General features: G+C 48.2%; 1 protein-coding gene across 2 annotated transcripts; it reads right to left on the reverse strand.

The window, feature by feature from the left end:
- Positions 1-634: 634 nt before the first annotated feature.
- Positions 635-111011, reverse strand: HYDIN (HYDIN axonemal central pair apparatus protein). 2 transcript variants are annotated; one of them, XM_066583641.1, is made up of 86 exons: positions 110954-111011; positions 99074-99171; positions 96349-96480; positions 95933-96052; positions 95652-95786; positions 93186-93385; positions 91196-91320; positions 89618-89819; positions 87115-87298; positions 86234-86333; positions 86027-86145; positions 85407-85630; positions 85126-85193; positions 84812-85047; positions 82453-82553; positions 82242-82377; positions 80577-80741; positions 80155-80307; positions 74928-75166; positions 73396-73636; positions 73155-73298; positions 72930-73067; positions 71411-71718; positions 71174-71257; positions 71013-71091; positions 70838-70906; positions 69297-69506; positions 69035-69172; positions 67422-67599; positions 61804-61880; positions 61608-61723; positions 61395-61531; positions 61196-61328; positions 60931-61117; positions 60698-60847; positions 60368-60607; positions 59956-60115; positions 59671-59820; positions 59402-59572; positions 58984-59157; positions 46986-47209; positions 46761-46895; positions 45451-45634; positions 44988-45129; positions 44736-44895; positions 43309-43959; positions 42883-43107; positions 28136-28350; positions 27876-28058; positions 26124-26243; positions 25021-25180; positions 23016-23188; positions 21327-21525; positions 21153-21252; positions 20932-21031; positions 19605-19773; positions 18760-19001; positions 17950-18070; positions 17478-17682; positions 17162-17397; positions 15895-16046; positions 15528-15717; positions 15058-15172; positions 14049-14300; positions 13814-13956; positions 13525-13740; positions 13227-13387; positions 13062-13156; positions 10239-10449; positions 9676-9900; positions 9458-9596; positions 9010-9175; positions 8752-8899; positions 8424-8631; positions 8122-8343; positions 7878-8047; positions 7600-7798; positions 7356-7514; positions 4348-4628; positions 4042-4261; positions 3306-3518; positions 3034-3197; positions 2760-2910; positions 1897-2127; positions 1590-1814; positions 635-1516 (listed from the first exon to the last, which is right to left on the reverse strand). In XM_066583641.1, the coding sequence occupies exons 2-86, from the start codon at positions 99149-99151 to the stop codon at positions 1028-1030; spliced, it is 15090 nt and encodes a 5029-aa protein (XP_066439738.1). In that variant the 5' UTR covers positions 99152-99171; positions 110954-111011; the 3' UTR covers positions 635-1027. The 2 variants fall into 2 exon arrangements, with proteins under 2 accessions (XP_066439738.1, XP_066439737.1); XM_066583640.1 differs by having other exon boundaries at positions 80134-80307.
- Between the last annotated feature and the right edge of the window lie 24982 nt (positions 111012-135993).

Consider the following 135993-nt stretch of genomic DNA (forward strand, 5'->3'; position numbering starts at 1 on the left):
GATCACGGACGCGGACTGCGACCATCACCGTCAGATCACGGACGCGGACTGCCATGCCATGGATTACAACTCTCATCATGTACACATCACCACTTCCTCGTGTTCTGAGGTTTATTGTGCCCCGAGCCGCTCCCATAATATACACACCCCGATTCCCTCACCGTCACCACAGAGAACATCTACGGGAAGCACGATGCCTCTAAATCCCCGCAGGCCGAGGATGAGGCGCAGGCACTTAGTGGTTTTAATGAGGTTATAAAAATATGACAGGAAAACCGCCATTAACACGTAAACCTATACTACCGCATCATCACTCCAAGCACAGATAGTATACGGGACGGGGCTGTGCAATCCTAGAGACGCCCTATATGTGGGCCCTCACCCCGATGGGGGCCAATAACCCCACTCTGCCCTGTACACACCGTGTAATCAATCCTACATGTATAGACATCAGGCCTGTATATAACAGCGCAGCATCCTGGACCCGACACCGGTGGTTATACGAGTATCCGTCATCTGTGGAGAGAATCATTAACCCCTCAGTGACAGGCCTGTTTTAGATCAAAGGACACAACAATTTTTCACGGAATTTTCATCTCTTTTAATTTTCATCACTTTTAAAAGCCACAACTCCCCCCATCGACACGGACATATGAGGGTCGTCTTCTGCATGGTGATTTGCAGTTTTTATTGGTACACATTTTGGGGTATATATAATGTTTATACATGTAGGATTGATTACACGGTGTGTATAGGGCAGAGTGGGGTTATTGGCCACTATGGGGTGAGGGCAGAGTAGGGTTATTGGCCCCTATCGGGGTGAGGGCCCACATAGAGGCTGTCATTTGGGTTGGACACCGCCTCATGCTACTATCTGGACTTGGGGTGATCACATGTGGTTTAGCTTTAGGTTTGTTTATGGGGTAATGACATTTAACCCATTACTTTTTGGAGACTTATTAAATGTCCATTCAGTATTGGTAGGCCACCACTCGCCCGGTCCGTGCTGTGAACGGAGATCCTGGCATCACTTATCAGGTAGAACGCCCTTCAGGTAATACACCCAATAGATTCCCTGTGCAACGCCTGCGGCACGAGGACAGGATACGACCAGTCGCCCTGTCACTGGGTTCTTGCGGTCCCCGCGAGGGGCTTCATATGACACAGATATGTGGTGAGTTTTCTTGGAGCGCACAGGGTCACTAGGCTTCACGACGAACACTGCGGGATCAGTCTGAAAGCTGAAGGTTGTAGTCTGCAGGAAAATATTCTTAAAGGGGATGGAGATGCTGGAACCAGCACGAATCTGTAGCGGTCCTTGAGGCTTAGGAGGCATGGCGGAGCCAAAGACGGGGACGGTGTATTCACCCCCCAGAGGAGAAGAGATGTGCAGCACGGCGCGGGACTCTCCAAGCTGAACCGGTTCAAATGTCACCTCCACACTGACCTCTGATCCCCCCTGCGACCCAGGAGCCGCCATGACCATCTTATCAACATAGAAATCTGAGTTATCAACCTAAAGACAAGAGGAAATGGTTAGGAAATCCAAGGTTGGAAGATGCTTTCGCCTCCCAGACAGCGGCGCTCACCTTACAGCTGTATTCAGTCTTCTGACGGGTGAAGTTCATGAATCTGGCGCTCAGGGTCTGACTGGAACCCAGGGTTGTGCGAAAGTACAGCGGCTTCTCAGACACAGCGGATGTAGCCTTCAGGAGCAGATCATACTGGAATAAGCCCAGCTCGTGGCTCTGCAAGGTCAGCCTGCCCGTCGACTCGCCAGTCTTCAGAGGCTGGTACTCAAACATCAGGGTGCCCTGGAAAAAGGGAGAAGATGGTATGGTCCACCATGTGCTCCCGGCTGTGTGCAGCGCCATCAGTGTATGAAAGCAGTATTACCTCCGACTGGGCCGGCACCGTGATCTGCGGGGGAAGGTTAATCTCCGGCACTTTGCAGTCTGTGGTGAAGGTTATTGGCACAGACAATGGATTCTCCACGCGCAGGGTGGCTGCAGTGCTTTGCCGCACCGGAGTCACCAGTTCTATGGTGCTGATGATGCCAGGAGGGGTGGCTTTAAATGTAACGTAATAGAACATGTATTCTTGTGTCGTCTCGTTACGGAAAGTCACCTAGAATCGATGAACAGTCAAAAGTTAACTGAAACCTTGTTGGGTCCTGGCAGTAACATCTGGAACTCTCATTCCTCAACCACCACCGAAGCCAGCACCCACACAAGTGACCAGAGCCCACCACTGAAACTGCACCCATGCCAGTAACCAGCACCCTCCATCAGAATCTGCACTCAGACAAGTGATTTGTACCCACCACTGAAACCAATACTCCATTGACCAGCATCCACCTCCAAAACGAGCACACACCAGTGACTGGAACCCACCACCGCAACCAGCACCTACACCAATGACCAGTACTCACGCTAGTGACCAGTACCGACCATTGAAACCACCACCCATGCAGGTGATCATTACCTACCACCAAAAGCAGTACCTATGCCAGTGATTGGCATCCGTCACTGAAAGCAATACCCACGCCAGTAACTAGAACCCACCACCCATACCAGCACCCATGCCAGTGCCCAGAACCCGCCACCTATATCAGCACCTGTACCAGGGCGCTGGTGATGAGAGTATCAAGCAATGATGATTAGGATAGCTAAGCAGGAAGAAGTTGATATCTGTGCTCAAGAGGCCGCCATGTGAAGCCATTCTGTATCATAAGGCAGTCTAGGGCCTTAATTATATACCTTAGTCGAGAAGGTGCCCTCTTTGTGAGAGTGAAAATTCAGTTTGTAGTCTCTGTTGGCTCCTCCTGGCACCTCCACATAGTCCAGACCCTTGATGGTGGTGGAGCTATCCAGACGTTCTGGCTTCAGGACCTCAATAATAGCATGAAACCTGTTGGAAGATGAAAATAAGCGTGACATGAAGATGTGGATAATGCCCCCAATCAGGTACGAGGTAGGTATGACACAGGATGAGGGCAGCGAGTGCCACCCTGGGTCCCGTATCACTACTCACCGTTGGGTTTTGCGCAGCCAGTTGTTGACTGGCAGCAGTTCGGTATATGGCGTCTTGCATGGGACCTCTCTAATCACAGTACCGGAGGATTTAGGAGGCTCAGCCTGACCTTGCAGGAGATAGATTAATCCTGTCCCATCAGGCAGTGGGAAGAAGATTGAGCCCTAAAAACACCAAAATCACCAAGACGCTGAACCATCACAAAATACACTTACCGAGCATCGGAATAGTACAGAGTCGGGCACAAGGCCATGACCGGGACAGGCCATTACCTGGTGCTTCTTGCCCTCGGCGCTCATGGTCAGCGGATGATATGTGATCTCATAAGGCTTGTTCTGCTGATGAGCCTCCACAGTGATGACCTCCACTCCGTCCCAGTGTTCCCTATCAATGACCGGTCGCAGGTGCCATGTCTGGTTGGTTTTATTGCTCAGGGAGATGATTTGTGTCTGTTTACTTCGGACCTGACACTGAAAGTTGACAACCTGTAACAGTAGATGGTGGGCACAGATTTGTACGTTATGGCAGGCGGTGAACCACATACAGCAAGGCAATGCAACACACAATGCACCCCATGCAGAGGTGGTACACCCCCCACAAAGAGGCAGCACACCCCTCGCATGCACAGAGGAGAGCACCCCCCCTCTTCCACACAGAGGCAGCGCACCCCCCCTCCACACAGAGGCAGCGCACCCCCCTCCTCCACACAGAGGCAGCGCACCCCCCCCTCCACACAGAGGCAGCGCACCCCCCCCCCCTCCACACAGAGGCAGCGCACCCCCCCCCCCCTCCACACAGAGGCAGCGCACCCCCCCCTATACACACAGAGGCAGCGCACCCCATACACAAAGGCAATACACCCAGTACACTGAGGCAGTGCACGTCTCATGACTACTAATATGGAAGAAACCAAAAGAAGTTATCTTCCCACTAGAAAAGTTACCCAAGTGGCCCACATCCTGCCCTGCAGCTTGAACAGTCAGTGAGAAGCAGTTTGAAAGCCATTACCTCCTTTGTGGATGGGAGCCCGACCCCGGATCCTGATAGCGTTAGCGTTAATGTTCTGCCTCCTTCAATATTGCACAGCAGGTTCTCATAGTAAACGTCAGAACAAATCGCAGCAGGGTGAAAGACCACGTCAAACGTGACCTCAGTGCCCGCCGTGATGTAACCAGAGGCCGGCGAGATGGAGAAGTCTGGCTCAAACTTTGTTATGTCCCACTGAAACCTGCCACAAAAACAAAACTTGAGAGTGAGCGAAAGAGATGCCCCTCGCGATGAGGAGTGCGCTCAGGGGGTCCGGGCGGACAGTACCTGGATCCCAGCTCCCCGGTGTTATTCAAGGTGATCCTGCGAGTGGCTTGGCTCTGCAGCACCACCGCCCCAAAGGACACAAAATCCTGGTCCAAGCTGAGCTCCAGGCCCTGGCCGCAGCCTCGCACCACGAAGAGGGAGCGCATCACTCCGGAAGCCTCCAGCATCACCTCCTCTGAGAAAGGGGCAATCCTAGTGCCGGGGGTAAACTGCATCTCCAGCTTACACAGCCCAGTGTGGGCAGGAAGGGAGATCTCGCTTCTGGGGGACAGACGGAGGACCTGCAGAGCAATTACAGAGACATTAGAGTCCAGTGCATGTAGGTGTAAACCCGTCTGATGTGTGCGCTTCTGGGCCCAGTGTATAACCCGCAGGGTCTGCATCCACGAGAACAAGCCTGTTTGTTGCTTCTTCAAGACTTCTTGAGGAATTAAAAGTGTCAAAAAAAGTTTAATTAAAAAAAACTATTTAAAAAAAATATGCATTTTCCCCACGTTCCATGTGTTTCACGCACATCAAACGATTGCAAGTGTTTCCCATTAATTTCAACAGGAGACATCGTCTGCACATCACGCAGCATGCGAGTACCATCCATGTCTTTTGGGACCACTTTGAAAACAAAAATAGAACACGCTGCGATTTTTATTCTCGCAACATCAAAGGGATGCAAAAAAAAAAAAATCGCTCATGTGGATAAGTCAGTCCAAAAGAATTCATATTCGTACATCTCGCAAGGCAGAAAGCTCGCACGAGATTCTTGCCCGTGTGAATACGCCCTTACGATGCTGTAATGCAGATTTAGTTTTTCCTTTTTTTTGTGCTAAAATAGTAAAAACTAAGAACATCTCTATAAACTTGGTAAATTGCGCCGCTCTGCTGTGCTTTTACTTTCGCTTTCAGAGGCAGCGCTCCTACCTCCGAAAGCAGTTTTAGCATACCCATCATTGATGAGGTGCGCAAAACGCACAAAATACAACAGACACCGCTCAACAATCGCGGCTATGGAAAGCGCAGTCCAGCACCGCGATCGAATGCATGGCTGAGAGGCGCCATTGAAAACAACGGGAGCCTCTGACAGCGTTTAGTGCTGCGCTAAAAGTGCAGCATTAAATGCTGAAAAAAACGTCTATGTGAGGGGGTGGTGGTGGTGGGGGGTGGGGGGCTTTAAGAACGTTACCATGTTGTTTTTTACCGAATAGTACACACCATGAAAACAAAACAATGTCTGAATTTTTAGGTGTTTTTTTTTTTTCCTTCCCCCAAAAAAGTTAACAAAAGTTCCACAACACATAGTGTGTACCCCAGAGCGGTGCTGTTAAAAAATACAACTCGTCCCACAAAAAACAAGCCCTCACACAGCTCTGCCAATGAGTTATGGCTCATGCAATGCGGCAATCAAAATGCTTTGGTACTTAACCCCTTAGTGACAGAACCTGTTTGTGCCTTAATGCCAACTAATTTTTCAGTTTTTTTTCATCGCCGCATTCGTAGAGCCATAACTTTAATTTTCCTATCAACATAGTCCTATGAGGGGTCGTTTTTGGCGGGACGAGTTGTTTTTTTTGTTTGTTTTTTTTGGGGGGTGATTTGGGGGAAAAAAAATTCTGCCATTTCTTTTTTGGATTTAATTTTTATGGCATTCAGTGTGTCAATAATATGATAACATTATTCTCTTGGTCGGCACGATTCCGGTGATGATACGTTTATGCAGTTTTGTTTTTTTCATGTTTCGCTATTTTTGTACACATAAAACAGTGTTTTTTTCTATGATTGGCTTTCGTGTCGCCGCATTCCAAGAGCCGTGGCATTTCTACTTTTCCATCAGCGGAGCTCTGTGGGGGCTCGTTTTTGCAGGGTGAACTCTAGTCTTCAGTTATCTAATTTTTGGGAACATGTAACATTTGGATCGCTTTTTATTCCATTTTTTTTTAGATGCAAGGTTAACACAATGAACAATTCTGGAAGGTTTCCTATTTCTAACGGTTCACTGCGCCGTATAAATAGTACAATTAATTCTGCAGGCCGGTACGATTATGTCACTGCCAAATTTATATATATATTTTTTGCATACTTTAAAAAAAATGATTTTTTCCATTATCGCTGCATTCATAGACCCCCAACATTTTTCTTTTTGTGCTGTATGAGGGGATAGTTGTTCTTTTTCGTGGCACCATTTGTTGATCCATGTGACGTTTTGATCACTTTCTATTCTGTTTTTTGTAAGGCGAGATAGACAAAGTTAGCTATTTTCGCCATGTTTTTTTCCCCATGACGTGCACTGTGGGGGTTGAATAATGTACTAGCTTTTTTCTCTGGGTCATTATGAACTCAGCGATACATCATATATGATTTTTTTTTTACATAGTAAAAGGTGGAGTTTTGACGTTTTATTTTGATTTATTTTTACTATATATAATATAATTATATATACACACACTTTAACTTTTTATTTTTGTCCCACCGGGAAACTTGAATATCACCATATTTTATCATTCTTCTAATACACTACTATACTTCAGTATAGCAGTCTAGTAGAAAGCCTATGAAGTTTAGCCATAGGCCACCATATGAACATCAGCCATAGGCCACCGTGGCTGTCAGACCCAGAGGCCATATTCAAGCCTCCGGGTGCCAGAGCAACCCATTAGGACCCAACGATCACATCACGGGGATCCGATAGGTGAGAGAGGGAGCCCCCTCCCTCTGTCAGCATTTTACATGCCGTGGTCACACTGACTGTGACATGTAATGAGTTAAACAGCGGGAATCCGTGATTTCTGTTAGAGCAGGTGCCAGGGCGTTATCCAACAGCCGAGCACCCACTAACCCTGGCACAGGAGACCTGTGTTAGGCATCTCATGCAGCCTCCGTCAAAAGACGGCGCCTTAGAATAAAGCCCCTTAAGACACAAAATAGGCCGATCATGAAGGGGTTCGTTTGGGTTGAGCTCTGAAAACACCCCTGTGGTTGCGGCACTGCTATGCGGATGTGACAGTATCGTCCCGTACCTTGGGTTCTTGCAGTGCAGGAACACTCGGGCTCCAGTGCAGGGTACACCTTACGGGGGCAAGGCTTCTGTTCATAATGGGGATGACTCGTCTCACAGTTTGACCAATGTTGACCGCTCCAAAGTTTATAATTTTATATTTGGGATCAGAGACTTCAACCTACAAAACACCAGATAACATCTCCTATTAGAGCGATGCGGCAGGACCCGGACACATACTACGCCCGTCACTACATGATTCCAACCTTCATCTCAATCCCGTGGCCCTGAAGCTTAATAAGTTGCTTGGAATGGCCATTCATCTGGAAGACGACTGTTTCTTGATACAATATGGCTGCTCGGGGATAGAAGGTGATTGGAACCTCCATTTTCGCTCCGGGAGAGAGGATGTCTGCGCAGAACTGGAGCTCCATGTTAGCCGTATTATTGTACAGACAGTCAATGCTACATGGGGAGAAGCCACAGCATCAGCACAGAAATCACTACTATTATTGTGGTGCCCTTCATTCTGTGGTTCGCTCACCTCACCGGCCTGTTATCTTTGTTTGTGATTACCAGGATTTCTCGGACAGGGAGCATTCCAGCTTGGTAGATGAAGCATTGGCCAAAGTTGTGTTCTTTAAAAGAGAAGTGGAGGCCTGGGTGGACAGCGCTACCACGAAGTGGGCATCTTATCAACGGCCCATTCTCTATCTAACAGGATGGTATAACACAAAATCAGTATGGCGGTGGGTCATCACTGCAGAGGCTCCACTCATATTACTAACCTGGAGGGTCAGCAAAGCATCTTTTACTGTGCACTTTTTGGTTGGGTTGAAGGTGAGACGCGTCTGAGTCTGTTGGCCAGGGTCCACACGTCCGCTACTGGGGGAGATGCTCAAAAATTCTTGCAGCTCCCAAGGAAGCGACAGAATGCAGGAATAATTAAAGGAGAAGTGTCCATTATTCATGATGTTAAATTGAAGGGTGGTGCTGTCATTAATATCCACCTGTCAGGAAGAGAAGAGTCACAACATGCAGGTAGAGGAGACTGACGTCACAGACAGTGCCCAAGAGTAACGGAGCTCACCTGGCTCAAGTCAAGCTCTGTGGGTTCCTGAGCAGAGAGGGGCATCACTGTGCCCATGTCATCTTGGCACTGAACAGACACTTGGGTGGAGTACCCATCAGCCTTTACATTCAGGTAGAGCGGCTCAGCTTTGGTCTTCACATCACAAATCAGGTTGAAATTCATCTCACCGACTGTGGATGGCTTGAAGTGAACACAGATGGGGACCCTGATGAGATAGATAGAGATGAAGGGTGAGAGCAGCTACAGAGGAAAGTAAGGACAAGAACAGAGAATGAATATGAGCGAGATGCAGGGCAGTGATCTGCACATGGTGTCTGGATGTTACCTGCTCCGAGGAGGGACCATCCCTTCCATTGGTTGTACTGTCAAGGAATGACTGCAGCCCTCCGAAAACCGTGAACTGTCACGGATAGTGAAGCTGAAGGTCTTGTCCTCGTTGTTGATTATGTAGATGGACTCCTGCACCTCCTGCCCTGTATACAACACAAGAGCAATGATTGGGGGGCCACCAACCATCCTGACAACCAGACCCCTATTCTGTCCACATCCCCAGTCACATAGGAGATACGTAATGGGAACATACCTATCAGCAGAGAGCGAAAGTTCAGATGTGACCTGTCCAACAAGACAGAGGGCTCCAGGGCTCTTCCGACTAGCAGGAATGGGACAGAGATGTGCTGCTCGGGAAGTGAGAATGTCCAGAAAGATTCAGTGATGTCCAGAACTTGAGGGACAAAGTCGAAGCCGACCTGTGATGGGGAGAAGATTATCAAGATCTCCACTGGACATAAACCAACGTGTCAGCACATTTATGGATGGGGCATATAAACCACACAAGGAGGAAGGATCCTGAGAGGTCTGAAAGCTCGCATTAACATCAAGTATTTTTGTTAGCCATTACAAGGTATCATATCTACAAGATTACTTGGTCATCACATTTTGCTCTACTGGCTAACACGGTACATAACCTCTTTTTTGTTTCACCAAGAACAGTGAAGGGCAGGGGGCACTTATTTATTACTGTGGTTTACCTCTATCTTCTTTTCAGCTTGGATAACTCCTTGGTTGTTCAAGCAGCGAAAGGCTGCAGGAGTCTGAAGACTTGGGTGATCCTCGCAGGTCCACAGGAAAGAGTATGGACCGCAGGTAGGATTCACGATGCTGAAGGTCCTACAAAGCAAAATAACAGCAAAAGTCATTCGTGCAGTCAGCTCGTTCCTGAAGTAGAGGGCTCCAGGCTCCAGATTACCTGCTGGTCTTTGTCCTCACACCCACAGAAGTGAACTCAACTACCCGCGTGTTAGGATCCAAGGTTGTTCCTGAGGGGGCCCCACGGGGCCCACACAGCTCTGGATTCCTCCTCCCGCTGCTGATGTAGTCTGAATCCTCCAGCTGAAAGTGACAATATGGGAGAAGACTGCGCCCCGTCACCGGCATTACCGGCTGCTGCTCCCCTGGGGACGTGTTGGGGATGCTGTGGAGCAGAAAACATCACCAGTCAGAACAGATTCCAGCGTGTGACGGCTGCATCACCTACAGGTCTTCTATTAATACCCAAACCAGGGCCAGGGGCCAACCTGTGGCTGCCCTTTCCCTGGGTATACACATCACTGCAGGAAGGCGCACAGCTCATTAGCTGCTGTAAGATGGTGCTACATCTCTGTAGCGAACACATTTATCGCTTTCTGAGGTTATGTGCATTCAGTGTCGTCGTCCATACGGCTACTCTCCGTCTATAAGAGTACAGTATAGGCTACATAGAGTCACACGTACGTCCATCACCAGTCACTGACCGCTGTAGAGCATCCTCACCTGCAAATCAGACGACCTTCAAACTCTCCAACTTGTGTGGGAGAAAACTTGATAAGGAACTCGCGCTTCTCGCCAGCCGGGATGACACCGCTATGGGGCTGCACGCTAAATGGAGAGGCCTCCACTCCCAAGGGCAGTAGTGAGGACACACTCTCTAGCACACTGGAAGGACGGCTGTTGGTGGAGGAGCTGCGGGCACTGCCCGGGGACTCTGGTGAGAATGTACAGCAATGGTTAACAAGCCAGCCGGGCAGCAACCCAACACCTTCAGGCATTTAACTCATTCAGTCCATAGCTCCAGTCCAGCAACCGCTATCTCTCCACCTGGCATCTGCGTTTCTGCATGCAGACCCCGGGAGGAGAGGTCAGGGGTCACAGTCTGATTAATGCGGTAATGGCCGCTAGTCCGGACCTACAGACTGAATTAAATGCCTGATGGTGTTGAGCTGGTGGCCGGCTGGAGATCCACTAAGGAGGACATAATTACTACTGGGGCCACTAACGGGCACTATTTACTACTGGGGTTACTATGTAAATCATTACTGGAGCCACTAACAGGTGCATTATTACTACTAGAGCTACGAACTGTTACTACTAGGATTACTATGCAAGTTGCTATTACTACTACCCAAGGATACTAAAGGAACTAAGTGACGAGATAGCTAGGCCGCTATACCTAATATTTCTAGACACTATCAAGACCGGAGTAGAACAATTTCACTGGCGCATTGCCAACGTGGTCCCAATTTACAAAAAAGGGAGCAAAAGTGAGCCTGGTAACTACAGGCCGGTAAGTCTCACTTCAGTAACGGGAAAAATTTTCGAGGGGATTCTGAGAGACGCAATCGATGAGTACCTCAAGGAGATTAAGGGAATAACTCCTCACCAGCATGGATTCATGAAGGGTCGCTCATGTCAGACAAATCTCATCAGTTTCTACGATGAAGTAAGCTCTAAGCTGGACCAGGGAGAATCTATTGATCTTGTATATCTGGACTTCTCTAAAGCCTTTGACACCGTGCCACATAATAGGCTAATATACAAAATGAGGCAGCTCGGACTGGGCGAAAACGTGTGTAAGTGGGTAAAAAATTGGCTCAACGATAGAAAGCAGAGGGTGGTAATAAATGGTTCGTACTCTGATTGGACTACAGTCGCTAGCGGGGTGCCACAGGGTTCAGTATTAGGCCCCACTCTGTTCAACATATTTATTAATGACCTGATAGAGGGGCTGCACAGCAAAATATCAATATTTGCAGATGACACAAAATTATACAATATAATTAATGCAACGGAGGACAATGTGCGGCTACAAACGGACCTGGATAAGCTGGGGGCTTGGGCAGAAAAATGGCAAATGAAGTTCAATGTTGAAAAATGTAAGACTATGCACATGGGCAGGAGAAACGGATGTCACCAATATTCACTTAATGGGGTACCACTAGGGAAAAGTGATATGGAAAAGGATCTGGGGGTATTAGTGGATAATAGACTAAACTGGAGTAACCAATGCAAGTCAGCCGCTGCAAAGGCAAATAAAGTCTTGGGGTGCATCAAAAGAGGTATAGGGGCGAAGGACGAGAACATTATCCTCCCACTATATAAGGCACTTGTCAGACCTCATATGGAATACTGTGTACAGTTCTGGACACCGGTGCTCAGGAAAGATGTCACAGTGCTTGAGGGGGTTCAAAGAAGAGCGACTAAACTAATACATGGAATGACGGGACTGGAATACCCAGAGAGGCTGTCCAAATTGGGACTATTTACTCTAGAAAAAAGAAGGTTAAGAGGCGACCAAATAACCATGTATAAGTACATGAGGGGACAATACAAGGATCTCTGCCATGATCTGTTTACACCCAGGACCACGACGGTAACAAGAGGACATCCGCTACGATTAGAGGAAAGTAGGTTTCATCACCAACACAGAAAGGGGTTCTTTACTGTAAGAGCAGTTAGACTGTGGAACTCTCTACCGGAGGAAGTGGTGATGGCAAAATCCATAGAGAAGTTTAAAAGGGGACTTGATGTCTTTCTGGAGAAGGATATTACAGGATATAAATTTTAGTTTAAGTGTCAATCCTGGTATATAGGCAGGTAGGAACTATTAGGGGTTGATCCAGGGAACAGTCTGATTGCCATTAGGGAGTCGGGAAGGAATTTTTCCCCCAAAAGGGCTAATTGACTTCTGGCCTTGGGGTTTTTTGCCTTCCTCTGGATCAACACAGTAGGATAGACAGGCTGGACTAGATGGACAATGTCTTCATTCGGCCTTACATACTATGTTACTATGTTACTATGTTACTATGTTACTGGGGCTACTAACAAAGGTTACTTGTCACTTTTAATACTGGTACCACTAAGGGGGGTCACTATTACTACTAGGGCCACTATGGGGATCACCTACTATGGGTGCCACTACTGGGGATATTGTTACTCTGTCACTTCAGACAAGCCTCAATGGTTCAAATATGTGTTGGGTATCTTGTATATTAGCGCCTTCAATGCCTAAGTGTTTTTTGTTTGCAGCGGGGCGTATTTCACACTTCGCCTCAGGCAACAGAATGCTGTGCTGCTTTGTCCAGGAAAATGCTGGAGGGCATAATGGAGGCTGGACGGACCCCATTTTTGTGTCATAGAATGAATCCCTTCGAATAGAGATTCTATTCTCCTGCTCCCGTAACAGAGCAAAAAATGGAAACACGAATTGAGCCCGAACGCTGGTCTGAACTCTGCCTATTGGAGAATGAAAAGACTTCACTGGCTGGATTGGACACTAAGAGTTGTGGAGCTGCTCACTTACCCAGGACCGGTACCTACCGCCGGTGTCTGTCGCTCCCGGTTTTCTCTGACCCTCCATTTGAACCTGCCAGAGGAACTGCAGCTGGACGGTGCCCGTGTTCTGCATGACGAACCTGCACAAGTGGAGGGATGCCTGTTAGCTGCTGGATGTTGGGTGACCCTGCCACCCTCTATGCCACTCACTTGTACACGCGTGTCTGATACAGCAGAGTGTCCTTGAAGTGCACGTGTTCACACTTGGCAGTGTATCGGGCATACTCCACAGTGGCAGTAATCAGCAGCTCCACCTCTCGAGCCTCTTCATCAAGTATCAGGTGAGCAGGCTCTGGATCGGTCTCAATCACCTGCAGACAGACAATGTATGAGCGTGAGCCGCTACTTCCAGTCTACCCGGTTCTAGCTTACGCGCCATTTCTATATGGAGAAACGAGATAAGACGGCCACAAGCTGTCACTCAGGAGGATTCTTAGTGTTGGTATACCTTCTTCTTGGGATGTTTCCCGGCCATTCCTTTACCACTGTCCACCCAGCTTACGGTCCTCATTCTGTCGTCCCAGTCAGACACCTGATCAAGGGGGCGCAGGAACGAAATCCGGGAAACTTTGCACTTCACTTGAAACTTATTTAATGTCACGGCCACATCTGACTTCATGGTGACAGTCACGTCTTTAGCACAGCCAGCATGAATGTGTCCTACCTGTCGGCAGAATAGTCAGTTAGGTTACCTTACAGGGCAGTGTGATGTTATGTGACGCCATCATGTGCCCTACCTGAGGGGAGAACTCCAGAGGGGGCTCTGATGGCCACTCAAATCTCATGGCATCTGTTTGGCTGCGGTTTGTCATGGTAAAGGTCACCTGGTATCGATGTCCTATGTGGCAGTCACCAAAGACGACATGCTCGATACGGGCAGCTGTAAGTAACATGACATTACATGTTTGAAGGTACAGCACTCCCCTAGTAGGAGCCAGCAGTGATGTATGGGACACCGCTCCACACCCTCACCTTCTACCACGTCGTCTTCCAGCTGCCCATCGGGGGTAACTAGCTCTCCGGGGCTGTGGATGTTATCTAGGGTCAGGTCTTCCTTATAACCCTCTCCCACAAGTTGCACACAGCTTTTCTCATATGGATTATCCAGCACGGACAAGATGAGAGCACCGTCGTAGCGTTGCGGCTCAGGAGGGCAGAATGCCACCACAAACTCTGCAGTCTCCCCAGGACAGAGATTCAACGAGGCAGTGTGAGCGTGGCGCCCTGTCAGCCAGGAGGAAAGAGAGGATGAACCCAAAATTACCAGAGGAGATGTGGATGTAGTGTCAGATACACCTAGATTTGTACACTTGTACTCCACCTGGAGCCGTGCATTGTACACTTGTACTCCACCTGGAGCCGTGCATTGTACACCTGTACTCCACCTGGAGCCGTGCATTGTACACCTGTACTCCACCTGGAGCCTAGCTCTGTACTCCTATATTGTACCTGGGGCCTTGCACTATACATCTGTACTCCACCTGGAGCCTTGATCTATACTCCTGTACTCCACATGAAGCCATGCATTGTACACCTGTACTCCACCTAGAGCCTTGCTCTGTACTCCTGTACTCCACCTGGAGCCGTGCGTTGTACACTTGTACTCCACCTGGAGCCGTGCATTGTACACCTGTACTCCACCTGGAGCCGTGCATTGTACACCTGTACTCCACCTGGAGCCTAGCTCTGTACTCCTATATTGTACCTGGGGCCTTGCACTATACATCTGTACTCCACCTGGAGCCTTGATCTATACTCCTGTACTCCACATGAAGCCATGCATTGTACACCTGTACTCCACCTAGAGCCTTGCTCTGTACTCCTGTACTCCACCTGGAGCCGTGCGTTGTACACCTGTACTCCACCTGGAGCCGTGCATTGTACACCTGTTCTCCACCTGGAGCCGTGCATTGTACACCTGTACTCCTCCTGGAGCCGTGCATTGTACACCTGTTCTCCACCCTGAAGTTGTGCAATGTACCTGTTTCTGACTGTTCCAGATGTCCGGTCTCCAACCACGCAGGGTAGATACAGTGAGTGTTCGGTTTCGGCTTTAAACAAAATGCTTGTCCATCTTCTGGCAAATCAATATTCAGCTAAGCGAGAAAGCGAGTAATTAATACTGAGATCCAGATTGTGACAAATCAATGGTGAATATACAGGGGCAGGAGGACAGATATATAGTGGACAGTGATCTTGGGGCAGGAAGGCCGATATATAGCAGATACTCAGGGCTGGAGGGCAGATATATAGTGAACACTGGTCTTGGGGCAGGAGGGCAGATACATAGCGGATACTGATCTCCGGACATGCAGCTGGAACATACAGGTCATATTTGTGTTATACACAGGGCAATAGGCAGATATATACTAAAACATAGAGAAGACTGAAACAAATGAGATGAATGCAATGACGAGCCGTAGCAGTCGGTTACATGCCGGAGCGGCCCACCTGTGCGGGGACAGAGCCCTCGTTTTTTAGGACAAGAAGCAGTTGTTGGCTCTGACCAATCAGAAGTCTCTGGAAAAGCAGAACCGGGTTTCCATGCTTGTTGCGCAGTGCTGGGCGCAGGACGGTAATGCGAGGAAGGTTTCCCTCTCCAACAATATCAAAGGTCAAATTACGATATTTAGAAAGTGCGCTGGTGAGGAAAACAGGAAAAGTGTAAAGAGGTAACAGATCCCATCACACTTCTCGCACCGCTACCACCGTACGGCATGTCACCAGCGTACTGCGTGATACTGTACTTCTAAAACCCTCTGAGCGCCAATTATCTGCTTACTGAGGGAGTCGATGTCATTGTTAGAATAACACGTACCTTGTAATCCCCTCGACAGTCGCCTCGAAGGAGCCCTGGTAGGTCTGCATGCTCTGCGGGGTGAAGGACACACTGGCATAGCTGTGACTATGGCTGGGGATACTCATACGTGATGGCCAGACCTCGAAGATGTCACTGCTGCGACTCACAGACTAGGAAATGAGAGTCAAAGGTTGAGATCTACACCACAAAGCAGACTGATCCTCTATGCTATATGACACAGGAGAGCCATGTTCCCCATACCCCAGATCATGCTCAGGGTTTAAAGGGGGTTTCCAGGGAAATACTATTGATGACCTATCCTCAGGATAGTTTTCAATAGTTGATCGGTTGGGGTCCGCCGCTCAGGACTCCGGTCGATCAGCTGATCGGGCGTGATGATGAATATTTTTGATTTATGCTAAATGTATGCTTGTACTAGCTGCTATTGCTCTATTTTATCAAAACTCATATCAAAATACTAAAGAGGACCTGTCCGTCCATGCGTGAGTGAGTAGTAAGTGTGTTTGTGAGTGACTTACATGCTCCGCCCATGATCACATGGCAGTGACATCATCAAAGGTCCTTCATCACCAGTAAGAGAGTTACATGCTGATGAACGGATGGTCAACAACTGCAGTATGGTAAGAAGCCTTATTCTTACAAAATTTTCCGTTTCTCACTTCCGAGAGGACTCCTGACTTGGGTATGTGTGTCCATTTGGGTTCAATGTAAGCGACTGGTCCACAGAGCCAAAGAACCCTGGTCTAGATGTCTTTGTGTTGATGTTGCTGTTTAATTGTTGTGCAAAGTTGTCATTTTAAATTAACTATAAAGATAATAACCCGATGCGGAACTATTACCCGTAGGGATCCAGGCTTTGACGAAAGTCTGATCACATTGTGTTTCCTAAAAGTGAAAGGTGGGCGTCCTCACTGAGAATCACAGAATAGACAGAGTTATATGTATTGATATAATTATTGTGCTTCTTATAGCAAAAAGGTCGAAGTCCCTCACTGAGAAATCTCAGAAGACGTCTTGATACAGGGATATATCTGATTTTAGTATAGGCAATGGAAAAAGAACAGATTCGCAAACTAAATAACACAGCCATAATAAGAGATGCTGTCAGGGCTACAACCACAGGAGTCAGAGTGGAAGCCGCTGCGCTGACCCCTGTGTAGTGGCGGGTGCTTGTAACTGCAGGCTCAGCTCTCATTAATAGATCCTCAATGGTATTTTCCTGGAAAACCTATTTAACCCTTCAGTCTCGCAGCCTCATTGTTACCTTAGTGGACAGCAGTTTGATTGTCAGAGCCACATCGCAGGGAACCTTTCCAGAGTTGATAACTTTGAAGCGAGCGACAGATGTTTGTCCCACCAGCACATTCAAGAATAAGAACCGCTTCTCTTCTTGCAGGTAGATCCCCCCAGACTGCAGCGGCGGCAGACATTGCAGGACTCTGGCGTCCCCTACAATACGGTGCTCTTCGAATATACTGGCAATGTCATCTGTGACAAATCCTGGAAAGAAGAGATAATGGTGACATGTGTGCCCTGCCCCAGCGGGTGATGTAGGAACGCTGGTCCTCGTGGAGCTTCACCTGGGGTGCACACTTCACTAATGAGGTGGAAAGGGATTCCGTTAGGTTGGTCATCTGGGGGTCGATCGGAAATATCCAGAGCAAGGAATTCCTCGCTCTTGCCCAGCTGGTCAGCAAAACACTCCACACTGATGATCTGCTGACCCCCTGGAGGAAGGGATCCAAAGCCGGGTGACACTGTGAACATGCCCAGCGTAAAGCGAGCCTACAGGAAAATACACCTGGTCAGAAAATGAGACGTTGCACACATACAGTCTATGAAACATCATATATGAGTATATATATATACTGTACATAGAGCAAAGTGATGGCCGCAGAGCTGCACAATATCATGTCCAGATGTTCTTATGGACACAGCTACTTATTACCTCTTCTCAACATCATTATCTCAGCCCTGGCCCCTATGACAAGTCCCCAAGCAAATAATGATAATGAGCAGTAAGTAGCATCTAACAATGCAGGTTGGACATACCTGCCCAGAAGTACTACCGTCTCTCAGCTGGGAATCCGCACGCTTTGTTTTGCCTAAGGCAACTGACCTACTGGATCCAGATCCTTCCCGGGAACGATATCTCTTCATTCCAGGAGCCAGCCTAAAAGAGACAAAGGAGCTGGTAGGGTCACATACTGACGGGCAGGAGATCAGCGGTGCCTCAAGATTCTCTACAAAGAAGCTGGTGGGGTCACGGACTGAAGTGGGTGAGGTCACAGATCAGGGACCACTCATAATTCTGTACAGAAAAGGAGTGGGGTCACAGACTGATAGGGAGGAGGTCACAGATCAGCGCCCCCTTATGATTCTATGCAGTACCTTCTCACGGACTATATACAGTGATCTCTCGTCTATCGGGTTACGTTCCAGAGACCCCCTGGATACGTGAAAATCAGTGAAGTAGCGGCGTTATGTTTACACAAATGAATCTGTCAGGTAAACTGCCAAACAAGCGCAAAAGTGAACAAACAGACCGATGCTACAATCTGTGAGCCAATCAGCACCCAGGATACAGAACACATTCCATCGGCCAATAGTGTGCCGTGTTCAATCTCGCGCTGGCATGCGCTAATGGCGTACTGTACTTCCTGTATGTACCGCAAAATTCCACCATATAGCAAAAAACTCTGCAAAAACAGAATTCTATATGGTCTATCTAAAATCCACGATGCACTGAAGCCGCAGTCATTGAACCGTGATATAGCGAGGGATCACTGTAATGTTATTAGAGATTATCTCTGTCCTGCGATGAGGACGCTGATACAGTCTCATAGGAGGTCATCTTCTTACCCCTTCTTGGCCGGCTGAATCATCACCTCACGGATCATTTTGCTGATGTTGTAACGAAATTCAAGAAGACCGCAGTTCTCCAGAGTGAAGGAACACAACTTGCGGCTGCCCATCACTATGGCTCCAAAGTTAATGTCTGAGGATGGCGACAGGTGGTATTTGGCGAAAGCTGATGAGACAGAGATGCGGATTGGGATACTCGCTATCGTCTCACCGGCATCGGACAGGTTGGGTTCAATAACCTGCAGGGAAGACAGATGAGATACATCAATATTCTTCATATCGGGTACAGTCACTATAACTGCGAGTAATATAACCAGGATATGATGAGGCAGGACTGTAAAGACTGCACTGCTGCTCATGATTAGTGAGGATGAAGAGGGAGAAAGAGGTCTGCACCCCTCCACACCGCCGCTCATGTGGAGTGAGGATAAGGAGAAAGGAGCCTGCACCCCTCCACACCGCGGCTCATGTGCAGGGAGGGTAAGGAGAAAGGAGCCTGTACCCTCTGCTTATGTGTAGTGAGGATAAGGAGAAAGGAGCCTGCACCCCTCCACACCGCCGTTCATGTGCAGTGAGGATAAGGAGAAAGGAGCCTGCACCCTCTGCTTATGTGTATTGAGGATAAGGAAAAGGAACCTGCACCCTTCCGCACCGCCACTTACGTGTAGTCAAGATGTGGAGAAAGAAAGGAGCCTGCACCCCTCCACACCGCCGCTCATGTGCAGGGAGGATAAGGAGAAAGGAGCCTGCACTCTCTCCACCACCGCTTGTGTTAAGTGAGGATGAGGAGAGAGAAAGGAGCCTGCATCCTCTTTGACCCACAGCTACCCTCTACAGAATACCTGGCACTTCAGGATGGGTTTATCCATAATCTGCACTTCCTTCTTGGCCTGGAACACAATCTGCACCGGAGTGGCTCGCTCGTTGGGGCTCAAGGTTCCTTTTTGCGGCAGGATGGTGAAGATGGAGTTTAGGTCAGGCATTCCTGGAACGGGGACTTCTAAGGAGAAACTGTTAGAAGAAGATACGTAGATCTGGGTGAGAGAGACTTTCTGTGGCAGTAATAATGGTGTAACATATTGTGACATCCCTGGAAGGGGTGCTGGTCCCAGCAGTAGAGGCACCTCCTCCATCAATTCCCGATGTTACTGGGCCCTGATCATGTCACCTTATTATGAGTACATCACATGGAAAGTCCTACATCTGCCATACTCTCCTTACATGACCATATCACCTTCCTATATAGTCCTCAGTAAGCAGTCTCAGGAGGTCACCTAGTTAGGAGTCCATCATTCTGTGGTGAGCTATGATTGACCGGTATATCCTATTTTCTCACATTTCCCTTTAATCCGGACTGGTCGATCCAAAGCCTATATAATAATGACCAGAGAGCAGGATGCGGCGTGAACGGCAGCCACATCACAGCCATCGGGTCATTTCTCCCACTACATCACTGGATTATAAGCTCTGTGCTTCATCGTTACATGGTAGTTATGGTTCTCTTACACCAGTTGGTGCAAGAAGAGCGACGATCATAGAGACGGGCACTTATTTACCTCGCCTTTTACAAAGGCTGATTCAAACTCTACAGGGGTTCAACGATTGTTCGTCTCCCACGCCTTTTCAATTGTTGTTAGCAACCAATTCATCATTACACAGAGAGATCTGCTGCTAAGAGTCATCAGTCCATAAGACACCTCAACAGGTCATGTTTTCAGGATATCCTATAGCAAGAACACCTGTAGTAATGTATGAGGACTGACAATAACTATATTACCTGTGCAATAATGAGGAAATCTAGACAACGTAACCTGTAGGAGTGCCTTGAGGACTGGAGTTGGGAAACATTGACCTACTGCGTATAAAAGGGCATTTGCAGAAGCGTAGCTTGAAGCTTCTGGGACCCCATGTGAAATTTGTAACGGGGCCCCCAACTATAATGCTTTAGTCATAGTACTGGGCTCCCTATATGGAAAAGAGATGCCTCATGAGCCCCCTAAGGCTCCTGGGCCCGAGTTCAACCGCATCATCTGCATCCCCTATAGTTACGCCACTGGACTTTTGTCAATGTGGCACATCAGGCCTGGGGAGGGTTCCTCACCGGAGTTGTAAGAGCCCTTTTACACGAGCTGATATCATGTTCTCATTGTATACATCCTCGTCACTTACCTGAAGCCGATCTCGTACTTCCCCTTGTTCTTCAGAGAAAGAGTATGTTTACTTTCTTCTAAGACTTTCACCACTCCGAAGTCCAGGCCTCCATCTGTACCTGGGCAAAGAGCAGCCAGATGTGAAGAAGACACATGCAGCATCCAAGACTGTCTGTCCCCAGTACATCCTATACAAGTGGCATCAGTATCCACAGCTCGACACATGAACATGATCTCTACCTTTAGGGAAGCTGATATCTAGAGCCACATCGTAAGACTCTGCAAACACATGGATGTTCTCCAGCTGCACGATGCCCAGGATGTTCTCCACATCAGAAACCTGCAGTGAGAGCCGAGCACATGAGAAGACCCTGGATTCACCAGGACACACAGCGACGACATCACCTCTCTTACCTCCAGACGGATGAACTTCTTGATGTTGCTGGCTTTGACTGCCTTGAAGTGAAGCTGTAAACCATACTCGGAGCGAGGTGCCACGATACCCTGGTCCTGAGACACAGAGAAGTCATCACCCAGATTCTCCAGTCCAGTTAACCTCCAGGCAGCTGGTAAGAAGGTGCTGTTCCTGAGGAAGACGGTCTTGGTGTTCTTCCTGTGAATATGCAGACCATTAATGGACTGAGGTACGCCAGTGCATTAACGCTCAATCAGTGCAAGCTGTGTCATCCAGGAGAATACCAGTCACATCCAAATGTCATCCAGGAGATTACTAGCAGGTCCACCCATCGTCCAGGAGAATACTAGTCAGGTTAACGTGACATCCAGCGGAATACTAGTCAGGTTAACGTGACATCCAGCGGAATACTAGTCAGGTCCACCTGTCGTCCAGGAGATTACTAGTCAGGTCCATCTGTCATCCAGGAGAATACTAGTCAGGTCCACCTGTCATCCAGAAGATTACTAGTCAGGTCCACCTGTCATCCAGGAGAATACTAGTCAGGTCCACCTGTCATCCAGGAGAATACTAGTCAGGTCCACCTGTCATCCAGCAGAATGCTAGTCAGGTTAACATGGCATCCAGAAGAATACTAGTCAGGTTAACATGGCATCCAGGAGAATGCTAGTCAGGTCCACCGGTCGTTCAGGAGAATACTAGTCAGGTTAACGTGGCATCCAGGAGAATACTAGTCAGGTTTAGCTGTTGTCCAGGAGATTACTAGTCAGATCCACCTGTCATCCAGGAGAATACTAGTCAGTTTTAGCTATTGTCCAGGAGATTACTAGTCAGGTCCACCTGTCATCCAGGAGAATACTAGTCAGGTTCACCTGTCGTACAGGAGAATACTAGTCAGGTCTACCTGTCGTACAGGAGAATACTAGTCAGGTTAACGTATCATCCAGGAAAATACTTGTCAGATCTACCTGTTGTCCAGGAGAATACCAGTCACATGAAAATATAAATCGAGGAGAATGCTAGTTAGCTCCACCTCTCGTCCAGGAGATTACTAGTCAGGTTTAGGTAACATCCAGGAGAATACTTGTCATGCCCACCTGTCGTACAGGAGAATACTAGTCAGGTCCACCTGTTGTCCAGGAGAATACTAGTCAGTTTCATCTGTCATCCAGAAGAATACTAGTCAGCTCTACCTGTCGTCCAGGAGAATACTAGTCAGGACCACTTGTCGTCCAGGAGAATACTAGTCAGGACCACCTGTCATATAGGAGAATACTAGTCAGGACCACCTGTCATATAGGAGAATACTAGTCAGGACCACCTGTCTTCCAGGAGAATACTAGTCAGGACCACCTGTCTTCCAGGAGAATACTAGTCAGGACCACCTGTCGTCCAGGAGAATACTAGTCAGGTTAACGTGACATCCAGGAGAATACTAGTTAGGTCCACCTGTCGTCTAGGAGAATACTAGTCAGGATCACCTGTCATCCAGGTAAATACTAGTCAGGTCCACCCTTCATCTTGGATAATACTAGTCAGGTCCAGCAGAGTCTGTGAAGCCGCCCTCAGTGTAATAGTCACAGAGGAGCTTCGCAGACAACACTGAGGACAACCCACTGGGGGGCAGCACCTCTGAGAGATTATAACCATCAGCATCACTTCCTCCCCTCTACAATCTATCTACTCACCGATGCAGCAGCATCTTCTCGAAGTGAACCTGCTTGCGGTCGAGCTCCAGCTCCGGGCGGACACCTCTGCAGCTCACATGGAATATGACTGGCTCAGGATTGTCCTTAATGCAGCACACAATATTATCTTCAAAGAGCCCTGGGGCGGTGGGATAGGCCCATATGGAGAGCTCCTGGGATAAAACACGTGGATCAGTCACTGTTCCTGGTTGCATTCTTGGCTGATCCTTCTCCTATTACTATATATAACGAGGTTTGGACATGGGAGGTACAAAGAACATGGGGGCATATGGCAGAGAATGAACAGATCTCAAAATCTGAACGAATGACAAAAGGATCACATTCAGATACGCCGATTCCCTCATAAACCTGCAGGCCATTACATTTCCGTTACTGCGAGACCCCAGCACAAGAGACCATCAGGCAGGTGACATCATACATGCCCGGTCCTAATTTTACTGGGGTAACAGTCGGGGGACTCATGCCGCATAAGACTGGAAACACATTAAACTTCCTACTATGAAGGCTATTTGGTCAGATGTAATGAGGCTGACAGCTAATGTCGCACAGCAGCCCTCGCGATGAGGAGACAGGTCAGGACAGTGTGAGGTAAGCCTACGGCTGCATGCATGTAGTCAGACCTCATCATAGCCCCGGAAGAACACAGCGCTCTTTCAACCACTACAGTCCAGGAAATCATCTGCATAAGTGTGACTACATTGAACTGATGATTATTCGTCTGACACCCCCATCTGAAATGGCCCCATATAGCACCGTCATCTGACTTGGCCGCATGTGACACCCCGTTTGACATGATCTGATCTCACAACCCCATTTGACATGGTCCCATCTAGATTGGCCCCATCTGACATAGTCTCATCTGACACCCCCATCTCACATGATCCTATCTGACACCTGAATCAGGAATGGCCCTATCTGACACCCTCAACATGGCCATATCTAAGAACCCCATTTGAAATGGCCCCATTTAGCACTCCCATCTGACATAATCCTATCTGACACCCCCATCTGGAAATAACTTTGTCTGACACCCTATCTGACATGGCTGAATCTGACAGACCCATCTGAAATGACTCCATTTGACACGCTTATCTGAAAAGATCTCATCTGATTGGTCCATGATGTTACAGAACACACAGTGGCAGTTTTTCCAAGTGAAATGCACTACAATTCTGGGTCAATTTGTGCCAAAAAACCGATGCCAAAAATGCTGTGCACTATATTTGTTATATGTCATAGGGGTTTACCTTAGCGGAAATGGAACGTGGTTTAAAATACAACAATTGGATGGCGACATTCTTACAAATCAATTTCTGAATTGTTATTAAGTTAAAAAAACAAACAAACAAACAAACAAAAAATTCATAAAAATTCAGGAATTGATTTGTAAGAATGTTTCCATCCAATAGGTGGTGCTGTGGAGCTAGTGTTTCCATCTCTATGTTTGGACTTTAAAAGGAGAGATAGCAGACATCATAAAACTGTCACATTCCTTAGCTCAGTGGACTGATTAAGTATTCATCTCTTTTCTCAGGTTGTTTAGTGTTATTTTAAGTCTTGAGTCCGAGACAGTCTCAAATTTCTGTGTGTGAACATTTATTTAGATCAAGAGGGGTGTTGTCTCTGCATTTGTGTTATAATTGTGCCCCATCCAAACCAGTTTCAGAGCCTGATGAAGGGTCGATAAGAGAACCACCCAAAAGCTTGCTGTAACATCATGTAGTTTTGAGGTATCATGTCTACAAGGTTACTTGGTTTCTCTCACTGAGAACAATCACACTTTGCTCTACTGGTTAACACAGTACCAAACTTTTTTCTGTTTTACCTAATTGTAATAACTTTGGCGCATTTTCAAATGGCTAGGTTTATGTTTACACAGTGTAACGAACAGACAGGGTTAGTAAATGTGCCCAGTCTTCCTTCCATGACCTGTGTGACATCACATTGCTGTGTAGGGGGCGGCTCCGTGTGAATGTAAACATACCTGTTTCTCAGTGGGCTTTAGGCTCATGGTCGGGGGATCCAGAATGAAGGTTGCAGCTTTCATGTCATACTGGAAGCAGAAGAGGACCTCAGATTCCAGGGGAGACACATTGCAGATGGTCAGCGTCTCCATGTTCTCCGGATATTGTCCAGCTTTATATCTGTAAAGATTACACAATAACATCTGCCAAATCCTGCAGCTCCAAAAAATCGCCACCAGGGGCGTCACATTTTAGCACCCAATGCAGAATATTACATGGTCTCTGCCTGGCTGTACATGCGACTATTTGATATAAAGTTATCCTGCCAGGTCAGTTCGGTGTACGATGACACAATGAAGAGCCGCAGGTGTAATAGAGAACATGGTGCAGTAACGTGGTGCAGTCACGTGGAGCAGTCACGTGGAGCAGTCACGTGGTGCAGTCACGTGGTGCAGTCACGTGGTGCAGTCACGTGGTGCAGTCACGTGGTGCAGTCACGTGCAGCAGTCACGTGCAGCAGTCACGTGGAGCAGTCACGTGGTGCAGTCACGTGGTGCAGTCACGTGGAGCAGTCACGTGGAGCAGTCACGTGGAGCAGTCACGTGGTGCAGGAACGTGGTGCAGGAACGTGGTGCAGTAACGTGGTGCAGTAACGTGGAGCAGTAACGTGGTGCAGTCACTGACAACTCTACTAGGAGTTCATTGTGCTTACTTAATGGGCTGCCAGGGAGACACTCCAGTCTGTACTCCCTGTACCAGCTCTGGTATTGGGGCAGTGCAGTTTTACAGATTACGGGCATTAAGCAGCTGGCAATGGTTTAGCAGATATATGTATAAGTGACTGGTCTGCTGTCTGCACAATTTTCCTGTCATTCTGATCAGCGGGGATATCTGACAGCTCCTTTAAGGCTCTTCTGATATAGACTTGTCCATGTACATTTATGCCGCCTGCGGGTTATACTCCGAAGATGCCCAAGTTCCTGGCATTACAAGACATGACAGCACAGACTGCACAGCAGAATGAAGACATATGGATGATTTCCAATAAAGGTCTGTGCTGCCACCCTGTCTGCCAGTGACTGCGGGTTATCATCATTGGGGGACAGTATACGCCTGCACTCACTTCTCCCGACTTTTACCACACAGCAGCGGTCCGAAGTCAAAGGTGCCAGAGCGGAGGATGAATTTCTTGTGAACAATCTCATCACTCTGGATTTCCTTTTTGCGATGTGGAAAGACGACCCTGAAATCAGAATCGTAGAATTAGCTCATGACTGCCAGGAACAAAGAGGCCAGACCCACGTATTTCACCCACTCGTACAGTCGTGGCAAAAGTTTTGAGACTGACACAATTTTTGGTTTTCAGAAAGTTTGCTGCTTCCGTGTTTTTAGATCTTTCTATGGTCACTGAAGTACAATTATGAGCATTTCATAAGTTTTTACACTTTTATGGACAAACACATTTAGTTTAAGCCAAGACTCCATATTTACAGTGTTGACCCTTATTTTCCAGCCTTCTGCCATTCGTCCGAACATGCTGGATATCAGCTTTGGGCCCAAATCCTGATAATGGCGACTCATGCTTCCTAATCGGTGCTTGAAGTTTATCACAATTTCTGTGTTTTTGTTTGTCCACCCAGTTTTTGAAGGTTGACCACAGGTTCTCAGTGGGATTGAGATCTGGGGAGTTTCCTGGCCATGGACCCCAAATTTCAATGTTCTGTTCACTGAGTCACATAGTTATCATTTTTTGCCTTGTGACATGTTGCTCTATCATGCTGGAAAAAGCATTGTTCATCACCAGATTGCTCCTGGATGGTTGGGAGAAGTTGCTTTTGGAGCGTGCGGGGATTGAACTCACAACCTTCTGGTCATGAGCGAGAGCTTAGGACTGCATTTTTTTTGCTGTGCCACACGAGGCTCCAATTCCTTATTCATGGCCATGTTCTCAGGATGCCATACTGCTGGCATGATACAGGACTCATAGTACCGCTCACCTTTTCTTCTCCAATCATTGTTCTAGATGTTCCTTGATGTTTTTCATGGCTGCCCTTCTTGGCACCTGGCCGGTCTCCTAAATCCTTCATCTTACTGTGCATGTAGATACACTGACAACTGCCTGCTGCCATTCCTGACCTGACCAGTTTTGCACTGGTGTTGAACAGATCCCATAGCTGAATCCCCTTTAGGAGATGGTCTTGGCACTTGCTGGACTTTCTTGGGCGCCCTGAAGTCTTTTTCACAAATTCAGTGGAAATTAGGTTTTTGTGATTTAGTTAATTTTGATAGCAAGGGATGATTGCAATTTATTTCAATTCATCTGATCACTCTTTATAACAATCTAGAGTTTATGGAAATTTCCACTCTAAAAGCTGAAGCATCAGACTTTGTGAAAACCAAAATTTGCGTCAGTCTCAAAATGTTTGGCCACAACCATAGGCGCTATGAATGAAATCATTCACCCCTTGTAGGGCAATGACAGGCGTCACAGTCAGCATTTTATGGACAGCAGAGCTGGGTAGAGGTAGACACCTCGGCTCACATCCTGGAGAAATGTCAACAATGGGGCAATTACGTCAATCACCACCACTGAAGGAGGGGCCGAAGCCCCAAAACTTGTACCTCTGATCCTACACTAGGTGCCCGAACCACAGGAAGCAGCCACACTGCCTAATGTCTTCACTTTATGATAATGTTATTTGTATACTTTATCATTTTATTACGTGGGCATTATATTGTACAACATAATGGAGTGCCATAAACGGACATTCCAGCAGTGAGCACCATCCAAACTAAAGCCAGCTCTGGCCTACAATCATTTCTTTCTATACTTCATTTGCAAACTGGCTTGTGGCTGCAATAATGAAGCGCTTACTTAGGGTCTTTACTGATGGTAGGGAAGATGCACACTCCTCGACAGTACAGCTGGTATCTACGGCGGGTTCCTACAATTTCAAAGTTCAGGGTTTGATCGAAGCTTCCAGTATGGTTTGAGTGAAAATGAATGCGTAGTGTCACTTCGCCACCAGCTGGCACCACCCAGCGGAATATTCCAAGGCTGCAGGCACAAGAAGGAGTGAGAGGGTAGACATCTCAGCGGCACAGGACAAACAACTGCTCTGACAATATTCTTACCGGGGTAACTTCTCTGGCAGACCTTCTCCTGTGACACTGCTGTGGTCCATGTCTGAGACGGGTGTCCTGGCGCCAGGCAGTGGAGAATGGCTCTCCACGTTCTGCTGAGTTTTGCGCAAAGAGGTGGAGCGGCGTTTTTCTTTCTGGCTTTCACGGCCAGTGTCTACAGCTTTCTCCTTCTTGCTATGGCTTTTGGTGGGCGTCAGTTGTTCCTCCTTAGATGAGAGAAGATTCAGAAATCTTAATAATGTAACCAAGGTTTTGAGGTATGACATCTGTGATCATTTGATCCCAAAGAGACTTATACAGACACTGATGAGACATCTCCTCACCCTCAGACCCCTCTATAGCTCCATATACACCGTACAATTTTCTATGGTGATCAACTAAACAGTTTGAACTATCCTAAAAGTCTGGAGCTGGCCACATAAATAAAGCTTCCAGTGTTTCTTGTGATCAGTATGTTTGCTGGGAGAAGAACTGAGATGTCCCTGAATATGTAGGCAATATGTGGGTAGTGAGGTCATCAGTATCAGCTGACGTGTCACAGGGCATGCTTGTGACGCCGCTCAATAACTGTGCAGCTTGTGGACCTCCTCTATGGGTCCTTTTACACAAGACGATTGTCGGGTGCCTAAACGACCATAGTCGTTCCACCGATAATCGCTCACTGAATAGTGTTGTGTGCCAGGGATCTCTTCCATCCACCTGCCTTCATTCAGTTGTTCATAGATGAACAACTACCAGTTTATACAGGCTGATTGCGATTTGGTTTTCATGCCTGCCAAAACTGAAAGACAAATGATAAACAAAAGAATTATCCCTAGCTGTTTAGTCACTGGCAGCGTTTACACTGCACAACTATCGTTCAGATTGTCGCTGGATCATGAGAATCTGAACGATAATTGCTCAGTGTAAACGCTGCCAGAGATAACTGTTCCGTGTACAAGGGCCCTTTGCACCTCAGTCCTAGTGTCTACATACAAGTAGTAGCCAAAGTTTTTGAGACTTGAGATGTTGGCTTTCACAAAGTTTGCTGCTTCAGTGTTTCTATGGTTACTGAAGTACAATTATAAGCATTTCATAAGTTTTTACACTTTTTTGGAAAAATACATCAAGCTTAGGAAAAGATTCAATATTTACAGTGTTGGTGCTTATTTTTCAAGACTTCTGCAATTCCCTTGGCATGCTGAATATCGACTTCTGGACCAAATCCTGACTGATGACAGCCCATTCTGCTTAATTAGCGCTTGGAGACTATCACAATTTCTGTGTTTTTGTTTGTCCACCCGCTTTTTGATAATTGACCACAGGATTTCAATGGGATGAGATCTGCGAAGTTTCCTGGCTATGGACCCAAAATTTCAGTGTTTTGTTCATTGAGTCACTTAGTTATCACTTTTGTCTTGAGACATCATGCTACATCATGCTGGAAAAAGCATTGCTCATCATTAAATTGAAAAAGAAAGCTGCGATTGACCTTCGCTTACACAAGAGTCTACTCAGGGCAAGACAGCTGACTAAAGATGGACTTTGTTTTAGAAATGTATTCTGCTTACCAAATAGAACTCTTTATCATCTGTTTTACTTGATTTGATCTATACATATACTTAACTATGTAAACCTTAACTAAGCTCAGGAATGTTTATAGTTTACCAATTAACCATCTCAGACAGTAAGAAAACAGTGTGTGACTAGGGAAGAGTTTTGCCCAGAGACCGACGTCACTGCAAGTGCTATGGTTTAGTAACCAATAATAGACAATTGTAATAAGTTATGCATATGTATAAGTCAGGTGACCTTTAGCCTTGTTTTCAATGTTTTTTGTCTAAAACGACTTCAGCTTGTTAACAAATAAATGGAATCATTCGTGATTTACACAAATGCTGTGTGACCTGTGATTCTCCGAGCAGCTCTTACTTAACCCCGATTTGGAACACAAGAATATACCTGTCGAAAAACCCAGGACAAGGCAGAATGACTTTGTTATCTACTGGAGACTTTAACCATGCTCCTGCATTGGGACTGACAGATCAATTGGATCCACAGATAAGAAGCTCATTCTTACACTTATATCTGTCCCTTCCTATGCTAAGTCAGTGACGGTAGGCCGGTTGGCAGAAAAAGACACTACTTTTGTGTTTGTGGCTTGTCCCAAGAACCACAAAGAGTTACATTTGTGGCAATGCCTAGACCTGTATAGTTTTATAGAAGTAGTGTTCCGGCATTTGATTTTGCCCTCCTGATCATGACCCAAATATACAGGATGCAGAGGGTAATGCCTGGACTGATATAGTTTAAATGTGAAAGCGTGGAAGGATAAGCGTGAGGGCAGAGTCTCTCAGAGGAAGACGGCCAAGCAAATTGTAGAGAAAAAAAGGAAAGAGTGCAGTCAAGGGGAATCAGAGAATGTTAAAACGTGCGGGAATGAATTCAGAAGGTTGTTTGAATGTTGAGAGGTAAAATGGCAAAGAGTTGGAAGAGAGTTCCAGATAAAGTGACGTGTGATGGATAAAAGAAATATGCAAGTGGAAATTGGGCATGTGTTGTGTTCAGATCATCATCAGATGACCAATATTGGATGAAACATGGCAAAATGCGGAAAGAATTTTTCTCACCTGCGCGTTTCGTTCACTGACATATACAATTTTTCTCACCTGCGCGTTTCGTTCACTGACAGCAGTGCTATGTAAGTATAATCCCAGTCCCATCTACTTCACATGATAAGCTTATAAGTTTCTATGAATTAATAAATGTTCCAGCTGTTTATGTAGTATGGAATTGCAGTTTGTAAGGGGGAAAAGAATGTTAAGGTGATATTAAAAGTTGACAGTAAAATTGGCTGTTGTGCAGTTCTATTACTAGAAAGGGTTAATGGTTCTTTACTTTCCTCAAGGATAAGATGAATTCTAAAAGGGAGAGGCTGTCAGCTTCAGAGAACTGTGTGAGAATTTGTGATATTTGCTGCACAAGACAATTAGGTTGTGATAACTGTCAGTTTTGATCAAAAATGTGGATCTGTTGGTTTTGTGAATTTTTGCTTGTGTGAAAGTGAAGGGCTTGTGTATGTGTTATATTGTGTTCTATCTAGTATGTGAACCTTTGGACTGTTAGACTTAAAATAAGAAAACACGCTTAAACAGTTAGCCAGCTAGGTGATGTAAGGAAAAGGAGAGAAGAGTATGTAATGGTTTTGACCCTCCTCAACAAAGACCAGCCTATCAGAGAAGTGTATCCTCATTTAAGTGAAGTATGTGTGTAATATATCAAAATATTGGGTCCTACTTATTTGAATACTATTGAATTATTATGCCAAAATAAGATAATTAAGTACTTGATAAGCCTGATATATACATTACAAACAGAATTAAGTTAATAACAAAAATTTACTTCAAGGGTATCACATTTCAAATGTAGGTAGATTTAGGCTGGGTTCACACAGGGCGGATTTGCCGCGCGGAATTTCGCTGCGGCAAATCCGCCCGCGGCCGCTAATCTCGGGATTAGCCAGCCATGTGGACGAGATTTCTCAGAAATCTCGTCCACACAGGACCGCCAATCTGCTGCGGTAAGTCAGGCTGGAACCGCGGCTGCGGTTTCAGAATATGCAGCATGTCTGTTTATGTTTTCTTTCCGCCGCGGCCGCGCTGTCCTCTATGGGAGCGCCGGCCACAACGGAAAAGCGAGCGGCCGGGCCGCTTCAAAGCCGCTGCGGGTTTTTCCGCGGCGGTTCTCCCAGCAGAAATCTCGCGGTTTTTGCTGCGGCCAAACCGCGGGATTTCCGCCGGGAATACGCCCTGTGTGAACCCAGCCTTAAAGGGGTTGTCCCGCGGCAGCAAGTGGGTCTATACACTTCTGTATGGCCATATTAATGCACTTTGTAATATACATTGTGCATTAATTATGAGCCATACAGAAGTTATAAAAAGTTTTATACTTACCTGCTCCGTTGCTAGCGTCCTCGTCTCCATGGTGCCGACTAATTTTCGCCCTCCGATGGCCAAATTAGCCGCGCTTGCGCAGTCCGGGTCTTCTGCTCTCTTCAATGGAGCCGCTCGTGCAGAATGCCGGCTCCGTGTAGCTCCGCCCCGTCACGTGCCGATTCCAGCCAATCAGGAGGCTGGAATCGGCAGTGGACCGCACAGAAGAGCTGCGGTCCACGGATGCAGAGGATCCCGGCGGCCATCTTCACAGGTAAGTATAGAAGTCACCGGAGCGCGGGGATTAAGGTAAGCGCTCCGGTGAGCTTTCTGTACGTCCCTGCATCGGGGTTGTCTCGCGCCGAACGGGGGGGGGGGTTGAAAAAAAACAAAACCCGTTTCGGCGCGGGACAACCCCTTTAAGATGTCAGAGACCTGCCCAGTCAATTTATTAGGGGTATACATGCTTACAGCAATACAAGCAGAAATTGAATATACCCCAAATGATATTAGGCCCTTAATGAACCAGCAGTTAACCACTATGTGTAAAGTTCTTACCATTGCAGATTGTTATGACAATTCTTTCCCTTATTTACAACAAGTTTTTGCACAGGTACCAGAGGAGTGGTGGCCCCCTTATTGTCACCGTCCCTCATGCAGTCATGAATATACTGCATTGAGCACAAACTAAACATCTTTTAGCTGCCAGAATCACTGAGTATGAGACAGCGCTGCTAGTATCCTCACATCACGATCAAGATAGTTCTGCTGAATTTGGAAAGGGGGAGGTAGAGGCAGAAGGTAGACTATGACATTGAATCTCAAGCGCATGATAGTCTGGTAACAGGGGTTTTGAAAATGTTGTTTAAACTTCCAATGCTAATGCAGATTTTGAATTTTCTGTAGATGGTTCCAGATATCATGAAAATGGACAAGCAGAACAGGTTATGCAGTGGTATCCAACAATGGTAATTGTAGAAAAAACACTCTCTTCTGGGGAAGTTTTCTCAGGAGGCCAAGCTGATGGTGTTCGCTGAAGCATGTAAGCTCCCTGCAGGTAAGACTGTTTATGTCTACACCGACTCCAGGTACGCATTTGGTATTGCACACAATTTTGCACCTTTGTAGCGCAGTAGAAATGTCATGGAGTCTTTGAGTGAGCCAATCCAGAATGCAGAGGCAGTGTTTTCTTGTACAAGGCTTTAGCTCTTCCTGTATAGGTGGCTATCATCAAAGGCCAGGCTAATATGAAGACGACAACTCATGAGGCTCTAGGAAACCAGAGAGCAGATGCAGCACCGACTCCCCTTGAATGAGATAACGGCTGTTAACTTAGTTGCACCCAAAGCGGGTGTGGATATCTCTTTATTGCTTAAAATTAAAGGAACAGGCCTCAAAGAGAGAAAAAAAAGAATGACAAAAAAGGTAATAATCTCACCTATGTAGCAGGTTATGTTAGCTCCCGTCTTATATTTCTTGTTGTGTCCTTTTTTCAGCATGAAGAAAGCAGTCTCTCACCCATACCGCTCGATCCTAGGCGGTTTCTTGACACAAGTGCATTTAAATGATAGGAGCTTGGATGCATAGAGATAAAAACTTTCTTCTCTCTTTATTCAGTATGTGTCCATCATAACAAGGAAAATACAGACGTCCCGAGGACGCGTTTCAACCTTCTCAGGTGATCAAGACCTGAGAAGGTTGAAACGCGTCCTGAGGACGTCTGTATTTTCCTTGTTATGATGGACACATACTGAATAAAGAGAGAAGAAAGTTTTTATCTCTATGCATCCAAGCTCCTATCATTTAAATGCACTTGTGACAAAAAAAGGAGCAGAACACTGACAGGGTCTGGAGGAAGGGTAAGCTCCTGTACCTTCCCCGTACGCTCTACTCCACGATGTCTTACCTGAGCCATAGGGGAACCCATCAATTCGAGAAGGTAATGTGTGGTATAGTGTTTTATGCTTGGCTTGACCCAGGGTTAAATACTGCTGCGACCCGGTTTGTACAGGGCTGCATGGTATGTGCCCATCACAACCTAGGCCAATTGGTCAAGATACCTTACCACTGTGAGCCGCGGATAGACTATCCTTTTCAGCGACTGTTGATTACCTACATATGGCTACCAAAGGTAGCTGTTTTGAAGTTTGTATTGGTTTGCGTAGACCTCTTCTCATGTTAGCTAGAGGCGTGGCTTGTAAAATAAAGTAAATAAAATGTCAAAGCCAACACTACAGCTAAGAAATTGTTGAATAAAGTAATTTCCATATATAGTGTACCAGAAGTCATAGAAAATAATAGAGGTACACATTTATTAGCCCTCTACTCAGTCAGAACCACGCCTAATTGTAAGACTAAGGTGTCCCCATATGAAGCTTTGTTTAGTAGGGCTCCTGTAGCAGGCCTATACCTTTTTCAGGCCCAGTATGAGGACCTCACCAGTGCTTTATATCAGGAGTTAATTGTCACTCATAAATGTGTATTTTCTCAATTCCAGATCCAGACTCAAAAGACTAGGAGGGGGGGGGGGCACTTAGTTTTGCTTTCAAGTGACTGAGTTGTCCTTAAAGGACATATCAAAAAAAGTTTGGAAGCGAGATTTGATGGTCCATACCAGATCCAGTTGACAACTGCCACTTCAGTCAAATTGGAAGGAAAAGACAACTGCATACACACTAGCCGCTAGAGTCCTCAATTCTAAACCAGAAAAAGATTCTTATTATGTGCTGCCGTACACACACGGACTCAATAATGTGTTAGAAGATGTTTGTTAAAAATCATGAAGTACTTGTTGTGGCATTTGCTAATGCAGAAAACAAAAATATTGATACAACATAACACGGTAATAGCCATGCCACCTAGAATATACATAATCTGTAGTCATGAAGCATACAAATGGTTCCCTCTTACATACAGGGCTTTGTATCCTTGCTAGGCTCACACTTGCCACCTTTGTGCTACCGCATGATGGTCTGTCATAAACAGTAAGCCCTGAACACACACTCTTCAAGAGAGCTGTGAACAAATGGCCTCGGCCTAATGGTGAGCGGCATGTAATGTCTTTGGGCATGGCTCATAGGCTGGTTCATTTGCCTATTCATACTACAAATGTTGCATTAGCTAGGGGAAGCTACACAGACTATCTAGATGATCAGATTTTTGCAGTATTGGGGACTGGTTAATCAAACTAATACAAATCAAGCTTAATTGATTGTTGTTACTAACCAACACACAATAGTGCTAAATTACCTTACAGCTGCCCAAAGTGGAATATGCCAGTATATTTTTGTACTTTGGTATGTTTAGGTATTCTCATGCATCAAAAATTTGATTACAATTTCAGGGCAAAAAAGGGAAGCCAGTCAGCTGGATGAAACCTGTGAGAGACCTCCCACACTGCTGAAGTAATAGCTCTGGGGTCTAGCAATACATAATGGCAGGGAAATAAATGACATAGCATGTGATATGGCAAAGGCCCTAAACACTACCTCACAGGTTCTTGACTTATTGTTGAATCTACAAGGTACTAGGAAGGCGACTCTGCAGCACAAAGCTACAAGTGATTTCCTATGGATGGTAATAAATTGTGGATGTGAGGAATATAAAGGTTTGTGTTTTTTCAACCTAACTGATAATTCAGAATTTATTAATAAAAAAAATATTAAGGATATCAAAAAGGTAGTACAGACACTCAGGCAAGAGAAGGACCAGGGATGGTTTGATTCGCTCTTCGGTTCCTGGTTTTGTGCATCTTCAACTCTTAGGTATAGTTGCGGTGTAGTGGTCAGCAGTATACTCTTTTGCTGTTGCCTTCAGTGCACACCTAATCTGGTGAGTTCATATAATACTTGGCTCATGGGTCCACGAACACACACAGGATCACAACTCATATTATTAAGGGAAATCCGGTAGATGGTTGCGTCATGTATACTCATGCCATATCTATACCCATATCCAGAACACACGAGTCTCTTACCCTTACACCCAGGGTTAGCATAGAGGGGATGTGACAGGGCAGACCTACGTGGGTGTAACCGGGTGGATTATAGATGATAATTTGGAATGTCCATCAGGTAAGGCAACACGTTCCTCGGTGTTTAGCCCAAGTTTCAGAGATGAGAATAGAGATCATACTAGCACTGGGACAATGTGACATGAGGAAATAGTCGCAAAAGGCGGGATTTATGAGAAAAACCATAGTGTCCGAACACCATCTTATTCCCCACTCCATTTTTTAACTTACTTAACACAAGTATTCAGATATTTTGTTCAGAAGAAAAGGACAATCAAAAGATTAGAAGACCTGATGAAGAAAGCTGTGATTGACCTTCACTCACACAAGAGTCTACTCAGGGCAAGACAGCTGACTAAAAATGGACTTTGTTTTAGAAATGTATTTTTTACCATGAGGCCGGTCAGGGACCCCGGGTGGCAGTGGCGCGGTTCGCCGCGGCATTCTGGGATGATGTTGCACCCACGTTCGGGTCAGTGAGTGGCGGCGCCGTGCTCCGGTGTGCGGGCACGGCATGTGGCACGCGCAGCTGTTCACGCGCATGTGCCTGCTATGAGAGGCGCGCGCGCTCTAGTTCTGTGAGTTATAGTGGCTGGCTGGGAGCTCCGGTGAGCCGGCTTGATTGGTCTCCGCCCTAGGGGCGGAGACTCCTGAATATAGTCTAGCAGCCGCTGATAGCAGTTGCCAATTATTGGTTCCGTCCTCTGTGTGTTTGACCACGGTCCTGCTCCACTGGAAGTTACCCTGTCCCGATCCAACTCTGCCTGTGTTCTGTGGTTTCCTTTCGTGTTGGTTATTCAGTCTGCCTAGCCTGTCAGTACTAGTGAGTAGTCACCTACAAAAGGTACGGTGGTTCCTTCCTGTCCTGCCACTAGGCAGCGTAGGCTCAGAGTTGGCGGCCTGCAAATGTCCACCTTTGGGGCTATCTCCAGGAAGGGACATTGGCATGGGTGAAGGTCAGGGAGTCCCACGCCGTGCGTACCTGTGCACACCACTAGTACTATAACATAATAACTAGCCGAGAAAATATTTTCCTGCATTTTTTTGTGGTAGGATTTACTGTGTGAATGGAGTCCAACAATACAATTACCGGTCAGATTCGGGACCTGGCCGGGATGGTTCAGGACCTGTCGGGGCGTCTCAGCCATCATGAGCAGCGGTTGGTTGTGCCCGCTGATCCAGTACCAGAATTGAAATGCCCATTACCTGAGGTGTTCTTGGGGGACCAGAAAAAATTCTTTGTATTCTGGGAGGCTTCTAAGTTGTTTTTTCGCTTGCGGCCTTGTTCCTCTGGGTCTGAGTCCCAACGGGTGGGGATAGTTATGTCGTTGCTCAGAGAAGGGCCTCAGTCATGGGCCTATTCTTTATCGGCTGATTCCGCTTGTCTGCAGTCGGTAGACACTCTTTTTTCCTTGAGCTCTGGAATATTTTTGATGAACCCGATCATGCGGGTTATACAGTCAGTAATTTGTTGGCCCTACACCAGGGGCGTCAGTCGGCAGAAGAATATTGCTCTAGTTTCAGGCAGTATTCTGGTGAATCAGCGTGGAACGACTGTGCGCTCAAAGATTTATATTTGGTAGGCCTGTCTGATGCAGTAAAAGATCTATTGCTGTCCCATCCGTCACCCTCTACCTTGAATCAGGCTATGGAATTGGCAGTCAGAGCTGATCGTAGGCTCAGGTCTAGAAGGGAAGCTAAGCTAGAGGCCTGTCAAGAACGCAGTGCCAAGTTTCTGGCGACTTCTACAGCCTGTACCCCATTGTCAACCCCCGGAGATGATGGTATGGAAGTGGACCAATTGAGTCCTGGAGAGCGGAGGTGCTTCCGGGTTTCTAAGCAACTCTGTTTTTACTGCGGCAAGGCTGGTCATCGCATCGCATCCTGCCAGGAAAGGCAGCTACGGAAGAAGCAGGAAAACTTTAGCTCCTAGATGACTGTCAGGAGGGTCATCTAGGAGGTCAGGTACTCCCTAAATTACTGGTGCCTTGTAGTGTGTCTTACAAGGCTTTTCACAGGGTGGGACAGGCATTTATAGATTCTGGGTCGGCCGCGAACCTTATCCATTTACAGTTCGTAAGACCACTGTTGTCAAGTTTTACCGCATTAGGTTTGCCGATCCACTTTACCAGTATCGATGCAAGCTCTCTATCCTCTGGGGTAGTGCGGTGGAGGACACCAGAACTTCGGTTCATGGTGGGCGCATTACATTCAGAGGTTATTTCATTTCTGGTCATGGAGAAGATGTGCGTGGATATCATTCTGGGATTGCCGGGGCTAAGGACGCACAATCCTCAGTTCGATTGGACTACGCTGGAGCTAGTTCGATGGGGAGGGTCCTGTCAGGATCATCTTGTGTAAATCCTGTTACATTGTGCTCCACCGATATTATTAGTCTTCCAGACTATTTACAGGAGTTTCAAGATGTGTTCTCTAAGAAGCTTTCTGAGGTATTGCCCCCACACCGCGAATGGGACTGTAGGATTGATCTTGTCCCGGATAGTCCCATCCCTAAGGGGGCCATATTTAATCTGTCGGGTCGAGAGCATGAGGCTCCTAAATCCTATATTTCAGAGGCTTTTGCCAAGGAACATATCAGACCATCAAAGTCACCAGCTGGAGCAGGCCTATTATTTGTTGAAAAGAAGGATGGGTCTTTGCGGCCTTCAGTACTCGCTCCCTTTAATCTCTGATCTGTTGTATCAGGTGGTGGGAGCATGCTGGTTCTCTAAGCTTGACCTTTGGGGGGTTTATATTTTGATACGTATTAAGGCTGGTGACGAGTGTAAAACCGCGTTCAACACCCCGTTGGGGCACTTCGAGTGTCTGGTTATGCCCTTCGGGTTATGCAACGCCGCTGCAGTTTTTCAGCGGTTTATAAACGCGGTCTTCCACGATTACCTAGGCGTTTATATGGTTGTCTATTTGGACAACATTTTGGTATACTCGTCGGATTGAGACACGCATGTCAGACATCGCCGTTTGGTGTTAGAGCAGCTATGGGAGTACCAATTGTATGTTAAATTGGAGAAGTGCTCATTTGGGGTCAAACACGTGTCATTCCTTGGGTACATCATCACTCCAACTGATGTGTGTATGGAGTCAGACAAGGTTGCTGCAATCACACAATGGGTTAAACCAGATAATTTGTAGGCTCTTCAGCGCTTTCTTGGGTTTGTCAACTTTTACAGAAAATTTATCAGAAATTTTTCAGTGATTGCACGACCGCTGACTGATCTCACTAAAAAAAGTGAGCTTCAGAGGCGTTTGAGCAACTTAAGAGGGCTTTTTCCACTGCCATGGTGCTTGCTCAGCTGGACCCTCAGAAGCCCTTTTTCATGGAGGATGACGCTTCGGAGGTTGGAGTGGGTGCAGTCTTCTCCCAGGAATTGGTGGGCCAGTCAGGGTATAGTCCGTGTTCCTTCTTTTCCCGTAGATTCAGTAGCGCAGAGCACAACTACAATGTGGGGAACAGAGAATTGTTGGCAATAAAATGGGCATTTGAGGAATGGCATCATCTTCTGGAGGGGGACCGACACCAGGTGACAGTCTTCACCGATCACAAGAACTTAGTGTATCTTGAGAATGCTAAGCGGCTCAATGCGTGGCAAGCCAGTTGGGCGCTTTTCTTCTCGAGATTCAATTTTACAGTCACGTACCTGCCAGGAGATAAAAATGTGAAAGCTGACGCCCTCTTCCACAGTTTCGGGACTCTGGAGGTTGTGGACTCTTCTCCGGAAGGCATTCACCCTTCCGGTGTCGTGGTGGCAGCCCTGACACGGAACCTTCCAGCTCAGTTTCAGGAATATCAACAAGACGCTGCAGAGAAGGTTCCGGTAGGGAAGTTATTTGTACCAATGTCTCTGCGGTTGTTGGTTCTGGAGGAGTCTCATTCCTCTGTTTTTGCAGGGCATTTGGGGGTCCAGGGGACTCTTGAGCTATCTTCCTGATTCTGCTGGTGGCCCGGCATGGCACGGGAGGTCCGGGAGTTCGTAAATTGGTGCTTAGCTTGTGCATGTGGCAAGAGTCGCCGTAAGAGCCGTGGGGGACCATTTAGGCAGTTGCCAGTACCTGGTAGGCCATGGTCACACGTGTCCATGGATTTTGTCAATGACCTGCCTGTGTCACAAGGTTGTTCCACCATTTTGGTAGTTGTTGACAGGTTCTCGAAAATGGCCCATTTTGTTGCTCTAAAAAAATTATCATTACCGTTGAATTAGTGAAGATTTTCATTAGAGAGATTATAAGATTGCACGAAATACCTGTCGATATAGTTTCGGTTCAGGGGGTGCAACTCGTGGCCCAATTCTGGAGGGCCTTCTGTAAAAACTTGGGAACATCTCTGTCTTTCTCATCAGCGTTTCATCTGCAGACGAATAGGCAAACGGAACGTAAAAATCAAGACCTAGTTCAATACTTGCGTCTTTTTGTGGGCGAGAGGGTCAGTCGGTGGGTAGAGTTTTTACCTTTGGCCGAATTTGCCATAAATAATCGTATTAGTATAGTGACGGGGGTGTCACCTTTCTTTTGTGTGTTTGGTCGACTTCCATTCCAGTACATACAGTTTGTCCCGCTGTTGATGTTGTTACCATTGAGTCGCGGGAGGTCTGGAATGGTGTACACAAGAACCTGGAGGAAGCAAGTGGTCATATGCAACTACATAGTTTTAAAAGGTCCACTGTTTCTGAGCCATTTCAGGTTGAACAGAAGGTCTATCTGTCCACGAAGAATTTAAAATTGAAGCTCCCCTCGGTAAAGCTAGCGCTGCATTTTATCGGTTCCTTTGCCATAACGCAAGTCATTAATCCTCTAGCCTACGAGTTGGATTTACCGGGTTCTTGGAGGGTACATAGGGTGTTTCATAAATCCCTTTTGAAGTTGTTTATCCCTCCGGTGACCTTTAGCCTCACTTTCAATGTTTTTTTGTCTAGGAGGACTATAAATACTTTGGCTTGTTAACAAATAAATGGAATCATTCACGATTTACACAAATGCTGTGTGATCTGTGATTCTCTGAGCAGCTCTTACTTAACCCTAATTTGGAATACAAGAATATACCTGTAGCGCTCCATTGTGCTGACACTAGGAAGGAAGAAATTGGCAATAGTCTAGAAAACACTTGCATATCAGTAAAAGAAAAGAAATATGGGGAAATGTACTCGTTAGGGGTACCCAGCAATTGACTAGCTCTAGGCATTACTGATAGTAATGGACTATATCAACTGTTTCATGGAAAGGCTCATTGAGGAAGCAAAAGCTGTAGTCGACCACCTAGGATGGTTGGTACCCTAGTAGTAAGTGGGTTCAGACCTTATTAGTCCAATACTAAGTGGCAGCGCACTAGAAGGTGGCTGAGTGATAACAATACCAGTGGGAGAGGCTGGACTGAATATCAGGATGCTCCATTGTACAGTGCGACATTAGGTACTACATTACACAGATTCCTTAGATTCTAGCATAGAGTGATATGCGATATATGATCAATACTAGTGCTGAGCATTATCAACATAAGAAAAATAGTCTGAAAACAAAAGATCAATGTGCCATATGGAAATGCTCCACTCAGGTAAAGCGAAAAAGCAGATATTGATTAACCGCAAACTAAATACTCCGTCCTAGGAGATGTAAAGATGCTGTAGGGTGGATTAACTGTGAGAAGCCTGCGTGTAGCAGGTACATGGCAACCTGATCTGCGGAGAGAGGAAAATTTGTCTGGGACTGGTCATAACAGTGTGGTTTTGAAGATATTTGGGGCATGATATGATTCTGATAGATTATGTCTCAGCATAAACCCGGATTTATGGAAGGTGATCAGACAACTAGAAACTACTGGAATTATGATGCCCAGCTATGCAGACTGTAGCAGGTACATTGTTATTCCTCCCACGTATGGAAGTGTTAAAGACACTGTAGATACTATGCCTGACCATGGTAAAGTTACTGCTCTAGGAGTGCCTAATGCCGTTTACTCACCTTGTGTTCATCCTCTTCGCTTCAGTTCTCTCAGGGCACCAGCAGGGTCACTGTCTCAATGACTGGCACTTAGAGGTAACAGATTGCTGGAATTTGGGGTAGCAGGCAGGACCCTCAAGTGACCCCATGGCTGGCAGGAAGCAGAGTTGTAGCGCCACTCCGTTCTGCTTGGTCTTCTTGGAGGAAGGAGTAACAGTGTGTCAGATGCAGAACTGTTAGCCCTCCTCAATTGGGGACAATCAGGGAAGTTAGCTCAACCCTGAAGCCCAGCTAGAGGGCAAAAAAATAAAAAATAAAATAAAATAAAAAAGGACTGAAGACCTGCAGAGGACTGCCTCCTACGGACACTAAACTAAAACTGATTTAGCTCAGTTCCTTTAGGAGGGGTATAGTTGGAAGTAGAGATTAATTCTTTCTTTGCTTAGTGCCGCCTCCTAGTGGCAGCAGCTATACCCAAGGTCTTATGTGTCCCCCAATGATATGGACTAGAAATTATAATAAAATACAAGCACTGATTAGGAAAAATGTGTTGCCATCAGTCAGAATTTGGCCCAGAAGTTGATATTTAGCATGCCAGGACGAATAGCAGAAGTCTTGAAAAAAAAAGAGTCAATTCTGTAAATATTGAGTCTTTGCCTAAACTTAATGTATTTGTCAATAAAAATGTAAAATCTTATGAAATGCTTATAATTGTACTTTAGTATACCATAGAAACATCTGACTAAAAGATCTAAAACACTGAAGAAGAAAACTTTGTGAAAACCAAAATTTCTGTAAGTCTGAAAACTTTTGGCTATGACTGTAGATAACATCGGCAGACAGACGGACAGCGGCAATCTTACTTTAAGCATGGCGATAGTAAGTGCGGGCTCAGATTCAGGTTCTGAATCCTTCTTATCTTCAGTTATCACATTCGGGTCATCGTGGGATGCTGCAAGTAAGGTGAAGTGGCCAAACGTCTCTGGAGAAGTCAACAAAGTCCTCCTTTCAGGGAAGGTAATGACTGAGAAGAGGTATGGTGGTGGAATGGGAGGACCATTCAGGCTGAGTCCAAGGCCTTCGAGCACCTGTTAGGAACAGTAAAGTAAAAAGTATATCACAACGTCCATGATTATGTAGGGTGGGTAATGACAGGGGGCATCATGATGCAGCCACTCTGTACATGGGATGATGTTGGATGGCTAACAACAGGATGCATTTGCAACAAATCTTATTCTGAGGTAGTGTACATACAACAAGTGTGCTCCTACATATCCATATATTCTCACCTCATCCACTGAGGGCAAGAAGCCACTCTTCAGAATCTTCTCACTGCTGTTAGGGTCTCCAGACACCTGAAGGTCATACAAAGGGACCCCCACATCCATCTTCAGCTCTGCCTCCCTGATCTCCTGCCCTTCCTTCTCAGGCCCTTTGTAGACTCTTTCATCCTCTGTGGTTCTCAGCTTATCAAGGCACTCCTCCACTCTTTCCTTCTCCGCTCTTTCCTTCTCCGCTCTTTCCTTCTCTGCCTTCTCCCTCTCCAGTCTCTCCTGTCGTTCTCGGTCTTTACGATGCTTCTTGCCGGAGGGTGCTTGCCGCTCGGGTGCCTGGTCCTCCCCTTCATGCTGTCCATCTTCTACAGTGGAAGATGGAACTAGAACTCCCTGTATTCGGTCCCAGAATGTCAGGATGTGCAGGATCTCCTTCTGAGAGGACTCGTATATCTTGAACCTCCGCACCAGCTGCTTCTCACTCTCACTAGCAGAGTCTTTGTCAGGGTCTTCCTCGGCACTCACATGCTGGAGAAGCTCTCGGTTTTTCTTTTTTCTTCCTTCATCGCCCTCACACAACACAGAATCTGATTGGTTCAGTGAAACTTTTCGTTCAGTTCCAGAGCCTGATCGTTGTTCTGATTTCACAGCTAGCAGACCTGGGGCCTGATAAAGCGGAATTACAGACAGAGGGGTTCAGTGCATTGTGAGGGTACAGACACCAACAATGGCAATGACAATAAGTTCAAAAATGTACTTGGGGAGTTGGAGGGGACAGCTGTTGTGTCAGCAGAAGAGACAGCCACTGGAGCTGTGTAGAAGACAGCCTTTTAGGGCTGCATAGGAGACAGCCTTTTGGTCAGTGGACAGAGTTGGAGGGGACAGGTAGGAGAAAGAAGAGTAGGCAGCAGAGGTGTCAGCCTTTCAGGCAGCATAGTGAACACTGTTGGGGACACAGAGGGAATAGAGTTGGAGTAGCAGAGGGGTCAGCATTTCGGACAGCAGAGGGGACGGCCTTTAATGCAGAAGAGGGGACAGCGTTGAGGCCATGCAGGGAACAGAGTTAGGGTAGCAGAGGGGTCAGTGTTTCGGGCAGCAGAGGGGACGGCCTTTCGGGCAGCAGAGGGGACTGTGTTGAGGCCGTGAAGGTAACAGAGTTAGGGTAGCAGAGGGGTCAGCGTTTCGGGCAGCAGAGGGGACAGTGTTGAGGCCATGCAGGTAACAGAATTGGGGTAGCAGAGGGGTCAGCGTTTCGGGCAGCAGAGGGGACGGCTTTTCCAGCAGCAAAAGGGATAGTGTTGAGGCCGTGCAGGGAACAGAGTTGGGGTAGCAGAGGGGTCAGCATTTTGGGCAGCAGAGGGGACAGTGTTGAGGGTGTGCAGGTAACAGGGTTGGGGTAGCAGAGGGGATGGCCTTTCAGGGGACAGTGTTGAGGCCTGCACCTGTTTACTCCCAGTTTGACTCTTCTTCCCATCTTTATCAGAATCACGGCTCTTTCCTCTCTTGGACTTCCTCTTCAGCTCTTCTTCCTCTCTTTGCTTCAGCAGCTCTTCCTGCAGCTTTCGCTCCTGCTCCTCTCTCGCCAGCTTTTCTTCTTGCTCTCTGCACCCCAAAGAGAATCAGAGACATTTAGCACCCAGAAGTTACACACAGATGGAGCAGACTGCGAGTTTGAGAGAGGTAAGAGATGACACCTTTTCTTACGTTCCTTCAAGGCCCTGAGACGCAGTCCATCAATTCGTGCTTTCTCCTCAGCCGGTAACTGATCGTATTCCTCCTCGTCCATCTCCTCCATGCTGATTTTCTCCAGAGCCTGAATCTTCAGCTGCTCCTGTTCTGTATTAGAAAGAGAAAAGCCGTCATGAAATCCATCCAACACAATCTTTTCCAAACTCTGAAATACAATGTGTGGAAAAGGTTCCCGTCCTCATGGAGAGCAAGCATGGACATCCATGGCAAATAACACGGCGGCTCCTGATAAATAACATGGAGGCCACTGATATATAACACAGAGTCCCCCCATACATAACATGGAGGCTCCTGATATATAACATGGATATCCCCGATATACAACACAGATGCCCCTGATAAATAACATGGAGACCCTTAATATATAACATGGAAGCTCATGATATATAACACGGAGGCCCTTGTTACCTTCCTGCTGCTTGCAGGCATTTTCTCGAGCTTTCATTGTGGCGTAATCCTGACGCAGATTGATAAGGTATATGTGCCGGCGATTATTTAGAGCCTTCAGAAGAATGTGGAGCGCAGACGACATGTTGTGGGCAAACAACGTATTGAGACCATCAAACACCACCCCGCGGAAGCAGTCATTTAACTGAGAGGGAAGAAGAGGGGGAGACAAAATGAAGAGGGGTAACAGACACGAGAATTATACATGGCCGCGTACACAGATATAAAACTCACACAGCCTTGTACAATGACCAACAATGGTATCAATAATACATGACCATCACTCAGAGGTCGGTGTACTGGCGTCACTCAGAGGTCAGCGCACTGGCGTCACTCAGAGGTCAGCGTACTGGCGTCACTCAGAGGTCAGCGTACTGGCGTCACTCAGAGGTCAGCGTACTGGCGTCACTCAGAGGTCAGCGTACTGGCGTCACTCAGAGGTCACCGCACTGGCGTCACTCAGGGGTCACCGCACTGGCGTCACTCAGGGGTCACCGCACTGGCGTCACTCAGGGGTCACCGCACTGGCGTCACTCAGAGGGCAGTGCACTGGCGTCACTCAGAGGGCAGTGCACTGGCGTCACTCAGAGGGCAGTGCACTGGCGTCACTCAGAGGGCAGCGCACTGGCGTCACTCAGAGGTCAGCGTACTGGCGTCACTCAGAGGTCAGCGTACTGGCGTCACTCAGAGGTCAGCGTACTGGCGTCACTCAGGGGTCACCGCACTGGCGTCACTCAGGGGTCACCGCACTGGCGTCACTCAGGGGTCACCGCACTGGCGTCACTCAGGGGTCACCGCACTGGCGTCACTCAGGGGTCACCGCACTGGCGTCACTCAGGGGTCACCGCACTGGCGTCACTCAGGGGTCACCGCACTGGCGTCACTCAGGGGTCACCGCACTGACGTCACTCAGGGGTCACCGCACTGGCGTCACTCAGGGGTCACCGCACTGGCGTCACTCAGGGGTCACCGCACTGGCGTCACTCAGAGGGCAGTGCACTGGCGTCACTCAGAGGGCAGTGCACTGGCGTCACTCAGAGGGCAGTGCACTGGCGTCACTCAGAGGGCAGTGCACTGGCGTCACTCAGAGGTCCGTGCACTGGCGTCACTCAGAGGTCCGTGCACTGGCGTCACTCAGAGGTTGTGTACAGGACAGTCGTCCCTCAGCAGTCAGTGTACAAGCATCACTTAGATACTGGTATACAGGCATCACTCAGAGGCCAGTGTACATGACAGGGATCACTAAAAGGTCTGCATGACAGGGTCTGTACCTGGAGCCGGTCACTTAGGATTTCTAGCAGCAGCTCTTCGGGGAGGACACAGCTCATCAGTCCTAGTTCGCCGCCAACACTCGCACTCACACTCAGACGTTGCTGCGTTGGACCTGGCAGAGGCGAGCTTCCGGACTGCAGGAAATGTGATTTATCATAGATAAAATCTAAGAAGGAAACATGTGGGAATCTTCATTGCAACGGGCGCGGTGTACAATCAGTTACCTGAGAGGCTGGCTGCTCAGACAGATGCTGCTGTTTGTATCCAGAGATCTGCTGAGACTCTGGTTTGCCTTTTGCTGCCGGCAAACTTCCTCGATTTCCTCGGGAGATGACAGACTGAGGGGCGACTCTGGGCTCGGCAGCTTGTCCTCCCTCCGATGTATGTCTGGCGAGCGCTTCCATACTCAATCCAGGCTGAGCGCCGGGGGCATCAACCATCTGCGAGGCTGGAGGACACAATTTATTACATTACCTCTCTACTATGTTACCAGGTTGAATTGGATGGGCATATATGTATCTTTTCTCCCTTACTACTTTACTAAGTGAAAACAACCCCTGTACGACATCAGTATAAACCAAGACACAGCACCTATATGACATCAGTATAAACTGAGACACAGCACCTATATGACATCAGTATAAACCGAGACGCAGCACCTATATGACATCAGTATAAACCGAGACGCAGCACCTATATGACATCAGTATAGACCACTAAACAACACTCATAAAGCATCAGTATAGACTGATGCACAACCCCTGTATAATATCAGTACAGACCGATATAGAACCCTTATAGGCATCCAGAGAACAGCTGCTCGACTGGGGCAACAGACTCCCACCAATCTACTATTGATGACTTATCATAAGGACAGACCATTGGTAGTTTACAACTAGACCACTGGCGTACCACTAGAAGTCACAATTCCAACTTATAAGCTAGGGGGGGCATATACAACATATACTGTTTCACTGCCATATCATTATAGACAGGGAGATGCATAACTTATACCAGCTGTACATATAGAATTATATACAGGAGATACCCAGGTTATACCAGCACGCTCCATATCACTATATACAGGATGTATAACTTATACCAGCTGTACATATAGAATTATATACAGGAGATACCCAGGTTATACCAGCATGCTCAATATCACTATATACAGGAGATGTATAACTTATACCAGCTGTACATATATAATTATATACAGGAGATACCCAGGTTATACCAGCATGGTCCATATCACTATATACAGGGGATGTATAACTTATACCAGCTGTACATATATAGTTATATACAGGAGATACCCAGGTTATACCAGCATGGTCCAGATCACTATATACAGGAGATGTATAACTTATACCAGCTGTACATATAAAATTATATACAGGAGACACCCAGGTTATACCAGCATGGTCTATGTGACTACATACATACTATACTATGTACATCTTGTATATATACACATCTCCTTTAAATAGTGATATGGACCATGCTGGTATAACCTGGGGATCTCCTGTATATAATTATACTAGCTGATATAACTAGCCTCGCCCAAGTTACCTCAGCAGTATAATATACAACAACCAATCACAGCGCAGCTTTCATGTTACCTCAGAATAATATATAACAACCAATCACAGTGCAGCTTTTATGTTACCTCAGCAGTATAATATATAACAACCAATCACAGAGCAGCTTTCATGTTTGTACGACATCAGGAAGTTAAAAAAATAGATTTGGTACATTAAACAGGGGCGCCAATACGTTTGCACTTAGCACTAAATTTTCAAGTTGTGACCCCTTTACTTTTCCTATTTAGGACCTAAAGAATGATCATCCCTCCGGGGTCATCGGGTCCAACCCCCTGCTCAGTGCAGGATTCACTAAATCAACCCAGACATATGTCTGTCCAGACTCTGAAGACTTCCATTGAAGCAGAACTCCAAACCTCCTGTGGCAACCTGTTCCACTCATTGATCCCCCTCACTGTCTAATATCTAATCTGTGTCTCCTCCCTTTCAGTTTCATCCCATTGCTTCTAGTCTTTCCTTGTGCAGATGAGAATAGGGCTGATCCCTCTGCACTGTGACAGCCCTTCAGATATTTGTAGACAGCTATTAAGTCTCCTCTCAGCCTTCTCTTCTGCTAAACATTCCCAGATCCTTTACCCGTTCCTCATAGGACATGATTTGCAGACCGCTCACCATCTTGGTAACTCTTCTCTGAACTTGCTCCAGTTTGTCTATGTCTGTTATAAAGTGGGGTGCCCAGAACTGGACCCAGTATTCCAGATGAGGTCTGACTAAGGAAGAGTAGAGGGGATAATGACCTCACGTGATCTAGACTCTATGCTTCTCTTAATACATCCCAGAATTGTGTTTGCCTTTTTGGCTGCTGCATCACATTGTTGACTCATGTTCAGTCTATGATCTATTAGTATACCCAAGTCTTTTTTACAAGTGCTGCTGTTTAGCCCAATTCCTCCCATTCTGTATGTGCTTTTTCCATTTTTCTTGCCCAGATGTAGGACTTTGCATTTCTTCTTGTTAAATACTATTCTGTTAGTCGCCACCCACTGTTTAAGCTTTTATCTAGTGTTAGCTATTAAAGATGAGCGAACGTACTCGTCCGAGCTTGATACTCGTTCGAGTATTAGCGTGTTCGAGATGCTCGTTACTAGAGGCGAGTACCACGCGATGTTCGAGTTACTTTCACTTTCATCTCTGAGACGTTAGCGCGCTTTTCTGGCCAATAGAAAGACAGGGAAGGCATTACAACTTCCCCCTGCGACGTTCAAGCCCTATACCACCCCCCTGCAGTGAGTGGCTGGGGAGATCAGGTGTCACCCGAGTATATAAATCGGCCCCTCCCGCGGCTCGCCACAGATGCATTCTGACAGAGATCAGGGAAAGTGTTGCTGATGCCGGAGCTGCTATAGGGAGAGCGTTAGGAGTTATATTAGGCTTCAAGAACCCCAACGGGCCTTCTTAGGGCCACATCTAACTGTGTGCAGTACTGTTGAGGCTGCTTTTTGCAGTGTTGCACATCTTTTAATTTTTTTTTGTATATCGGCCGTGCAGAGCATTGCGTCCTCAGTCTGCAGTCATTGTACAGAGTATAGGGCCAGTACTGGTGAGGCAGGGAAAGACATATTCAGGCTATATAGGCAGTGGGCTTTTTCCACAAAATTGGGGAAAAATACTATATTTGGGCTGCCTGTGGCTGTCTTCAGTTTACTGCGTGTCTGCTAGGGGTAGTAGTCCTAATTAATACACAGCTAAGCGTTACAGCAGGCTTGCGCAAAATTGTTTCCTGGATCTGCTGTCTCTGTTACATCAGCACCGTCATCCCGCCAGAGGGAAACAGTATACATAATATTATACGCTGCCTACAGTATCTATCTGCTGGGGGTAGTAGTCCTAATTAATACGCAGCTAAGCGTTACAGCAGGCTTGCGCAAAATTGTTTCCTGGATCTGCTGTCTCTGTTACATCAGCGCCGTCATCCCGCCAGAGGGAAACAGTATACATAATATTATACGCTGCCTACAGTATCTATCTGCTGGGGGTAGTAGTCCTAATTAATACGCAGCTAAGCGTTACAGCGGGCTTGCGCAAAATTGTTTCCTGGATCTGCTGTCTCTGTTACATCAGCGCCGTCATCCCGCCAGAGGGAAACAGTATACATAATATTATACGCTGCCTACAGTATCTATCTGCTGGGGGTAGTAGTCCTAATTAATACGCAGCTAAGCGTTACAGCAGGCTTGCGCAAAATTGTTTCCTGGATCTGCTGTGCGTTCCGTAAGGGAAGTCAGCCTCCAACCACAGGCCAATAAGCGGCACATTTAATTACAGCATTCTGTTTCTGCACTACTGGTAATACAGTATGCTGAGGGGTAGGGGTAGGCCTAGAGGACGTAGACGCGGGCGAGGACGCGGAGGCCCAAGTCAGGGTGTGGGCACAGGCCGAGCTCCTGATCCAGGTGTATCGCAGCCGACTGCTGCGGGATTAGGAGAGAGGCACGTTTCTGGCGTCCCCACATTCATCTCACAATTAATGGGTCCACGCGGTAGACCTTTATTAGAAAATGAGCAGTGTGAGCAGGTCCTGTCCTGGATGGCAGAAAGTGCATCCAGCAATCTATCGACCACCCAGAATTCTGCGCCGTCCACTGCTGCAACTCTGAATCCTCTGGCTGCTGCTCCTCCTTCCTCCCAGCCTCCTCACTCCATTACAATGACACATTCTGAGGAGCAGGCAGACTCCAGGGAACTGTTCTCGGGCCCCTGCCCAGAATGGGCAGCAATGGTTCCGCATCCTCTCCCACTGGAGGAGTTTGTCGTGACCGATGCCCAACCTTTGGAAAGTTCCCGGGGTCCGGGGGATGAGGCTGGGGACTTCCGGCAACTGTCTCAAGAGCTTTCAGTGGGTGAGGAGGATGATGACGATGAGACACAGTTGTCTATCACTCAGGTAGTAGTAATTGGAGTAAGTCCGAGGGAGGAGCGCACAGAGGATTCGGAGGAAGAGCAGCAGGACGATGAGGTGACTGACCCCACCTGGTTTGCTACGCCTACTGAGGACAGGTCTTCAGAGGGGGAGGCAAGTGCAGCAGGGCAGGTTGGAAGAGGCAGTGCGGTGGCCAGGGGTAGAGGCAGGGCCAGACCGAATAATCCACCAACTGTTTCCCAAAGCGCCCCCTCGCGCCATGCCACCCTGCAGAGGCCGAGGTGCTCAAAGGTCTGGCAGTTTTTCACTGAGAGTGCAGACGACCGACGAACAGTGGTGTGCAACCTTTGTCGCGCCAAGATCAGCCGGGGAGCCACCACCACCAGCCTCACCACCACCAGCATGCGCAGACATATGATGGCCAAGCACCCCACAAGGTGGGACGAAGGCCGTTCACCGCCTCCGGTTTGCACCGCTGCCTCTCCCCCTGTGCCCCAACCTGCCACACCCTCACCTCCGCTGTGCTCGGCCCCATCCACCAATGTCTCTCAGCGCACCGTCCAGCCGTCGCTAGCGCAAGTGTTGGAGCGCAAGCGCAAGTACACCACCACGCACCCGCACGCTCAAGCGTTAAACGTGCACATAGCCAAATTTATCAGCCTGGTGATGCTGCCGTATAGGGTTGTGGAAACGGAGGCTTTCAAAGGTATGATGGCGGCCGCGGCCCCTGCGCTACTCAGTTCCCAGTCGCCACTACTTTTCCCGATGTGCCGTCCCAGCCCTGCACAACCACCCGCAACATTGTACGTGCCCTCACCAACGCGGTTACTGACAAGGTCCACTTAACAACGGACACGTGGATAAGCACAGGCGGGCAGGGCCACTATATCTCCCTGATGGCACATTGGGTGAATTTAGTGGAGGCTGGGACAGAGTCAGAGCCTGGGACCGCTCACGTCCTACCCACCCCCAGAATTGCGGACCCCAGCTCGGTGGTGGTATCTGCGGCGGTGTATGCTTCCTCCACTAAACCACCCTCCTCCTCCTACGCAACCTCTGTCTCGCAATCAAGATGTGTCAGCAGCAGCACGTCGCCAGCAGTCGGTGTCGCGCGGCGTGGCAGCACAGCGGTGGGCAAGCGTCAGCAGGCCGTGCTGAAACTACTCAGCTTAGGAGATAAGAGGCACATGGCCCACGAACTGCTGCAGGGTCTGACAGAGCAGACCGACCGCTGGCTTGCGCCGCTGAGCCTCCAACCGGGCATGGTCGTGTGTGACAACGGCCGTAACCTGGTGGCGGCTCTGCAGCTCGGCAGCCTCACGCACGTGCCATGCCTGGCCCACGTCTTTAATTTGGTGGTTCAGCGCTTTCTGAAAAGCTACCCACGCTTGTCAGACCTGCTCGGAAAGGTGCGCCGGCTCTGCGCACATTTCCGCAAGTCCCACACGGACGCTGCCACCCTGCGCACCCTGCAACATCGGTTTCATCTGCCAGTGCACCGACTACTGTGCGACGTGCCCACACGGTGGAACTCTACGCTCCACATGTTGGCCAGGCTCTATGAGCAGCGTAGAGCTATAGTGGAATACCAACTCCAACATGGGCGGCGCAGTGGGGGTCAGCCTCCTCAATTCTTTACAGAAGAGTGGGCCTGGTTGGCAGACATCTGCCAGGTCCTTGGAAACTTTGAGGAGTCTACCCAGATGGTGAGTGGCGATGCTGCAATCATTAGCGTCACCATTCCTCTGCTATGCCTCTTGAGAAGTTCCCTGCAAAGCATAAAGGCAGACGCTTTGCGCTCGGAAACAGAGGCGGGGGAAGACAGTATGTCGCTGGATAGTCAGAGCACCCTCCTGTCTATATCTCAGCGCGTTGAGGAGGAGGAGGAGGAGGAGCATGAGGAGGATGAGGAGGAGGGGGAAGAGACAGCTTGGCCCACTGCTGAGGGTACCCATGCTGCTTGCCTGTCATCCTTTCAGCGTGTATGGCCTGAGGAGGAGGAGGAGGAGGAGGAGGAGAAGGATCCTGAAAGTGATCTTCCTAGTGAGGACAGCCATGTGTTGCGTACAGGTACCCTGGCACACATGGCTGACTTCATGTTAGGATGCCTTTCTCGTGACCCTCGCGTTACACGCATTCTGGCCACTACGGATTACTGGGTGTACACACTGCTCGACCCACGGTATAAGGAGAACCTTTCCACTCTCATACCCAAAGAGGAAAGGGGTTCGAGAGTGATGCTATACCACAGGACCCTGGCGGACAAACTGATGGTAAAATTCCCATCCGACAGCGCTAGTGGCAGAAGGCGCAGTTCCGAGGGCCAGGTAGCAGGGGAGGCACAGAGATCAGGCAGCATGTACAGCACAGGCAGGGGAACACTCTCTAAGGCCTTTGACAGCTTTCTGGCTCCCCAGCAAGACTGTGTCACCGCTCCGCAGTCAAGGCTGAGTCGGCGGGAGCACTGTAAAAGGATGGTGAGGGAGTACGTAGCCGATCGCAAGACCGTCCTCCGTGACGCCTCTGCCCCCTACAACTACTGAGTGTCGAAGCTGGACACTTGGCCTGAACTCGCGCTGTATGCCCTGGAGCTGCTTGCTTGTCCTGCGGCTAGCGTCTTGTCAGAGAGGGTGTTTAGTGCGGCTGGGGGGAATCATCACAGATAAGCGTACCCGCCTGTCAACCGACAGTGCCGACAGGCTAACACTCATCAAGATGAACAAAGCCTGGATTTCCCCAGACTTCTCTTCTTCACCAGCGGACAGCAGCGATACCTAAGCAATACGTAGGCTGCACCCGCGGATGGAAGCTACGTTCTCTATCACCATCAAAAACGGGGACATTTCTGCTTCATCAATCTGTGTATAATATTCATCCTCCTCCTCCTGCTCCTCCTCCTGAAACCTCACGTAATCACGCTGAACGGGCAATTTTTCTTAGACCCACAAGGCTCAGTCATGTAATTTTTGTAAACAATTTTTATACGTTTCAATGCTCATTAAAGCGTTGAAGCTTGCACCTGAACCAATTTTCATTTTAACTGGGCTGCCTCCAGGCCTAGTTACAAATTAAGCCACATTAACCAAAGCGATTAATGGGTTTCACCTGCCCTCTTGGTTGGGCATGGGCAATTTTTCTGACGTACATTAGTACTGTTGGTACACCAATTTTTTGGGGCCCTCGCCTACAGTGTAATCCAATTAATTTTTTGCCCACCTGCATTAAAGCTGACGTTACATCAGCTGTGATGGGCAATGCAATGGGATACATTTATGTACAGCCGGTGGGTTCCAGGGAGCCACCCATGCTGTCGGTCCACACGGAGTTGTAACTGCATGTGTCCACTTCTAAAGAACCCCAGTCTGACTGCGGCATGCAGTGTGGGCCGAAGCCCACCTGCATTAAACATGACATTACCTCAGCTGTGATGGGCAATGCAATGGGATATATTTATGTACCGCCGGTGGCTTCCTGGCACCCACCCATGCTGTCGGTCCACACGGAGTTGTAACTCCATGTGTCCGCTTCTAAAGAACCCCAGTCTGACTGGGGCAAGCAGTGTAGGCCGAAGCCCACCTGCATTTAATCGGACGTTACCTCAGCTGTGATGGGCACTGCAATGGGATGTATTTATGTACCGCCAGTGGCTTCCTGGCACCCACCCATGCTGTGGGTCCACAGGGAGTTGTAACTGCATGTGTCCACTTCTAAAGAACCCCAGTCTGACTGGGGCATGCAGTGTGGGCCGAAGCCCACCTGCATTAAACATGAATTTATTACCTCAGCTGTGATGGGCAATGCAATGGGATATATTTATGTACTGCCGGTGGCTTCCTGGCACCCACCCGTGCTGTCGGTCCACAGGGACTTCACAATAGGGAGTTGTACCTGCCTGTGTCTATGAATTAAAAACCCTGCTCCGGTTGGGGCATGCAGTGTGGGCTGAAGCCCACCTGCATTTAATCTGACGTTAGCTCTGCTGTCCAGGGCACTGCAATGGGATATATTTATGTACAGCCGGTGGGTTCCAGGGAGCCACCCATGCTGTGGGTGCACACGGAATTCCCATTGCGGAGTTGTACCTGCCTGTGACTATTTATAAAAAACCGCGGTCTGACTGGGGCATGCAGACACCTTGACAGAATGAATAGTGTGTGGCACATAGGTTCCCCATTGCTATGCCCACGTGTGCAGCTCCTGATGGCGGTGGAACAGGATTATATTTCTCATTGCTTCTGTACAGCATTGTGGGCTATCGCCCCGCCCCTTTTAAAAAGGGTCGCTGCCTAGCCGTGCCAACCCTCTGCAGTGTGTGCCTGCGGTTCCTCCTCATGGCAGACGCACTTATAAATAGACATGAGGGTGGTGTGGCTATGAGGCCAGCGTGTGGCATGAGTGCAGCTGAAGGCTGCGCAGGGACACTTTGGTGTGTGCTGTGGACACTGGGTCGTGCGGGGGGGGGGGGGGGGGGCGGGGCAGCATGTAACCCAGGAGAAGTGGCAGCGGAGTGTCATGCAGGCAGTGATTGTGCTTTGTTGGAGGTAGTCTGGTGCTTAGCTAAGGTATGCATTGCTAATGAGGGCTTTTCAGAAGTAAAAGTTGTTGGGAGGGGGGGGGGCCCACTCTTGCCGCTATTGTGGCTTAATAGTGGGACCTGGGAACTTGAGATTCAGCCCAACATGTAGCCCCTCGTCTGCCCTATCCGTTGCTGTGTCGTTCCCATCACTTTCTTGAATTGCCCAGATTTTCACAAATGGAAACCTTAGCGAGCATCGGCGATATACAAAAATGCTCGGGTCGCCCATTGACTTCAATGGGGTTCATTACTCGAAACGAACCCTCGAGCATCACAAAAATTTCGTCCTGAGTAACGAGCACCCGAGCATTTTGGTGCTCGCTCATCTCTATTAGCTATCCCTACTAGCTTTGCGTCATTGGCAAACCTCAATTCCCTTCTCTAGATCATTTATAAAAATGTTGAACAACACTGGGCCTAGGACAGAGCCTTGTGGCTCCCAGATTTGAGACATTCTTCCACTTGGATGCGTAGGCAGCTGTCAGTTCTGACAGCAGCATTTAAATGTCCTGATCCGTGTTCAGGGGCCCTGAACATCCCACAGGCAATGGTTGTCATGACAGCCTGGGGCCTTCTGAAGGCCCCCAGGGCTACCATGATTGATTGCCATGGCATGATGGACTGCCTGTCAGATAACGGTATAATGCAATACTAGTTGATTGCTCATAGATTATTATGGTATTGCGTTATACTCTATGAGAGATCAAACAATCGCAAGTATTCTATGGGAAATAAAAAAAATGTGAAAATTAGTTTTAAAAAGGTTGTATTAATTATGTTTAAGCCCTCGCTTTCCCCATATTTATGATTAAAAAAAAATCAAAATAAAAAACAAAAACATATTCTGTATCACTACGTGCATAAAACTTTAATCTATCAAAGCAGCAGATTATTTATCCTGTATGGTGAATATTATCAGAAAAAATACTCTATGCCAGAATTGTGCCTTTCTGGTCACTTGGTCCCCAAGAAAAAAATGTAATAAAAAGCGATCAAGAAGTCATATGAATTGAGTTATTTTTTCATTTCACTCCAGTTAGAAAATTTTTAAAAGTTTTACATAGTGCTATTGCAACTCGTCCCGCAAAAAACAGCAGGCCCTCAGGCAGCTGTGCCAAAAATAAAGGGGGGGGGGGGGAGGCTGTGTCCTTAAGGGGTTAAAAACGGATAAAGTAAGATAAAACTGTAAAATAATACACAAAAAATAGCAGCACCCTATGACACTAAAAAGTAAAAAGAAATTAACTGATCATACAAACAACCAAGGTCATCATGTAAGAAATGATCGATAAAATTGCTGCAGGGTCCTGGCTGCAAACAAAATAAGCATGCTGCACCGCCCCTATAGTCCATCTCTGGTGTAGTGGCCCGAAGTCTATATATCTGGCCCCTTCATAATTGTCACACATGTCATGTCTTCAGTGTGGATGCACTGTGCAGAGTGTCTTGTCTTTAGTTATGTGTATTGCAGAGCTGCAGCATGCAAGAGGTTAATGTCTGAGAGTAGCTGGGATATGTCTGGAAAATGTAACAAGTTTGTCTAGTCATGTGATGAGCTAATATATATGTGTTTGCAAGGAGTGAGTATGGGGGATTCTGTTCTGTTCTTCTGGGTGCCTTCAACCCTCATGTGGTGAAGAGAATGGAAGCTGAGGAGAGGTATCCTGATGTCCCCAATTCCAGGATCCCTATCTAAAGCGTGAATGGAGAGAGGAGTCGTCGTGCAGATTACTTATTTACGGTTAGTGTTAGTATTGGATACTGATGATCTATATTTTGTCTTTTTATGGTCTATGTGGATATATGCTAGGCGCATGCGCTAGTGTATGGCTTTCTGCATGGCATCATGGGAGTTGTAGTCTCCCCTGAAGCTACAGACATTGTCTATGTGATTATACGCATGCGCTGACACCGGACTTCTCGCGAGATCTGAAGTCTCACGCATGCGCAATCTACCAGCGGGGACGTGGTGGAGCTATTATGGAGGTGGAGTTGCAGCTACAACGCCGATGCCTCGCCCGATCAGTTTACATTTGGTAGGTGTTCCAACATATGTGTATTGTAATGATTTTAATTGGTGGTGGGTGGTGCTTGTTGTATATATAGGTCGTGTGTGTCTTCTGTTAAACCAGCTTGATAAAGACCCATTGTGGGTTGAAACGTCGCTGCTGGCACTTATACCATGGGACAATAAAGGTTTTTAATCTTTCTATATATGCACTGTTTCGATGCTGCCTTCTTCATACAATTTACTGGACTGTCATTGTGGACCTTGGATCTGGTCCTGTGGAGGCGGGCATCTCTCTTCTATCTTCTCCGCCACATTGTGGCATAGTGGTGAGTGCTCTCTATTCTTGTTGACTACTAATCTCAAGGGACTGTCTGCGGAGTGTTGTGTTTACCTCCGGTGTTCTCCTATATCCCGGAGTGTGTGTGTCCAGGAGTAGAGTCATACAAAAAAGCTCAACTGTAGGCCCGGTTTCAGCCCGTTTCTTCCTCCCTAACCGTCTTCTAAACTGTTTTTCCTGGACTGGCGTGTAAAGCTGTATCTTGCAAACAAGAAGTAAAGTTTTCAGTCACTGCCCGTTCCCAGTGATTGGGTTTTCAACGTTAACAGTGTGTGGACTTCATTATTTCTACTGCCGGATAATCAACGGGTGTGAGGGAATGGTGGCGTCACGAGTGACAACTTCTTCAGTCAATTACACATATACAGGTAACCGCTATCCCAGGGTTGCCTGGAAGAGGTCTAGCGGTGCCTTGGCCGAGGTTGTATGCGTCCCTCCGGGGAGAAGATTGGTGGAGCCACCGTGACAGGTGCTATCTCTACCCCGCCAGCTCCTCAATGTCGTGCCTCGTGTCTTGGTTGCTGCAGCACACCACACTGGCAACAGTAGTAACTGAACTGAACTGGAGGGTCATTGTGTAGATACCCCTCAGTCCTTCATTTTCCAAGCTGATGTGTCTCTCTTATGTTATAGAGAACAGTTTGCAGACAGATGCCCAATGTTTGGTAGCCCGATCTTAGCAAATCTTATCCTCTCTCTTTGGCCAATAGTTGTATAGATGGAGATGACCTCCAGCACATTTATGTATCATTACCATGTAGTTTATAGAGTATAAAGCTCCTGTCATAGTAACGATCAGAGCTTGGTCCTGCGGATGGCGCCATTGTACCTCACCTGTTTCATCGGACTCGCGCAGGGCCTGACTGAGTGCAGCTTTGGCACATAATTGTCTTGCTTTCAGACCAGCTTGACTTGTCCCATCAGAGATGGCTTCAAGGATCACCGCGTCAATGGACAGACAGGCGGCACTGTAGTATTGGGCCAGTGCCACTGCTGCAGAGCTCTTGCCTAAATGAATGAAGCACATGGGTGTTATACCAGAGGCCAGCATTCTGGATGTGACTGGCGGGTTATAATGGTGGCTCCCAACATTCATTCTCACACACACATCTGATTAGTTCTGGAGCAGAGGAGACATGAGGATCTACAGCCAAGGCCACTCTATAGAAAACCTGCAATGATCACAGGAGTCTCCTTCAATTGCTCACAGTCATTGCATTACTACTACTCTCAGCAGACACTTCCATCTCACCAGTAAGGGGGGCTCCATGTACAATGATAGTGATGCCACGACGGTTTCTTGCTGCTTGGCCGTCACTGCTGGTGTCTATACCCATGTAGCGGGCAATAGCTGCGGACACAGGGTTGCTTTCCAGTTCGCCCACACCCTGGCCCTTGCCATCATCGCTGCCAGCTTTTTCACCTGCAGAGGTAAAGTCTGAACACGTTGATATCTCAGACACAGGAGGAATCTTGGGTTTGAGTTGGTATCTCATGTCTCCAGACTGAGCTGCTCGTTACCTGTCACTGCTCCCTTGTCCTCCTCAGCTTCTCCAATAGAGGAACGACCCTTGCCATAGCTGGCGGGAGACAAGATGCGTTGGGCTGGCGGATGCTCTGCTCTTTCATGCATATCTGACACCGCCTCCTTATCCGCCTCCTCCACGCCACCTGAAATCGCCACGGGATAATATTCTGGTTAGGTGGAGTAAATTACATGTTACGTGGTGTTGGCACTGCCCTGTAGATCGTGGTCTCATGGATCTGGATGCATTGAACCAGATACTGGGTACATACAACACTCACCTGCTGCCGTGACCTGTGTCCCACACCTTCTTGCCTCCTCCTCCTGCAGCCGTCTCTTCTCATAGTAGTCCAGGATTTCAGGGGGAAGCTTCTCTCCGGGGGATCGCAGTGGAAGCAGCAAAGTGTTCTGAGCATCATAGCCCTTAAGCATCTGCAGAATCTGCATCAAACACACCAGAGTGATCAACAAGAGATTCCAGAGATCACCAGAGTGATAAGCAAAAGATCCCAGAGATCACCAGAATGATCAGTGACAGATCCCAAAGATCATCAAAATGATCAGCAACAGATCCCAGAGATCGACAGTGGTCAGTGACAGATCCCAGTGACCACCAGAATGATCAATAGGTTGCAGAGATCACCAGAATGATGAGCAACTAATCCCAGAAATCAGCAGAAAATTGGTCGTTACCTTCTCCTCCTCCACATACTCCTTGTCCATCTCCAGAGAGTAGAACTCAATAGGAAACCTGCAGGGATTTCTCACCAGAACCTCCGCATCGTCTCCTGGACTGAAGGGCAGAACAGGTCTCAGCTCCAGAACACTGGGGGTAAATTCTAGGCACGGCTCCAGGCCTTGGCCTTGTACCAGTATCAGCACTCGCTGACTGCTCTGAGCGACCTGAAGGACCAGACGTTGACTGTATAGCTTCTACAGGGAGAGTAATGGACCCCGGTCATTATATAGAACCAACAATCCTGAATTTCCCGCCCTCCTGTACCCTCTCATCTCCTACTTTACCTCTTCCTGTGGTGTGAACTTTATCTCCACATTCTTTTTCTGCCCAGGAAGCAGAAGGTCGTGTGCTGGGATGATCTCAAAGATGGCAGCTTTAGGCTTAGCTTCTTGCCTCAGCTTCTTGCGAAGATACATGGGGAGATGTTTGTCCATCTGCAGAGAACAGGAACAATAAGCACTTAGTCTTCATCCCTTGGAGGAGTCTGCAGTTGACGGACACAGGCTAATAAAAGTACCTTGACTTCAGCTTCTTGGGACATCACCGACCACTCACAGGGCACAGGAAGCTGGTTACAGAGCTGAACGGTGCGGATCTGACAATGGCCGCACTGCACAGGACTAAACTCCACCCGCTCATCCGAAACACATAGAGATGGCATAGTAACCAGCGCCCGCAGGCGGACAGAGAACCGGGGACCTCCACTCACCTGCCAAGATGCACAACACTCCATCAGCCAAGGGCTAAGAAACAAGATCCGGAGGTGCGAGCAGGTCTGAGACCTCACCTGAATGTGCATAATCGCATCAACTGCTCCCAGACTCAGATTGGCGGCCAGAGGATCAAACATGACCTGGAATATCTCAGTCTGACAGCATGGCAGATTCTTGACGCGGTCTAACTCCACTATAAACCCTACATGAGGCAGAAGGCAGGGGTTATCACTGGTAATTCACCATCGTGGGGGGCAGAAGTTGTTACCTGAGCCTGCTAGTCCAGACCGGTCTGCCCGAAAAGACACTGGAAAATGTCCCGTGTTGGTGACTTTAATAACATGTGATCGGACTTCTCCAATGATGACGTATCCAAAGTCTAGCAGGTATTCTGGGAGATCCGCCCTTAACATATAGAATATGGGTAGTTATATGGATGAAAAATGTCCCTGTATGGAAGGGTACCCACAGACCCACTCACTTTAGTAGCTGCCGGCGTCTTTTCGGGGAGCTGTCCCCTGTTACTCCCATATCCAGCACCTCCTCCGCATGCTTCTTTATGAGAAGACGCTCCATTTCCATCATTATCAGCGTATCCTACAAAACACAGCACAATGTAGACTGCGCTGTAAATGACACATTATGGGGCTATATATGAGGTCACGAAGCACTCGTACAGACGCATCGCAGGAGCCCATCTCTCCTCCTCGTATCTTCTCAGATGCCGCCAGGAACGGCTCCAATCTGTCCCATCCTGGAGACAAAGAACAGAAAACTAGAAACCAGTCACAGCTCGGCTCTCATTACAGCACTGCACACACTGTAGAAACCCGCCACAGCTCGGCTCTCATTACAGCACTGCACACACTGTAGAAACCAGTCACAGCTCGGCTCTCATTACTGCACTGCGCATACTGCAGAAACTAGTCACAGCTCGGCTCTCATTACTGCACTGCGTACACTGCAGAAACCAGTCACACTGCGGCTCTCATTACAGCACTGCGCACACTGTAGAAACCAGTCACAGCTCGGCTCTCATTACAGCACTGCGTACACTGCAGAAACCAGTCACAGCTCGGCTCTCATTACAGCACTGCGCACACTGTAGACTCCAGTCACAGCTCGGCTCTCATTACAGCACTGCGCCCACTGCAGAAACCAGTCACAGCTCGGCTCTCATTACAGCACTGCGCACACTGTAGAAACCAGTCCCAGCTCGGCTCTCATTACAGCACTGCGCACACTGCAGAAACTAGTCACCGCTCGGCTCTCATTACTGCACTGCGCACACTGCATAAACCAGTCACACTGCGGCTCTCATTACAGCACTGCGCACACTGCAGAAACCAGTCACAGCTTGGCTCTCATTACAGCACTGCGCACACTGTAGACACCAGTCACAGCTCGGCTCTCATTACAGCACTGCGCACACTGTAGACACCAGTCACAGCTCGGCTCTCATTACAGCACTGCGCACACTGTAGAAACCAGTCACAGCTCGGCTCTCATTACAGCACTGCGCACACTGTAGAAACCACTCATAGTTTGGCTCTGATTACAGCACTGCGCACACTGCAGAAACCAGTCACAGCTCGGCTCTCATTACAGCACTGCACACACTGCAAAAACCAGTCACAGCTCAGCTCTCATTACAGCACTGCGCACACTGCAGAAACCAGTCACAGCTTGGCTCTCATTACAGCACTGCGCACACTGTAGAAACCAGTCACAGCTCGGCTCTCATTACAGCACTGCGCACACTGTAGAAACCAGTCATAGTTTGGCTCTCATTACAGCACTGCACACACTGTAGAAACCAGTCATAGTTTGGCTCTGATTACAGCACTGCACACACTGTAGAAACCAGTCATAGTTTGGCTCTGATTACAGCACTGCACACACTGTAGAAACCAGTCACAGCTCGGCTCTCATTACAGCACTGCGCACACTGTAGAAACCACTCATAGTTTGGCTCTGATTACAGCACTGCGCACACTGCAGAAACCAGTCACAGCTCGGCTCTCATTAAAGCACTGCGCACACTGTAGAAACCAGTCACAGCTCGGCTCTCATTACAGCACTGCGCACACTGTAGAAACCAGTCATAGTTTGGCTCTCATTACAGCACTGCACACACTGTAGAAACCAGTCATAGTTTGGCTCTGATTACAGCACTGCACACACTGCAGAAACCAGTCATAGTTTGGCTCTCATTACTGCACTGCGCACACTGCAGAAACCAGTCACAGCTTGGCTCTCATTACAGCACTGCGCACACTGTGGAAACCAGTGTGGCTCTCATTACAGCACTGCGCACACTGCAGAAACCAGTCACAGCTTGGCTCTCATTACAGCACTGCGCACACTGTGGAAACCAGTGTGGCTCTCATTACAGCACTGCGCACACTGCAGACACCAGTCACAGCTTGGCTCTCATTACAGCACTGCGCACACTGCAGAAACCAGTCACAGCTCGGCTCTCATTACTGCACTGCGCATACTGCAGAAACTAGTCACAGCTCGGCTCTCATTACTGCACTGCGTACACTGCAGAAACCAGTCACACTGCGGCTCTCATTACAGCACTGCGCACACTGTAGAAACCAGTCACAGCTCGGCTCTCATTACAGCACTGCGTACACTGCAGAAACCAGTCACAGCTCGGCTCTCATTACAGCACTGCGCACACTGTAGACTCCAGTCACAGCTCGGCTCTCATTACAGCACTGCGCCCACTGCAGAAACTAGTCACAGCTCGGCTCTCATTACAGCACTGCGCACACTGTAGAAACCAGTCCCAGCTCGGCTCTCATTACAGCACTGCGCACACTGCAGAAACTAGTCACCGCTCGGCTCTCATTACTGCACTGTGCACACACTGTAGACACCAGTCACAGTTCGGCTCTCATTACTGCACTGCGCACACTGCATAAACCAGTAACACTGCGGCTCTCATTACAGCACTGCGCACACTGCAGAAACCAGTCACAGCTTGGCTCTCATTACAGCACTGCGCACACTGTAGACACCAGTCACAGCTCGGCTCTCATTACAGCACTGCGCACACTGTAGAAACCAGTCACAGCTCGGCTCTCATTACAGCACTGCGCACACTGTAGAAACCACTCATAGTTTGGCTCTGATTACAGCACTGCGCACACTGCAGAAACCAGTCACAGCTCGGCTCTCATTACAGCACTGCACACACTGCAAAAACCAGTCACAGCTCAGCTCTCATTACAGCACTGCGCACACTGCAGAAACCAGTCACAGCTTGGCTCTCATTACAGCACTGCGCACACTGTAGAAACCAGTCACAGCTCGGCTCTCATTACAGCACTGCGCACACTGTAGAAACCAGTCACAGCTCGGCTCTCATTACAGCACTGCGCACACTGTAGAAACCAGTCATAGTTTGGCTCTCATTACAGCACTGCACACACTGTAGAAACCAGTCATAGTTTGGCTCTGATTACAGCACTGCACACACTGTAGAAACCAGTCATAGTTTGGCTCTGATTACAGCACTGCACACACTGTAGAAACCAGTCACAGCTCGGCTCTCATTACAGCACTGCGCACACTGTAGAAACCACTCATAGTTTGGCTCTGATTACAGCACTGCGCACACTGCAGAAACCAGTCACAGCTCGGCTCTGATTACAGCACTGCGCACACTGCAGAAACCAGTCACAGCTCGGCTCTCATTACAGCACTGCACACACTGCAAAAACCAGTCACAGCTCAGCTCTCATTACAGCACTGCGCACACTGCAGAAACCAGTCACAGCTTGGCTCTCATTACAGCACTGCGCACACTGTAGAAACCAGTCACAGCTCGGCTCTCATTACAGCACTGCGCACACTGTAGAAACCAGTCATAGTTTGGCTCTCATTACAGCACTGCACACACTGTAGAAACCAGTCATAGTTTGGCTCTGATTACAGCACTGCACACACTGTAGAAACCAGTCATAGTTTGGCTCTGATTACAGCACTGCACACACTGTAGAAACCAGTCACAGCTCGGCTCTCATTACAGCACTGCGCACACTGTAGAAACCACTCATAGTTTGGCTCTGATTACAGCACTGCGCACACTGCAGAAACCAGTCACAGCTCGCTCTCATTACAGCACTGCGCACACTGTAGAAACCAGTCACAGCTCGGCTCTCATTACAGCACTGCGCACACTGTAGAAACCAGTCACAGCTCGGCTCTTATTAGAGCACTGCACACACTGTAGAAACTGGTCACAGCTCGGCTCTTATTACAGCACTGCACACACATTAGAAGCTATTCATAACTCGGCTCTCATTACAGCACTGCACACACTGCAGAAACCAGTCATAGTTTGGCTCTCATTACAGCACTGCACACACTGTAGAAACCAGTCATAGTGTGGCTCTGATTACAGCACTGCACACACTGCAGAAACCAGTCATAGTTTGGCTCTCATTACTGCACTGCGCACACTGCAGAAACCAGTCACAGCTCGGCTCTCATTACAGCAATGCGTACAACTGTGGAAACCAGTGTGGCTCTCATTACAGCACTGCGCACACTGCAGACACCAGTCACAGCTTGGCTCTCATTACAGCACTGCGCACACTGCAGAAACCAGTCACAGCTCGGCTCTCATTACAGCACTGCACACACTGTAGAAACCAGTCATAGTTTGGCTCTGATTACAGCACTGCACACACTGTAGAAACCAGTCATAGTTTGGCTCTGATTACAGCACTGCACACACTGTAGAAACCAGTCATAGTTCGGCTCTGATTACAGCACTGGGCACACTGTAGAAACCAGTCACAGCTCGGCTCTCATTACAGCACTGCACACACTGTAGAAACCAGTCATAGTTTGGCTCTGATTACAGCACTGCACACACTGTAGAAACCAGTCATAGTTTGGCTCTGATTACAGCACTGCGCACACTGCAGAAACCAGTCACAGCTCGGCTCTCATTACAGCACTGCACACACTGTAGAAACCAGTCATAGTTTGGCTCTGATTACAGCACTGCACACACTGCAGAAACCACTTATAATTTGGTTCTCATTACAGCACGGCGCACACTGTAGAAACCAGTCACAGCTCAGCTCTCATTACAGCACTGCGCACACTGTAGAAACCAGTCACAGCTCGGCTCTCATTACAGCACTGCGCACACTGTGTAAACCAGTCATAGTTTGGCTCTGATTACAGCACTGCACACACTGCAGAAACCAGTCACAGCTCGGCTCTCATTACAGCACTGCGCACACTGTGTAAACCAGTCATAGTTCGGCTCTGATTACAGCACTGCACACACTGTAGAAACCAGTCATAGTGTTCTGGAATATGATTTCTCCAGCAGGCTTTGGGGTATTTTGTCGCTTTCCTAATTGTGTGGAAGCAGTATGCGCACACTGACCAAGTCAAACACAAGGTATGAATCTCATGTTAAAAATGGCTCTCCTGGCAGAGACGTCCAGACAGGCCTTTTTATTGAAAAAGGATAACACCTGCCCTTTATGGGCGTTTAACAGATTACATCACTAACATATATATATTCTTATTCGCTAGATTATACAGAGTCTCCCGCCTCCCTACCCTCCCGTCCGCCAAGGTATGGACTTTGTATTCTTTAGCATGCAGACAACCTTATCAACATGTGCTCAGGCTGAAGCAATTCCTTTGTTGTAGAAGTTTCAGGATGGGAGTGGAAGGGGGGCTAGATAAACACTCAGTATTGGACACAGATCTACACATAAACTGGTTGAGCAACTTCTTATGTACTTAGAGCAAATACATCACCCATCCATTGGCTAGCAAATACCATGATTAGATTGTGTGTGTCCTTTAGACTCCACAGAGCTGAAAGTCATTACAACATCAATAGACATTTTATATTAAATAATTATCATGTCTATCACATTAGTTCGGCTCTGATTACAGCACTGCACACACTGTAGAAACCAGTCACAGTTCGGCTCTGATTACAGCACTGCACACACTGTAGAAACCAGTCATAGTTTGGCTCTGATTACAGCACTGCGCACACTGTGGAAACCAGTGCGGCTCTCATTACAGCACTGCGCACACTGCAGAAACCAGTCACAGCTCGCCTCTCATTACAGCACTGCGCACACTGTAAAAACCAGTCACAGCTTGGCTCTTATTACAGCAATGCGCACACTGCAGACACCAGTCACAGCTTGGCTCTCATTACAGCAATGCGCACACTGCAGACACCAGTCACAGCTTGGCTCTCAGATAATATGCAGAAGAGGTGCAAGGCGGTGGATACCTGTGAGGTTATGGGGCAGGTCCAAGCTGATGCGGGGGAACACTCCCTCCCCTCTCAGTGCAATGACCTCCTCTTCCATATGAGCCACCTGCAGGTGAATGAAGCGCTGGAAAGTTTCGGGGACTCCAGGAAAATAGGAAATGTTCAGGGTCTCTTCTCCTCCAGCAGGAATAAGACCCTGTAGGGAGAGAGGAGGAAGAGGAGGATGAGGAAGAGATATATTCTGCGTTAAATGTGTCCAGAAGTAACATTGGCTTTCATTATGCTGATGGTGGCCTCATCCTACACACACACCTATACACACACATATATATATATATAATATATACACACACATACATACATATACAATATATGTATGTACATATACGCGATTTGTACCATCAGAGCTAGAAAACCTGGGAGCTCCGTCAGCTGCAGAGAGAGTTCTGTCCACCGGGGGGCAGAGTCTGTCTCCAGATCTTTGCTAATTTACCACAAGATTGGTCCCGCAGTTATATAAGATTTCATCCTCGTATATTTCGCCTCCTCATCTGTTAACACCCTGGATTCTGCATAATCATCACTCTATAATGCAGCTGTGGCGACGATCGTCGGCTACAATATACTGCAAGCTCCATGTGTGTCCTGAATAAGGGCTGCAGTGGTTATGAGGTACAGTATATATAGGGGCTGTGGGGATGTTCTACACAGTATATACTGACTATACTCTGAGTAGGTAACATGTGCTGCCTCTATAGGTGCTGAGGGGACAATCCGTAGGTACATCATATACTGACTATACTGTGTACATGACATGTGCTGCCTATATAAAGGCTGAGGGTATGATCGTCACATACAATATATCCTGACTATAGTGTTTGCAGGCTCTACAGGGGTTGTGTGGATCGTCAAGTACAGTATGCTGTATACTGACCATACTGTGTATAGGTGACAGGTGCTGCTTATATAGGGGCTGTGGGGATGTTCTACACAGTATATACTAACTATGTTGTGTGTAGTTGAAGTGCTGTCTATATTGTGGCTGTTTGTACAGTATGTATTGACTGTGTAGGTGAAAGGTGCTGCATGTATAGGTGCTGTGGTGGTGATCATCATGTAAATATATACTGACTATACTATATGCAGGTGACATGCTGCCTATATAGGGGCTGTGGGGTTGTTTTGTATAGTATATACTGACTATACTATGTAGGTGACATGTATTGCCTATATAGGGGCTGTGGGTTGTTTTGTACAGTATATACTGACTATACTATGTAGGTGACATGTATTCACTATACAGGGGCTGTGGGGATTTTCTGTATAGTATATACTGGCTATACTATATGTATGTGAAGCGCTGAATATATGGGCTGTGATGATGCTCATCACATATAGCATACCCTGACTATAGTGGCTGCAGGCTCCACATGCTGTACAGGGGTCATGGTAATCATTAGGTACAGTATATACTGACCATACTGTGTGTAGGTGACTGGCTATATAGTGGCTGTGGGGATATTCTGTTCACTGGTTCTTCCTGATGATTACACTAATTCAGTGTAACCGGAATGACCCGTGTAATAATTACGATATACCCCAGGAGTGTAAAGGAACGATGAAGCACTCACACTCAGCGGCTGGACACGCAGCTCCCCTCTGGACGGACACTGCGGCGACTGTGGTCTCTCGTTCAGCACAGTAAATGGGAAACTGACCTTCCCAGTGTTCCTGAGAACAATCTGTGCCTCAGCGACCTGGTCAAACACCTATGGAAACAAACACGTTACATGTACTGGATCATCCATGATAGCCAACAGCAGTACAAACATGTACCCCCAACTCAGCACGCACATATATGTACCCACATACCAGCCATCCCCTTCACGTTACCTGGACGCCACAGTCGATGTCTCTGGTACTCAGATTGTAGCTGACAAGTGAGGCCTCACCATACAGGCTGATCTCATACGTGGGACCCCCATAAACGTCACACACAGCCTTGGCTCCCGCGCTGATGTCTGTGTGTCCATAGAACGTAAATGAAATGATCTGACTCTCTCCAGGCTGCAAAGTCCCAAACTGAGGCAGAATATCAAAAACCTGGAGAAGATTATTACAGTCGTTATATAATTTCCAGTACCCATCATCCTCTACACTATGCTGACAGAACTATTTGGACACACATAGATGATGAAATTCAATTTTTCAGTGTTGGGCCACCATTGTCCTCAATGACTGCAGTAATCCTCTAAGGCCGTTTTCTACAAAATTCCCATAGATATGTGGAGGGATTTGTCTCCATTCCTCGATGAGAGCTTCAAATAGTGATGGGGGATGATGGGTGCATTGGGCATACATGGATACGACCTTCCAGTGCATGCCAAAGATGCTGGATGGGATTGAGATCCGGACTTTGGGTGGCCAATGAAGTCTGCAGACGTTCTGCTCCTCCACACTGCGTGCCATATGACATGGCGCTCGGTCATGTTGGTGGAGATACGGAGCTGTACCAGAGTATTACCACAGGGGAGGTGATGCCACATTGTCCGGGATGTCTCTGTACCCATTGTTGGTGAGGGTGGACTTCACTATAACCAATGACCCTAGTCCTTCCCAGCAGAAACCCCCCACCATAACAGAACCTCACTGTTGGGACAATGTAGTCACGTAGAAACCGCTCTCCAGGCAACCGCCACACCCAAGTGCCGCCATCCGACTGGAAGATGGTGTACTGTGATTTAGCTGTCCACAACACTTGCTTCCAATCATTTACCGTCCGACGCTCCAAGCCCCATCGCAGGCGCCTCTGCGCATTCACTACTGTGATGTTGGGCTTGTGTGCAGTTGCATGTCGCTTTGTGTGTGGTTCCCTATGGATGGTTCTGGTGATAATAGTTGTTCCAATGACCCGTGAGACCATGTGTGTGATGTCTTCACAGCTCATACAAGGCTTCACTGTCCACGTTCTGTCAGTTTACAAGGCCTCCCTGAACACGGTGGCACCGCACACACCGGATGGCTTCCATCTCCCAATAACATGGCCAACAGTGGACTTTGGAAGGCCCAAAAAGTGCTGTGATGTCCCGTACTGATTAGCTTGCAGGTGACATCCCACCACCAGACCCCATTAGAAGTCTGCCAACTCTAAACCTGGTGGCATCTGATAGTTTCTTTACTGGGAAATGCCTGTGTGATCCTCTCCTTTATACCTAATGCTCACACATCTGATCTGCATGTGCCCTTCCACTGACAGGACAGGACTGGTGGGGGCCCAATACTTTTTCAACATAGTGTATGTCATGGGGGGGGGGGGGGGTCTTTACAGTTTCTTTCATATTCTTCTGTATAAGGGGAAATCTTCAATACACTTGGATGCAGAATGCAGGACACCAGAGCCCCAATCTGGGCACACACTCCACGGCCCAGCTCACCTCTTCTACTCCAGTAATTACAGGTTCTTCTGCCACCATCACATCATCTCCAGTACTCAGGCTAACGGCCTAAAAACAGAGAAAATTAGGTGAACAGGAAGGAGAAGGCAACAATGTGGAGAGGTAAGGCGAACTTTACACAATGTAAGAGAGGCTGCATTGTATAGGACTCTACCTTTGGCTGGGAGTCCAGGGTCTGGATAAATGTATCTGTAGCAGCGATGCCCACTCCTGATCTGTGGGATTCATCGTGTCTGTGGATTAGAACAAAGGGGTCATTATACAGCGTTACACCACACATGGAGCTATTAATGGATTATGTAGAGTGATTCCAACCTGCCAGCTGAATCAAACTCTTTTCCACAGAAACCACGAGCATCTTGAGGACGGTCTACTGGACTCGGCAATCTGCCGCTGAACCTGCAAAACAATGCCCACAGACCAATCACTTCATGTTCCAGCAGAAAACCTGGAAGATTACCATGAAAATAAGACTACAAGTCATAGCACCTAGTGGAGCCTCCACTCCAGGGCTGTTGAAAGGCACTACTGAGGTCTGTCCAGAAGCCTTACCTAATCTCACCCACCATCACAAATGACCAGTGGTACTGCACAGGAAGTGGACTGCAGTTAGTCACCTCCAGCTCCCGTGTGCTCTCTGTGTCATTGAGGATGCAGCCAAAGTGGACCTTAGTATCAGGAAAGTGAAGGTTTGGGAAGTGCACTTCAGCCCGTAGGGAGATGTGATCTACATGTGGGTGTTCAGCATATCGTATAGACACAACCTCTTCCAGGACTCGACTCTGGAGATCGTCAATGAAAGTTGGGTCAAACCTGATGGTCAACTCTGCTTCCTCACTGGTGTCAAGGCGCAGGGAATTCTGAAAGGGAAATGGAGGACAATATATTCTGGTGGATAGTGGCAGAAAACCCACCAAATCTGTTCCTGTGGCATTAATTGTTTCTATAATGTGACAGGCATACAGAAGTAAAATTCGAGAGGTTAGGGAGCTATAATTATCCAACACCCCCACTGACTCCCTGATTCAGGGGCTGTCATTCTCTACCGACCTCGGGACACAAGAACTGGTAATAAAAACTAGTGAGAGTGGTGATGATTGTGGAGAACTGATGATGATAATTGATGAGGTTGTGAGAACTGGTGATAACGGACGAAGACTGGTGATAAGTGATGACTGTGGAGGATTGCTGATGGTTAGTGATGTGTGATAACTGGGGAGGACTAGTGGTAGCTCCGTCGAAATGGAGAGGACTGGTGATGATTAGTGATGACTGGGGACAACAGTTGAGGACTGGTGATAAGTGATGACTGGGGAGGACTGCTAATGATTAGTGTTAATGGGTAAGGATTGATGAAAACAGATAAGGATTGGTAATCAATGGGGAGGATTAAGGGCTCCTGTCCAGGGACGATAGTGCATTGCATTACTTGCGGCAATAATCCAGCCGTGAGTAACGCAGTACACGCTTTTCCATTGCTACGGAAAGTGCAGCCCAATGTCCACGAGCGAGAGAATCATAGCTCCCAGGACTCATCGCGGCATGCTGCAATTTGCCGTGATCCTCCGCGGTGAGCCTATCTGTCAGATAGGCTCACTGCAGAGAACTGTCAGTTCTCTCCCCTGCTCCCTGGTAGAGGAATATTGCTAGCAATACTCCGCCTCGCACATGGACAAGGGGCCTTATGATAACTGGATAGAACTGGGAGGGACTGATGATGATTAGTGATGATGGTGAGGACTGGTTATGGCTGTGGAGAACTGGTGGTCATAACTGATGATGTTGTGAGAAATGATGATGATAAGTGATGACTGGTGATGATGGGTGAGGAATGGTAATAAGTGAGGACTGGCGATGAGTGAGATGGAACTGGTGATAAATGATGACAGGAGATGACTGGTAACAGCAGTGAAACCCTTACCTGTGTACCATAAAACTACAGAAAAGAGAGAAGTGAAGATTTTATATTCTACGCTCAGAAGTTTTTTTTTTCCATGCGGGAGATCAATTGAGCTATGAGCTCCCGCACGTGTGATCCGCACTTAAATGGAGCACTCATGACTGGCACTACCTGCTCGTCCTCATGGACAATTTCAGTGTGGCAGAAGGAGAATGGAGGCTTGACGGACAAGAGGAGTGTTAGAGGCAGCGAGGAGACATTTCTCAGAATCACAGACTCATGTCTCTCCTTCAGCTCTTCTTTTGGTTGCTGTAAAAGATGAAGGACAAGAGATGGAAGATATTAGTAAGCCGAAGGCCAAAAATGGAGACCACACTGCTGACAGGGGTACATCACCTTCTCCACATAAAACTGCAGGCTCTGTTTGGACAGCTGAAGAACAGGAGCGATGAATTCACAGATGATATCGGCCGTCAGGATCTTTTTCTTTCCAGACTGTTTCCCTATGATGGCCTGTCCCAGAAGACGTTCCTTCACCAGCTGCAGCACAAGAGGAGTCACATGGACGCCTGGTATTGTCTTCTAGTGTTTACAGTCCACTAGTGGTAATCCGGCTGATGGCGTTACTAATACTCACCTTTGGCGTGGTTGAGGACCCCTCCAACATAACGTCAATGCTCTGTCCAGGAGCCAACTCCATGCGTGATGGGAGGAGTCTGAAGACTGGGCCCTGTGGCTCAGGTTGAGGGGCCCCAGGTTTCAGGCTAGGAAGCTGCTGCTTTTTGCGAACTTGTGAGAATCCTTCAGTCATCCAGTACAGTTGGTGAGTGCGACGACCATGATTTGTCATAGTAAAATTATAGCGACAGAGACCAGCACTGAAGGGAGATACAGAGTTATTACACAGAGGGGAGATATTAAGCATCAGTAAAGGAATGGTCTGTGGGCATCACTGCTCAATATAAGGAAGCCAATATTCACCACTCCACCGGTGGGACATTCTGCCATAACAAGGCAGGAAGTGTATTGTGGGAAGTCTAGCTGACAGATAGCAGAGCAAACTGCAGTCTCCAATAAAGTCATAATAATAAAGAAGCAGCCATGTCCAGTGTGGGACATCTAAATCATGTCAGATTGGCTATGAAATGGGAGTAAAGAGTGTGTGGTGGGGGGCAGCAGCCAGGTCTCGGGGTGAGCCATCATCTGCTCAGTGTTGCAGAAAAGTGGACGGGTCACACTACTCTTAGGTTACATTCTCCCCGGCTTCTGGAGTTACTGCCAGGGCTCAGATGAAGTTACTGTGGTGTTATCTTCCATCGCTGCCTATTATGCTCTGCAGGGAGCACAACAAAGATGATGACAATGAGTAGAAGCAGGATACAAACAGTGACATGTCTCATTAACTGGGGCTGTGCCAGCTACGCCTGCCAGCTCTTATAGAGGCATTCAGGCCCAGCGAGGGTCGTCTTAAGTGGCATCTTATGCTGGCATTAGGTTTCCATCTACTAAAGCTTTGCTCCAACACAAAGCATCTAGTGTCACTGAAACCCCCCGAACAATAGAAGTGGAGGAGCAAACAGGAAACTGACCCAATGTGCTCTACACATTGCCGTCCAAGCCAGACGCCCACCCCAAACTCTCCACAAACTTTCCACTGACATCAGACACTTAACAATCCTTCATCTCGGGCATCTTATCAGTGTTGGCAGAACATCCAAAGACACCATGTTTATGTGGGCACCATGTCTGGCACTTTGTACTATTGCAGAGATGCGGACTGTGGGGTGGAGATACATGTCATCCAGTAATGAAGCAGAATAGCTGTGGATGAGATAACTCTACCGGTGGTAGACGCAGAACAGCTCCTATCTCCTTACACTATTTCAGTCTGCTGGTGGGACAATATGCCCCCAGCTGCTGATGAGATACACCTACTATATAATTACTGCAGCACAGTGATGAGACAGATAGAGGGCTCTCTAAAGCTCCGGGGTAATAGCTGTGTCACCTACATTAGAGGGGGCTTTACACTACTGCTTTAAGGTGTGATGATTAAACAAGGGGCAGACATATAGTAACAGATTGTCTGACCAGGCTGTGAAATAGATTTCCTCACAGGATATTACCGAGCTCCTCACCGATATGTTACATAAACAGCAGAGCAGTTACCTGAAATGGGCCCCGAGATTCAGCACTGGTGCGAATGTTCTGTCGGTGACTATGGTGGTTCCTGTGCCAGTCGCATGCACCGGGATGAGATGAGTGTTGCTATTAGTAATAACCAATTGGACTGTGTCTTTGCAGGCAACCGTATCATCTAGATGGGCCACAAGTGTCAGATGGACCTCTCCTTCCGGAGGCACCACCCCAGAGCAGGGCTCTACCCGCCATAGCGACCGCTTCCGTGTCTGTGGAGACAAGCAACTGAAAATCAGCACAGATCATAATCTGGAAAGGTTAAAGCAACATGAGAGGCACCTGGACAAAGGGAGAAGCAGAGTGACACCTGGATGACAGAAGGAGAAGTAGAGAGGCAGGAGGAGCAGAAAGACAACTGGACAAGAGGAAGAGCAGAGAGGTACCGGGATGAGAGAAGGAAGAGCAGAGAGGCACCTGGACGAGAGCAGGAAGAGCAAAGAGGCACCTGGACGACAGAAGGAAGAGCAGAGAGGCACCTGGACGAGAGAAGAAAGAGCAGAGAGACACCTGGACAAGAGAAGAAAGAACAGAGAGGAACTTGGACGAGAGAAGAAAGAGCAGAGAGGCACCTGGACGAGAGAAGGAAGAGCAGAGAGGCACCGGGACGAGAGAAGGAAGAGCAGAGAGGCACCGGGACGAGAGAAGGAAGAGCAGAGAGGCACCTGGACGAGAGAAGAAAGAGCGAGAGGCACCTGAACAAGAGAAGAAAGAGCAGAGAGGCACCTGGAAGAGAGAAGAAAGAGCAGAGAGGCACCTGAAGGAGAGAAGGTAGAACAGAGAGGCACCTGGACGAGAGAAGGAAGAGCAGAGAGGCACCTGGACGAGAGAAGGAATAGCAGAGAGGCACCTGGACGAGAGAAGAAAGCGCAGAGAGGCACCTGGACGAGAGAAGAAAGCGCAGAGAGGCACCTGGACGAGAGAAGAAAGCGCAGAGAGGCACCTGGACGAGAGAAGAAAGAGCAGAGAGGCACCTGGATGAGAGAAGGAAGAGCAGAGAGGCACCTGGAGGAGAGAAGGAAGAGCAGAGGGGCACCTGGAGGAGAGAAGGAAGAGCAGAGAGACACCTGGACGAGAGAAGAAAGCGCAGAGAGGCACCTGGACGATAGAAGAAAGCGCAGAGAGGCACCTGGACGAGAGAAGAAAGCGCAGAGAGGCACCTGGACGAGAGAAGAAAGAGCAGAGAGGCACCTGGATGAGAGAAGGAAGAGCAGAGAGGCACCTGGAGGAGAGAAGGAAGAGCAGAGGGGCACCTGGAGGAGAGAAGGAAGAGCAGAGAGACACCTGGAGGAGAGAAGGAAGAGCAGAGAGACACCTGGACGAGAGAAGGAAGAGCAGAGAGACACCTGGACGAGAGAAGGAAGAGCAGAGAGGCACCTGGATGAGAGAAGGAAGAGCAGAGAGGCACCTGGATGAGAGAAGGAAGAGCAGAGAGGCACCTGGATGAGCAGAGGAGTAAAGAGGCACAAAGATGAGCAGAGAGGCACGTGGATGACCAGAGAGGCACATGGATGACCAGAGAGGCACATGGATGACCAGAGAGGCACATGGATGACCAGAGAGGCACATGGATGACCAGAGAGGCACATGGATGACCAGAGAGGCACTTGGATGACCAGAGAGGCACTTGGAGCAGAGCACCAGAGAGGCATGTGGACAAGCAGAGAGGCACATGGATGAGCAGAGGAGCAGAGAAGCACACCGATGAGAAGACTAGCAGAGGCACGTGGATGAGCAGAGAGGCACATGGATGAGCAGAGGAGCAGAGAGGCACATAGATGAGCAGAGAGGCACCTGGATGAGGGAAGGAAGAGCGGAGAGGCACCTGGACTAGACGAGGAGCATAGAGCCACCTGAATAAGAGAAGGGAATGCAGAGAGGCACCTGGATGAGATGAGACGCAAAAAGGCACCTGGATAAGAGGAGGAGCAGATAGGCATCTGGACAAGAGGAGGAGGAGCAGATAGGCACCTGGACAAGAGGAGGAGGAGCAGATAGGCACGTGAATGAGCAGAGGTGTAGAGATGCAAATGGATAGGCAGAGGAGCAGAGAAGCACATCAATGAGAAGAGGAGCAGAGAAGCACGTGGATGAGCAGAGAGGCACATGAATGAGCAGAGAGGCACCTAGAGCAGAGGAACAGAGAGGCACGTGGATGAGCAGAGAAGCACATCGATGAGAAGAGGAGCAGAGAGGCACATGGATGAGCAGAGAAGCAGAGAGGCACATGGATGAGCAGAGGGACATGTAGATGAGCACAGAGGCACGTGGGTGAGCAGAAAGGCAGGTGGATGAGTGGAGGAGCAGAGATGGATGTGGATGCATGAAGGAGCAGAGAGGCATGCGGAGGAACAGAGTGGCACATGGATGAGCAGAGAGGCACGTAGATGTGCAGAGGAGCAAAGAGGGATGTGGATGCATAAAGGAGCAGAGAGACATGTGGATGGGCAGAGGAGCAGAGAGTGATGTGGATGCGTGATGGAGCAGAGAGACGTGCATAAGCAGAGGAGCAGAGAGTCACGTAGATGAGCAGAGAGGCACATGAATGAGCAGAGAGGCACAGGGATGAGCAGAGAGGCACAGGGATGAGCAGAGAGGCACAGGGATGAGCAGAGAGGCACCTAGAGCAGAGGAGCAGAGAGGCACGTGGATGAGCAGAGAGGCACATGGATGAGCAGAAAGGCACATGGATGAGCAGAGAGGCACATGGATGAGCAGAGAGGCACGTGGATGACCAGAGAGGCACGTGGAGGAGCAGAGAGGCAGGTGGAGGAGCAGAGAGGCAGGTGGAGGAGCAGAGAGGCAGGTGGAGGAGCAGAGAGGCAGGTGGAGGAGCAGAGAGGCAGGTGGAGGAGCAGAGAGGCAGATGGATGAGTGGAGGAGCAGAGAGGGATGTGGATGCGTGAAGGAGCAGAGAGGCATGCAGAGGAACAGAGTGGCACGTGGATGAGCAGAGAGGCACGTAGATGTGCAGAGGAGTAGAGAGGGATGTGGATGCGTAAAGGAGCAGAGAGACATGTGGATGAGCAGAGGAGCACAGGGGGATGTGGAAGCATGATGGAGCAGAGAGACATGTGGATAAGGAGAGGAGCAGAGAGGCACACGGATGAGCAGAGGAGCACATAGATAAGCAGAGGAGCAGAGAGACATGTGGATAAGCAAAGAGGCACGTGGATGAACAGAGGAGCAGAGAGGCACCTGGATGAGAGAAGGAAGAGCAGAGAGGCACCTGTCTAAGAGGAGGAGCAGAAAGGCACGTGGATGAGTGGAGGAGCAGAGAAGGATATGCATGCGTGGTGGAGGAGCAGAGAGGCACGTGGATGAGCAGAGGAGCAGAGAGGGACGTGGATGCGTGAAGGAGCAGAGAGACATGTGGATGAGCAGAGGAGCACAGAGACATGTGGATGCATGATGGAGCAGAGAGACATATGGATAAGCAGAGGAGCAGAGATCCACATGGATGAGCAGAGGAGCACATCGATAAGCAGAGGAGCAGAGTGGCACGTGGATGAGCAGAGAGGCACGTGGATGAACAGAGGAGCAGAGAGGCACGTGGATGAACAGAGGAGCAGAGAGGCACGTGGATGAACAGAGGAGCAGAGAGGCACGTGGATGAACAGAGGAGCAGAGAGGCACAAGGATGAACAGAGGAGCAGAGAGGCACAAGGATGAACAGAGGAGCAGAAAGGCACGTGGATGAGCAGAGGAGCAGAAAGGCACGTGGATGAGCAGAGGAGCAGAAAGGCACGTGGATGAGCAGAGGAGCAGAGAGGCACGTGGATGAGCAGAGGAGCAGAGAGGCACGTGGATGAGCAGAGGAGCAGAGAGGCACGTGGATGAGCAGAGGAGCAGAGAGGCACGTGGATGAGCAGAGGAGCAGAGAGGCACGTGGATGAGCAGAGGAGCAGAGAGGCACGTGGATGAGCAGAGGAGCAGAGAGGCACGTGGATGAGCAGAGGAGCAGAAAGGCACGTGGATGAGCAGAGGAGCAGAAAGGCATGTGGATGAGCAGAGGAGCAGAGAGGCACGTGGATGAGCAGAGGAGCAGAGAGGCACGTGGATGAGCAGAGAGGCACGTGGATGAGCAGAGGAGCAGAGAGGCACGTGGATGAGCAGAGGAGCAGAGAGGCACGTGGATGAGCAGAGGAGCAGAGAGGCACGTGGATGAGCAGAGGAACAGAGAGGCACGTGGATGAGCAGAAGAACAGAGGCACGTGGATGAGCAGAAGAACAGAGGCACGTGGATGAGCAGAAGAACAGAGGCACGTGGATGAGCAGAAGAACAGAGGCACGTGGATGAGCAGAACAGAGGCACGTGGATGAGCAGAAGAACAGAGGCACGTGGATGAGCAGAAGAACAGAGGCACGTGGATGAGCAGAGAGACAAGTGGATGAGCAGAGAGGCACGTGGATGAGCAGAGAAGCACTTGGATGAGAGGAGGAACAGAGAGGCACCTGGATGAGAGGAGGAACAGAGAGGCACCTAGATAAGAGAAAGAGGAGCAGAAAGGCAAGGGCCCTGGAGAGGCAACTGGACAAGGGGAGGGGAGAAGAAGCACCTGGACAAAAGAAGGAGAAGAAAGACACTTGGACAAGACGAGGACAAAAGAGAAACAGCTGGATAAGAGACAAAGATAAGAGAAGCAGGACATGCTGATCAATGCTAAGTACTGGATGGGGCATAATTACATTGTGGGTAGGATACAGAATGTGATGTCACGGGGCACAAGATATAGGATGGGAAGAGATCTAGGATGGAGTCTGATGAGGGCTAGTTTGGGAGCGTTACAGCTCACAATGAGGATTTGAGATCCAAGATGGGGTGTTGGGTGATGAGGGTTTAAGCTACAGGATGTGAAGTGATGAGGTATGGAATTTATGAGATGCCGGATTCTCAGTAGTAACAGAAGGGGTTGGAGGTACTGGGGAATAGATGATTGTGAGTTAGAGTTTATCATTAGAGACAAGACTACTCATTAATGTGCTGATAATTAGTACTCATTAGAGTGATGCACAGTGTCATGGCTGGGTGCTAATTATCAGTCTCCATAGGAACTCTGAAGGGAGAAGAGAACGCAGTCAATAAGAACGCAGCAAACACCTGGCAAATCCCATACGCCCATACAGAATGCATAGAGCACAAGTGACCTGTCCTTATGACTGTCTCATGGTCACTGACCTGCGTTGCGTTTGCGCTCACCATGCTGGCCTGGAAGGGAGCCGAGATCAGGGACTGATTGGACAGACGGATTCTTCGTGAAACATCAGAGAGAACTGGGATATCACCAAAGTCAACCTCACTTGGATCCACATGAACAACGGGCCCCTCCCCGATGCATAGTAAACAGACTTCCTAGGAAAGACAAATGTTTTGTTGTTGTATAGAACAGAGGGTGTTTTGTCAAGTACCCCTTCCCCCCAGTGCCCTTATATAAAGGGGGTACAAAGACCAGAATAGGGGGAGCTGAGCAGGAGGACAAGACTCACCACAATCCCTCTACAATTGAATGCTTTACCCTCCCATACACCAGGCTGCTACATGAAGGGATAGGGATTTCCTTAATACTGAGGTTGAGGATCCCCGGGAGCCCCCAGTGTGGTGGTAGCTGGGGCGTTCCTTACCAGTGGGGGCTGGGTGCTTCCATACACAGCAATGTAAGCTTTAGCACTCAGCTGCCCGCTCCTTTGGGCTCTCAGTACAATAGGTACATCCACGCTGCCATGTGCTTCAATGATCCCACGTGGCTTTGGGCAGTCATACAGGATACCAGAGGTAGAATTGGACTCCTACAAAACACAGAAATGTATAACTGTCCATATAGCATGCCATCAGGACTACATACAGTACGGACCAAGTGACAGATGAGTCTATTCTCTACTTGTCTGTAATTACACCTCGCACAGAAAATGCTGCACCATGAAGAAATGCCCGAGATGAGACAAAACTCAACACACACAAAGAGTTAAGTTCTAAACAATCAATTTTAATTTTTAACAATGCAAAGTGTCTGTAGCCCAATAACCAGGATGACGAGCGGGACCACCATGTTAGAGGATACAGTCATTAATGCAATGTGGCAGCGATTCAGTGAGTGCTGGAATCCTGTCCTGCGATGGTGCTGACCACGTGGTATGGACCATCGTCCTCGGTTCATCTGCATTACAAGGCTGTGGTGGAGCGATCACTCCACGTCCAATTGTATCCCACTGATTCTTAATTGGAGAGAGATCTAGCAATGGGGCCGGTTGAGGAATCACCTGGACATCTTGAAAGCGGCCTGCTAATGTTTGCTGTGTTGGGCCGCATGTTATCCTGCTGGAAAATGGCATTGAGTACACCCTGAAGATATGGTAGTGCGACAGGCTACTGCATTGCAATACAACGGTGTGTCGTCATTGTGCCCCTGAGGCAATAACACTATAGGTGAATGGCTGTTAATGTTCTGTGTGGTGCTCCAAAATGGTGGAATGAACAGTCTGATTACCCCCGTCACCTCCAGACCCACGCTTGGCAATCATCTTGCTGAGACGGAATCTTGATGCTGGACACCACAATGTGCCATTATCATGCCAGGTAGCTCTGGAGCAACATCACTGCAAGCGTTCACGAGGACGGTGCGGTATGAGGGGCAGTCTTCACAATGGACAGCTTAACAGCAAACCTGCTTAAGCCAGTCTGCGCAAAAGTGTCGCGGATATTGGAGCATCCAAATCTGTCCGTACACTCCAAAGAACGCCACCAGCTGTGGATCATGGAGCCGCTACTGCATGACGCTGGATACGTTGATCTGTGTCTTGCCAAGTGCGTCTCACTACAAAGATGCCCACATCGCTCTGCTGACCACCGTCTCCAAATTCAACCCACCTTTGTGGCATCTCACTGAGTTTCTGCCACATTATGACACAAACACCAGTTGGCTATATGAAGCCCCATAATGAAACCTTTAGTAAACTCGTCCATTGCATGAAATGGCTGTCAACGGCGTCTTAGCGGCATCTTCACTCCTTTATCGTTATCCAGACACAAAATGGCAAGACAATGGCGTTTCCGTGGACATGATAACGTCGCCAAAGTTATCTTCAACGATTAATTTATCCCTTTTATCACATTCCAATTTCACATGATTGGCCCAAAACAGAATCAATTTACATAGCATGTTTGTCTGGACATACCATGAAAATGTCATAATGCTGCACCAAAATCTTCATGGTGCGTCATTGCTTCTGTAATGTGGTGTAGGTCGCCTGTATCTGCTCTCTCCCTATAAAAAAGAAGGAATGACGTACCTGTGGCAGGAACACGTAACACCCCTGGAGGCTGCTGGGATTACGCAGGGTCACGGTGCGCTTATACGGGAAGTGCAGGAAGCAGCGGTTATATGTAATGGCAATGTTCTCCACAAATAATGGTGGCACCATGCACCTGAGGCATGAGATAGTGTCAGCACCAAGGCCAGTACAGAATTACAATGGCACATGGGCACGATGCCCAACTTACCTGGCAGCTATCGGTAAAGCCAAAACCTCCTCTCCTACGCCATCCACGTCCACCACTAAGGCCAGCTCGTAGTTCTTCAAGCTGTTGGAGCATAGAGTCACCTAGGAATATGAAGTGAAATACTGAGCTGATGTGTGCTATGGGGCAGGAAGGGGGCTGCGGTGTGCCATGGGGGTAGATAACAGAAGGGGACTAGGCATTGCTGTTCAATGAGGGATTCCATTATCATGTATGAGGACATTATATTCAAGGGTCTAGTGTAACATAATGGTGACTTTATCCAGCAAGTCCCACAATCCACCACACAGGTTAGATAACGTGAACGCGGGAGGAATAATCGGATCGGGAAATCGCTCAACCCTTGAAGTAGGACACATCCCTGAAGTTACACAAAGTCTTGAATCAGAGTTTTCCATGGCAGTGGGGGAAACTGCTGACAGCATAGAGCGGTGTTCATCTGTCAGCAACCGATGATTAATTCATCATGAAGAATACACACGGTCACCTGAATCAATAGCGGCGCACAGTGCCAGGGGCCTCGGCATGACAGAAGAGATACATAATGCAAGTAATGACACAGGTAGAGGGGGAGCAGCTGTCCGCACGCATATTCTGCAGGGAGGCTGTCAGCACTCCACCACCGGGCGCCTCTGCAGGTGCTTGGGCAGCAGCGCCGCACAAATCTGCAGCGATGGCACCACCATGCAGGCTGTAATCAGACCGCCCCACACTTCTCTAGCCCAGGTTCTCCTTTCCACTTTCCTCACATATGGCCGATTCTAGTTTAGTAAATGGCAGCCGAACTACAACCTGAGGTTCAGCACTACGACTCAGCTGCCCGTACCCATTAGACTAACAGCAGCAGATGTCAGGGCAGAAAGAAATGTCAATGTGCCATGAGATAAGCGGCAGCCAGAAGTGTCCACAGCTTACAGCACCACTGCTCTCCGGCCACTATAGGATGCCACGTACCGGTGAGGCTCATCCCCACACTGCAGGCGGCAGCACATCATAGCGTAGATATAGGAGACTATGAGCAGCTATGACTACAGGTGGCACGATTACTGAATTTACTCAAAGCAGCAGACTATGAAGTACAAACCTGCAAAATCTGCGCATCACATTGCCCTGGAATCTATGTCACAGCAGCGTGAGCTCTGGAGACGGGTGCAGAGCATCAGAGGGAAGCATATGTCATGTCCTCCATCATGCGGTATCTCTTGTAGTGTACCACTGTGTCCAGGACCACCCGATGAGCTCCCCTGTACTGTACCGCTATGTTCAAGAGTGCCCAGTAACATCCCGTGTACTGCACCTCTATGTCCAGGAGTTCCTGATGATGTCCTCTGTACTCTACCTCTATGTCCAGGACCCCCCGATATATCCTTTACTGTACCTTTATGTCAAGGAACCTCCGATGATCTACCCTGTACTGTACCTCTATGTCTAGGACCCCCTAATGATATCCCCTGTACTGTACCTCTATGTCCAGGACTCCCTAATGATCTACCCTGTACTGTACTTCCATGTCCAGGACCCCCTAATGATCTACCCTGTACTGTACCTCCATGTCCAGGACCCCCTAATGATATCCCCTGTACTGTACCTCTATGTCCAGGACCCCCTAATGATATCTCCTGTACTGTACCTCTATGTCCAGGACCCCCTAATGATATCTCCTGTACTGTAGCTCTATGTCCAGGACCCCCTAATGATATCCCCTGTACTGTACCTCTATGTTCAGGACCACCTAATGATATCCCCTGTACTGTACATCTATGTTCAGGACCCCCTAATGATCTACCCTGTAATGTACCTCTATGTCCAGGACCCCTAATGATATTCCCTGTACTGTACATCTATGTTCAGGACCCTCTGATGATATCCTCTGTACTGTACCTCTATGTCCAGGACCCCCTAATGATCTACCCTGTACTGTACCTCCATGTCCAGGACCCCCTAATGATATCCCCTGTACTGTACCTCTATGTCCAGGACCCCCTAATGATATCTCCTGTACTGTACCTCTATGTCCAGGACCCCCTAATGATATCCCCTGTACTGTACCTCTATGTCCAGGACCCCCTAATGATATCTCCTGTACTGTACCTCTATGTCCAGGACCCCCTAATGATATCCCCTGTACTGTACCTCTATGTTCAGGACCACCTAATGATATCCCCTGTACTGTACATCTATGTTCAGGACCCCCTAATGATCTACCCTGTAATGTACCTCTATGTCCAGGACCCCTAATGATATCCCCTGTACTATAACTCCATGTCTAGGACCCCTAATGATCTACCCTGCACTGTACATCTATGTTCAGGACCCTCTGATGATATCCTCTGTACTGCACCTTTATGTCCAGGAGACCATGGGAGCGGACGGTTCCTTTAGAAGGGGTAATAGTGAATTCCCGAAGTCTCCAGTCTCCATTCTGTTGTCTTTTCCAGGATGCCGCCCTGTCTTCTATGATGTGAGTGTGAGTGGTGACGCTCAGATCCCCGCTGCCATCTCCAGGGACCCACAGACGGAAGCTCATGGGCACCAGGGATGTGTTATTTAGAGAACAGGAAAGCGTCTGTGGGAATCCTGGAGAAAGGGACATCATGAAAAAGCCTCATTTATGTTATGTTCGTCCCTGACAGCAGATGTGGAGGTGACACTTACCAAAAGAGACATCCCCAAAGTGTAAGGCTGGCACGCTGAAGTGAAAGGTGGGTCCGATGATGCAGCCCCTGTGGAGAACCATCGCCACATGATATAACCAGCACATATGTAACAGGCCCATGACCAAGGAAGTCCTCCATTCACATGGGAACATCCCCTGGGGTCCCTACCAAACTGTCTACATTACCATATCATGGGCCCCTGATGCTCCACATCCCCTTACCAGGGGCCCCTGACTGCCTACTTAGCATGGGCCCCTATTTCTAATGTCAGTTCTTTACCTTACTGTTACTGTAACATCAGCAGGGGCGCCATCCACGATGAAGTGGAAATCCTCTTTGAACTCTCCAAGGACGCTGCAGCAGAGAGAGATCTGGATGGCCTGGTGTCCGTCGGGTAGGATGATCCCCTCGCTGGGAGAGAAGGTGAAGCAGGAAGCCAGGGCCGAGGTGAGAGGCGCCAGGCTGAAAATCCCATCAATGGCACCTTGGTTTGTCAGAATGACCTTAAGGGAAATGATAAGAGATGGCCGGTGCCATTAGTGGGGGTCATCCTGCAGCTTACTATAGGATCTGACCTCAGCCCCATCCGTCTAGCATAGTCTTTTATGGATAGGTCGTAAATATATAGACTTCTCTTCCAAATGAACCACACAGAGAGTGCTGGGAAATAGAGGAAAACCAGAGTGAGCAGGAAGACTTTGGGGCGCCGAAGGGAACCCCACCAGGACAGGTGACCCCACTAGTGCTCCTCCTATATTATCACTTGTGTCCTCACAATCATTGGACACAGGCTGTCTTTTACATATATCCATGAGTGGAGGAAAGATTGTATTAATGGGCCAAGATGGCAATCTGGGACTAAATGGATGATTCTATATAATGGGGGAAGGGGCACTGACCTCGTAGTTGTGTGTGGACCCCACAAACACTTTCCCAATGTCCAATTCATCAAAGTTGAAGTGGAGTTTGGGCCCCAGACCCTCTCCTCGAATCCGGAGGGGCAGTCTTGCTTCTCGACCTGCAGAGAAGACATTAACTGAAATCTGCCTCTATGCTATATCATATGATGACGGTGTGCTGAGCGCGGGGCCCCGTAGAACAGTTACCTGTGATGTCGCAGTAGACAGTCTGCTGGTATATCTTGGCAGCCTGGGGTCGGAAGAGCACAGTAACCTCCACAGAAGAGTTCGGCCACACGTCGCCCTCCTGTCAGCAGAGACATGGAATGACAATGTGAAATGAAGGGACATGATCCTGTTGGAGATGGTCTGCAGCTGTCTAAGAGACAGTAGGGGAGACTTATGAAACTGTCTGAAAGAAAAGCACTCTATCCAATCCCAACGCAGCTTTCATGTTGTAATGTGCTCCTGCGGCGCCGTGATTGGTTGCTTTGGGCCGCAGTTTATAGATCTGCCCCTTTATGCTTTAACTCCTCACAGTATTAAAGATCTCTGCTTGCTGTCAGTGACTGGGAACATTCTGAACCTCAGATGTCTCTTTAGAAGAGAGCATATAACAGACCCTGCTGTAGTATAATCATGACTAGATCAGGACTCGTTTTCTGTTACTGGATCTAAACAAATGTGTTACAATTCACAGACCGCAAGAAAAGATCTTGTAAATGCTGATGAATGGAAGCACCAAGTCACCTCTTGAAGTCAGAGATAAAAGAGATCAGATCTGCTCAATGGGATTCCCAATCCTGAGCTCATGAGGCAGACGAGGAGAGTCCAGGACCCCGGGTGTTGTGCCCTGTGTATTATATACATATTACAGATCACTCACCGGACTCCACAATGATGACCACACGACATGGGCACCCACTGTGACCTATATTACGTGATGCCAAGGATCGCAGCGTGATATGGGCACCTGCTGTGACCTGGATGTTGTAGAGCCACTGATCTGGTCAGGACTGTACGGCCTCTTATCACAGGTCACCGTGGAGCATATAACACATATAGCAGACCGTATGCTGCGCACTCACCACAGGCTCTATCTGAAACACTGTGTCTGTGAATAACATGGCATCGCTCTCCACTGCTCTGCGGCGGTTGTGAAAGGTGCGGCTGAGGAGCAGGTAGCGTTCACGAAGGCTGGGATCTGCCTTACATTCATCCAAGAAGCTGTCAGTTTCCTCCTCTTCCTCAATCAGCAAATCAGAGCAGAATCTGGAGGTTAGAGACAAGAAGCGATCACTGAAAGATCCGGCAACAGCAGCTTCTCGGAAAGTTAGGTTTTACCTGCACAGAATTAAGGCATTAATTTTACTGATGGCACAAGTATGGATGGCACACGCACAGACGGCACATTCATGGATGGCACACGCACGAACGGCACATTCATGGATGGCACACGCACGGACGGCACATTCATGGATGGCACACGCACGGACGGCACATTCATGGATGGCACACGCACAGACGGCACATTCATGGATGGCACACGCACGAACGGCACATTCATGGATGGCACACGCACGGACGGCACATTCATGGATGGCACACGCACGGACGGCACATTCATGGATTGCACACACACGGGCGCACATTCATGGATGGCACATACATGGATGGCACATTCATGGATGGCACACGCACGGGCGCACATTCATGGATGGCACACGCACGGACAGAACATTCATGGATGGCACAAACACGGACAGCACATTCATGGATGGCACACGCACGGACAGCACATTCATAGATGGCACACGCACGGAGAGCACATTCATGGATGACACACGCACTGGTGCACATTCATGGATGGCACACACACAGACGGCACATTCGTGGATGGCACACACACGGACAACACATTCATGGATGGCACACGCACAGCTGCACATTCATGGATTGCACACACACAGACGGCACATTCATGGATGGCACACACATGGGTGCACATTCATGGATGGCACACGCACGGGCACACATTCATGGATGGCACACGCACAAACGGCGCATTCATGGATGCTACACGCACGTCCGCACATTCATGGATGGCACACACATGGGTGCACATTCATGGATGGCACACGCACGGGCACACATTCATGGATGGCACACGCACAAACGGCGCATTCATGGATGCTACACGCACGTCCGCACATTCATGGATGGCACACGCACAAATGGCACATTTATGGATGGCACATGCACAGACGGCACATTCACGAACGGCACATTCATGGATGGCACACGCACGGACGGCACATTCATGGATGGCACACGCACGGACGGCACATTTATGGATGGCACATGCACGGACGGCACATTCATGTATGGCACACTCACGGACGGCACATTCATGGATGGCACACTCACGGACGGCACATTCATGGATGGCAAACTCATGGGCGGCACATTCATGGATGGCACACGCACAGATGGCACACTCACGGACGGTGCACGCACAGCCGCACATTCGCCGACTGCAGCATTACGCAGATGGAGCATCACTATTTCCGTATCTAGGCAGAGGTCTGTGTATCCCCGTTTATGTGTCCACATCACACAGCAATGTGCAGCTCCACGGCTGCTGGAGAACCACAGGGTCCAGCACACCTTGTGAGCCAGGAGGACTCATCCAATAATCACTGCGTCATGAAAATGTCTGGAACTCTCTAACAGACTTTGTGCCTCGCTCCTTCGCCATTTTGAAGCTCTCTACTTGCTGTCAGTGAATGGGAACAGTCAGTGGCGAGACAGATGGGCTGCGGACTGCGGCTACGTAAGGACACCGGCGCTGACATTGCTCTTAGTTAAAGTGCTTTCTTCAGCACAAGATCATTCATCTCTGGTTAATGTCATTAAATATTGAGAAAAGTGGAGACGTCTCTCAGCTGTGGCCCTTGGGGGCAAACACTGGCCCAGTTGTAGAGTTGGCTTTAACCCTTCTGCTCCCGCTTATTATTTGCCCCGTTAATGAGGCAGAACTCTGCAGATGTTACAATGTGACGCTGTCCCTGGATCCAGCTGTTAATTATTAAACGGCACAAGAGCAATTAGTGCAGAATTGCCACTTCCGATTACTGAGTACAAACGCGCAGGACGTGCCGGCATCTCGTTATTACTTTTACTTTCATGTAGTTAGTGGCGTGTTGTCATCTTATATAATTCCAACAGGCATGTAAGTTCTGCAGACTGGCAGCGCCACTGTCCGCATGACAGCCCACACACAGAGATTAACCCCCACCACACCAGATAGCAGCTGGGGGTGAATGTGTGTCCGACATGCCCCAGCACAGTTACTGTGCTTAGTTCAGGTCCCACATAAGTCCGTGCGCCCTCGCATCACGCCCATGTCTCCAGCTGTCTCCCTGCCGGCGAGCTATATGTGTCCCCGCGTGCAGCACGGTCACTGTGGCATGGCATTGTATAGTGTGGCAGCCCAGTTTCTAGCTGTGCATCGGCCCGGTGTGTATTTGTGTATACCTGTGTGTTGTACTACTACAGCCCTGGCGCCCCCTGCTGCCAGTAGAGCATTACCTCTGCTTCTTACACTCCTCCTCCTGCTGAGAAGCAAATTCTTTCCACTGGAAATGCGCTATGATGTCACTGCGATTGTGAATGGTAAACGTCCTCTGGTTGGCCAAGGACAGGAAGGTCTTCTGAATGGTCAGTGAGCTTTTGTCTAGTCGCACGTTCACATCGGCAGCAGCTCCATACAGGCAGACACCAACATCCTCATCTAAAAAAACAAAGACGAGTGACAGTCATATGGAACATGAGTGCAACATGTGACTGTATGCTGTCATCTGGGGTCTACACGTGTGTCCTACCTCTACAGCGCAGCCTCCACATGTGACTGTATAGGCCCTATATATGTGTCCTATGTCAACAGCACAGCCTCCACATGTGACTGTATAGGCCCTATATATGTGTATCCTACATATAGAGCATATCCTCCGCATGTGACTGAATAGGCCCTATATATGTGCCATACCTGTACAGCGCAGCTTCCACATGTGACTGTATAGGCCCTATATATGTGCCCTATGTCAACATCACAGCCTCTGCATGTGGCTGTATAGGCCCTATATATGTGTGTCCTATAAATAGAGCATATCCTCCACATTTGACTGTACAGACCATATATGCAAGTATCCTACATCTACCGTGCGCCTCCACATCTGCACACAATGGAGGTTTGGGGTTTGCCGCACCTTCCTACATGTTCAGCTCTGGCATCATCTCAGTCACTGGATCCTCTTCATTTATCTCAACAAGTCGACAGCTCGATGTTAACACTGATAAAGGTTATTGTCAGATGTAAAACAAACCCAGTCACCGATATCGTAATAAGGCGTAACATGAGAGACAGTCCCGTTTACATCTACACATGACCTCGAGATCTCCCAGGTCACATTACATGAACTCATTCTCCTATGCTACATCTACACGTGTCCTACAGATCTCCCATGTCACATTACATGGAGCCACCGTCCTAGTTTTACATCTACACGTGTCCTACAGATCTCCCATGTCACATTACATGGAGCCACCGTCTTAGTTTTACATCTACACATGTCCTACAGATCTCCCATGTCACATTACATGAAGCCAGCCTTCCTAGTTTTACATCTACACATGTCCTACAGATCTCCCATGTCACATTACATGGAGCCACCGTCTTAGTTTTGCATCTACATTTGTCCTACAGATCTCCCATGTCACATTACATGAAGCCAGCCTTCCTAGTTTTACATCTACACATGTCCTACAGATCTCCCATGTCGCATTACATGAAGCCAGCCTTCCTAGTTTTACATCTACACGTGTCCTACAGATCTCCCATGTCACATTACATGGAGCCACCGTCCTAGTTTTACATCTACACATGTCCTACAGATCTCCCATGTCACATTACATGGAGCCACCGTCCTAGTTTTACATCTACACTTCTCCTACAGATCTCCCATGTCACTTTACATCTAACCACTGTCCTAGTTTTACATCCACATGTGTCCTACAGATCTCCCATGTCACTTTAAATGGAACCACTGTCCTAGTTTTACATCCACATGTGTCCTACAGATCTCAGGTCCCGGCATCAGGATCAATTACCTGTGTCATAATGGATCAGCAGCTCCTGTGTGTGATCTCCAACCTCTAAAGGCTGGAACTCCAAGACAACCTGCATGCTGTTCCCGACATCCAGCGTTCCCGACACCGGCTCTACACAAAATGGCCTGGAAGAAAAAAAATATTATTTACACTCATCACAATTTGGGGGTTCTTCATGCAGCAGCCGGACAATCAAGATGGAGCTCAACTATTATACTAATAAGCATAACAACGCTATCATGGGGAGACGCCTCAACTTCCTGACCAGGTTCCATAACACTCGCCTTGTGGCAGAGGATCCCCTTCCCCAGGTGACTTCACCCCAGCCCCAGGTTCACCACATCAGATTCCAGCTCCTTCAAGGATATAACAACTACCTCTGACCAAATGTATGAGGATCACGTAAAAGTATTGGCAACCATGTTCTTATTTGCAAAGAATATATTTGGATGACAGGAAACATATTACATACCCTCGAAATAGTCCCCTACCATGTCCCGAACTCACTTCCAGATCTCTGGAAGACCTCTGACACCATCAGCCATCCCCGCTCTTGTCGAGGGTCCTCAGAGAGCACCCTATAGCCACAATTTCATCCCTTGTTTTGAAACTGCATCTGCACAAAAGCTCCTTCATCTTTCGAAACAGGTCAAACTCGTACTGACTCATGTTCGGAGAGTAAGGGGGATTCTTCGGCACCCCCTCAACCCAATCTTTGTAACGGTTGGTTAACAGTTGCGGCCACACAACACAGAGCTTTGTCGTGCAGCATGATCGGCGATTTCTGCATGAGAGCTGGTAGAAGAAGGTGTTGCAAGAAAGAATGGTAATACTGGGCATTCATGGTACCGTGCGAAAGGATCACACCCTCGTAGTCATAAGCAACAATAAGCATTAGCTTAACGCTGCTTGGTGCTTGATTACATTTTTGGCCCGGGGGGAATGTTGGTGCCTCCACTCAGCAGACTGCCAATTCAGCTCAGGGTCGTGGCTCCGGGCCCGTGTCTCGTCAATTGTGATAAAGTGTCTTAGAAAAGATCCTCCTTCTCTTTCTTATCGAGCCAGATGGGACGCAGACACTTCCAGTCGGTGCCAAGCTGGAACCTTGCGAAGGTTGTGGGGAACCCATCTGCTAGTGACTTTTTGTATTTTCGGGTGTACTGTCAGAAACGTATGCACAGATTTGGATGAAATGTTTATCTCCGCAGCCAAATCTCCATAATCGGTTTTCTTCCAGCAGCAGGCGGACTTGAGCAATGAGATATCCATCCATGGCGATCACAGGCCTGCCTGCTCAGGTCACGTGTTTGACACTTTCACGTCTTTCCTTATCCGCTGCTACCCATCTCGCCACGCTCCGGTATGGCAGTGCCTGTTCTGCACATGCTTCTCGACTTCCTTGGTGGTACTTTCATGTGCTCCTACAACGAGCAACTTGAATTCTCCCAAAAGAAATCTGCTCACATCTGGAACATTATGTTATAAGGCGGTATTTGGTGGAATGGCGTCGTTTGACGAGTTCTGACAACTTCCGTTTGGTGGAAGAAGTATGAAGAATACTAGAGATAACACTCGTGACCGCTGTTTTTGTATTATATACTACATTTTCTCTGACTTTATTATACTGCAATTGTAGCAGGGTGTCGCCAATAATTTCTACATGACCCTCGTACTTTGTGTTTTCATAACTCCCCCTGGCTGACCGTCCTATGGATAGTTTAGCGTGTGCAAAATGAACAGCCCCAACCACCCTTCTGCTTATCAGCCCAAATCTCCTAGTGTTCCTGAACAAAGGGTGCAGAAAGGTCCATAAAGTTGTATCCCTCCTCCAGAATATGATGCACCATCACATTCTCTTGACTTCTTACATGTCCATGTCGATTACACAGGCCCATTCAGCTGCAGGACTCCCACGTCACACTTTTCGGCAGAGTCTACACTACACCAGGATAACATCACACCACGGCCACTTTGAGTCCCATTTCCTTACCTCTGTGTCAGGAGCTGAAATCGAGCTTCACGATTTCCGATGTTCCGCACCAGGAGAGTCTTTTGGGTGTTGTACTTAACAGGGCAGACTGAGAAACATAACTGGTCTGGAAAGTCCAGCATGGCACGGGCTCCGATCGCTCGAATGGGCACCACAAACTTCTCTCGTTCAGTAATGCAAATCAATTCATGAAAGTAATCCTGAATTAACAGAAAACAGATGAGCAAAGATCTCATATCAGTGCAAAACAGATCATGACTACAACAGCCTGAGGAGTGGCCAATTACACCCCAAGGATGCCGCACTGCCTGACAACAGCTGACAACCATAAACTGAACTCTGAAGATCACGTAACAGCCTCTTCGTAGTGTCATCACTCCAAGATGTAGATTACAGGTTTAGCTATTGATGTGATGTCATGACTCCAAGTTGTAGATTACAGTTTCTGATGTGATATCATCACTCCATGATGATTACAATTTCCAATGTAACATCATCACTCCAGAACAGAGATTACACTTATTAATGTGATGTCATCACTCCAGGACATAGATTATAATTTCTGATACGACGTTAACACTCTATGACGCAGATTACAGTTTGTTATGTGGTGTCATCACTCCAGGACGTAGTTTACTGTTTTCAATGTGATGTCATCACTGCACAACAAAAATATTGTGTTGTCATCAGTCCAGGATTCAGTGTGTAGTCTCTGACATGATGTCATCATGTTGCAAAATAGTGTAGGTCAATGATATGATGTCATAATGGAAAGAAAAGGCCTAGAGCCGCTGATGTGAAGTGAAAATGGAAAGACACAGGGGTAGATTTATAAAAATTGTCTGTGTTGCCCATAGCAACCAATCATAGGGCAGCTTTCATTCCTCAAGAGCACTATGAGGAATGAAAGCTGCACTGTGATTGGTTACTGTAGACAACATAGACAGTTTTTGTTTTCCTAAATCTCCTCCGCAGTCTTTAGTCTCCAGTATTATGTTATTACTCTAGTATAAAGTCAATGTTGTCAGTCCCAATGCTGGTGACATAGGGTCCTGAGGAGACCTCTATCCCAGTAGGTGCTTCTCTCAGGAGTGAGACGGGAGACATAAGGGAGAGCCTGTTTGTTGTGCAGGTGATGCAATAGAAGATCTCAGACTTTCTAAGACATTACAGCACCCGAGCAGCTCGTGTCCCCCGGGCAGTATCACAGCGACTGGATGTTTAGTTAAACACAACTTTGAAAACAAAGTTTATTCGAGGGAACTCCCCAGGAACAGCGATCTTGCCATGAAAGTAAGGAACTAATCCGGTGTACACAGCTCTAGTGGCGACACAGTCATACACTTACTGTTAGTGGATATGCCATAAATGTCCCGTCCTGAGAGCCCCTGCAGGAGCCGCTCTATGCATCCTAAATCTGCTCAATGATGTAGTGATGTCTGAGCAATTCAGCAAGTTTGGGAAAGTTGGGTGACACCCACCATGAGATCTATAATGACACCCTGCCGTCCTTGAGGCATCTACCACCTGTTACCTCTTTGCTTTTCTAGCACATACTGCAAGAATGCAAATTAACATTTAAGTTAAGTAGCATTTAAATGCCCCAATCAGAGTTCGGCGGGTCCCAAACGGCTCCCTCACAATGAGATTGCAAGGTGCCGTTTGGTTCCCATGACAGCCTAGAACTTATGAAGGTCCCCACGGCTGCCATAACTGATTGCCTATCAAGGCAGAAAAAAAAATGTTGTTACCTCATTTACATGAAAAAAGTGTAATAAAAAGGGATCAAAAAGTCGTATGTACTCCAAAATGGTATCGATAGAAACTACAGGACGTCCCGCAAAAACGCAATATTGACGGAAAAATAAAAAAAGAGTTATGGCGATCAGAAGATGGCAACAGAAAATCAAATACCTTTGGAAAAAACATAAAATAATTTTTTTAAAGTAGCAAAGGAAAAAAAACTATATAAATTTGGTATCGTCATACTCGTACTGACCCATAGAATAAAGTTCTCATTTGCAGCAGTGTGTAAGATGTAAAAACAAGCCCCCCACAAAGATGGAGGAGTTGTGTTTGTTTCCGTTTCACTTCACTTAGAAGTTTTTAAGGGTTTTTCAGTACATTAAATAGTACCGCTGAAAAATAGAACATATCCCGCAAAAAAACAACAAGCCCTCCGACAGCGACGCTGATGGATAAATAAAAAAGTGTTAGGATTTTTTTTAAATTGGGGAGGAAAATTAAATGAAAAAAAAAAGCCATGTCACTAAGGGGTAAAGAATCTGTCATTGGCAAAGTCTACAAGTCTCAAAGTTCCAGAGCTTTTTCCTCTGTACACACAGATCCAAAAGAAGGTTTCCAGATACTTGACTGCACTGACTGGAAGGGCACTAGAGACGAAGCTGTAAGTTAAAGACTGGGGTGACGAGTCCTCCACTCACCCCAGACAAGCCCCAACTTTACCTTATTCTCCTCTGGTGTAAAGAGGACCTGGAATGTGGATGCCATGCCCGGAGCCACTTTGTGACACACGTCATTAGGGCTGATAACCTCAAAGTAGGGTGAACTGTCTTGAGTGACTTTTACCAGCCGAGGAACCTGAAATGGTTAAAAAGCAATGAATTTGAGATTTACACTGCCTCAGACCATAACGGAGGAACACAGAAATAGTCAACGACCTGTCTACATTGTGTGCTGTATGATATGCTGTGTGACCACTACACATACAGGACACAGGACCTCACCTTGTCTTTGTTCCTTAAGACGAGCGGCACCTTGTAGGTCTTACAGGGAACGTAGTTCTGAAAGACAATTTCTGATGGGAAAGGCTGGAAAAGGACTTGTTCTATGTCCACCGAGGAGAACTACAAGAAACACACCAAGAAAAAGTCACAGCAGGAGAAGAGCTACTACTAACAGCCGATGCTGATCGACCGACAACCTCCTATTTCAATCCATCCTGTTCTTGTCCTCTTGAGATAAGATATTCATCGGGCAGCAGCTTATCCCCATCCTTCCATAGAAATACTATGGCAGTTATTACAGATCTGTACTGGGCCCAGGCGCTCATGTTCCTGCCTAAGAGACTCTGAGTCCCCATGATCTGTAGCATTACACTCCTCAGTAGGAGTGCATACCTGACGCTGATCATAGTACATACCTTCTGATGGGTGGTCTCGCTCATGTCCAGCATTTGAATGATCCTGGGAGGATGCATCTCTGTAGTGTTGGCCAGTCGCTGCTCTGTCGTGAAGGACATCTCCCGAAGAAATGCTGATGGAGTCAGGGTCATCTTGGAGGGAGAGTCGACAAGAAGCCACATTAACAGAAGCATCCTCCATACACATTGGGTGTTCTGCATTAGTGCATTATCCCTAGTACCGATACTACACAATACTTCTGATATCAGCTGATCAGTATGGAGCTGACCCCTTTACCTGCCCCCTGCAAATGCTTCATAGTATATACACTGACATGCCAAAAGTCATGGGACAAGAAGTAATATTGAGTAGGACCTCCTCTAGTCAGGCAAAGTGCAGCGATTCGACGTGGCATTGATTCCACAAGTGGACAGAAGAGGTCTGGAGGGATATTGAGCCGTATGGATAGCCCCCCACAGCTCCGGCACATATGTAGGTGCCGGATCTCAGGTATGAATGGACCCCTCCATATCATCTCATAAATGCTGGATGGGGCTCATGTCGGGTGACCGTGTCGGGTGAACTCTCCAGAATGTCCCTCCAACCAGTTCTGGACAACTTTGGCCCAATGCATCAACCTGCTGGAATATCCCATCCATGAAGGGCTGCAAATGGTCACCAAGCAGTGTAACGCTGCATTCACATGGGGCGTAAATCCTGCGTAAATCTTGCGGAATGACCGGAGCGGGACCACACGGAAATACCGCGAGATTTCCATGGCAGAAATGCAGCTTCAAAACTCGCTCCATTCGAAGTAAGTTTTGAAGCGGCTTCGCCGCCTGCATTTCCCGGCGGCCATCTCTCCCCATAGAAAGGAGAGAGGCTGCAACGGAGACGGCGATAAAATTGACATGCCGTCCGTGGCTTTGAATCGTGCAGTATGTCAGTTTCAGCGCGGCTTGGCAACAGCGGCTTCTCCACAGCGTGTGGATGAGATTTTTGCAAATCTCGTCGACTTTGCTGCTTTATCCCGGGAAAAAAGTCAGCATGGAAATTCAGCGGCAATTCCGCCCTGTGTGAACCCAGCCTAACAGTTGGCACCGGTCAGTGATGTGTTTAGGCAGACCAGTCTACCCAACCCATGCTATGAGAACCCCGCACACCAGCATGGAGCCACCGCCAGCCTGCCTTGTTGACAACTAGTGTCCATGGGTTCATGGGGTCTCCTCCACACATGAACCCCACCATCAGCCTGAAACAATTGGTATCGTAACTCATTGGCCAACATATAATGTTCCAGTCCTCGAGGTGATGCGCTGTGCCCGGTGCGGTGGTAATAACAGAGGCCTCTGGTGGGTCTTGTACTCCCAGATGCCATGAAAGGTAAAGAACGCTGCGCTGACCTGCGGGGTGTACATGTGCAGCCTCCTGTGCTGACCTGCGGGATATAGGAGTGCAGCCTCCTGTGCTGACCTGCAGTATATACCGGTTCGACCTCCTCCGCTGACCTGCAGGATATCGGTGTGCGACTTCCTGCGCTGACCTGCAGGATATACCTGTGCGGCTTCCTGCGCTGACCTGCGGGATATACGTCTGCGGCCTCCTGCGCTGACCTGTGGGATATACGTGTACAGCCTCCTGCGCTGACCTGCGGGATATACATGTGCGGCCTCCTGCTCTGACCTGCGTGATATACGTGTGCGGCCTCCTGCGCTGACCTGCTGGATATACATGTGCGGCCTCCTGCGCTGACCTGCTGGATATACATGTGTGGCCTCCTGCGCTGACCTGCGAGATATACGTGTGCGGCCTCCTGCGCTGACCTGCTGGATATACATGTGCGGCCTCCTGCGCTGACCTGCGAGATGTACGTGTGCGGCCTCCTGCGCTGACCTGCCGGATATAGATGTGAGGCCTCCTGCGCTGACCTGCAAGAGATAAGTGTGCGGCCTCCTGTGCTGACCTGCGGGATATATGTGTGCGGCCCCTGCGCTGACCTGCGGGATATATGTGTGCGGCCCCTGCGCTGTCCGCTGTGGGTGGTGCGGCCTTCTAGGACGTATTCCCGGTTTACTGGTGACACTGAGGATTGAGGAATGTTAAATGCCGCATAACTTTAAACATGGAATGTCCCATTCGTCTGGCACTCGCTATCAAGCCTCGATCCAACTCTGATAATTCATATCGCCTCGCCATCAGCACGCTGACCGGTGATAATAAATCACAACTTCTACAGGTGGGGGCGCTCCCGAGCCGTCTCCAGAGGTAACACCACCTCATTATCAATTTACATACTGCTATCCCAGGACTTTTGGCACGTTAGTGTACATTACTATTGACCCCAACTCCTATCAGCCGTGCAGTATATAGGTGGTTGTGTTACCTGTCCCCTGCAGATACTTCATAGTAGGCCACCACATACTTTATTTTATTGGGTCTGGCTCCTGTTATCAGCAGGTTAGCACGGATTTAGCCCCTTCACCCACCCCTGCTGATACTTTACAGTAGAGGGCACAATATACGTTACTTGGCTCCTGCTAGCGGCCGTGCAGCAGCCTCCTCGCCACCTGTACGGGGCAGCGGTGCGCTCACGGTCCTGGTGAGAGACGGTATTATTTCTGAACAGCTGTCTGACTTGATTTGTTTGTGCCCTGGATAATCCCCGGGTTCGGTCACCAACATCTGTCCGCATGAGCTTAGCAATGATGGTTAAAAAAACGACCCAATTTATGAAGCACTTATTACCGTGTTGGCGGCCTCTTCATGTCTGGTCAGCTTGGGGTTGCACGGAGCTTGGACTTTGCTCTGGGTGCTGCTCGGCATGTCGGAGGGGCTGAGTATATCTGAGAAGAGAGACGGATGCGCCATTACCGCCAGGCACCACGGCTCGGCCTCCAGTGAACCAGCCATGACCTTCATATACATATATACATGCACTGCCTGCAGCCGCCGTCATGTATTCACACAGCTATACTGATCCTGATAATGCCAGTTATATTGCTATGGCCAGCTACAAGTCCGGAAAGTCTTCAGACCCCTCACTTTTTTACATGTTGTTATGTTGTGGCCTTGTGTCCCCCTCATTCTGCACTCAGGACCCCATGATGACAAAGTGACAACAGAATGGGAGAAATCCTTGTAAATGTTTTAAAAATGAAAAGCTAACATTCTGCATTGACATAAGTATTCACACCCCTTGGTAGGACACCTGACATTTAGCTCTGCGGCTCCCATTTCTCTTGATCATATCTGAGGTGTTTCTACACCTTTATTGGAGTCATCTGTGGGAAATTCAGCTGATTGTACATAAGACCCTCCCATCTATATAAGGTCTCACCGCTCACAATACATATCAGAGCCAAAACCAAGCCATGAGGAGGACAGTACTGCCTGCAAAGCTCAGACAGGATTGTGTGGAGGCTCAGATCTGGAGAAGCTACAAAAATATTTCTGCTGCCCTGAAAGTCGCCAAGAGCCCAGCGGCCCCCATAATACTTACATGGAAGAACCACCAGGACTCATCCTAGAGCCGCAAGCCCACCAGACTAAGGGGGAGAAGGGTCTCGGTAAGAGAGGTGATCAAGAGCCCAGCGGCCCCCATAATACTTACATGGAAGAGCAACCAGGACTCATCCTAGAGCCGCCGACCCCCAAACTAAGGGGAAGAAGGGTCTTGGTAAGAGAGGTGACCAAGAACCCAACGGTCACTGGCTGAGCTCCAAAGATCCTGTGTGCAGATGGGAGAAAGTTCGAGAAGGTCAACCATTCCTGCAGCCTCCACCAATCTAGGCTTTATGGCGGAGCGGCCACAAAGAAGCCTCCCCAGTAAGACACATGGAATCCACCTGGAGTTACCAAAAAGACCCTAAAGGACCCTCAGACTGCGAGAAACAAGATTCTCTGCTCTGATGACGCCAAGACGGAACTTTTTTGCCTCTAAGCGTTGTGTTTAAAGAAAACCAGGCGCCGCTCATCACCTGCCCAATACCATCCCTACAGTGAAGCCTGGTGGAGGGGCATCATGCTGGGGGAGGGGAGACCGGTCAGGATGGATGAAAACCAGGCGCCGCTCATCACCTGCCCAATACCATCCCTACAGTGAAGCCTGGTGGAGGAGAATCATTCTGGGGAGGGGAGACCGGTCTGGGTGGATAGAAAGCTGAATGGAGTGAAGTGCAGAGATAATGACAACCTGGTCCAGAGCGCAAGGGACTTCAGACGGGCAGAAGGGTCACCTTCCAACAAGACAATGATGTAGTGGCCCAGAACCCCTATTCCTGGCCCCTCCATAAATGTCATACATGTCATGTCTTTTGTGTGGATGTATTGTACAAACTGTCTTGTCTCTTGTTATGTGTATTGCACAGCTGCAGCAGATGAAGGGTTAATGTCTGCATGAGACTGGCAAATGTATCAATTTATGTCCCGTCATGTGGTATGCTACGGACTATAAATATGAGTGTCTGAGAGCGGGAATGGTTTCTAGTCCGTTCTTCTGGGTTCCTGAGAGAGAGTGGCCACATGGGGGTACCTTCAAGCCTCATGTAATGAAGAATGGAAGAAGAAGAAAGGTTTCCTGAAGTTCCCAATGATAGGAGTCGTTAGAGGAAGGAGAAAGAGAGAGAGCGAGAGGAGTAGAGGAAAGTCAAGACCCCCGCGCAAAGGTACTTTTATAAGTGAGTGTCTGTGGAGAGTTTCCCCTTGCAGGAGCGGGACCATACAGATAACGAGGACTGTTGGACCGGCATCATCCCGAGTTCCTCCCCGACCTTCCTTCTTCTGTCTTGCCTGCATTGTTGTGTTCTTAAGCTCTAAAGTGTTAACGTTTTACAAGTTTTGCCAGGCCCTATCCGTTCCCAGGGACTGAGATACTTAACCACTAAATCGTGTGTGGACTCTCTGTATTATCTCCGAGGTTCACTCCGATGAGTAAAGGGACGGTGGCGTCATGTGACAAGTTAAAGTTCTTCGCTAAGTGTATATTGGCCATTCCTCTCCTATGGATGTACGGAAGAGGCCCAGCGATACTCTGGCCGAGGCTGCTTGTGCTCCTCTGGGGAGGAGTCTGGTAAGTGCCACCGTGACAAGTGACAGCTTTACCCTCCCAGCTTCTCAGCGTGTGCCCCGTGTCCTGAGTTACCCTTTGGGAAGCTGCAATGACCCTAAGACCCCAGCCAAGACTACCCAGGAGTGCAGACAACTCTGTGAATGTCCTTAAGTGGCCCGGCCAGAGCCCGGAACCCAATGGGACACCTTGGGTGAGACCTGACAATGGCTGTCCACAGACGGCCCCCATCCAACCTGACAGAGGGCAGAAAAGCCCCAAATCCAGGGGTACAAACCTTGTGGCATCTTCCCCAAGAAGACTGAAGGCTGGAATTAGTGCCAGAGGGTCTTCACCTGAGTGCTGAGTCCAGGGTGTGAATACTTATGGCACTGCTGAAGGGGAGGTTTTCATTTTTTATACATTTACAAAGATTTCTCCCGTTCTGTTGTCACTTTGTCATTATGGGGTGCTGAACACAGAATGAGGGGGACACTAGACCACAACAAAATGTAAAAAAGTGAGAGGGTCTGAAGCCTTTCTGGACCCCCCTGTATGTGGATCACCCTGACACAGTGATAATTGACATTTCCAGTACTGCGGTATTTCAGCTCAGTCTCTGCTCATAATTAAAAAGATGCCCAGTCCGAAGGATGATGGGCACATACATGCCGCCATCTTACCCGTCAAGAGGAACACCAGTGATCTTACCGTGGCAGCGGTATATACTGCCACCCCTAACAAGATCTCTGTATATGGCATCTGTTACAGACACAGAACTCTCTTCAAGCCTTTCTTATACCCTCTAATGTATCATGACCGACATGGCCAGCCCAGGAGCTGAACTACAAGTCACAACAAGTCTGGGGGAACCGGCTCTGCCATGTCCTGAATTCCCTGTTTCGTGTCTTCCATCTCGGCTCGGTGCGGGGACATTAATCCATCCTTAGCGAGCAGATTACAGCTGTCAGGGGGATTAGCGCTGACCTGACACGAGGAATATGGGTTATGTCTACAGCAATATGAATGATGTTAAATCGCCCGCTCTGAGCTCAGTGCCAGCCAAGTCCACAGGACCACTGCACAATGATGACAGCTGCTGCCCAGAGGCAGGACCTCCGCATGCACCCAGCACTCCTGGGCCAGTACCAAGTTGTGCGCCCAGCAAACCTGCCGTCCTGTGCCAGTACCACCTCCAGCACACCTGTCCTCCTGTGCCAGGACCATCTCCTGCACCCAGCACATCTGCCCCCCTGTGCCCAAACTTCTACCTGCACCCAGTACTCTCGCCCTTCTGTGGCAGTAGCACATTCTGCAGTCAACACTACTGTCCTCTTGTGCCACGACCTCCTTCTACAACCAACACTCCTGCCCTCCCCTATGCCAGTACCACCGCCTGCATCCAGTACTCCTGCCCTCCTGTGCCAGTAACACCTTCTGCACCCAGCACATCTGTCTTCTTGCGCCAGTACCACCTCCTGCACCCAGCACTCCTGCCCCCCCCTGTGCCCAAACTTCTACCTGCACCCAGTACTCTCGCCCTTCTGTGGCAGTAGCACAGTCTGCAGTCAACACTACTGTCCTCCTGTGCCACGACCTCCTTCTACAACCAACACTCCTGCCCTCCCCTGTGCCAGTACCACCGCCTGCATCCAGTACTCCTGTCCTCTTGTGCCACTACTGCCTGCATCAGGTACTCCTGCCCTCTTGTGCCAGTATCACCTCTTGCACCCAGCACTCCTGCCCTCTTGTGCCAGTACCACCTCCAGCACCCAGCACACCTGTCCTCCTGTGCCAGGACCATCTCCTGCACCCAGAACTCCTGCCCGCTTGCAACACTACCACCTCTTACACCCAGCACTCACAACCTGTTGTGCCAGAACCTCCATCTCCGCCCAACACTACTGCCCTCTTGTGGAAGTACCATCTTCTGCACCCAGCACTCCTACCCTCCTATGCCAGTACCATCTCCTGCACCCAGCACTCCTGTGCCATGACCTCCTTCTACAACCAACACTCTTGCCCCCCTGTGCCAGTACCACCTCCTGCACCCAGCACTCCTGGCAGGGCAAAGTTGAGATCTTTGAGCATTGTGTCTTGCGGCCAAAGTGGCAGTGTATCTTCCTTGACCTCTGATTGTACTATTATGACCTGCTTAACGGATACACTAATATACATATATAGGAGGTTCTCAACACAATTTACCTTCTGCAACCAACACTCCTGCCCTCTTGTGCCAGTACCACCTCCAACACCCAGCACTCCTGTCCTCTGGTGCCAGGGCCACTTCCTACAGCCAGCACTCTTGCACCCCTGTGCCAGGACCTCCGCCTCAACCTAACATTCCTGCCCTCCTGTGTAAGTACCACCTCCTGCCCCCAGCACTCTTGCCCTCCCTGTGCCAGTACCACCTCCTGCACCCAGTACTCCTGCCCTCTTGTGCCAGTACCAGCTACTGCACTCTTGTGCCAGTACCAGCTCCTGCACCCAGTATTCCTGCCCTCTTATGCCAGTACCACCTTTTGCACCCAGTACTCATGCCCCGCTGTGCCAGGACCTCTGTCTCCACCCAACACTCCTGCCCTCTTGTGATAGCACCACCTCTTGCACCACCTCACTCACATTGTGAGATCCTATCTGTCAGCGACAAGACGACCTCCTCAGATGAGACCTTACTAACAAACGGACCTGTCCTGGGGCTCCAAGATAAACTCAGCGCTAACCAAGGAGAAAAGCCCAAAACTGGAATAAACGCAAATGTGTGGTCCGAGCAGATTACTGATCACACTGACAACTAAAGCCGTAACATGGTCTACATCAGCTAGGGGTCCACCATGCCGACCCTCCCCACCACCACTATAAACTGTGGGGCCAAAGACTAAATACATCACTCCTCCTGAGTTACATCCTATATTATCCTCCAGAGCTGCACTCACTATTCTGCTGGTGGAGTCACTGTGTACATACATTACTTATCCTGTACTGATCCTGAGTTACATCCTGTATTATACTCCAGAGCTGCACTCACTATTCTGCTGGTGGAGTCACTGTGTACATACATTACTTATCCTGTACTGATCCTGAGTTACATCCTGTATTATACTCCAGAGCTGCACTCACTATTCTGCTGGTGGAGTCACTGTGTACATACATTACTTATCCTGTACTGCTCCTGAGTTACATCCTGTATTATACTCCAGAGCTGCACTCACTATTCTGCTGGTGGAGTCACTGTGTACATACATTACTTATCCTGTACTACTCCTGAGTTACATCCTGTATTATACTGCAGAGCTGCACTCACTGTACAAAGTGACTATAAACCCTTTACAGGGAATCTGTCAGCATCTTTTTGCAGCACCATCAGGTAGTGCCTGTCACACTGATTACAGTGATCTGTCTGCTGTGTTGATCTGTGCAGTAGTTTTGGAGACACATTTTATTAGTAGCACCCAGACACAGAACTATTCTTGAATATTCAAGAGCTGTAGGCTAGCCACACCCACCCCATCCTCCAACCTATGATTGGCAGCTCTCTCTCTTTATGCACAGTAATAGCCAATCAGCTGGACGTTGGGGTGTAACTAATCTGCAAATGAGGACTATCCGGAACTATTTTAACTAGTCCTCTACACATCTGCTGCTACAGATAAGATGTAAGTTTCTCCCAAATTCCTGCACAGATCACTGCAATCAGTGTGACTGTCAGCGCCTCATGTTGCCATCAGAGACGGGTGCGAAAAGATGGTGACAGAACCCCTTTAAGCTTCCGTCCAGTAGTTGGAGCTTCATTCCAGCAGCCGGAGCTGTACATATAACATTACATAAGAGGACAGCGTGTCTCCAATGCTCAGTGAAAGCCCCGGATAGCAGACACATCACATAAGCCATCATGCATATTTGAATGTGTAAGTGCTCCGTGACCTACATCTCCAGTTTCTTTCATTAATAAAGGGGTACTGCCTCACACGGAAAATCAAACCTACATGCAAATACAGGACATCTGGGAGCCAGTGCCTGCCCAGCTATAATATACAATATTATATGTGTGATATTACATGGGGCACAGTCTGTATTACATGTGTGATATTACATGGGGCACAGTCTGTATTACATGTGTGATATTATCTGGGGCACAGTCTGTAGTACATGTATGATATTTCCTGAGGCACAATCTGTATTACATGTGTGATATTTCCTGGGGCACAGTCTGTATTACATGTGTGATATTACATGGGGCACAGTCTTTATTACATGTGTGATATTACTTGGGGCGCAGTCTGTATTACATGTGTGATATTATCTGGGGCGCAGTCTGTAGTACATGTGTGATATTTCCTGGGGCACAATCTGTATTACATGTGTGATATTACATGGGGCACAGTCTGTATTACATGTGTAATATTCCCTAGGGCACAGTCTGTATTATATGTGTGATATTACATAGGGCGCAGTCTGTATTACATGTGTGATATTATCTGGGGCACAGTCTGTAGTACATGTATGATATTTCTTGGGGCACAGTCTGTATTACATGTGTGATATTATGTGGGGCACAGTCTGTATTACATGTGTGATATTATATGGGGCACAGTCTGTATTACATGTGTGATATTATGTGGGGCACAGTCTGTATTACATGTGTGATATTACATGGGGCACAGGCTGTATTACATGTGTGATATTATATGGGGCGCAGTCTGTATTGCATGTGTGATATTACACGGGGTGCAGTCTGTATTACATGTGTGATATTACATGGGGTGCAGTTTGTATTACATGTGTGATATTATATGGGGCACAGTCTGTATTACATGTGTGATATTATATGGGGCACAGTCTGTATTACATGGGGTGCAGTCTGTATTACATGTGTGATATTACCTGGGGCGCAGTCTGTATTACATGTGTGATATTACATTTGGGCACAGTCTGTATTGCATGTGTGATATTATATGGGGCACAGTCTGTATTACATGTGTGATAGTATTTGGGGCACAGTCTGTATTACATGTGTGATATTACATGGAGTGCAGTCTGTATTATATGTGTGATATTACCTGGGGCACAGTCTGTATTACATGTGTGATATTATATGAGGCACAGTATGTATTACATGTGTGATATTACATGGGATGCAGTCTGTATTACATGTGTGATATTACATGGGGTGCAGTCTGTATTACATGTGTGATATTACATGGGGTGCAGTCTGTATTACATGTGTGATATTACATGGGGTGCAGTCTGCATTACATGCGTGATATTACCTGAGGCACAGTCTGTATTACATGTGTGATATTATATGGGGCACAGTCTGTATTACATGTGTGATATTACCTGGGGTGCAGTCTGCATTACATGTGTGATATTACATGGGGTGCAGTCTGCATTACATGTGTGATATTACCTGGGGCGCAGTCTGTATTACATGTGTGATATTACCTGGGGCCAAGTCTGTATTAGGGCTTCTTCAGACGGAGACATGCACAAATACGCTCGCCGCTACAGCGCATATTTGTGAATGAACTCCAAAGTCTTTTTTTTACTGTTTAAGCTTTGTGCTATTGCGCACAGAAAAAAATAAAGCAGAAAGATGGCGCCGAACCTTACCTTTCCCGCACGAGAATCACGCTAGTGAAAACAAAACCACTAAAATCCATGTCTTCGTTTTGTCACGTTTTGCGGCCATGAGTTTCACGCCCCCAAATCATTGCGCAATTACGCTCATCTGTTTAAGCCCTTAAATGTATGATAATACATTGGGATAGGCCTGTATTACATGTGTGATAGTATATACGGGCAACAGTCTGCACTACATATGTGATATTACAGTGGGGAGCGGTCTGTATTACATGTCATATAACACGGGAGCGTATAGTCAGTATTACATGTGACAGACGGGGGTACAGTCAGAATTACCTGTGATATTACACGGGGGGTTTAGAGTTGGCATTACATGTAATCATAGAATAGTAGAGTTGGGAGGGACCTCCGGGGTCATCGGGTCCTCCGGGGTCATCAGGTCCAACCCCCTGCTCAGTGCAGGAGTCACTAAATCATCGCAGACAGATGTCTGTCCGGCTTCTGATATTACACAGGGGTTTTACAGTCAGTATTAGATGTGATATTACAATAGGGCGTACAGTCTGTATTACAAGTGTGATATCATATGCAGCAATGTCTATATTACATGTGTGATAGTATACGTGGGTACAGTCTGTATTAAATGTGTGATATTACACTTAGGTAATGTCAATATTACATGTGTGATAGATATAGACCCTACCCCATATACTATTACATGTGATATTACACTGGGGGACTGTTTGTATTACATGTACAATATTACATGAAGAACATGTGTATTATATGTGTGATATTACAAGTGGTACAGCCTGTATTACATGTGTGATATTGGATGCGGCAGTGTCTATATTACATGTGTTATAGTATAAGGGGGTACAGTCGGTACTACATGTGTGATATAACATTGCAGAAGGGTTTGTATTAGGGCTTAAACAAATTGCCGTGTTCTCGGAACATTTTGAGGGCATAAAAATCACGCCTGCAAAACATGACGAAATGCAGCCAATCATATCAATGGTTTCGTTTTCACGGACGAGTTTCTTGCGTGATATTCCTACGCGTGACAATAAATAGGACTTTCCCAATCTTTCTTGCACATAGTTGAAAAAAACAACTTTTGACTGGTTCATGCTCAAATACGCCCTGTAGCGGTCAATGTATTTGCGCATGCGCTTGTCTGTCAAAGCCCTTAGGCCACGCTCACACATGTGTAATACCTGGAGACAATGAAAGCACATTGATCTTCATTCATCCGTTGCATATAGATGAATGCGGCATGTTCTATTACGTACGATAGAGCCCTATTGTTCGCTATGGGTGCGTGCGATAATGCTGTACATACACTATTACATCGCACGTGTGCCGCATTTTTTAAAACTTGACTTAAAAAGTAAAAAAAAAAAAAGAAAAGAAACCAGGAAGTCGGTGCAGGACAGCGAGCGCGAGATACGCCGTCATACGTGATCCCAAATACAGTGATATGCAGCTCCACATGCTGGTAATATGCTGCGTTATACCATACGCCTGTGTGAGCCCGGCCTTACATGTGATACAGTATGAAGAACATCTGTATTAGGCCTGCTCACACGTTTATAACGCAGGGTCCTACTGCTGTCGCTGCGCAGGGCAATAATATCTCACGCACGCCGTCATGGGAAGGCTTCAGGGTTTTTTTTTACATTTTTCGCTCTGTTGTTTGGCGACCTCGCGTATAAACGGCGCACATACACAATGTACAGCATATGTACACCATTTATCACCCACCCACGGAGATCAATAGGGCTCTGTCTCGCGTTAAAATAGAACATGCTGCGTTCTCTTATACGCAATAAATATACGTGCGTGCAAATGGATCAGTGAAGATCAACGTGCTTTCATTGACTCCATTCACCGCGTAATACGTGATGAAATGCCGCTGGTGTGAGCCCAGCCTTACATGTGTGATGTTACATGGAGTACCGTCTATATTACATGTGTGATGTTACATGGAGTGCAGTCTATATTACATGTGTGATGTTACATGGAGTACAGTCTATATTACATGTGTGATGTTACATGGAGCGCAGTCTATATTACATGTGTGATGTTACATGGAGTACAGTCTATATTACATGTGTGATGTTACATGGAGTGCAGTCTATATTACATGTGTGATGTTACATGGAGTACCGTCTATATTACATGTGTGATGTTACATGGAGTACCGTCTATATTACATGTGTGATGTTACATGGAGTGCAGTCTATATTACATGTGTGATGTTACATGGAGTGCAGTCTATATTACATGTGTGATGTTACATGGAGTACCGTCTATATTACATGTGTGATGTTACATGGAGTACCGTCTATATTACATGTGTGATATTACATGGAGCGCAGTCTATATTACATGTGTGATGTTACATGGAGCGCAGTCTATATTACATGTGTGATGTTACATGGAGCACAGTCTATATTACATGTGTGATGTTACATGGAGTACCGTCTATATTACATGTGTGATGTTACATGGAGTACCGTCTATATTACATGTGTGATGTTACATGGAGTACCGTCTATATTACATGTGTGATATTACATGGAGCGCAGTCTATATTACATGTGTGATGTTACATGGAGCACAGTCTATATTACATGTGTGATGTTACATGGAGCACAGTCTATATTACATGTGTGATGTTACATGGAGTGCAGTCTATATTACATGTGTGATGTTACATGGAGCACAGTCTATATTACATGTGTGATGTTACATGGAGCACAGTCTATATTACATGTGTGATGTTACATGGAGTGCAGTCTATATTACATGTGTGATGTTACATGGAGTGCAGTCTATATTACATGTGTGATGTTACATGGAGCACAGTCTATATTACATGTGTGATGTTACATGGAGCACAGTCTATATTACATGTGTGATGTTACATGGAGTGCAGTCTATATTACATGTGTGATGTTACATGAAACAGTGTCTGCGTTAGGGGTTAAATAGACAAGCACATACGCAAATACGCTCCCCACCGCGGTCAAAATTCTTTTTTTTACCATTTCAATTTTGCGCTATTGCGTGCAGTAAAAAAAAAAGCGGGAAGCTGTGCAGTGCGGTCTGTTGTCGTGCGTCGTGACACTGAGCGAGAATCACGGCAGTAAAAACGAAACCATTAAAACCATTTACGGGCGCAAAACGTGGCAAAAACGTGCTCAATATTACATGTGTGATATTACATGGAGCATGATCTATATTACATGGAGTGCGGTCTGTATTACATGTGGATTATTACATGGTGCATGGTCTATATTACATGGAGTGCGGTCTATATTAGATGTGTGATATTACATGGAGCATGGTCTATATTACATGGAGCATAGTCTATATTACATGTGATATTACATGGAGTGCGGTCTATATTAGATGTGTGATATTACATGGAGTGCGGTCTATATTAGATGCGTGATATTACATGGAGTGCGGTCTATATTAGATGCGTGATATTACATGGAGCATGGTCTATATTACATGTGATATTACATGGAGCATGGTCTATATTACATGTGATATTACATGGAGCATGGTCTATATTACATGTGATATTACATGGAGCATGGTCTATATTACATGGAGCATGGTCTATATTAGATGTGTGATATTACATGGAGCATGGTCTATATTACATGGAGCATAGTCTATATTACATGTGATATTACATGGAGTGCGGTCTATATTAGATGTGTGATATTACATGGAGTGCGGTCTATATTAGATGCGTGATATTACATGGAGTGCGGTCTATATTAGATGCGTGATATTACATGGAGCATGGTCTATATTACATGTGATATTACATGGAGCATGGTCTATATTACATGTGATATTACATGGAGCATGGTCTATATTACATGTGATATTACATGGAGCATGGTCTATATTACATGGAGCATGGTCTATATACACGTATGTCCGCTTCCCTCGCTGCTCTCTGTACTCACCGGTTTCGCGATGTGAGGTTCTCGCTGTCTCCCCGCTCCTGTGAGGCCGTTAGTTACTGCTATCACCATAGCAACCAGCGGGGACCGGACAACAAGCCGCGCCGTGATTGGCTACTCACGCGTCTTCTGTCACTATGGAGACCCGCCGCCCCGCCCCTCTGATAGTTGCAAGCCGCAATGTGGAGATTTCCCGATAGTGACGACCACCCGCGGGCTGCAGCCCCCCAGCTGTGGCTCCAGGAGACCCGTCCTTAACCCCTTGGTAGCCGGCCTCTCTGGTGTCATTTTCATGGTCGCATCGACCTAAGTTCTGACCGGCTGACCGCCGCACGAGGGCTTGTTTAGTTGGAGGGACTGATATATTATATTGTGCATATAACATGTTGTAGAACCTTTAATGGAGCCCCCTCCCCCGACCACCACCACAAAATTGCTTTTGTGTTTTGTTTTCACGGTGTTCACCCTTCGGTAAAAATACTCCAATACCTTTCTTATCCGATCGCCACGGTTACGGCGACGCCAAGTTTGTAGAGACTGATTGGTTTTTACTACTCCTGCAGAAAAAAAGTGTTTTATAGAAAAATAATTGATTGTGCATGGCCGCATTCTAAGCTCCGCAGTATGCCACCTGCTGGCAGCGGAGCGCTCTGGGACTTGTAGTTCTTCTTGGACCACTGGGCGATACGTGTGGCCTTGGCGGCCATGTTTACACACACAACCAGCATCTGATTTTGCTCTTTCGAGCAATCAGTCCTCTGAGAGCCCTCCTGCCTGTAGGTGACCCTTCACGGTCCGCAGCGCCCAGCAGTTGTATCAGCGGCTGTCGCCGTGTACTCCCGGCCGCCCGCCTCCATTCACAGTAGACAGGTTCACAGATTGAGCGACTCCTTTTTCTGCTGCATTGACACGCTACGAAACAGGTGCGAGATCCTTGCTGGCGTGCGTGCGGCCAGAGGCCGGGGTCACACGGGACGGAATTCCAGTGGAATTCCCACGAAATGGCGACACCGAAACAACGCAAGAATTCCGCTGGAAAAGTGCAGCTTCAAGACGCGTGGCCTCTAGCTGCGGGTTTAGCAGCGGTTTCGCGGTCAGCATCCGCTGCAGCCATCTTTCCCCATAGCGAGGAGAGAGGCTGCTGCGGAAATGAAAAAAGAATTGACATTCTGTGTCTTTGTTTTCTGCGCTGCACGTCCGTGTCCGCACGGCTTGGCTGCAACGGATTGGCCACAGTGTGTTGACGAGATTTTGCAAAAATCCTGCTAATCCTGCAATTAGGAGCCGCGGATTGAATTGCCGTGCGGACATTCTGCGCGGCAATTCCGCTCCGTGTGAACCCAGCCTAAGGGCTCACGTCCACGGGTTTGAATTCCGGGATCCGCATGGGGCACCCGTGCGGATAATCCATAGTTCAAGCCGCCCATAGACCATCATGGGCGCCCGCAGCCTAAATAAAGCATGCGGAACCGGAAAACAAATCGCAGCATGCTTCATTTTGCCGCGGATCCCGTTGGGACGGCTTCCATCGAAGTCAATGGAAGCCGTCTGATCTGCGGCACACCCGAAACGGTCACTCCGTGTGTGCTGCGGGTCCGCGGGAAAGCAGGAGATTAAAAATAATATATCTTCACTACACATTTGCGGGGAGCGTGCTGGCTGGCGGGCCGCCCACATGCACGGAGAAGACGACGGACCACCCGCACGGATCCGGACTGGTAAGTAATGTCTTCATGCCGCGGGCAGGGTGGGATCCTGCGGCGGGGCCCACAGAACCCGACCAGCTTGTGGACATGAGGCCTTAGGCTGAGCGAGAAGCTGCTAAGCAGTCATTCCATTTGAGTGAGTTTAAACGGAACAACTAGCGACAGCTCCGTGCGCGGGCCGGCAGTCGCCAACATCGCTGATCTGAGCAGTCATTCCGGTGTAAGGCCCCTTTACACGGACAGATAGATCGTTCACATTGCCGCTACCCAGCAAGAATCTGAACAGTTATCATTCCGTGTAAACGCCTGCGCCGGCTGTCCTGCACTTTCTGCAGGCATAAACACTATCCAACAATCGTCCCGTGTAACCAGGAAGTATCATCTCTGTACAACTGCCTGTTCATGAGGACTGGAGGCTGGAAGGATCCCCGGCGCGCTCCCCCTCCATTCATCAAGCGTGTAAACTCATAGGAACGATCATCGCTGGGACGACCTGTTGGGCATCCGCGCCCTCAAGGTCATTTTGTGTAAAAGGGCTCTAAAGGTACCTTAAGGCCCACTGCACACGGATGGAAATTCCGCAGCGAGATTCTGTGTGGAATTTCCGCCGTTGCTCGCTGCCATAGGATTGCATTCGTGCACGCAATCCTACGCAGACAGCCGTGATTGTGATCGCGGAAATTCCAAGCAGTAACAAAATCGCGGTATGTCCTATTTCTGTGCGAGGCTCACATAGAAATGTCACCACTGGCACGCCGGCTCTGCTCTGCCCATGTGTGGCTGTGCGCCAGCCGGCACATCGCAGAGAGAGAAGACGCCAGACGAGTGAGAGGTCACTGCAGGCACACGGGTCGCATCCCGCTGCAAGAATCTCGCAGTCGGAATCCGACCCGGCCGTGTGCATGAGGCCTTAGGATGGGACAGCAGTAGCAGATCACCGGGGCGCCAACCGATCAGCCGATAGGAGCTGCTGACAGCCAACTGAAAGCTCAACCAACAGCAGCCCGTCAGCTCGGCTATTGACATCACGCTCCTTTTAGACGAGCCGCTAACTCATTGACACTCGTACAGTCCGTGTATACAGGAGAATCGTCCAGTCCCTGCATAAGCGACTACAGGGACTGACCGAGCGCTGTATAGACCCAGCGATGAGCGGACGAGCCAACGCTGATATTTACACCTGCCCGATTCTCGCCCGTCGCTGGCTTGTGTTTAAACAGACAATTATCGTTCATCTAGGCTCGTTGAACAATTCATTACGTCTAAACGCAGCGTTAAGGACTCACGTTATCGGTGGGGTTTGTCTGGAAACCATCTCTAGGCGTTTGCCTGAAGTCCCCTTTATTTCTGATATAATGGTGCGCATTAGTTCTGGGGGGGGGTTGGGGGCTCCCATTAATAAATCACCAGCACTCTAATCAGCCAGAGGAGAGGCAGCAGCCCCTCGCCCTCCATACACGGCGCAGTGACGCTTCCTCCCCCACATCCATTAGGAGCCGGGGAATGGCTGGATTAGCCCACTCAAGCGTCCCCAATAACGATAATGGCCTCAAATCTCCGGGACGAGAACACGGTTAACCCAAAGATATCCAACCAAAGAAGCGCTCTGCACCCTGGGCGGCGGACAGGAAACACGAGGGGAGGTAAATGTACAGCCTCTCCGGGCAGCGGGTCACTGACACCAAGCAGCCATAACATTACAACCACTGACAGGTGAATGACACAGGTTTTCTGGTGACGATAGTGCCTGTTGGGGATGACATATGGGGCAGTAAGGCCTCTTTCACACGGGCGACAGTGATATCGCTGCAATACAGAATCGCGGCGATATCACAACTGTGTTCCCGCGATTTTGTAGCCTGTGATGTTTTTCTTGTGAAAAATTGTGCATCGCTTCGCTGCTGCCACGATAAACTCGCGCAGTTTTATCGCGAGACGGTTAAGTCTTACCCCTAAAATAAGCCCTAGCTGCATTCCCTGAAAAAAAAAAAAGGAATACTTATCTAGCAGGCTGGGTCCGGGTCTTTCTGCTGCTGTCCGGAGTGCCGCCATGCGTCCTGTAGTCCTCATTCGCCCACAGAAGATCACTTCCTTGTTGCAGGATTCAAAAATCCAGCGTGCAGGAAGCGATGGCTCTGATTGGTTCATCCAGCACTACTCAGCCAATCAATGCAGCGCTCGATGAACCAATGCAGGGGCTGTGATTGGCTCATCCAGCTCTGCAGAGTTTGAAGAACCAATCACGTTGTGGAGGCGGGATTTATGAATTGGCTGAGCCGCGGCATTGGCACCACATAATAAAAGTGTTTTTGTGAAAAAAAAAAAAATGTTTACATTGTGAAAAGGTAGTAGAATAAAATAAAACCTCTATAAATGTGGTGTCGTCATAATCGTAATGAACCGTCGAATAAAGGTAACATAATGTTTATACTACATAGTGATTGCCAGAAAAATATAACATCAAGAAACACTGAAATAACTTTTTTTGTCATTACCCTGCAGCAAAAAATAAATTAATACATAAGTACTCAAAAACGGTTCCTGTAAAAACTAGAACCCATCCCCCAAACTACAAGCCGTCATACAGCTACACTGACAAAGAAGATTAAAAAGTTATGACCGCCAGAACACAAAAGGAGAAATGACTCACTGTTTCTTAAAGGGGCTCTGTCATTAAAAGAAAAATTATACCTACCCATTCCTTCCCCGTCAGTCTCCTTGCGAGATCTCCACCTCCCCAATCTCCTGGTTCCTCCAGTTCCCCAGGTCACTTCACCTCCAGCTGGCCAGATCCTCTTCTTCCTGTGACAAAGTGTCCATTGCTGGCATTCTCCTTCCTGCAGGTCACTAGTGACATAGCATTCACTGCCTAGCAGATAATGCCGAATCCTCGGCAGCCTGCTTTAGCGAGACTGCACATGTGCGATGTCTCGCTGCTAGTGTTCATATAGTATGTATAGCGGCGAAATATTGCGCATGCGCACTAAAGCAGGCTGCTGTTGTTTTGTTTTGGCATTCCCTGCTAGGCAGTGAGCGTTACGTCACTCGTAGTGTTTACTGCCCTGCAGGAAGTGAACTACAGCTAGTGGACATTCCAAAACAGGAAGAAGAGGATCCGGCCGGCTGGAGGTGAGTGACCCGGGGGACTGCAAGAGCCAGGAGAAGGTAGATGAGGAGCAGATGCGATAGCAAGACTGCTGGGGAAGGAATAGCTAAGTATTGATTTTTTTTTCTAATGACCAAACCCCTTTAAGATTTGTGCAGAAAGCAGACAGCTCTGTTCTCTCTTTAGTGGCCAGGCTTGGTATTGCAGACAAAGTTCTAATTGAAGTGAATGGCTTGTAATACCAAGCTTGGCCACTGCAGAGAGTACAGAGCTGTCTGCTTCCTGCAGAAATCAGCATGAGCGCACTGGCTCAGAAAACAACAGGTGTACTTGGTGATGGATTTCTGTTATTGATGACCTGTCATAAAGAGTTGCTATCAATAGTTTACAACTGGACAACCCCTTTAAGCAACTAATTTTTGTGCGCAAACATATTTATATGAGACATAAATTCAAAATCCACAATAAAAAAGTGAAAAGTTTTAGGAGTGTTTTTCCAAATTTCATGTGACAGTTAGGTGATTTTCTCCGGACGCCCCGTTGAAGGCGTTCTGCAACTAAAACAAAAACCTCTCACTACCTAAAATAAAATAACAGAGGTATACTCACCTCTCCGGGAGCCGGGGTGCAGCTGACAGCAGATGCTGGCACCGGCGGTGACTTTCTGGTAGACGGGCTGGGCGGAAGCATGTAATTGCTGTGGCCAATCAGAAGCCGCAATGTCACATACCCAAACTCCTGACATCATGGTGGCCAGGACAAGAGCGTTGATGCCAGGAGTGCCTATGGTGACGCCTCGGATTGGCTGCAGTGGTCACATGCTTCTGCCCGTCTACCCAAATATCACCACCGATGCTAGTGCCAGCTGTCAGCTGCATCCCGGGGACCCAGGAGAGGTGACTATACCCTCATTTGTTATTTAGGCAGGTTGGGGGATGGGAGTTCGTTCTAATGACAAAACCCCTTTACGACTGATTGGTAAATACTCTGGAGATTAAAGATGGCCGCTGGCCCCCTGATCACTGAGCGGAAGACGCTCTCGTCTAGTGTTCATTCTCTTCTGGAACCTTCTGTATATTAACCTCTAGAAGAGGCGGATTGTGGAAGTAATGCAAATAATCTGTGCCGCAAAACATCCGGCCATTGCTATAACGGCTCCATGAACAGATCTGCGAAAAGTCTTCGCCTCCCCCCCAACAGCGGGCATAAATAGATGTTTCATCTCTCGGCAGTGCAGAGAGGTCAGGAGGCTCCAGCGGGCCAAGCGCTAATGAGGCGAGGAGTGTTCACCATGGCACACTGGTTTCTACTTCACAGTCGTCACTGCCCTCGCATCCTCCGCGCTGCCCCCCCCCCTTAACTCTTCTGCAAATCTCTTATCCATCCTCAATTCTTACTGTTGAGAACCAAAACCGCATCGTCTCCGAGCCCAGCGAGATCGCAGCTGTGAACCGTAATCAGCGGTGTAACCAGGAGCAGAGGATTCTGGGAGGTCGGGTAATGGCGTCTGCATTCCACGTATAAGGGGGCATTCATGCAGGATATCGGTGCCAGAAACTCGGACCGACGTCACATTGCAATCCTGCGATTTATTCTGCAAACGTGATGTTTTGCAAGAAAAATGCATCTCGCCTGCAGCATGCGATTGGCATGAAAAACTATGGAAATAATAGGCGATTGTGACCCAGAACCACCCAAAAATGGGGCACGTAGCGACGTTTCAATCCAAGACTCAGTCCGAGAGAAAAATGGCACATATGTATAAACACATTGATATGTTTATGCTCCTTTCATACAGATATCTAACCTTATCGGAAGCGGTCAGATATCGTGCCATAACGTCGGCCATGTTTGCACCCTCAGGCCGGCTTCACGCGGCTGAGAAAATCGCGCGAGACTTGAGCGTTGCAAAACACACAAACATGAACCCCGTTTATACACAAGAGCGATGAGATATGAGAAATCGCAGCATGGTCTATCTGGCTGCGTGATCTCGTATTGCAGCGCCATTGTTTTCAATGGAGCCGGTGGCAGCTGTGCCAGCTATTGGAGGCAATGGGAGAATTCTGCGATCCTGTGCCGCGGCTGTGACCGCCGTGCCGGAGGATCCCTTCATCACAGAAGTGATGTGACGCTGTTTTCCCATGCAAAGACCTCGCCTCCATGGGGCTGTCACATGGATGGCGAGCGCGATATGGGGGTGTGATTCACGGTCCCATATTGCGCTCGCCCGTGTGAAGTTAGCCTCTCTCACACAAGCGTTATAAAAAGCTTTTAGCGGGCATTTTGAACGCCTGCTAAAAACACTTCACTGCGCCTCCATTCATTTCCATAGAGCCTCTCAGACGAGCGTTTTAAAGCACCGTTTTTAACGCAGGCTAAAACGAACGCTGTATGTTCTATTTTCAGTGTTGCAGCGCATTTCTGGCGCCATGCATCGCCCACTGAAATGAACACTGTATGGTGGTTTACAGTATTTTTAACGCTGCCTACTACGCCATCAGGAGGGGGAAAATGGTGGCGTCATCAGCTTGCTTTGCCTGCGGCGCAAAATATGCGGTAAACCGCAGGCAAACGCTTACAAATACGTTGCGTTAAAAAATTGCGTTTTTACAAATGCTTGTGTGAGAACGGCCTTCAGGTTTATTCACATGGGCGAGAAAATTGTATGAGTTCCGTGCATTTGTGCAACGCATTAACCCATTGATTGCAACAGGTTAATTTACACGGCCGTTTTTCCTGTTGCAGCGACGCAATGAGATGAAAAACAGAGGTATGTTCCATCATTTAGCGAGATCGATGAAATTAGCTGATATTCGCTAGGGGTGAGTTAAAAATCGCACTTCGCATGAAACTCACGTGTCCGTGTGCTGCGAGTTGCGCCCAAGAATTTCAGGTGCAGCTCGCTGTCACCCATGTATATACAGGCTTATTGTAAAAGGCTGCACAGTAATCCACAGCTCAAGCCCGTTACACGTGGCGCAACTAATAGGGCATCATGTGTTACAACTGTCGCCAGCACCGGGGGGTAAAAATGTGGTGCCCAATATGGTGGGAGCTGGACACCATCTGAGCCACGGTGCGTTTGGCAGAATTCAGTGCCGCTCGCTCCTGTTGGAGTTGAGGTTTTATTTGGCGCAGTTTAGATTCTTTGCGCTTCAATGTTTCGATTGCTGATAAAGCGGCATTCCAGGCGGCGAGGAGTTAACACGAGCCGCAGCCGCTTCCCTGGAACCGGCTCATTATTTTGCCGTCTTCAGAGCTTTTCTTTTACACACAAAGATCACTACAAAGCGGAGAACTTTTCATCCGTCGTTTCTACGAAGAAGAGTGAGCGGCCAGCAGGTACGGCGTCACATGATCCGAGCGCTCATAGGCTTCAGCGCATGGGGAGATGACACAGGCGAGAGAACAAAGATTTCCCCAGACGCTAAATATAGCTGCACGCAGCATGAACTCTGCTACATCTCCACAAACGAGCTACAGCCAAGGATCCGCTCCACCGCTGGACCGAAACTGGAGGAACGCGGCCCAGCCCGGCCCTCGTGGACCTGAGATATAATTATGAGAGTGCGGTGTGTTTTGCAGGAAAAATGCATGTTTCCAATGACAAAAATTAAAAACGTGGCGCTCGCATTAACATCGCATCTACATGCGAGTGCCAGACCATTTTTTTAATTTTGTGCCCATTGAAAATAATGAGCCAAATCGCTCAAAAGTAGGAGATGCTGCAATTTTTCTATTTTGCGCTATCGCTGTGAGCGTAAGATCCGTCATGTAAATTACCACTGAAATCAATGGGTTATTTTCCTGTGTAAGTTCTGTCCAGATCACAAATCGCCCGGCAAAATAGTTTGTGTTAACGCCACTAGTCACACTGTATTCGGGACCATCCGCACCCCTGTACGCAGTCCGCACGCTACATATGAACCACAAATGGCCACCAGTGCCCTGCTCATCGCCACTGAAGGTCTGCATGTATATCTTCATTATCTCCAACCCAGACGGGGAGGCTGGTGAAGGACAACGGAGAGATGCCTCTGTGGCTCCGGTGCCCGCTTCTGATGCACCGGAGATGCTACTTTCACATGTACTGGCAGGACTGACTTTGGCTCGTTGGAGTGACTGCTCACTAGCAATAATCCAGACACTTGGCATGAGCGGCTTGTGTGATGTGTGACCCAATGATCGCTTAATTATCACTCTAATCTTTCCACATAAGACGCCAAATGTCACGTTTGCCAATAGATCCTGTAACTGAGCTGCAGCGGACATCCCCTGTGATTTCTCAATACAGCAGATGCTGGATCCAGTGCAGGCAGCGTGCCACATGTATAGGACGCCTGCTCGGGTGCCGTGTGCGCGTAATATACGAGGTGTAGTCATAAAGCCGGGGCCAGTGCAGGCAGTGTGCCATGTGTATAGGGCACCATGTAGCTGTAATATACGGGGTGTAGTCATAAAGCCAGGTCCAGTGCAGGCAGTGTGCCTCGTGTATAGGGCGCCTGCTCGGGCACCGTGTGCCTGTAATATACGGGGTGTAGTCATAAAGCCTGGTCCAGTGCAGGCAGTGTGCCTCGTGTATAGGACGCCTGCTCAGGCACCGTGTGCCTGTAATATACGGGGTGTAGTCATAAAGCCGGGTCCACTGCAGGCAGTGTGCCACGTGTATAGGGCGCCTGCTCGGGCACCATGTGCCTGTAATATATGGGGTGTAGTCATAAAGCCGGGGCCAGTGCAGGCAGTGTGCCACATGTATAGGGCGCCTGCTCGGGCATCGTATGCCTGTAATATATGGGGTGTAGTCATAAAGCCGGGTCCACTGCAGGCAGTGTGCCACGTGTATAGGGCGCCTGCTCGGGCATTGTATGCCTGTAATATATGGGGTGTAGTCATAAAGCCGGGGCCAGTGCAGGCAGTGTGCCACATGTATAGGGCGCCTGCTCGGGCATCGTATGCCTGTAATATATGGGGTGTAGTCATAAAGCCGGGTCCACTGCAGGCAGTGTGCCACGTGTATAGGGCGCCTGCTCGGGCATTGTATGCCTGTAATATATGGGGTGTAGTCATAAAGCCTGGTCCAGTGCAGGCAGTGTGCCACGTGTATAGGGCGCCTGAATTATGAAAACAATGATTTTTAATGGTTTCATTCCCATTTGCGATGTTTTCACTCCTGCGATGCTAGGACTTGTTTTTTTCATGCAGCATGTCCCATCTTCCTGCGTTTTGCTTTTTTCCCCCTTTGATCCCCCATGTTTCCCTATGGAGCCTCCTTTTTATTTCATCGCACGAACCTACAGTTTTCATGCGATGCGTTTTTTTAACATTAGAAACTCCCACTGTCTACCGCCATAAAAACGTGCGCAAAAAATCACCAGAGTCAGCGATGTCATTTTCTTGCGGCGATATTGCGATTGCCAGTATGAAAGAGCCCAAGTCCCGTGGGATCGCTGCTATGACTGAAGTAAGGGAAGCGGACTGGAAGTGGCTGTCTGCTACAATTGGACCGATCATCCAGGAAGTCGTCCGCCGTCGGCTGCAGGAGATCCAGGTAACGATTCCCGTCGAGTCCATGGAATGCACACAGGGGCAACGACGCCATTGTACCAGATTCCAGCCCACGTGTTCGCGCTGCACCTTCTCTTCTGATTGGCTCGGCTCTTACAGTAATCTACATCCCATCAGCACTGAATCACCGTTCACTAACACAGTCCTGCCATGATGGCGTCAGACCCCGACTGCACAGTGAAAACCACATTTTTCCAAGCGCAGTCTTTGTCCGGGTTCCTCAGACCCGTATCGCACGCCGTGTAAATCCAGCCTGATAGTAAACTCTGCCGGGCAGATGATATGGTGGATAAGGTGGGGGAGGGGAAAAGCAGCCCCATAGAGAGTGCCCCTCGTATTAGAAGAGACATTCATTACACACAGCGCTTGCTGAACATTGTATTAATGGCGCTAATCCAGGCGTGCTCTGCTTAATTGTGCGCACTACACACATCAATGTCATTCATCATAATATTATGGGGATTATCCACCTAGAACACAAGAACCGTCGAGGCACGAGATACAGAAACATCCGGGCGGAAGAGCTGGGCTGATCACGTACAGTTGATTAAGACACAGTCCATTCACTGACAGGCAGCAAAGATCTGAATAACTGCAAGAAATGGAAACATGCTATTAATCCGTTTTTTGAGCTGCAATTTTCATTGTCGCATTGGAAGAGGCATAACTTGCTGACAGCCGTATGAGGGCTTGTTTTTTAGATGAGCCGTATATTTTACTGGCCGCGCCCCAGGGTCCATATAATGTGGTGTAGAGCTTTTACTACGTTTTGCAGGAGAGAAGGGAAAAAAACTGAAATTTCGCCATTGTTTGAGGTTTTGTTTTTACAGCGTTCACCATTCGGTAAAAATAACCCGATAACTTTATTATCCGATCGGCACGAATCCTGCGACACCAAGGTTAGGGCTTATTCCAGCGTGCGTATATTGGTTGGGTTTTCACGCCCGGCCGATATATGTTCTCTCTCTCTGCAGCGAGGAGGCGGGCCGGGAGCAGTGCACTGAGCTCCAGCCCCCTCGCCACTGTTTGCAAGTTTCGCCCCTGTCCCGCCCCTCGCCACTATTTGCACTGCTCCCGGCCCACCTCCTCCTTGCAGAGAGAGACAGCGTACACCAGGCGGGCGTAAAACCCGACCGATATACGGACGTCGGAATAAGCCCTTAGAGAGATTTTTAATTTCTTAAGTACACTTGCAGAATAAAAACTTGGTTTTAAGGCATAGCAGTTGAATCTGCATGGCCGCATTCTGCGCTCTGTGAGGTCATGTTTAGTGTGGGAGGAGGTGTAGTTTTTATTGGGATCAGTTTGATGTACATGTGACTTTTGGATTGTTTTTTACTATGTTTTTATGTGAGGCCAACAAAAGAAAAATAGCAACTCTGGCGTTAGTTTTTTAGATTATTTTTACAGCGTTCACCATGCGCGATCAATAACAAAATATTTTCATTACTTGGGTCATTATGAATGCGGTAATACCTATTCTGTGCGGCTTTTTAAAAAAATAAATTGGTGGTATTAAAAAAGTTGGTGGTATTTTATTCATTTGAATGATGAACCCTAAACACATCAAAAAGTCCATCGTCTACAGCCAGGCCATCAGATACAACCAGATCTGCTCCAACCCAACAGAGAGGAACATTTACACAATCTCGAAAAGACATTTTTAAATCAGGGCTATCATCCCCGCTCAACTGATGACAAAATCCCCAGAGGCCCCAGGATCCCCAGAAATCACCAGAAATCACCAGAGGCCCCAGGAGACCCAGGAATCACCAGAAATCACCAGAGGCCCCAGGAGACCCAGGAATCACCAGAAATCACCAGAGGCCCCAGGAGACCCAGGAATCACCAGGAATCACCAGAAATCACCAGAGGCCCCAGGAATCACCAGGAATCACCAGAAATCACCAGAGGCCCCAGGAGACCCAGGAATCACCAGGAATCACCAGAAATCACCAGAGGCCCCAGGAATCACCAGAAATCACCAGAGGCCCCAGGAGACCCAGGAATCACCAGAAATCACCAGAGGCCCCAGGAGACCCAGGAATCAACTACTCAAATACAAGGAGAAAGAAAAAAACGGACGTGTGCCTCTAGTAGTGACCTACAACTCACAACTAGAGGTACTAAGGAAGACTGCAAAGAAACTCCACCATACCTACACAATGATGACTATCTGACCACCATATTCCTGGACTCTTCGCTCCTGTGTTACAGGCAACCTCCAAATTTAAGGAACTTTATAATCAGGAGTGCATTGTCCTCTGACACACAAAGAGGAACTTATCCCTGTAAGGTAAGGAGCTGTAAGATCTGCTGACATGTACGGACCGCGGACAGGATACAAATCCCCAACACACAGCAGGACTATAAGATCCTGGGACATTCACATGTTCCATGTCTGATGTTGTGAACCTGATCCAATGCAGTAAATGTCCTGTTGGAGGGCTGTATATCGGGGAAACAGGACAAAAACGGAGAGCGAGGATGAGATGTCATCGCCACTCAATTACAGAGGGAAAAACTGAACTACCTGTGGCAAAACATTTTTTTGGTCATGGACACAGCATAGAGCAGATGGGAGTTATCATACTGAAGAGCAATTTCAAGTCGCAGCGTCACAGAAGAATTTACAAGATGACTTGGTTTCTCTCACTGAGAACAATCACACTTCGCTCTACTGGCGACACCGGGCCAAACTTTTTATTAATTTAAATAAGATTTTGGTGAGGAAAAATTAGTAGTTTTGAAACTGGATTTTTTTCTTCCTTTCAGTTAAACTTCTTGAACTTTTTTGAGGCTATGGCTTAGTCCCTGAAAGGGACTTGGAATATGTGATGGTTTGATTGCTAGGATAGTACACTGCATTACTTATGTAATGCATTCTACTAAGCCAATGACATCAGTCTATCACACTCTGCCAGAGGCGAGATCTAATAGGCTGAATTACATGGCAGTCATTGAAACTTTTGTCAGGCTTCTAGCTGCCATGGGAATCCATTGGCACCTTGTGATCGCACTGCAGGGTGCTGATGGGTAACAGAAAAAAAACCCTTCCCCTGTCATCTACTTACACTGCAGTTGCTTTTGATTGTGGCATGTAATGGGTTAAACTGCAAAGATCTGAGGTTTCTCCGCATCTGGCTGTTAGAGCAGGAGTTGGGCTGTCAGTAGTCAACCAAGCCACCGCCTTAAAAAGATGTATGCGCAACTTTAAAGCCCATTAGTCTGGCCAGTAAAAAGATGTATTGTGGTCACGCAGGGGTTAATGATGAAAATGACAAAAAGTGGCTGATGATGTGATAATATACCTCCTACTGTAGATTATATGAGCATTACATGCCAGAGCGAAGGCAGCCTGGTGCAGTGAGCTCCAGTAGGACAGGGGAGATTCTAGAAGACTTCAGTATGTGACAGCGGGCAGGAACATTCCAGAGCAGCGCTCCGCTCTTCTGCTTCCCAGCTGTTAGGTAAATTAAGGTCAATGAATGTAAATCACTATTTAAACACTAAAAGGGATAAGACTGCGCCATAGGGAAAGAGCGCTGGACTGGAAACACTAATGCATTCCCGCCAGCGCCGCGCTGTAATCTGCTTAATAATTGAGCTCATCGGAGACAGGGAGGGAGGGTTTCATGGCTGATGGGCAGCAAAAGACGGGTCCAGGTCACTCAATGATGGGTATGACCCCGGGCACCGTCTGCCACCCCAATGTCTCACGTAGAACACACATCGGTCATAGCTCCGGCTTAGTCATCTCCAATGTTTATGCTGCACAAACTTGTAACACGGGGTCCTTTAAAGGCCTTTTCCACAACCCCAGGATTGGGCAAGAAGGTTGTGTGAAGGTGGCGTTGGGTGATTGCATCTTTCATGCAGCACATCTCTCTGTGAACAGGAGATGTGCTGCTGACAAAGAAGAAACTCTGTGGGGTATGACCGATTGTTCAGCCGGTGTGACAACCAGTGATCCCTGCCAGGAGCAGATCAAGCGTACCATGAGTCCTGGGCATCAAACACATAAAAACGGTAAGTTTACAGCATACAAACTGTGCCAGACCAGAGCTTACCACATAGGTACGGTGCCAGGATCGAGATTACTAAATAGATACAGCACCAGAGCTGAGCTTACCACATAAGATACAAAGATACAATGTCACAGCAAGCTTACTCCATAGAAGCCATAACAGAACCAAGCTTACAGCATAGATACAGTGCCGGAGTCAAGTTTATCACACAAACAGGATGACAGAACAAAGTTTACCAAATAGATTCAGTGCTAGAAAAGAGCTCACTGCGTAAAAACACAAGCTTACCGCATCGATGTGCTAGAACCAAATTTACTACATACGTGTATCTCAGAAAGGGAAATATAAAAACAATCAATCACTGAAAACGGTCATAAACCTACTGATACAGGAGGGCAGATATGTGCACCACCTCAGCATGCAGGCGGCCAAACTACCAAATGAGGGAGCCAGTTACACCTGTGGAGGACACCGATGAGACAGCCACTCACACAGCCTCTTAATATAGAGGGAAGGGCTGCTTGGTGTATACTCCTGCACAGAGTGGATACAAAGTGCCAGACCTTCTGATACTTGTAGTGCACCATGCAGACTAGCAGCCTATTAATGACGCCATAATAGTTCGGCGGGCTACCCTGCACCTCAAAAAATAAACCACATTGGTACTGCCACCCTGGGCCCCCCGATGTATAAAAGCCGCTATGGGAAAATAAATACATTTGAAACTGTTTTGCACCAATTGATGCTGCCACCTCATCTTTATTATTGAAGCTTTCGGCACTGGATCCACGTCCTGGGGGCTGCTGCATCCCAAGACTGTCCCACCCTTATGGGGATACTTTAAAGTGCTGCAGGTGAGATATACTTTCTGCTTCAACTATAAGGCTTTATTCATAGTACTGGGCTCCCTATATGGAGAAGAGAGGCCTTATGGGCCAGCTAAGGCGCCTGGGACCAGGTAGTACCATATCCCCTATAGTTACGCCAGTGCTATAAGCCGTACACCATACTGAGGAGATCGAAGGATCCGTATATAGGACACTATAAGCCGTACAGTATACAGAGGAGATGAAAGGATCCGTATATAGGACACTATAAGCTGTATACTATACAGAGGAGACTGAAGGATCTGTATATAAGACGCTATAAGCCGTACACTATACAGAGGAGATGGAGGGATCTGCTCTGGTAGATCTGATCTGGTAGAGTCATTTCTTGCTGTACCTCTTTCTCCTCTGCTCTGTTCTTTGTGGGTAGAGTCATTTTGCCCATAGGAATATCATTGGGCATCTGCAGTCAATTAAATTGAATTTTGTACCTGTAAATGGCATTTTAATTGATTTGCGTTTTTCACGCGCGGAAAAAACGCAGCAGGCTCCATTTTAGTGCGGATTCCGCGCAGTTCGGCCACATTGCTATCAATAGGTGCAGATATCCGCATGAAAAAAAAAAAAAACATTTAAAGCAAATCTGCGCGGAATCTTGCAGAAATCTGCACGGATTGCATTTTTCTAGTGGACATAAGGCCTAAAACAATGGACACCTTGACAGACCCCACTGTACATCTATCAGGTGCTTTTGGTGTCCATCAGGTGATGGATCTGGCGCTGCAACATTGTTTCCATTTCCCCACCGATATGTAACAGGTATTCCGATCCATGGATGGGATTACAAGTTTTCATCCATTCACTGGATGGGTGAAAATTGATAGATCGGTGGGAGTCCAGCCGCTGGGACCCCACGATCCCAAGAATGGGGAACCCGTGTCTCCCTATTTCACAGTGCTGGAGCCCATCTCCCATTTCTGTAGTGTAGTTATGAATGGGCTCCTGGTCATACATGTGCGGCAGCAGCAACATTAATCTCAATTGTGCAGTCAAATGCCGAGTGCCATGCTCGCCTATTTCCTTCAGTCACGTTGAAATGAATGGAGCTGCCGCGACTCCGTTCCTTTTATTGGAACTGATGAAAATAGCCAAGCATAGCATTCGGCTACCTGTCTGTGCGGCTGAGATGAAAGGAGCCGCGGCCATGCATATACAACCAGCTGCCCATCAGCAACTACATTCTAGAAATGTGAGAGGGGATACTGCATTGTGAAATACGGGGGACACTGGTCCCCCTTTCTCTGGATTGATGGGGGTCGCAGTGGTTGGACCCCCACCGATCTATCCAGTGGATGGGTGAAAACTTGTAATTTCATGCACTGACCAGAATACCCCCCTTGAAGAAAGCCTTATAGGTCACATTGTACTCCCATAATTCCCGGCAGCACTTGGGTTTATGGAACGCTGAGGTGCCCCATGATTACTTCACTGCCATTACCAGTTGTCACCAGGCCTCTGTTGCCCATGACCTAAAGATAAATCAGATTCTTTTTCCACAGTGATAAACACCATGAGACAATGAATACGGGGAGGGCAGCCCTAATTTTGCTATCGTGTCCATGTCACCTCTCTGCAGTTCTATATAGGGCAGATCCTTTACAGTGCAGCTTCATTCCCTTCGCTGCAGAAGTAGCAAACACACAGAAGAACCTGAGCGAGCCGGACGGCTGTCTGCTCGGATTAGAGGAGATTGCAGGAAGATTATATAATTGTGCTTCGAGGAGTAGTGTGGTCTAGGCAGGGTTAAGCGGCTCCTCATTACATCTGCACCATGCTGCTGGCTCTGGGGTAAGCTGCGCTGCGCTTATTATCTAGGTATACGGCACATTAATGTAGACAACATGGAGTCCAAACCCCTGGCACATGCGGCCGCAGTGACGGTATTCAAGAACCTGTGTCACCTTATTGTAAACCAGGCCAGAAACTCACTGAGATCACTGCCATCAGCAGTCTGGACCCAGTAAACACATATCTGCTGGACACACACAGTGGAGGATTATCATACTGTTTTGATCAGCAGGAGAAACCCTTCTACATCGTTGTCTTCGTCTCTCTCAGTTGTTGGGGCTGTTGCAATGACCCATTAAAAGGGGAACAGCGGACCTCACTGCTCATCCTTGTTACAGAGAGGAGGGTCTTTTTAGCTCACCTATATATAAATACTGTTGGTTTCTGCAGTGTTGTGCAGTTGATAGCTGTGACAATATTCTATCAAGTGTTCCTTGTTCTGGTTCTACGTGCCTTGCTCTAGCCCTCTAGTCTGTCCAGTCAGTGTGTCTTGCTCCTTGGTTCTCTAGTGCGGTGTAATCTGTTCAGTCAGTGTATATTGCTCCTTGGTTTTCGAGCCCAGTTTTCTCTAGTCCGTCCAGTCAGTGTGTCTTGCTTCTTGGTTTTCTCATTCAGTCCGTTTCCTAATTTATGGTTTGTCTACCCTTTCATTGTTTGTTTCTGTCAGCCTTGATGGATTCTAACATTTGCTTCTTTGGCCTCGTTTGCATCCTTGTGTCCTCCTCTTCTCATCATTGTGCCCTCCTGTCTCATTAGACAGGGTCATCCATAGGGACAACTTAGGGACAGTGGTGAGGTCTGGTGTCGAGGCACAGTATCCAGGAGAGGAATAGGAAATGCTAGTGTTAAGTTCGGCATTTATCTGGTTGTTTTGGCTTAATTCCATCGGTTCCAGGCTTTGCCAGTATTCCTTATTCCAGTCCTTTGTACAGTCAGTGTGTCTTGCTTCTTGTTTTCTTCATCCAGTTTGCTTCCTAGTCTATGGTTTGTCTAATCTTTGTTTGTTTGCTTCTGTTTGCTTTGGGGCATTCCAGCATTTACTTCTTTAGCCTCTTGCCTGCATCCTTGTGCTCTCCTCTTCACAGGGATAGTGTATTAGACAGGGTCATCCATCGGTACAACTTAGAGCTGCTCGGGGACAGTGGTGAGCTCTGGTGTCAGGGAGAGACATAGGAAACGATAGTATAAGGTTCAGCATTTTTCTGGTTATTTTGGTTCTATACCATCTGTTCCAGGTTGCACTACCAGTTCCCTTGTATTTAGCATCATCTGGTTGTTACACTATTAAGCTCTAGTTTAATTCTGAGGGGTATCTGAGTACTTGGACAGACTATTAATACCCAGGAAACGCAATTGCTAAAGGCCGAGTTTCACCATTTAGCATTGAGCCTGCTTCATTGTACAAATGGGCAGATTGAGTGGCCACCTGAGGCTCTCACGACTGTTCAAAGTGCCCATCATTGGCGGATTATCATATGGGCAGCTGCTCAATAACTGAGACTCTCAGGGGCCCATAGCTACATATATAATAATATACTACTGGTATAAATTGACATAGCCAAGCACATGTAAGGGAATGGATGAACTTACCCCCATCACAACAGGATGCAGCATTTCCAGGGAGGTTGTGGGATTTGGCAACACCCAATCCAGACTGCTTCCCCCCCATTGGACAGAGCAGCAGACCAATGGAGTGAGATGCTAGCGAAAAGAATGCACAACTCATCAGAAAGGGTGGAGCGTGGCATCAGGGGGAAGATAACAGGTGAGAACACAGCGGTATCATGGAGGAGAAGAGAGAAAAGATTTTCAGGGAAGAACAAGAAGAGAGGACAGGCTGAGGATTGTGAGACTAAATGGTACCTGAGGGAGTGGACCTTTATTATGTTACCCCACCGTCAGTCAGCGCCTCCATCTAATTAGCGACATTGCCACAAGGCTTATTGTCCACAGGGGCCAATATTCCAGCATTACGATTTCAGCATCTTGTGGAATCTAAGCAACAAATTTCAGTGGTTCCGAGGTCAAAGATCCAACGTGCCACTAGATGGGGGTCTCTAGGTGGGCATTCAATATAGCGGTGCAGCTACTAAGCTGGTGAGCTTATGCCATAAGGAGTGACATTTCAGGCTGCATGGAGTAGAAAGAACCCGGAGTAGAGAAACGCCTCTGACTGTAGAACCTGAAGAAAAGGGGAAGAGCAAACTCCACTCCATCCAGGACAGTCCAGGTATTGAGACAGAAGTGGGATATGCCAAGCCTGAGGGAGCCATGAAAACATACAGATACACCATGAATATTATGGGGTTCTGGGTGGCAAGCTTCATTCCCTCATATCAGAAGTCATGGGGGACGTGACTCCTATTAGGCACTCTAGAAGGCTCACATGACTGCATTTGTATTGCAGAATCTGCAATCGGCATCCACGTGGGCTTTCTGCGGTAAAACGTGGGCATTGAAAGGCATGTACTTTTGATTTTTCCTTTCTTGTTTGCGGATACGAATTGCTTATTCAGCGAGCGGTAGAAAGATCACAGCATACTCTATTTTGCTGCAAAATTTGCACAGACAGCCTCTATTGATGTCAGTGGAGGCATCTAACACGCAGTCAATACGGAAATATCATTATGTATGGTAGGCGGGTACCTGCATCATTGCTAAGTGACGGTGCGAGAAATACAAAGAAACAACGAAAACCAAAACTGTACTTCATAGGACCGTCTGTGAGCCTCCGCGGTCATCTGCAGCACAGTTAAGAGAGGTAAGGAGGGTCACCGGCCGGGTTCACAGCTGGAATGCGCTGCGGGCCTCCCGCATGTGGAATCCGACCCGCTTGTGTGAGCCCGGCCTCAGTTAAGGTGCTTTCATATATAGCAGAATATTCCTCAATGGAAAAATCAGCCCATCTAACATGCAGATTTCACCATTTGCAAATCCGCATCAAATCCATGTGGGACATGGGAATTTTCCATCACATTTTTAAGCACCCGTAGAGGCATCCGTCTGTGCCTGCGGTTTGCTCTACTGTGGTTTATAGGAATTGTGAAATGCTCAGCCATTACAACACCTATCATCTACAATCACTAAGCCACATGCATGCAGAGTCTCCTCCTTGCAGTGCTGATTGGGGACCCCCTTCTTATTCTACTAATAGGTGGGAGTTCTGGAAGTGGAACCAGCGCCTATCAGACATTTATGGCATATACTTTTCATGGGAATACTCCATTAGGTATTTAGAGCTGCCCTTGGGAGCGGTTCAGTATGGTGTTGTGCACCCCTAGTCTAAAGGTTCTCATGAAGAAGTCCGGCACACTGCATTGCTGTGCCAGACACAAGACGACTGCACACCCCAGAGGTCAATCATCTCCCAAAATATTCCTCCCTGGAAAGTAGGACAATGCAGGGGAGCCTTACTTACCTGGTAGCCAAACACTACTACACCACCCTCAGCTGTGCCCTGGATAAAGCAGCACCGCCCATGACCCGAGCCGTCAACCGCTGACCATAGCAACCTTGGCTCACTTCCCAATCGCGCTTCATCCAGCGGTGCTCTAGGTGCGCCGAGCAGTTGTGGAGAAAATCAAAGCTGCCCGCAGACTTCTTCCACTTCAAATTCATGCATAAAACTTATAACCTCGCCCTTCACCACGCCAAACAAGTTTATTTCAACTCCCTTGTCTCCTCACAATCCCACAACCCCAAACGACTGTTTGACACCTTCCACTTCCTCCTCAGTCCCAAAGAACAGGCCCCTGTGACAGACCTGACTGCTCGAGAACTAGCTGCCTATTTCAAAGAAAAATTAACAACATCCGAAAAGAAATCTCCAAAAACTGCATGGTTAGCCCTGATCCTAGTCTCCTCAGCACTGCATCCAGCACCTACTCACTTTCTATGTTAGAACCAACAACAGAGGAAGAAGTATCCAGGTTGGTTTCCGCTGCCCGCCCCACCGCCTGCGCTGGCGACCCTCTCCCCACTCACCTGCTCTGCTCTCTCCTGGTTCTCTTCCTACCTCTCTGACTGCTCTTTCAGTGTCTCCTTTGCTGGCTCTATCTCCTTCTCCACTTCCTCTCGCTATTGGGGTACCCCAGGGCTCGGTCCTTGGTCCCCTTCTCTTCTCTATCTACACAGCCCCAATTGGACAAACCATCCACAAATTCAGCCTCCAATACCATCTCTATGCTGACTACACCCAACTATACACCTCTTCCCGTGAGCTCTCTGAACCATTGCTCCAAAAAAATCACAGACTGTGTGTCTCGAATACTATGTCCTCCCTTTTTCTCAAACTTAACCTCTCTAAAACTGACCGTCTCGTCTTTCTGCCTTCCAACCGACCTCCCCTCAACATTTCCATTCCAGTGTCTGGCCTCCAGGACTTCACCAGAGCAGCACCCATCCTCTGGAACACACTACCCCAAGGCATCCGGACAATTCCTGATGCACAAAATTTCAGACGCGCCTTAAAAACGCACCCCTTCAGGGAGGCATCCCAAATCCCCTGCCCTAGTCCCCCGCCCCTCCCTATGGCTCCCCACACCTTCCACCATGTCCATCACATATGACCTCTACCCCTGCACCTCCTTACTGCCCCACCTAGTTTGCTTTCTAATAGCTGATTTCCACATAAAATCTCCTTCTGCCTGTGTTACCCATGCCTCGCTTCCCCCTCACCCCCCTTGTACCTCCTGTACCACTCCCAACCCATTTGTTTCAAACTGATTTAATCCCACATTGTAATTGTTCTACTTTACTGGCTCTAACTCTGCTCCTGTTCCCCTTGCTGTCGGGGTCCCCCAGGGCTCGGTCGTTGGCCCCCTCCTTTTCTCTGTCTACACAGCCCCTATTGGACAAACCATCAGGGGATTTGGCCTCCAATACCACCTGTATGCTGACGACACCCAGATATACACCTCTTCCCGTGACATCTCTGCACCTTTCCTCCAAATCACCACCAACGGTCTGTCTGCTGTCTCAAACACTATGTCCTCTCTCTACCTAAAACTAAACCTCTCTAAAACTGACCTGCTGGTATTCCCACCCTCCACTAACCGACCTCATCCTGACATCTCCATCTCAGTGTGTGGCACCATAACTCCCAGCATGCCCGCGGCCTTGGGGTCATATTCGACTCTGATCTCTCATTTACCCCCTACATCCAATCTCGAGCCCGAACATGTCAGCTGCACCTCTAGAACATCGCAAGAATCCGCTCTTTTCTCACCGTGGACACGCTAAAAACGCTTACTGTTGCCCTCATCCACTCTCGACTGGATTATTGCAATTCGTTGCTGATCGGCCCCCGCACCAGACTCTACCCCCTCCAATCCATCCTGAATGCGGCAGCCAGGTTCATCTTCCTGTCCAGTGTCTACTCGGACGCCTCTGCCCTGTGCCGTTCACTGCACTGGCTGCCCGTTAAATACAGAATTCAATTTAAACTCGCTACCTTCATCCACAAAGCCCTCCACAGCGCAGCGCCCCCCTATATCGCCTCCCTCATCTCAATCCATCACCCAGCCCGGGCTCTCCGCTCTGCTCACGAAACTAGACTGCGCGCCCCTCTAATTCAAACTTCCCATTCCGGCCTCCAAGACTTCTCCAGAGCAGCACCAGTCCTCTGGAATGCACTACCAAAGGATACCCGAGCAATCCAGGACTCACAGAACTTCAGGCGTGCTCTAAAAATGCACCTCTTCAGGGAGGCATACCGCATACCCTAAACAAACCCCTCTGTACACCCGATAACATGCTCCCTGACTTATTGACTGCAATCCCTGCTAGCCATCATAAACCGCTCCTGTAGTCATATTGATCCTGCCATCGCATAGCTAAATGTCTGACTATTGTCTGTGTATAGCATCCCTCACTCTCCACCTCGCCATACCGTACACATCTCCAGCCCCTTTACCTTCTGTATCACCCCATTACTTGTAGTATGTAAGCTCGTTGGAGCAGGACCCTCACCCCTACTGTCTCCATCAGCTGATTACTATGTAACCCTGATTCTGTAATTTTTGTAGTTTTGTCTTTCTGTATTCCCACTTTCTGTGTAAGCGCTGCGGGATATGTTGGCGCTATACAAATACAGATTTTTATTGCTCACTAGAGATGCCCTCCCTTCCCTATGTTCAGCCATATTAACCTCCTACTGAGATTGGAGAAATACTGTGTGCCTATACAAAAAGGGGTATCCTCCTTAAAAGTTGAAGACCTCTGGCCACTATGGTTAGACACACCACCCAATGACACTAGTTCAAACCAGGCAGCATGGTGGCTCAATGGTTGGGGCTGTTCAAATACAACATTTACATGGAGTTTGTATGTTCTCATGTTTACGTGGGTTTCCTCCCACACTCCAAAAACATACTAATGAGTAAACATAAATTATGAGCCTCTATGGGGACAAGTGCTGTACAGCATGGTGCAGTATGTAAACAAGCACAATCAATATTCAGTAGAGATTGGGGTGGGGGGGAGGGGGGACATGTAATGTATTGCATAACCTTTTTTGGAGGGCAGAGAGAACAAAAAAAAAAAAAACATGTTCAATTTATTGTCTGGATCGTTATGGATGCGCAGATACCAGATGTAAGATGTTTTTACTTTTTTTTTTTTTAAACAGGTGAAAGTGCGCCAAAAGGTCTTTGACACTTTTTACTGCCTATGACAGGTCTCAGGGTCTTATTTCAAGAGAGAAAATTGACAAGATCTAGTAGGAAATACACCAGTTGTCAAAAAAAAAAAAAAAAAAAAAAAAAAAAGGAGTCAAGCACCTAGAAGGAGCTGTCGGAGTCGCATGAAACTATCTTTGTAGGATAACGTTCATATAAGTAAGTGATTACAATATCAGAGCAAAAGGATTATTTTTTACGGAAAGCTGAGCCCTTAAAGGGAGGCTCTAGTACCCTGTTGAACCCCCTTTAGCTTAGAAACAAGATGTGATATAGGTGGGCATGGAGGCTCTAGTACCCTGTTGTACCCCCTCTAGCTTGGATACAAGATGTGATACGGGGGGGGGGGGCATGGAGGCTCTAGTACCCTGTTGTACCACCTCTAGCTTGGATACAAGATGTGATACGGGGGGCATGGAGGCTCTAGTACCCTGTTGTACCCCCTCTAGCTTAGATACAAGATGTGATCCAGGTGGGCATGGAGGCTCTAGTACCCTGTTGTACCGCCTCTAGCTTGGATACAAGATGTGATACGGGGGGCATGGAGGCTCTAGTACCCTGTTGTACCGCCTCTAGCTTGGATACAACATGTGATACAGGCAGCCATGGAGGCACTTGTACCCTGTTGTACCGCCTCCAGGTTGGATACAAGATATGATACGGGGGGCATGGAGGCTCTAGTACCCTGTTGTACCACCTCTAGCTTGGATACAAGATGTGATACAGGGGGCATGGAGGCTCTAGTACCCTTTTGGGCCACTTCCAGCTTGCATACGAGATGTGATACGGTGGGTATGGAGGCATACAGACTCTATATAGTATCCTGCAGCATATTGGTCCACGTTTGCTGTAACTGAGCCTCTAAGTCATGCAAACCCATAAACTGTCAAAGTTGGCAGCCTAAACAGTCCCATACATGTTCTAGTGGTGATAAACCTGGCGACCAGGCAGCCACGGAAGTGTGACAATGTTGTGGGGGGCTCCTGTGACCCCCTTGTGTGTGCGGCCGAGCATTATCCTGCTGGAAGCCGCCATGAGAGGAACACATGTGGCTGCAGGATGTCCTGAACATATCGCTGAGCTGTCATTGCCCCTCATACCACTACTAGGGATGACCATATCGTATGCGATGGCCCCCCCGACCATCACACCAGCAGGGGCAGTGTGCCACTCCACTCCAGAGGCAGGACTGAGGCGCTCACCCCGAGGTCTCCAGACAAGAACACGGCCGTTGTCAGTGCCCAAACTAAACCTGGATTCATCACTGAAGACAACCCAGTTCC

This window comes from Eleutherodactylus coqui, chromosome 11, assembly GCF_035609145.1.
Source record: "Eleutherodactylus coqui strain aEleCoq1 chromosome 11, aEleCoq1.hap1, whole genome shotgun sequence".
In the NCBI taxonomy this organism is placed as follows: domain Eukaryota; kingdom Metazoa; phylum Chordata; class Amphibia; order Anura; family Eleutherodactylidae; genus Eleutherodactylus; species Eleutherodactylus coqui.

Coding starts and splice junctions, on each gene's coding strand:
- HYDIN (XM_066583640.1), bottom strand. CDS start 99,151: ATGCCGAGCAGCACCCAGAGCAAAGTCCAAGCTCCGTGCAACCCCAAG. Junction 59,158..59,401: donor ACATGGAGCCCCCCTTACTG/GTGAGATGGAAG, acceptor TCATTCATTTAG/GCAAGAGCTCTGCAGCAGTG. Junction 16,047..17,161: donor TCAAACTGCTGTCCACTAAG/GTAACAATGAGG, acceptor CTCATTTCCTAG/TCTGTGAGTCGCAGCAGTGA.